The sequence below is a fragment of the Anopheles coluzzii genome, chromosome 2 (assembly GCF_943734685.1).
Source record: "Anopheles coluzzii chromosome 2, AcolN3, whole genome shotgun sequence".
Classification (NCBI taxonomy): domain Eukaryota; kingdom Metazoa; phylum Arthropoda; class Insecta; order Diptera; family Culicidae; genus Anopheles; species Anopheles coluzzii.
Genome location: NC_064670.1, coordinates 89,524,663 through 89,668,639, shown reverse-complemented (window position 1 = coordinate 89,668,639; position 143,977 = coordinate 89,524,663). Strand labels below are relative to the sequence as shown.

The 143,977-nt window shown below is 41.9% G+C and overlaps 2 protein-coding genes and 1 pseudogene across 12 annotated transcripts; 2 read left to right on the top strand and 1 right to left on the bottom strand.

The window, feature by feature from the left end:
• Nucleotides 1-1,601: 1,601 nt before the first annotated feature.
• On the top strand, nt 1,602-2,517 carry LOC125908411 (uncharacterized; annotated as a pseudogene).
• Nucleotides 2,518-8,837: 6,320 nt separating this feature from the next.
• On the top strand, nt 8,838-14,602 carry LOC120948975 (serine protease inhibitor 42Dd-like). Of its 7 annotated transcripts, none has more exons than XR_007452253.1 (6): nt 8,838-9,078; nt 9,199-9,410; nt 9,495-10,292; nt 10,398-10,539; nt 10,667-10,904; nt 11,185-11,320. XR_007452253.1 is itself a non-coding variant. In XM_040365879.2 (6 exons), coding segments are annotated over exons 1-5 (1,326 nt in total). In that variant the 5' UTR covers nt 8,839-9,077; the 3' UTR covers nt 10,840-10,847; nt 14,204-14,287. The 7 variants fall into 7 exon arrangements, 6 of the variants coding, with proteins under 6 accessions (XP_040221813.2, XP_040221812.2, XP_040221814.2 ...); XM_040365879.2 differs by lacking the exon at nt 11,185-11,320 and adding an exon at nt 14,204-14,287 and having other exon boundaries at nt 8,839-9,078; nt 10,667-10,847; XM_040365878.2 differs by having other exon boundaries at nt 8,839-9,078; nt 10,667-10,847.
• A 25,609-nt stretch (nt 14,603-40,211) lies between these two features.
• On the bottom strand, nt 40,212-134,376 carry LOC120947704 (longitudinals lacking protein, isoforms F/I/K/T-like). Of its 5 annotated transcripts, none has more exons than XM_040363295.2 (8): nt 134,256-134,376; nt 100,389-100,645; nt 99,979-100,266; nt 99,727-99,880; nt 98,344-98,967; nt 98,095-98,184; nt 74,488-75,231; nt 67,509-72,239 (listed from the first exon to the last, which is right to left on the bottom strand). In XM_040363295.2, the coding sequence occupies exons 2-8, from the start codon at nt 100,560-100,562 to the stop codon at nt 70,738-70,740; spliced, it is 3,576 nt and encodes a 1,191-aa protein (XP_040219229.2). In that variant the 5' UTR covers nt 100,563-100,645; nt 134,256-134,376; the 3' UTR covers nt 67,509-70,737. The 5 variants fall into 5 exon arrangements, with proteins under 5 accessions (XP_049461639.1, XP_049461640.1, XP_040219229.2 ...); XM_040363294.2 differs by lacking the exon at nt 134,256-134,376 and adding an exon at nt 106,790-107,006; XM_040363296.2 differs by lacking the exon at nt 134,256-134,376 and adding an exon at nt 106,444-106,765.
• Between the last annotated feature and the right edge of the window lie 9,601 nt (nt 134,377-143,977).

Sequence of the window (143,977 nt, the reverse complement as noted above, 5' to 3'; positions counted from 1 at the left end):
TGTAGGATGAGTGGATCAAAAATACGCCTTATTAAAGGTTCAAATGAGTTCTTACGTTGTGCAAGTAGTCACCAATAGTCATAAATGCAATAAGAAACAAGATTAGGACATTTTTTGATTCCATAACCTTTGTTTTCATACGCATATTACGCCAAAAGTCTGATAGACGAATACTTTTTGCGCACCAATCAAATGACTTTTTTTATTTTTTGATTATTTTAGTTATTATTACACTATTTTAATGCTTTTTTAGCAGTACGCGTGTCATGATAGTCTCTTTATCAAACCCCATGATTACTTTTACCACCCCATTCATATTGCGGCCATAATTCGCCTTTTTCTGCAAAATATTCAGCTAGACGAATACTTTTTGGACTGACTGTATATGTTCCTAAGAACAAAGCGAACGGAATAAGAATGAGTTCCTATGGAAATTCATTTCACCCATTCTGTCAAAAGGAGCTTTTTTGATTCCGAAATTAGTTGTCAATTTGTATGGGACGAGACCACCTGACCACCTTAGGTTCAATCTTTCATTCTACAGTCACGTCAAAAAATGTCGTTTGATCCGACGACATTTTTTGGCAACATTTATTCGACATTCACTTGTAACCTAGTTGTCATAGATTTGATTTCATTCTTCCAAAAAGCATGTAACGCAATTGCTTTTGAGTCATTTCTTGTCTGTGTCATCCCGTGTAAAACTGTTGCCAATTTTGTCGTTGTCTGCATAAAATATTATCAATAAGTGAAAAATAACGTACTAAATGAGTTTTCAAGTGCGGTAACAAAAAACGTGTATATTAAATTTGAAAATATCTCCACAATATTTAGAACCATGGCCGACACAAATGTACTCAGAACATTCAGCGAAAAACGAAAATTACGTGATATTCTTTTGGAAAATTGCGTAACTTCGGAAAATGGTTTTATTCTTTGCACCATTGATTCCAGCAATGGCTGCAAATGTCGGCAAAAAGCTGAGAAGTATGATTTAGGAAATTTCATTCGTCATATTAGAACAGTACATCCAGCGTTGGCGATCATCTCGCGGAATCCTTCAAGATGAATCTTTGATTCCGACGAAACATCGAAAAATAATTTAAGTCACAGTTGCTATAGATCGGCAAAAGTTACTGGAAAGCATGATAAAAATGATATTTGTGCATAACGTGCCTATGTTGTGCGTAGAATGGGAAGGTTTGAGAATTATTCTACAACCCATTTGCGAGGCACTGAAAATTCAATTGATTCCTCTCAACCTAATTTGCCATTTAGGAGCTGCCGCACGTAAAATTCGAAGGATATATCTTCTATTGTTAAAGGAAAACTCGTCTCTCTGAAAGTAGACAGTGCAACAAGGCTTGGAAGACATATTTTAGGAGTGAATATTCAGTTGTATGATGTGGAACAAAAGGACATAGCAATTTATACCATCGGTAACATATTTCACTAATTATTTTTATTTTTTAAAACATGTTATAACTCTTTTTTTTATGGATAAACTCATGTAAAAATGTGGTTCTTTAATCTGAAATAATCAGTTTGTAAATGTTTTGTGTTAATCATAATAATATTTTTTTTTAATTGTTTCGATAGGAATGGTCGAACTCAACACAAGGCACACCGGAAAATATGTCAAGACAAAAATATTAGAAATCCTTGCAATGTACAAAATTTTCCTGACTCAAATTTTCACGGTAACGTGTGAAAATGGGGCAAATATGATCGCCACTGTAAATCAGTTACGATCTGAACTTCAAGAATCCTATGATCATCCTGAGGACGACGACACCTTCGTGGTTCCTATCGAACAAGTCGACAGGATGGAAACTGTCGAAAAGGACTTCTGTCTTACAATAACATTAGTAAGGTGTGCGGTGCATACTATGCAACTCTCAGTTGCAGATGTTATAACACCATTTGATGCTGAAATACGAAAAGGTACATCAGTATCAAATAATTGTAGAAAAATTGCGTACAAGTCGGTCTATAATGAAGAGTCTCTCCCACCGCTGTACTGTAAAACAAGATGGAGAGGTGTTTTTGAAATGCTGAACTATGTTTACAAACATAAAAAACTTTTTAATGAATTGGGGCTTCAGCATTCAGAACTAGGTAAAGTAAAAAATATTTAGTATTTTATTCAGTGACATACAAAAAGTTCATATTACTTTCAGATCTTACGGAGCAATGGCAATTTATAAGAGTATATTGCCGCGTTTGAGCCTGTATATATAGCTACCAAAAAAAATGCAAGCTAAACATACTCCGCTCAATCAATTTTATTTAACATGGATGACCACTGTTATTAAGATAAATGCTATTCAAGAGAATCGTTTCACGCAGGCACTAACACAAGCCCTTAAAAAACGACTTGAAATCTTGAAGGAAAACATTGTTTTCAAGGCTGCAATGTCAATACATCCTATATTCAATTACTTGAATTCCAGATTTTTTAATTCGGAAGAAAAGGAGGAAATTTGTGTATCACTTTATTGTAATTTAAGTAATTAAATTTAAAATATTTTTTTCAATTCCAGTGTTTTATTCTCGCAACTTCCGAACGCATCCGGGCATTAGATGCTAATGTCCAGTCAGCTCCTTTACCGTCTTGCACTGGCAACGATGCGGTGGGTAATTGTCCGAGCGATTTCGACATATTTTTCACTACTTTGTATTCTTTGGATTTGGAAAACCATCAGAACTCGTCGTTTGACGTTTGGTGTCATTCGGCCGTATCGGGGTGGTCGTTCGTCGAAGAACGTACGTCGCTCATGAGTGGAAAGGGTTGTACCACTAGATTGGGCAGAACAAAACCTAGACGGTTTTCTAATTTTTGATCATAGCGGGCTATGAAATGAGTGAAAATAAGCGTCGCGGCGAACGTTCCCGGGAACGAACGAGCTCCCCGATACAGTTTACAACAGTGGTGGAGATCAATGGCAAACGTTTTTATTAAGGCCGGGCTACATTGATCGTACTCGCAAGTGTAATTTTTATTTTCACTAGCGCATCTGGCGACGACCAGCGCAAGCTAGATGTCGGTATAATTTATGTGTCAAAATTATTCATACTTGGTGTCTCATCAAGTTTCGAGCAGGCTACTTGTATGCCGTATGAAATGTTTATAAACGTCCATAAATTGCAACAAAATAGGCCGTTAATTGTTGTTGGTGGATAAATCGTCATTTATACAAAGCGCTAGGCAACATTTTTCCCCATCTTCCAACATCTTTCCATCATTGGGTAAAATTATAGCCTCCTGGACCCAAAACACTTTTTGACAGATAAATTATACCAGCCTCTAGCTTCGACCCGCCGCCGCTAGATGGCGTACGCGTTCACAAAAATTACACTCAGGAGTACGATCAATGTAGCCCGGCCTTTATACGTTTTAAGGCCGGGCTACATTGATCGTACTCGCAAGCGTAATTTCGATTTTCACTAGCGCATCTGGCGGCGGCTGACCGAAGCATTTTGCCAAACAATTTGGAGCCGCTTCAGAAAATACGTTATTTTTCCATGTTTTTTACTTAAATCGGAGGAGAAAAGTTTTGTAAAACGTAGATACACATGTCTTGCACGCATTGCATCCATTTTTGCAATGAAAAACGATGGAAAAACTACTTAATTTTGAGATCCGGCAGATCCATTCCCTCGATGACCAAAAAAAGCTTCCACCAGCCGCCGCCAGATGCGCTAGTGAAAATCAAAATTACGCTTGCGAGTACGATCAATGTAGCCCGGCCTTTATACGTTTTTTTATTGAAGTCGCTTACTTTTGGCTATGAAAATGTAGTGGTCGTCACTTCGCCGTGTTTTTCGAGCATTATTCTCACCAGCTCTCTCAAAAGCACCTTACGCTCTAGATTGTACTCTCCCTTTTTCTATTCGTTACTAGGGTGAAAGGGTGAACTTTGCCTTCTTTCTCTATTTTATGGATTTGGCGCAATGTACTTGAAATGATCCTAGTAACCATGTTCATAAAACTATTCGTTTAACGAAATATCCAACTTAGTTAAGTACTGCAGTCCGAAATCACTGGTTAAACTTCCATTCCCTGCCAACATTTGAATATGTGCTTTTTAGTTGGCATGTTTTTCCATACAAACATTTTCTGAAATTTTGCTCGGCAGGCCAAGATATTTTTGTGATATTTTCAAAACCAGTTTTTCCATACAAACGCATGCTTTTAAACTGAACTGTCAGCCAACTATCGAGCGTTCAACTAAAAAGCATACCAGCTGAAAAGCATTCAACTAAAAAGCATAACAACTAAAAAGCGTTCAACTATTAAATTCTGACTGAACTAAGTACTAAAAAAAATAATAAACGTTTGTAATGCACTTACACAAAAATAAAATTGCCTAAAACCGTGCTTTAAAATTTTTAATTTATTTTTTTTCTATTGTAAATCTCTGTATAACTAATTTGCTGAGTTAAACGAAACATTTGAAGGTAGTTGACTATAGATTGTAGTAGTCTATAAAATTATTATAGATCTAGCAATCGCGTAGTTGACAAAATGCACAGGCAGATCGCAGTTGTGATCAGTAACACTGCTTCTAAACGACCAACTCTTGTACCGCGACAAATTTTCTGCGAGCTCTTTGTTCTAAAAAAACTTCTAAGTTTTAGAACAAAATCAGAGGCAACCGAGATTGTCGCGGGTTTGTGAAATTTTCACAGAAAGGCAATGCTCGCGCTTCGCGACATTACGATCGAAGTAAGCCATACATTCGTGCTAAAACAAGGACGGTTTGACAACTAGAAAGTGTCGCCAAACATTGTCGCGGAAGATTTTTTGGGTCGTCTAGAAGCAGTGTAAGAACGAGCGGTTTTAGGTTATTGTCTCAGACAAACAGAAAAAAGTAGCGGTTTACGGAATCACGCAGTTTTCCTGAATAAGCTACGACACTTGGAAGTTTAGGGTCAAAGTGTTTAGGGTTTGAAAACCTCGAAGGTATGGGATGAAGTTATAAAGGATGTTCCAGCAGAGGCTTGTGAAGTGATTCTACCTTATATATTAGAGCTTTGAATTATATACTTAAAATAGGCTAAAATAGGGATCAATTTAGAGTATAATAGAAGAGCAATACAATATCGGTAATACACCAGCCTTATGTCAGTGTGTATATGTTTAGTTACAAATTTGCCGGGTAAAGATTTAATCTAATACGATTCCCTTTTCTGTGCACTACCCAAAATCAATAGAAGCGTCACCACTGATAGACTCCAGCAGACGGAATGAAGCGAACCAAAATGAAAGAATCGTTGCAGTCGACTTGGCCGTCGAGCCGTCGGAACAGGTACATTAATTTCAAGCGCTAATAGTGTGTGCTTAGATATGTCAAAAAGTTCTCTTTCAATTATTTTCACACGAGCATAACAGAGATAAGAGCGTATGTGAACCGTTGATCCGCAGTCCATAAATTGAAAAACTGTGAAGGCGAGGGTATAAAAGCGTAATTATTGCAGTGAGTTGTCGCCTGTGGGAGAAAGCTCGTGCCATTACGGTAAAATTCGAAGCGCTGGAATACGACCAGAAGTCTGAAGTATTTCATTATACTGCCAATCGCCTTGTTGATCGTATTTGTTGCATAGGTAGAAAAGGACGAATATAAGTTGTTTTAGAAATGCAAAATGAAAAACAGGCATGGGAAAAGACATGGGTCAACATTCTGAAGGACGCAGTATATTAAATATTGAAGAACGTTGAAGGGCAAGATCTTTATGGGGTACGAGCTAGTCTAATAATTAGTTAAAAAGAAGAAAATTAATAAAATATTGCATAGAATTTCAAAGGATATTTTTGGAACAAATGTTCTAAAAAAGTATATCACAAAACGGACCAATGGAGTATGACGGTTATCTCGCTGCGAACGGCAAACCATGTAGGTTAGATTTTTTTAGATCTGCACAATGCACAATCTGCACAAACCCGTGACAATCACGATTGCCTCTGATTTTGTTCTAAAATTGAGAAGCTGTTTTAGAACAAAGAGCTCGTAGAAAATTTTAACAGATTTTTGCTCAGTAGAAGCTTTTACAAAATGTAGCCAAATTAAGAGGTTTCCTCCATCTCATTTCATTTCATTTTTCCTACATCAATACGTCATATCCATTTCAAACCAAGGATAGTGTCGACAATGCCAAGTGCAATAAAATCAACGATATATCGCGTTATGGAAACTCCGGAACCGATGTAATATACTAAATTGAAATTAAGGATTATTGTACATCTAAGAAATAAATACAAATTAATAAATGATTGAATGAATGAGCTCAGTCGAAGCTTACGTGAACGAATTGATGGGCACTAGTCACAAGCTTACGGTTGCTGGATATGCCATTGATGACCAGTGGTTGGGGATCAAATTATTGTTCGTGAGTAATTAAGTTTTCCTAAGGATGGATGTGAAATGCGATCCGAAAGCAACGATATACTGGCTATAGGAAAGGTATGCTGTGGACTTTACAAATTGTGCATGGCGAAAAGTCAAATAACGTGTGCTGCAAAGGGTGAAAAGATTGTTATGGCATCGGCGGATAGGGTATTTAAATTTGCAAAGTTTAAAAATGCTTCGATCTATAGCAACGGAAATCACCTTCAACGAAGGAAACGATTACTCTTGTGTGCCATGTTTACAAAGTACTCCTACAGCCATGGAGGTAAGCGTGTATGAAAAGTTTTGGAATTAATTCACAGCGACCTTTGTGAGTGTGTCCATCGTTGGTATCCGATATTTCCTAACGTTTATTGACGATTCAAGATGTTTGTATTTTTTTTTTTTTTTTTTTTTTTTTTTTGAAAGCCAAACCTCAATTGCTATAGGTTTTTGTAGATTTCAAGACGCTGATAGAGAATCAAACCGTAAAATGTATCAAACGTCTACGTACTGATAATGGAAAGGAATACGTTGACGGAGAAATGGAGAGATTTCTTCACAATGCCGCAATCTTTCATAAAGTCACGGTACCTTATAACGTAGAACAGCACAGCTTTGCTGAACTAACGAATAATTGTTGGATCAAGACCGATACGTGGAAGCATTACTAGAACGATTCAAAATGACCAATTGTAACCCTGTTTAAACTCCTATAGATCCACATAATCATTTGATAAAAGCTGAAACAACATCAATCCAGCAAAAGCAGCATATGGAAAAAAGTACCTTTTCGAGAGCTAGTTAGAAGATTACGGTTCTTGGCACACTGCACTCGGCCAGATATGTATTATGCCATAAACAAGGTCAGTAGTTTTAGCATTGACCTAAACGAGATACACTAGATAGCGGCAGAGGAATCTTCGTTATCTCAAAGGTACTAAAAGGAGAAGGAAAACTTTTTCCAAACGACCACAAAATGGATTTAAGTCTAGTGTATCTTGGCGTATTAAATTTTCCTCTTTCATTCAACCAAACCCGCTCGAAGGTAACTAAGACCACCATTCCTCGCTGTAAAACGAGGCGTAACAACCGACGATCAAAGCACACATTGCCTTATGCAGAGTAAGAAAGAAAAAGTTAATTGGCTGTGTGACAAATTAAGGAATCTAATGCAAAGCCAGCAATGCAGACATATTTATATTATTTTACAAGTGCATATAGTGAACAAATATTTTCGCAGCGTGTAAATTGGACACTTACCCCAAAGCATGGTTCATGCCCGTAACAAACTTTTCAATACTTACCCCCTTGGCCGGTTTTTTACAAGAATACAAACATGGATTGAGTCACTCAAGGACGCCATTTTTTCGATAAATGAATCAAAATCCAACAGGCGAATGTTAGCCAGTAAGCGCAAGTCTATAAAATTTAAAGAAAAAAATCTATGAAACAAAATACATCACAAAGAAAGAAAAAAAAAGAAACAAAGCATTACACATGAAATCACAAAAATAACACTAAAATGTCCGATTGCTACATCCTTTTGGTGCACTTATGCTACACACGGCCACAGCCTTAAAATGGCTTTGAATTACCGAGATACCTTACATCAGGTAACGGATCAAGTTCTAAGTGAACCAAGCAGTCGCGTAGGACCGCGATGTCTAAACGTGGCTGTGGTATTCAAACAGTGCCCAAGATCGGTCAGGACTCTCGGAGGTTTGGCCAATGTATGTATGACCGAAATTCCCAAACCCTGAGCTTTCAACTTTCTCCCCTAACACCACACGATACTACAACAGGACATACATTGCTGCGCCTGTTCCGACCAGTTCCGTCCTTAAATCGCCACTTGGCTGTAATTAACCTTGACGGAATAAAACAATTCCTACCTTTCTCTCTACCAATGAGAATTTGGTCTTCAGGTTTTCACGGACACTTGCACTGGGACTCAAACATCACTTCACTTCACTTTTTCCTTCGATTCACGTTAATGTGGCTTCTAGATTTAAGAGTTACTTCTTCTAACGTTCACACAAATTTGACGCGTTGAGCTGCAGCAGTTCCCTGTTTTATACCCATCTGGTTGCTATCCAAGAATCTGTTTCCATGGACATTGCCAAATTCCGCAGGATGCTTTTCAGCTGCACTGTTGCTGTACCGGTAAAAGTTTTTTTTTCACTTTCCGGCTAAACTGTTGTGTGTGCTGATGGTTCAATGCAGGTATTAGTCAGATGTGCAGATAAAACACAAAATAGGACGATATGTATGAATTCTTTACAACAACTCAACATTCAACACGCGAAACACAAAAATGGCGCGTCGATCAGCTGATACCCACTGTGCGGCATTTCCAATCATAAGTTTTCAATCCAGCGGCTTAACCCTATCCTGCTCGGCCAAATGTCATCGCCACGCATTCGAAAACAAACAAACCACCGAACACAGTACATAACGTATCAGCGCTTATCTTGTGTGTGTGTTAACCCATGTTGCCAATATTCATCCCCTCCCAACGGCCTATCGCTGAATCACAGACATAAGTTTGATCGTGTTTGTGTTGGTGCTGCCGAAAAAGCCAAAAACACACCGATATTTGCTGCGGCCGCCCAAATACACCGGCTAGACGCCCATCCAACAACACCAACTCGCATCCGGCTGAATGAGTCATCGCACCGTAACGCAAGTAAGTGTGTGTGTGTGTGCGTATGTACAAGCTCGCACCACCCGCCAATGTAGCGTATATAGCGCCTATGTTGAGCAGCATTCAATTCCAGTCCCAAAATAACCTTCAGTCTGCTCGCAGTGCCCGCTATACGACGGTTCGGTACGCTACGCCCAGTTCTAGCAGTGCTTCTACTACTAGCCAAAGTGCAATCGATTGAGGACCATTTATCAACCCAACCGGAGATAACAAACCATCTGGACCGCCCCAAAGTTACCATGGCCGACAATAGCAGCTCTCTCGATGCGCAATTTGTGTCACAGTCGAACAGCTTCGCTACCAAGCTGTACCAGGTGAGTCACGCCACCTTACGGCAGGCGGCCGGACGGTCAATGTAATGCGCGAATACTTACTGTGGTGTACATTGTGTTTTGTAGCGAATAAGTGCGAAACATGCGGGAGAGAATGTGGTCATTTCGCCCTTCTCGATCAGTGCGTGCCTTTCCCTGGCCGCGATGGGCGCCGGCGGCCTTACCGCAGAGCAGATGTACTCCGTGCTGGAATTTGGAGCGCCAGACAGAAAGCAAACCGTGGCCGACAACTATCGGCGCCTAATGGAGCGCCTCGCCACCGACAGCACGGTGAACGTGGCGAACAAAATCTACGTCATGCAGAATTACGCTGTCAAGGGTGCGTTCAACGCGATTGCCACCGGCAGCTTCCGGTCGGAGGCCGAGTCGGTCAACTTTGCCGAGAGCGCGGCGGCAGCGAAAAAGATCAACGGCTGGGTGGAGGAGAAGACGAACAACAAAATCAAAGATCTGATCTCGCCGGATGCGCTGGACGAGCTGTCGCGCATGGTGCTGGTCAATGCGGTGCACTTCAAGGGCACCTGGACGTACCAGTTCGATCCGAGCCTGACCCGCCCGTTCCCGTTCTGGCTGAGCGAGACGGAATCGCGCGACGTGCCGATGATGAACATCAAGAAACACTTTGCCTTCAACAACTTCGAGGAGCTCGGCTTCTCGGCGCTGGAGCTCACGTACGGCGGGAGCGACATGACGATGATGCTGCTGCTGCCGAACGAGCGGATGGGTTTGGCCGCGCTCGAGGAAAAGCTGCCCACGCTCAATCTGGCCGAGCTGGCGGGGAAAATGCACAAGCAGGAGGTAGAGGTGTTTCTGCCCAAATTCAAGATCGAATTTACGCGCGATCTCAACGAGGATCTGCAAGCGGTAAGTCCGGTTTTTTTTTTCGTTTTCCCGCAGGAGTGTGTAGGTTAAAGCCCTTGTAGCGAAGTCTGACGCATTTTCCCCATCCGCTTGCTTTCTCACACACAGCTCGGCATGGAAAGAATGTTCAGCGACTCGGCCGAATTCCCCGACCTGCTGGAGCAAAACGAACCACTGAAGGTGTCCAAAGTCGTCCACAAAGCGTTCATTGAAGTGAACGAGGAAGGCACTGAGGCAGCTGCTGCTACCGGTAAGCATTTAGTTTTCTTTGACCCGGCTCCATATAGCCCTCATAACTTTGCCCGTCCCCCCCACGAGAGCTAGAGTCACACGAGCATTCGCATTCTATCATTGTCCCGGTATTCCTCTTTTTGTAGCGGCTGTTGTACGCGTCAAACGAGCCCTTATAAACCGCCTCAAAGTACGGCTAGACCATCCGTTCTTGTACGCTTTGATGATGGGGTCTTCACGGCAGACGGCTTTCGTTGGCCGGTTGGTGAAACCCGATCAATCTGATGTCGCCCAAGCAAATCGCCACGAGGAATTGTAAATTGCACGGTGTGTGTGCGAGTGTGCTATCTACGAACTGCAATCGGTCTTGCTTGTGCTTTTATTGTGAGACCACTCATTTGGCCATGTGATTAATGATCGTTACAATCTATTCGCTTATCGAATACGGATTTTTTTCCATTAACTCGGCCCTAACCAACGCCCTTTTACAACTTCACTCGAGAAAACGTCTCCTAATTGGCTTAGATTGCATTTATCTAACCACAAGCCCCTCTTGTCGTGCGTCTTTCTGATCGCTTTCCCTTTTTTTTCTTATTCTCTTCCCTACATGGCATGATTCGCCGCACCCGATGATACATTCTGGCCGGACAAATCCTCGGAATAGGTATGATCATGATGATGCGCTGCATGCCAATGCACCCTTACTTCACGGTCGACCATCCATTCCTTTATGTGCTGAGGCATCAGCAGATGGTCTACTTTGTGGGTCGCGTGGCCAAGATCGATGCTTAGCGTGCGCCAAGGCGCAAAACTGGTCGAGCTTGCTCCGATTGCAATCCGTACGTCGAATGCACGTGATAATATTTAGTATTAATGAAATCACCTATCTCAAGGAAAATAAATATGAAGTATTCATTCACTGTACACTAACACCGTGCCCGCTCTGTAAAGTTACTTTTCAAAACCTCTGAAAAATATGGTTACATTCGCCTGAGATACGGTTTTTTTTGTCGTAGTGCACGTTTGCTTATCGATTTTATCTGACTGGGGGTGACCCACTCGTAAACTAATAATCCTACGTTCGGTGTGTTGCTAATCAGCACGCTTACCGATCTTTGCACAGGTTTTTTTTTTTTTTATTTTAAGGTGTGTACGTGTCTTACGACACACACACTCACACTTTGGACGGTTGCGCAAAGTAATTTATAAATGCATTGCTTAACGATGCACACGGGCCAGTGCCGATGGCATTTGTGTTTTAAGTCTTGCACTAAGCCCTTGGTTTTTGATAATTCCGTTGTTTGTTTGGGCATTTATACAAGTTAGCTTATGTGTGAATCACCATTACAGTACATTATCGACCATTGTAGATAAAGAATGACTAACTCGGTACAAGTTTATGCGCACCAAAATGAATCACTCAACTTAAATCGCAAGGTACATAAAAGTCTCCCAACTCAACTGCTACTTCATCGCGTTCAATGATCTCATTCGATGGTTCGTTCGCTGCCGTGATGCGAAAAAAGCGCCATTAATTGTTTGTGAGAACCGGTGCAGCAGATCACTTGCGCCTAAATAGCTAAACAAACCTCCCCACCGCATTTGAGTAAACAAATAACTCTTGGGTTATTTTCTGGTGGCTGTTCAGACACGTTTCCTGGGAATACTCCCACCCAAACCAACCGGTGGTTTATTTTTAGGTGCAAACACCAGATTTCTTGTTGTGCAACAAAATAATTCGACTTTCCCTTAGGAAGAGAGTCAAGCGGAGATTCGACTGTACGCCACACAAGCATGCTTGAAAAATGTAGACGTTGCTTCACAGCCGGGAAACGATATCAGTAAATCCGACCATTCACGCCCGACTCATTTTATCAGTTGTGACAAATCGGTTCTTTTTACTCTTGCGTCAATATTTCACTCGCATTCCAAACGCGTGCCTTTGATTTCATATTCAATGTTTCTGACAGTTTTTAAAAGATAAAAATAAGCATAGATAACGTGCACTACATGAATCGACCATATCAATAATAAGTTGCATCACTTGATGACGTTAGTACGTGGTCAAAAACTACAGTATGCTGCTAAACGAGCGGGCAAGCCGATTGATAAAGCATGCTAATTCACTACTTAAAATTGATATTGAACTGGCCTAGGGAGCAGACGGTTTGGTTGGGGCTAACAAAAATAATCGTAAACGTAAACAGAGCAACACTCCAGACACTTTTTAATCTTAGGCTTTTCCTCCAAACAGCAAACACCAATTTTCGAAGAAAATCTTCGTTGACACAACAACCGTTGTCGGTCAAGTCCAACCACCTATGCCATTCCACTAGCGGAGTTCGCTTTCAGTGTCTTATTGATAACCCATAGCAGGCCATTCGAGGCTTGAACCGATGACGGAATTGCTGTTAAGTCGTACGAGTTGACGACTGTACCACAAGATGCCGACTTTTCCAAGAGAATACTCACTACAAAGATTGTTGGTCTTTTGTCAGTTCCAATGTCATTTCCCAAAAATACCTAAAGCTGAGTCTGATGCATTTGCAGTCTCAAAGCTATTTGTAAAATTATATTTCAGTTAGTATTCAAAACTAGAAAATCAATGCATTTATTTTGACACGTAACACTTCTCGAAATTTGCGTAGAGGACTGATCTTAAGATTGATTAATCAATCATTACGTCAACTTTACAACATCCAAATCGAATATTAGTTGAGATTATGCTACATGGCCTTGGGATGAGTTCTTTAATGTTTTTAGAGTGCCTTTACATCCAATCACTAAAATAAAGGTACTCACTGTATACCTTGCCGAAAAAACTAGACAGTCTTCTGCCAATATGCACAAGTTCCCACTTGACTGCCTCGATCCAAATGTCCGATGTTCAGTCATTTCATTCTTAAAATGACAATATAAACATGACTTAAATCGATCTTTTAGACTACTTTAACTACTATTTAGACCTAATAGTAAACAAACGCTATTAGTTTTTTATACTAGAGTTTTTGAGTTTTTGAAGTTGGTTTATTTTACCTCATAAGATTTTAGTTTACCTTGATTCACTACACTACGATGTTAGGATTGATTTTTGGAAATGTTTTGATTTAACGCTTATTCTTAATCGCTGCTGGTGCCTCCTTTTCGATGACTCGTGTTGTTGATCTATTTTGTGTCAATTATTTCCTTTATTTTTAGCCATGATCGCGGTGTCATTCTGTATGATCATCTCCGAACCAGTGAAATTCACAGTTGATCATCCATTCATTTACGCACTCATGTCACCGGAGAAGAGTGTGTTTTTCATTGGAAAAACCTGTAAAATGCCATAACATGGTTTACGGTGTACCATTGATAACCCGCATTACAATGAGGAGAAGTGATGCATTTTTATACGTGTTATAGTTCCTGAAACCGATAATCAGTTTCTGTAGTCATCCTAAAACATTGATTTAAAAAAGATAGGCAAATGCAAACATTCAAAATAGCAATGAACAAAGAACCATAAGAATAACACAAAAGATGATTTACCAAAAATAAATATCTTCGTAGGCCATAGTCGTAGCGCTTATTGTAGATGCACGTCTTTGGCTAATAAAACTCAACAAACGCAACAACTTTTTTTTGCTAACGACTATAAAAACACACACGTACTTTATGTTAATTTTTTATCGTTCCAACAGGTATGGTGATGATGACGTGCGCAATGATTATGTACCCTATGTTTACGGCTGATCATCCGTTCCTATATGCGCTGAAAGATTCGCAAGGAAACATCTTGTTCATTGGTAAAATACTTAAAGTTTGAAACACGAGCAATATAAAATGCTTCAAATCGGACCAAATACGCATAACCTCACAAACACAAACAGTTGCCTTAACTAATCCATCCGTATGTATGCATTTAAACGCGCACAACAATACAAACCGTACAAAGCTACCTCTTCTGTATAGCGTATCAAAGAGCACACTAAGCACTTAAGGTACTTACAAATGTTCCAAATATATTTATATTAATGTCAATGTGGTGTACAACACACCAAGTGTCATAAAATAAAGGATAAACTTTTTTGTTTCACTCATTTCTTCATTTCTCTTTGCTGTTTTTCTCAATCATGATGACTTTTTTCATTCTATTCTTCAAATCACAGTAGTCTTCGATTTGGGTTCACTCGAATACTAGTTTACTAGGCGCTAGTGAATTATTGATTAACACAATACATAACGCATCACACTCATGGGTCGGAATGTGGGGCAGCTATTTTAGGCAACTATTAAGATTGGGGTCAGCACCGCTTTAATATTTCCCTCCAGTAATGTGTGTGACTTCACTACTCTATCAAAGACGATGACAGTGTTATATTATTCAAATAAACTAGCCCAAATGATTCCTACGTTCATAGATATAATTGCATAAAAATGATTACTCTTCGAGTTTTTTAGTGAACGAGTGAACGTGAGCAAGAAATATAATTTTTTATAGTATCACGAATATCACCCATCAACATGTAGTGCATAAGTACGTCGCACGAGGCGTAAACGTCTTTACCGTCCGTCAACCAGTTATACTATAAAATGATACAGTGGTAGTAAAGATATTTAATGTGGATAGAAAGAAAAAAAAAATTCATATATAATCGATCGTTCTTTAACATTGGGTACGCAATGTGCTTTACTCAATAACCGGGATTTTTTATAGCATAGCTGAGTTGAAAATATGTTGTCTGCTGATTATAGATCTACTAATATGAGAAAACCCATGCAATTTTAGGCCTAACCTAAAAACAAATATGTCTAACTTAGTGCTTAACCTACATTTGCTAAACCTAATTCTGGACTAGATAGAGGAGAGGTGAGCTTTGTACAGAAATTAATAAACTCATTCAATCATTTTCAATATTTTGTTTTGTTCAACTTGAAGTTTTTTTTCTATGTGAGTATGCACAAGTAATCCATGGGTTTTCCCATATTAGTAGATCTATAATCAGCAGACAACATATTTTCAACTCAGTAGGAAAGGATAAAATGTTTTTATTAGTTTGTATACTTTTTCTAATTGATTGTATATGTGGGTCTTAAATGCCTAATTGCCTAACTTTATTACAAGGTAATTTTCGTAAACTAGTGTTTCTAGTGAAGAAGATTGCCTCAGATTTATTTGCGTTTTTTAAGCTTCCATCTATTGAAGGAGTTTTCGTATGCTTTCAATGTGCCATTTATGGCTTTGATTATTGATCTCGGACTTCTGGTCGTAGCCGTAATTGCTAGGTCGTCTGCGTATAAATAGCTTGTACAGTTATTTGTAGTGGGAATGTCCGAGATAAATATATTAAATAGTATTGGTGATAATATACTACACTGTGGTACGCCCTTTACGGGCTTAAATAAATTTGATTTAGTAGGACCGATATGAATTGAGCTTTTTCAATTGTTGAGAAAGGACCGAATTATTTTTATAAGATACATAGGAATTCAAACTGAATTAGTTTATATACTAGACCATCATGCCAAATCGAATTTAACGCTTTTTACGTGTCCAACAAAACTAGATCCGCAGAACTTTTTTCTTTTCCAATTTTCTATAATCTATTTCTTGAGTCTAGGTATCTGATGAGTTGTTGATTTTTCGGGTTGTAAACTAAACTATGACTGTGGGATGACGATCCAAGATCAAACTTCTTGGTCGCAAACTTCCTGGTCGCAAACTTCTTGGTCGCAAAATTTTTGGTCGCAAACTTCTTGGTCGCAAATTTCTTGGTCGCAAAATTCTTGGTTGCAAAAGTCTTGGTCGCAAAATTCATGTTCGCAAAATTCTTGGTCGCAAACTTTTTGGTCGCATAATTCTTGGTCGCAAAATTCCTGGTCGCAAAATTCTTGGTCGCATACTTCTTGGTCGCAAAAGTCTTGGTCGCAAACTTCTTGATCGCAAATGTCTTGGTCACAAAAGTCTTGGTCGCAAACTTCTTGATCGCAAACTTCTTGCTCGCAAACTTCTTGGTCACAAACTTCTTGATGGCAAACTTCTTGGTCTTAAAAGTCTTGGTTGCAAAAGCCTTGGTCGCAAAAGTCTTGGTCGCAAAGTTCTTCGTCGCTTTTGCAATACGATTATGAAAAATATCATGAACAAGGTAATAGTTTCACCTTCACTGTCACTCGATTACCATATTGAGAATATCGCATAGCCCCTCTTTGACTTTTTCGTAAATTCGGTACATAAAGCTTACTATATATATATTTAGCTTCTACCTAAAAGACCTTTTATTTAGTTTGAAGACTTCTATAGGTTTCATAAATTTGAATTAACATACATCTTGTTCACCTTAATTTAACAAAACCCTAAGTCCACAGAGTATGACGTGGGTACAACTTGGGTCATTCGTAAAATGATGATTAATGCTTCCATCGGAGAGGGTGTAATTAAGTTCACCATCATTTGCATACACGCGTAACATAGGTGAGGACGAAATCGCTAAAGACATATTGTGAACAGCTAGCAATACAAATTGAAATATTTCGAACATATCGATCAAAATGATGACATGTAAAATGCGGTAATACTTGTTAAGACATCGGTTTACGTTCAGATATGTATTTATGTTTATCACAGTAAATAAATAGTTGAATCCGCAAAAGGGCCCGTCGTTTCCTACTTTGGTAGGATTAATTAACCTAGTTTTGAAGTTGTTCGCTCAGCAGCCGTTCTCTGTCAATGACAAGTGCCACCGCATAATGTCGGTTGGCTTGAGCTACATTCCCCAAACAATGAAATAGTTGAATTTTCACGATAATTGGAGCAAGCACACAATGTTGTTCACACGTTAATGAGTTTTCAACAACTTTTCAGCAATGTCGGCTTCTATTACATGTACTGTACATGTACAACTGTAGAGCACGTCATCAGATTGTGCAGCGAACTACCCTAGCCGAAAGTCTAGCGAAACCTACCATTCAATTTAAATAAAGTTTTTCTATGCTTGGTTTGTTCACATTTTGGAATTTAACGAAATATTATGTAAAAAGTCTACAATGACAATTTTAAAATGGTTTTAATCATAGTTTTTCAAATAATAATTTGAATTGTAAATAGTAATTGATGAACATAAAGAATGAAACAAAGGAGCCCCTCCTCTCCCTCCGTCAGCAATTACAGTGTCCAATCATGTTACACTGTTCAATCTCCCAACCTCGCTCTACAGGGGGCCTCAAATCATCTTACCGCCCCCGATATCCTAAATCCGCCAATGTTCTTTAATATTTCTGAGATTAGAGTCTATTCTCTGACATTTTGAATATTTGATACCTTATCTTGTATAATGAATTGACTATCAACTTAACCAAAGAAAGCCTTGAAAATCAAATGAAAATTGAAGCATATAACGAAAGAACCACATTTTGTTCGTTTTACAATAAAAAAAAACAATTTCTAAAGCTTCTTTCCACTATTTCACAATTGACCTTTGGATGCATTGCCGCTTCTTTTCGATGGTCTGGTGGGTTTCTGCTAATCAGTGTATTTGAAAGTAGGCTAACGTCTTGCGTATGAGAGAACGACCCGGATGGGTGGTGGTAACGACCACGTTTGACCTTACAGGAAGACTGTCAATGAAACAAATTTCTTTCTAGTAACATACTTACAATAAATCAACCCATTCAAGAATTAAATAATTGTTTGAAGAGAGTTTAATTTCTGTAAAACTAAAATAGTCATACTACTCTCAATATTTAGAACAAAATGTTTTAGTCAAACAAATCTGAATAGAGGTGGGTGAATCAATGCACTGAGTAGTTATGTTTTGTAAACAATAAAAATAACACCTTTTATGCTTACTTTCCTACATTGTATGATATTTAACAATATACACCCGATATCTTCTTTTTCTCCTTTGGCACAACAACCGCAGTTGGTCAAGGCCTGACCGACCGGACCACTAGTGGGCGCAACTTTCAGTAACTTATTTATTACCATCGCAGGACAGTAAGTCCTTCGTATGAGAGCATTCGGGGCTTGAACCTATGACGGGCATTTTATTAAGCCCTACGAGTTGACGACTGTACCACCAGACCGACCACCACCATAGGTTTTCTGCACCTTTCCCAACAATCTGCATCAGAAAATATATGGTAATAATATATTATGTGTATGGATACACAAACAAAACCTTTGCGAGTTCTTTGCGCGACAAATAAAACCATCGCGAAAAACTGGAAATATATTTGATGCAACTTACTCAAAAAATCGCATCTCCTGTCCGGATAAATATTTTGACGTGAATCTTTCATGGGAAGTCAAAAGCACACTTATTAACACATAAAAACTAACATTCGGTCGATTCCTTTGACGAGCGCTGTTTGAATTACAATGTCACTTTACTTTTTGGACACAGTAGTAGATGGCCACTTATAGAAAATCCTTCATCGTCGCATTAATAACATAAAATGGTTAATGACGATAACACATATACATCGAAAGAGGCATGGCCATTAGTCGATAGAGAGATCATCAGAAGGCATTGCTGCAGGAATGCCTGTACCCGATTCCACAGTTTAACACCTTCATTTTACAGTCCTCTATCCCGGTCTTTAAGACAACTGAATTTGGGACTAGAATCAAAAAACCAATTCCGCGAAATCCGTGTCAAGCCAATTAATATAGATAAAATTAATAATGTAAATAATACATTAGTTTTACAAGCCGTTAGAACATTTGAAAAAAAGCTCTATACTTGGTAAATGAATAACTACTTTGCCTATCGTACAACAAATTGCATCGTTTTTGCATAGTATTTCTAAAAACATATATTCTGCTGATTTCCCGAATACACAAAATTATTAAATAAAATATGTCATAGAAGATCATCATAACGTACTATGGATAGCTAATACTTATTCCATAAACTATGCCTGGCACTAGCAATTTAGTAAAAGCTTTGATTTTATACAGAAGTTTCGACAATTTTACGTCTGGAAGCCTTTAATTCGAAGAAAGTAGCATTATGCTATTCATGGTAATTAGGAAATCTGCAAGAGTGAGTTGTTGTTGTATTATTTTTTTACGAGGTTTTTTAGCAAGAGGCGACTCTTATGAAGAGTGGGTGTCTGATTGACATTCTAATAATTCATTAAGTCTGATTCAGTAGCTTACTTCCATGATGAAAAAAAACAACACATAGTGAAAAAAATTGCCGGAGGCTTTGACATGTTCGTAAATTTAAAAAAAAAATCCCCGGCTTCGAAAAAAAGCGTTATTTTGCAGGACCGTGGAGATGTTTTACATTGTACATTTTGGTGCATGTGGTATTTATTTTATGATTTTCCTGAACAACGCACGAAAATTGAACGCTTTTTGTTAATATAACAAACAATATAAATCTGCTTCACGCAGGGCAAAATAAGCATTCATCTTTGATAAGAAATGTGCAACCTCTTTTGGCACATGGCGCTTGATAAAGCTATGTTGTTGTATTTATCTACACAATAAAACCAACGGTCACAATTTCTAAACGCCGATTTTGTCGGCTCGATTTTTTGAAGATTTGGAGACCCGTTCAGAACAGTTAATCCAGAAAGAAGGATAAAGAGAAAACATACGACGCGTACGTAGAAGTTTTGACCGCTCCAGTGTTTTGGCGCGTCACGTGTTTTGTTGAAATATGCCCATTTTGTCTCGCTGAGTAAAATAACCACACGCGAAACTTCTACCTTTATTTTACTTTTATTAATGGGTTATTTTGAGGACATGTGCTAATTTTAATCTATGGAAAATTAGTATAAAAATTTATGCTATTGCTCTATGGATTAAAATTACCTCAAGGCATCAAAAGTATACGATAAAATATAATGTAAAACTAATTGTTTTTCCTGGAAAGTTAAAATAAATATGCTGTAAACTACTTAACATGTCCATTATGCCTCGTTTTCCGCTACTCAGAAAGGATGATTAATTCTTGAAATGGCCTACGCCTTTCTTGCATATAAGATGAAAGACATGAATCTGCTTACTTGCTTACAATTTGTATGCAGGCGTCCCCCGAGTTACGACCGCCTCGAGATACGACGATTCGCAGATACGACGATTTTGATTTTCACAATTGAAAGTTGTCATTGTGAAGAAATTTATGTGTTTTTTTTTTTAAATTCCTTGCTGACAACCGTTACACACAAATTTCCAACGATTCCCCAACTATGATATTCCCTGTTCTTGACTATCTAGGGGAAGGTAGGTAAAGACGGACACTGCGCAAGACGGACACTGCGGGTTAGATGGACACTTCTCATAAATGCATGAGAAAGGTAATTTTTGAATAATTTAATAATGCAACATCCAAACATAAAATAAAACAACACATTTGAGAATATTTTTGAAATTTTCAACCGTGCTCACTCTTGTTGATTTCATTTGAATACTGCGGACCTTAAGCTCTACAACTTGTATTGTTTATATTTCCGGAAGTTTTATTTCATGAATGAGTTGTCGTATGATCACGTATGAATGAAAAAACTTTCGAAAGAACGAGAATGAAATCACTAAAAATCTTGTTTTCTGGTGGTTTAAACATCCTGACACCACAGCGGGAAAGACGGACACCTTGTCGTAGGGAAAGATGGACATCGAGTTTGTTGCTTTATTTTACTTCTTATATCATCTGGTGATGAATAGATTTCTTCAAATAGCTTAAATAAGGTTAGTTAGAAGATATAAATCATCCAGCAACTAGAGAAAAATCCTTTAAAAAATACTAGGGTCGTGGACTTTTCACGGAGTAATTGCCTAAAGGGAAGTTCTAGACTGGTATTCTGTAAGCTGGAGCAACGTCAGCTGTTAGTACGCGTTATTTCGATAATGCTTTAGATTCGATGCATTATTGAAGGTGTTTAGGCAATTACTTATTTAATTATCCGGCGCTACAACCGCTTTGCGGTCTTGGCCTGCCTCAGGAGTGTCCGAAACCGCTCACGGTCTCGCGCCTTCGTCTGCCAGTCCGTTATCCCGGCCTTAATGGCGGACGCCTCCACGCCATCTTGCCCCCTCAATTTGGGCCTACCACGCCTCCTCTGTGCTTGTGGACGGCCTAAAAAGACTTTACGGGCTGGGTCGTCCGTTTCCATGCGTACAACATGGCCAGCCCACCGGAGCCTGGCGAGCTTGATACGCTGTACGACAGTGAAGTCGCCGTACATCTCGTAAAGCTCGTCATTATAGCGGCTCCTCCATTGTCCTTCCACACATACGGGGCCAAGTATCCTTCTGAGCATCTTCCTCTCGAACGCGGCTAAGAGGGTTTCGTCAGATTTGGACAGTGTCCATGTCTCAGAGCCGTATGTGAGTACCGGTACTATATAGGTACTATATAGTCCCAGCTTCGTCCGTCGCGACAGGTTCTTTAGGGTGAAGTGATTTTTCAGGCTGTTGATTAACCGGTTGGCAGCCAGCATCCTTGCGCGCAACTCAGCTTCGATGCTGTTGGCGTTGCTGACCTTTGACCCCACATAGGTGAATTGTGGGACGACTTCAAAAGTGCGTTCACCTATCTGCACGTCACGCCTACGTAGATTCTGATTATTTGTTGGTAGGCCCGCTGATGTTGCCACCATCAGTTTGGTCTTTGCCTCGTTTATCTGCAATCTGAAGCTCTCTGCCGTGGCAATTTAGGCAATTACTCCGCGAAAAGTCCACGACCCCAGTATTTTTTTAAGGACTTTGTTGCGCGTTAGCACAAAGCCCGGCCTGCAGATAAATAATTTACCAAAAAACGGCTTTTTTAAGTAATTCAGGATTATTTTATTTTGCCTTTAACAGCACAAAATTTTAGTAGCCGAGAGAGTGAAAAAAAAAAACTAAAAATTCGTCCGCTTCCACGCAGGTCCGGGATCAAAAAGAAAGCCCTATTTCGCAGTCCATGCGGTCACCGGCTATCCGTCAAACGCTCGGTTGTTCCCTTTCGTTCAGTCCGAACGTTTATCGTCCAGTCCGAGACCTCTAGCGGCCGCTAGCTAAAATACGGACGCTCCTTGTCGATCCTTAAACGATCGCGTCGTCACCATAAGTGACAGACTTGTTAATACTTAAAGACATTTTCCATTTTCGAACAATTAATATTTGTAATCCCATATAATTTCTCATCTATTCCTGAACAATGCCGTATGCAATGCATCATCTTTTTAATGCTTAAAGTTGTCCAAGTCGTGACAAGATATTGGATTTCGTGAAGCGCCTCATCAGCGTCGAGCGAGTAATAGCATAACGAATGACTGCTATTTTGACTGGTGTGCTGTTTCTCGCATATTTCCATGCTTTCTCTAGTTGCTGGATGATTTATATCTTCCAACTAACCTTATTTAAGGTATTTGAAGAAATCTATTCATCACCAGATGATATAAGAAGTAAAATAAAGCAACAAACTCGTTGTCCATCTTTCCCTACGACAAGGTGTACGTCTTTCCCGTTTGGTGTCAGGATGTTTAAACCTCCAGAAAACAATATTTTTATTGCTTTCATCTTCGTTCTTTTGCCAGTTTTTTTCATTAATGCCATTTTTTAACCAATTTTGCTTATATTATGCCAAAATTATTCTCAAACGAGTTTTTTAACTTTAAGTTAGGATGCTGCATTGTTGAATTATTCGAAAATTACCTTATTCATGCATTTATGAGAAGTGTCCATCTTAACCGCAGTGTCCATCTTTACCTACCTTCCTCTGCATTATCGAACATTATTTTAAATAAAATACACGATATCATAGATTCCGACTCTTCAACATCGGTTATAAACTTATAAACTCGACATACAACTTTTCCGACCTACGCCTTGCTTTGGGATATTTTTTCGGTCCGAAATACAGGCGTATCTTGGGGGTCACCTGTACTAGGATTAAAAAACAAAACGATACTCTACATGCAACTTTGTACTGTGTGATAATATTGTACGGATGTGCGAATCAACAGTGACGATAGCAAGAGTCAGCACATATTATAGGTTGGTTGGTTGAATTTTATTTTTGTTCGTTAATATGTCTGCATTCCTTTTGTGCACACAATAATATATAAAACACCTCACGATTGTTCTTGTTTTTGCTCTGGTTGCTGTTTTTTGTCATTTTTAAACACGCTGATTATAAATTTCGCACAGATACACGAACGCAGATGCAACTGCACCAATTGCGAATTAGTAAAAGTCGTAAAAAATCATCACCACTCGCAAAAAAAACTCACGTCGTTATGGCATCATCATTCCCAATCTGTGTGATTTTCTCCTCATCATATATGACACACGTATTATAAAAAAAAGATCGTATCGATTCCTTCCTAATATCAATCCAAAACATACGCTCTAATACGCTGGAAGATCTTCGTGCATACAAAGTACAACCATTCCACCGCTTCTCATTGCCGGTCGGTTTACTTTTGTGGCTTTTCCTGGTTCTGCTTTTCTTAAATATACACAAATCCGTAGTCAATGAGGCGCGCAGTTGTGCTCTAAGAACTAAGTCTTCTTCTTTGTGGTTGGCACTATGACGTAGTTTAATTTATGTGTTGTGTTATTCTTCTTTTTTGTGCGTATTGTGATTTGTAGAATTGATTGCAATTATTTTTGTAAAATACGTTCCAAAACCATCCCCACACACACACATCTCCTTAAAATTCGATTCAACATCATACAAAATATTCAATTCTTTTGATCATGAGATATTCACCGCTTGTTCAAACTTTTAGTTTGGCTGTTTTATATAGTTTATCTGGTCCTTTCCTGTGTCTTCAAATATCTTGCTGAAAGATCATTTTCCCATCTTTTTCAATTGTATTTGTTTCAGCATTTTTTTTTCTTTTTCTTTGATAAATGAAGACATGTTTCAATGAGAACGATTGAATAGATAGATTTTCCTTTTTTGCTCTGCTTTTACTCAGTGTGCTTTTACACGGGAGAAAGTTTCAGTTATAAATGAAGCTATGAAGCCTTTTTCGCGATGTTTGTTCTCTTTTTACTTGCTTTCTCCCGCTTATATAAAAAAAAAACATTTCCATACATTTCTATACACTTTCTTAAAAATATTGATGACACCATTTAACTTAATCATCACTCATTACTATTTTTACATTCCATTTCCATCTGCCGCACATTCGAGGAGCTTACTTTAGTGTCGTTTTTCAACTGGTTTGTTGTGTTGTGATTGTTTACTGTCAAGTTTGCAATAGTTTTTAGTCGTTTTGTTTTATTTGGTAATTAGCTCTTGGTTTAGGTTTTTTAATTAAAAAAAAAAGCTTTGTTAGTACTGACCCCACAACACCTTCATTATAAGACTTTGGTAGCAAGGTAAAACAGGGTTTTGCTGAGTGTTTTATTTCGAGAAGGCATGTTTTCACCTATCAATTGTACTGTTGTTTGTGGTTTTAGTAAAGTTGTAATGTTTAGTCTTTTTAACCAACATTAGAGCATTATGAAATTGTTTGCTTATGTATGTATGTTAATGTGTGTGTCTGTGTGTGTATAGTTCTATTTTCCATTTAAATAATCTTTTACATCTCATATAAAAAGAAAAACAATCGCCTCATTCAAAACTTAGCCACGGATGGCACACGAACAACTTTAACAGTATGCTTTAACGATACAGTTTTCTCCATACAATGATTTCTTCTTTTTTTTCACTGAGTTATACTTGTGTTTCGTTACTTTATAATATGAACAAGATGATCATCATTTGTGTATGTGAATGTGTCCTTTTTTTGTCAACTGTATTTGAATACCCTATGGTGTATAGTTTTTGCAAACAACAAGCACCCTTGATACTTGTTACTTGCCAAGCGTGATGTAAATGAGATATGGCTTGATAAACGGATAAAAAAAAATACATTAATGGCCATATTGATTTGGTTGCTTTCAATCGAGCGTAGCTTTCCTACCGCACCTTTTACTCCGATCTCTACTATCGTCATCGTTACCCATTAGTTTGACTTTGTGTTATGCTTTGGCAACTGGTTAATTGCATTACTTCTAGAACAAAAAGATGTGATTACATTACATCTACGAATAGTTGAAACAATTAATAGCAAAATTAATGACACTGGTTTGCAGAAAGGAAATAAATAGTAGCGTTAGCGTGACTTTTTGGTATGCGCAATCGCATCGCTTAGTGTCGTGCGTGTCTTCACTGTTGCGCAAACACTCACACACTCACACACACAGTCATGTCGAGGTTGCCTCTTAGAGTCGTTAATAGGAGTTAATGTATACATGGATAAATTTTGATTGCCAAAAACAAACATCGTTTTCAAATGTTACTTTTGTGCTTTTTTATAAAAGAACTTTTCTTCGTTTCGTGTTCCTTTTCCCTCGGGGATAACGTTTCCCTTCTTGCCATTATCCTGTTTTTCCTGAGTATACTACTGTAACATTTTCTCCAATAATCATGATGAAATAGGTTCTTCCAAATAAGTCTTTTATGAAGCCCTGACGATTCAATTCTCTCCTTTTCATCCCTGTTTTTAGCTGGAGCGCCTTTGATAAGTAAAATGATGCGTACAATCAATTATAGCGTGTAACATGAGTATCGAAGCAGTTCAATTAAACGAAAGATGAAACAATCCAAGGTATTAGACCCGGAACGGGAAGGGAGACTGGACCGCGTGTCGTTCCGCACACGATTTGTTGTTGTCCATCGCCATGGTAAGCGCTCCCCGTCTTGTTTGTTGGATTATATTTATTGAGTATAAAGCTTTGTACTGTTAATGATTGCTGTTGGAACAACTATTGTAACTGTGGAGAAGGTAAGCTTCATCGTTCGGTGCTGTCTAGTTGCGGAAACAAAATGAAACGGAGGGACGTAAAATGCGTTCTTCGTTTGTGGTTTGTGGTGGTAGTGAACGGTAAAGATTCACCACACACCCCACACAACATGGTTTAAACTGGGCTGGTTTAATAATATGCTGCCTGTTTGCCTTTGTTGCTATAAATGCAAAAGAAAACGCCACATATTCTCAACTATGCTCTGCAGGTATTTGCGTATGTATGTATGCTTGTGTCGCCGTTTTATGTGGATTGTATGAAATTGAAGCTGCACTAGAAGGATGTATAAAAGCTCTCCGATTCTGGAGGAGTGATTTAAATCATCTTCCCCGGTCAATGACACTGCAATGATGAAAGGCATCGTTTATGTATTGCTAGTTTTATAAACCTGTAACAGTGAATAGATTGGTTGGTGGTTGAGTGCATCTTCGTTGCATCACAGTCGAATAAATGATAACATGATAACAAGATACAAATATCTCTTCCCTATTGTTGTGTGTTTGTAGCTTCGTGCATGTGTAAGTTTGTGTTTTTTTTAAACAGGATGTTATAAAAATTAATCTCTAGCGCATCGTGTAGTAGTTCTGCAAACAATTAATGCAACAACGGGTGCGCAATGGTCGTCATTTGAACTTTGCTTTATGGCATTCATTTTTGTTCTTTTGCTTTTTTCCCATGCGTTTGTTTATCGCGTTATGGCAGTTCGGTTACATTTGCGCTTGCAAATTGCTTTTCAACAAATAGTGGATGTGACAAACATAAAACAAAACTGTCTTTCAATCACATACGTTCGTACTCCTTGGGGGTTTGGTTGATCTCTTTTGCTTTCTCTTTTGATTGAAATTCTTTTTAAGAATTTGTTTTTGTTTTTTTTCCTGAACGCTGTTTGTGCTGAGAAGTTTGTGGCACTTGTGTGTGGTGTGTTTGTATTGTGTTTGGAGGAGTGAGAAAAAAATCGATAAAAACATTCCTTCTTCTTATCCTCATTTCAATTTTCAAACAAAATATGTGTAATGTTGGGTTTTTTTTATCAGTTTGGCACTCAGTTTCTCGCTCTCTTGCTGCCATGCGCTATTTCCTCACATATGCGCTGCCCTTCCGCATGATTGGTTCATCTTACATTTCCTTCCGTACTCATAATAGATATGAGCACCCCAGCGGCGCGTATAAAACTATGCTTACATTGTACGACCATTACGTGTGTAAAGTATATATAAATAGAAATATATAGTATATATATATATATAAACTATTGTATCATGACACAACACGGATTTCTCCCAAAACTCGCTGATTTGTGCAACACTGGATTGCTTCCGCCGTTACTATTACTACTACTAGCAGTACTACTACTACTATGACACATCTAAGATGTGAATAGTGTGTTGCTGTTGTGTTGAGGGGTATTTTAATTTGATTCAAATTTGCTTCGCTCTGCTTTGAAAGCATCGCACTTGCTCGGTTCGCTTTCGACAATTTAATCACTTTGCTGGTGTGTGCCCCTCTCCTCGTCTCTTGCCCGTTTAGCGTTAACATGTTTTCATTACATTGTTAATTGTGTGGTGTTACTCTTTGGCTTTCGATTTGATTTGTATTGATTGGTTTCATTTTGGTTAGTTAGTAGCGCCCTCTGCTGGTAGTAGGGCGGGGAGATGATTTGTTTGTTTGGTTTTTTTTAGATAAGGATTAAAAAGGAGGAAATAATCATGAGCCACCCGTTTGTTTTTGTTATTCTTTGTTAGTAAAACTAGTTTTGGTTGTTTGTTGTGGTCGCTCGATCCTCAGCTCTACCCACCCCCCGCCCGCTGACAGCAATCTATTATTATGTACAAATGTTTCAATCTGCACAGTACGCGGAAGGACACTTGCTTAGTGTTCTGCTGTTTGCAAACAATCTCTGCGCTTTTCTTCTTTATTTTGCTGGGGTTTTTTCCCCTCTTCATTTTCCTTTATCCTTTTTACTGTATCTTTACTCCTTTCTTCTTTCATTTTCTTGTTGCCGTTTTTCCTTTCTGTTACGTTCGTTTCCCTCTTTCTTTGTTATCTCTTGTTATCGCGTACACCTTAGCACCTAGAGAAAGAGTTGCATAAATAGCACACTAACGCTAAAGCAGACAGACATACACGCACACACACACACACTCACGCTATTTTAAAGTACGTAACAGCAGACATAAACTAATCTTACACAAAAAACTGGTAGATGAACACTACTCCACAAGCTGTGCTTACTGAAAACTTTACGCCCGAACGCTCCTGAGCGCTCACACTGGCGCCATTATAATAATGATCTTATTCTTACAAAAGCCCTACACTCAATGACTGGTAAACCCTTTGCTGGAAGCTCCGTAACGGGCGGGTGTGTGCTGTGGCTGCTGCCTGCTACTTGTTTATATTGATAATGACTCTCAGAGCTCAATCAATGCTTTTTATGTTTGTTTGTTCCGTGCAATACCAACGTCTGTCGCACACACCTTGGGTGTGGTGTCGTCGTTGGTTTTCCTGTTTCTTTTTGGGGAGCCACCCTCACACACACACACTTGCACCTATTTAAAAATATGTAACAAGGTACACATTTCGTTTGTTTCTTCTTAGCACCACTCTCTATCTCTTACGTTAACATCTGTTCGATTAAAAGCTCCAAACAAGCGCTCCTTGTTGCTTTAGTGCGGTGCAACAGCACACATTGGGTTACATTGTAGAAATAAATTAGCGAAAAATATTAAAACAAAAATTTGCTAAAAGTCCTTACAGTCCAAGGAAGAATAAATAGAAAAAATCCGTAAAACAACCTAAATAAACAATCAAAAAACAAACATAAATACACCCATACAAACGATCTGACAACCAACTGTAAGGAGCGTAACAGAGAGAGTCGAAATGTGATGCATTAACGGCAATATGCGCTATTTGCGATCAAGCTTGTCTGATTTCCCTCTTGCTGTCCCCCTCGTGAAGATCGTGCTAATTGGCCCCCGCCGTCTCGGCCATCGTTACCCGTCTGCCAAACCGTTTACAGCTCCCAACCGTTGCCATTAGCCAGTAGCGTTGTTTTGGCGTTGTTTTGTCCCGATTCACGCTCCCCCACCCGTAGCACCACCGTCGACAACGAAGACTCCTGTCAATTCCTATTGGACACTTGTTGACTTGCCTGCTGCTGCTGTTGTTGCTGCTGCTGTTGCTGCTGCTGCTGCTGTTGTTGCTGCTGCTGCTGCTGCTGATGGTGCTGCTGTTGCTGGTGCAGGTGATGTTTGCGCTTTTCGCTCATGTGCAGGCGCTTGATGTGCTGTTCGAGGTTCCATTTGCGGCGAAACTTTTTGTAGCAGAACTTGCACTGGATCTTCTTCTCCACGCCGCACTCGTGGTTCATGTGCCGGAGCATGATGCTGCGCGTCGAGTACCATTTGCCACACTTTAGGCAGGGAAAGTTCTGCCCGTTCTTGCGCGCCATCAGGCGGGCCTGGTTCAGCTGGCGGCTGGCATCGCTGCCGCGACCGTACAGATCGTCGGTAAGCGAACCGAAGTTGTAGTAATCGCTCCACAGCTCTGCGCGCGCATATTACACATATGCACACACACACACACACAGACAAACCAGCCAGCAGGTACGACAGCAGGTACGGGAAAAGGACACCGCCAGGATACAACACCGTTGTTTGGCACCGTAACGAGGGATGCGTGTGTGTGTGTTCAATATTCGATTTTCGATTTTTTTTTATTTTAATGTTTGCAACGTTTAACACGTGTTCACGCGGAGTAAACACCAGAATGAAAGTGAAAAGGGGAGAAAGAGAGAAAGAGAAAAAGATAGAATTGGAAGAGAAAAATAAAAACAACATTCTTTTCATTAGCAACCATTTTTCGATTTCGACCGGAGAATAAAAGGAGATACAGACAAACGATTGGTTTGAATATTCCTTTCAAAATTTCAATAAACACTATTTAACAACAAAAAAACAAGGTGAAGCTAATTGAAACAAAAGAGGAGAGCAAAAAAAATGAATGCATTAAGGGTTGCACAGGCATAGGAAAATGAAAAGAAGAAAGGGAAGAATATATTCAGGCCTCCACAACAGCTGTTTCCATATTAAAATCCTGTGATATATAGATTAGTTAGTTGGTGTGAGGGGCGGTTTTAAAACAAAGTGTGTTGGTGTGTGTTTTTTTTAAATGTAAATAACGTTTTAAACATTCCAAATTGCAATCATGTTATCTCCAATCAGCATTTGAGCGTCGATGTTAGTCAACAACACACTGGTGGTTTTATGTACATGAGAAACAGTTAAAAAAAAAAGAAAACGAAAAAACAAAACAAATTATATGCGCAAGATGCAAAATCAAACCACACAACAAACACGCACACACGCACAGGCAGGCAGCAGCAAGGTTGAGTCGAATGAAAAAGTAACAAGTGAGAGAGACAAAAAAACGTATCGGAATCCGCAAGAGCTAAGCGAAAAAAAAGGTTAAACATGTTTCGAGATGAGGGAGGAGAACACAATCTTAAATAGATGTACTATATTGCAACAACCTCGACGGAAAACGAACCAACAACCAATTTGAGGTCCCATTCTGTGTATGCAGCAAGTCGAGTCAAGAATTTCGTCAACTACTTGCATCACCCCGTGGCGACTCATCGTTTCCAGGTTGTTGGAATATTGCTAACCCAATAAACGTCGTAAGTAAAGCTTTCCCCAATTATCCTTCCGAAGCCGTAACGAATAACAAACGGTTTTGATCCAGCAAATGCACAACTCCTAACTTTTGTGCGACCAACAATTGCTTACGCATACACATAAACGCTCACACACACATATATATAGTATCCCCACGTCTGCTGTTGAACGATGCGCACGAGAAGCATGAATGATGTGTGTGTGTGTGTGTGTGGTAGCGGGAGGATAGGTAGGTGGGGCGGATCAATGTTTGATACTTGTTTTATTTCATTTCTATGCACACCGCTTCACAATTAGGACTAAACACGCACATTCACACAAACACACACTCACACACATGTCGGATGACGAAATGGCCAACTAAATGGCCAACACATAACACAACACAGGGGACGGGCGGCTGTTGTGAGGACGGGACGGCGACGATATGGAGATGGAGAATTATAAAAGGAAACACTCATCCGTTGCAGAGTTGCCTTGGGAGTGTGTTGTGGATGTGTATACGACCGGATGTTGGGATCCACACCAACGAAGCTTAACGATCAAATTCTGCTAATAAACAATCAATCATAAGCCAACGAGAAAATACTGTATTTGTCCCACGTAGACACGGATTCCCACGTAGTCCCACGCCGGCCGTGGTCACAGGTTTTACATACGTAAGGTCAAGGCGGCCCCCATCGTGTAGTGTGGTGAAATTCAGCGGCTTTTTTTTAATTCGCATTGAAAACCGACAAATCGTGTGGATACTTTAGCGTTTCGTTAAAAGGCATATGAGTTGCCGTTGCACAGAAACCTGTAAGAAACAAAAAAAAATGTTAGTATAATACGAACTTTCCCGAACAATACGGTATCGTTTGATTTTGTTCACTATTACCTGCACCACTTTTTTTTCTTCTTAATTTGAAACACTTTACGATTCACAAAGGCAAATGAATGCCCGTGAAAAAACGTAAAAAAAAAAATATTTTCATACATTTTAGTGCATGTACTCGAGCACAATGCAAAAACTGCAAACCACTAAACAATAAAAGACACATGTTGTTGTTTTTTTTTATACAAATCTTAGTTACTCTATTTCATTATCTTCATCTCACTCGCTCGATTTAGGATCGCGCACGTACATGCTCTTCCACTTAATGCAAACAGCAGTAGCAGCTTCATGCAAACAAATTTGACGTAAATCGCAGGTGTGAGGTTGTTTTTATGCTTTCTTTGCGTACGCTAAGCCAAAACGCGCGCTCTAAACACGCTCACAACCCAACAAGAAATGCTTGCTCATATACATACAAACTCTAAGTTGTAAATGGAAAGGAAAGCGTTTACAAATCTGCAATTTTGATCATCTTTCTTCCCCCTGCGTAATCGTCCTTCGTTTTACTTTCTATCAAACTTTTTTCCAACCCACCTTCTGTATGGCGGGCGTCCGAAGGGAGTTACTCTTTTTTACATGTGCGCTTTTTTAGCTTTACATTTTTTGTTCTTTTTTGTTTGCTATCAATTTCATGCGTTTCGTTTTCGTTTTGTTATCGGCATAATAGCGTCTCATACCGTAAATAGGAATAGAGCAATTTAAATGTCTTTTTTCTTTCGATTGCGCCACCTTAGTACAAGCTGTCGGAGACGGGGACACTGTGTTGCAGACTCAAGACACACACACAAACGCTTATTCATCATTGTAAGTAGCGAATGGTTTTTGTTTGTTCCGTTTTCAGCACTATTCCTTTCATTTCATGTTCACGTGCTACTTCCTCTCCCTTTGTTCTGCTGTTCTTATTGTCCTCCTAATTGAACAAACTATTGGCACAGTATATGTATATATATGATTAACAACGTTTGCGATTCGTCTTTAAACCGCCTCCCAGCAGAGCAGCAAGGCGGCTTTCAGTATAGTGCGCAAAAAACTATAATCTTCTCTATGCTCAAAGCACTGTCGTATGCAATATTTAAAGAAAAACGCATCACTGAACCTCAACCTTTCCTCTTAACACACTCACAAACACACTCGTCTTAGAAAACAAAACTTTTTATAATCAAAATCAAAAACGGAACCTTTTGGGGCGTCACTGTTTCACCTAGCACCTGGGCAAGCAGCGGCTGCCGTACAACTTGAAAACTTCGATGTACACACATTGAATCTTATAAAATTTAGATCTCTTCAAATCAAACAATGGAATATAAAAAAAAGAAATATTCAAAACGTATTGGAAAGCTTCTCTCCTAACTGGGGGGGGCATCCTCCTTCCGTGGGGTGGTCTAGAGTGGCATTTCCGCCGCAGCCAAGTTCTTACAATTCACACACTTTTTTCTCCTGCTTATCGTTTCGACTCAGGCATTTTATCTCAGCTTGCTGTGTTAGCTCTTTATTTTGCGATAAACTACAAACTTATCGTAAGTAAACTTTCGTAACAATCTTCCTCCGGCTGTGCAACTTAGTAATATAGCTTAAGATTCTAATTTTATGTTCTGTTTACCCTAACCGCGCTGCACGGTGCTGCACGTTCAGCTAGGCAAAACAATTAACCGTACACCGTGTATTGTCCCTGCTTGGTTTCTTTCCATGCTTCAATCATCGACTGCGCCAGAGTGGTTCACAAAAATCTGATGGACGATAAATCTGTTTCTTTTTTTTCTTCTTTCCTATGAAAAGTAAATGCACCTATATGCGACGTATATATGCCGGATTGAGTCAATCATGTGGATCATAGGACCAAATTTAATAAACCATGAAATAACTAAAACCTAGTTGTGTTGTATGCCCTGCAGCCATTCCTGTCAGTATCACCATTTCTTTATCGAATTTGCTTCTTTATATGTTTAAGCGCGAGTTGTTGTTTGTTTTTCTTATGCGTATGTGCCTGTGTAACCTAGAATCATAACCAAACGTAATGCCGGCCATTGTCCAGATTCCAGTATCACGATACAATGTCGTGCATAATAAAAAAAAACATCCAGAACAATGAGGTAGAAAAAACTTAGGAAAATTGAAAGTTTAAAATTAGTCATCTCAAATCAGCACACGGAATTATAAAATTCGTGACACGAATCTTATCCGGCTCGCTTTTCATTGCCCCATATAGAAGCAACGATGTTGCACGACGGATCCGTTTTGGAGATCCCGGGTGCCATTAGTAAAGCCATTCCGGCAGATGGAATCGTTTGACGTTGTAATACGCGCCTAATAGTAACAAAACTAAGGTATACTAACGAAAATGAAGATTAAGCTACTCCGCAGGAGAAAAGTAGAATATCGTGTCACGCATAAATGGACATGTAAGGATGCTTCAGCGAATCCTCTCAGAATCACCTGCTTATGGCACTGGTTAAACTGAAAGCTGCTGGGGCGTTAATATATTTCACTATGAAATTATGCCATTATGTAAGAAAATTACAGTGCAGGCTCCTTCTCTTTCTCTATCTCTATCTCGGTCTTTCTTCTCTAGATCGTCTTTCAACGCCTTACGGATCATCATTGTGGGAGCAAAATCGAACACGAAATCAAATTTTATGCATAATTAAAGCCGATTAATAAGCTGGTTCATGTAACAATGGCAAAGATATATGGAAAACGAGGCATAAGAACGAATATGCATTCATGCATCTGTTTTAATCAATATCGAATAATGTTCTGAAGTCATTTGAGACAGTTTCAAAGGTATATGAAGCACTTGAAGGATAAGAAAAATGTTACTTTTTCTTAAATTCAAGTCCAGTATTCCCATATCATTGACTTGTTTAAAAAAACAGAATGATTGATCCTCCAATCCGCAAAGCAAGCATATGATCGAGGAAGCCTTGTCACTGTACCCACTGCTATGATTCATTTCCTGTGTGAAGTGAGCGAGCTCTTACTAACTTATTTGTTGTAAATGATCAGTTCTTGAATATTTCTGTTTGTGCTAGTGTTTATGTCTCTTTCATTCGTCGAAGTTTAACTTAACATATATAAGATCCTTTTTCGTAGCCCTTAAACTCTCACGTGCCACACACACTTTGTCGCAAGCAGCAGAGATTACCTTCATTTCTTTTTCTCGTGACACTTGCGTGTCATAAAGTATGCGCGCCCTACCATATGACGAACAGAACTATTTCGAAGGGAGGTAGTGGTAGTTACTTTTCTCGTGTTCGTTTACTTCTCTTCCTCCTCGCTCTTAGTGGTTTTGCTCTTAACTTGTTGAATTTATGACATGATATGCAGGGCTAACATTACTTCTTACAAACAAAACACTTTAAAATCGTAGATTTCAAGTCGCACACACTGCGCAGTGAGCCGCAGAGGTACAACCTAACGTCGAATGAATCAAAGTACTAATACTTGGAATGAAAAGAACGTTACTTCTACAGTTAAAGATTAAACGAACAGTGGAAAAAAGACACGTAGTAAACTTAAACACAAAAATCAAATTATCAAAATAGAATTAATGGTTGTAAAAATAGTAATGAAAAGCGGAATCATTTTCCAAAAGGTAGGACAAAAAAGGGAGTTAAAAAATAAACGATACAGAGCACGATGAAATTTGAACATGAAAAGAAACATTAAACACAATTAAAAAACTACTCTTCCTGGCTCCATTCTCTTTCCCCTCTGTTGAATCCAGCGAAAAAAAAATCAAATCAAATCGGAACATTTAGTACGAACATGCAAACGGCCGTGTTCTCCTCTTCACGTCACAACTCCGATGGTTCGCACGACGCGTAACTTCGCCTGCTGTCCGGTGCTCCCCTTCCGCTCAAATGATTAAGTTTATGTTGCTGGGAAAGTTGTCAATAAAGTGATGGAACTCGAGCAGCCCATCGCGGCGATGACGTTCCATGTGCTTGGCCAGATTGCGCCTTTGCGTGACAATCTTCGGACACAGCGGGCACTGCGCACCCTTTCCACACTCCTTCATGTGTCCGCGCAGTGCGCTCAGCTTTTTGTACTTTACGCCGCATTGCGGACACACGTAACGTGTTAGGCCATCGTCCATGATCACTACTTTGGGTTCCAGCATGTCGATGCAATCTAAAATTGGTAGCACAGTGAAGGCATATCCACAACAACACCGCACGCCCAAACCGTTTGCATGCAGCACACACATACACACACACATCCACACACACACACAAACATACGTGTGAAAGCACCCAATCAACCGTGTGTGGGAAGGCGCGCATTTCCATCGAAAAAGAGAAGAGAAAAGAGAGAGAAAGAAAAAAATACAAGAAAATTTATTATTAGTCGGTGATAAATTTGCTTCACGACTCTTTTAGGTGTTTGTTGTTTTTTGTTTTTTGTTTTTGATACGTATGAAAAGCTAATAAGAGACAAACAAAAAAATATAATTTTGAACGCAAGAAGAAACATAAACAGATCTAAATAAAAAATAAATAAATAAAACAAGAACAATCTACAAAGTACCTCAAACAATAATTTTAAATAGGTAGCTAAATAACTTAATACCGAAATAAGGTTCGAAAAGGTAACGAAAGGAGCAGGAAGGATACTAGCACAGGTGAGATGTGTGAATGAAAAAACAAAATGCCAATCAATCGAAAAAAAGGAGATAGCGAGAGAGAGAAAAATAATGAAAGGAAGAGAAAAGGGAGGAAAATAGATGGAAAAGGATAAAATAATAAATAAACATAACGAAAACATAACAGTAAACGACAAATAATGATAATTACCTTCGGACTCAAGCACAAGACTACAAGTCCGAGTATAAGGTTATATTCGTAGCTAGAACGAGACCAAGCTAGAACAGCGCTACAAAAGACGGATGTAAAAAGGGGTGTTGGTACACAAAAGAAAGGAACGCAGCGAGAAAACAGAACAGCATACGGAGGAAGAGAGAAAGAATAAAAAAGAGAGAAAAAAAAGAAAATACTTGCTAAAAAATTAAAAGAAGGGGAATAGAAAGGAGAAAACAACATTAACAGCAGAAAGTCGGACTCGACTGGCTACGATAAACAGGGTAATAGTAGAGAGCGTAAGAGAGCAGCGCACGCCCAACAACATAATGCACAATATTTGGTCACATCCTATTAGCCACTCATCCATCCTATTATCCCCCAACATGCGCCATTCGCCGTGAAACGTACTTCCGTACTTGTGTAGGTAATGTGTAGCAGTAGCAGTAGTCCCCGACTAATCCGTACAGATAGAGAGCTAAAGGACAGAGATTTACGATTTCGGTCGTGTTTCGGTACGCTAGTGAAAAGAGCTGAGATGAATGAGTAAAACAAACAAGGTAAAAATGTAAACGGTAGCAAAACAAACACAAAGAACGGCAACTAAAATGCTACTACCATTAGGAGAGTTTGTAGCTTCCAACATCTACCCGGGTTCATATGCTCCTTGCAAAAGATCTAATGAAAACAAGCGCTCTATCCTTTCTCTATAATCACCGTCACCACCAGCATAAAATAGTATCATGTTGATTAAGAATGGAGAATTTTGTATGAATGATAGATTTTTCTTGATTTTTTGATTAAAACCAATACGCTCTTTCGTGAATAAATTACGTACAAGAAATTGAAAACATGCTTGGCGCTGTTACCATTTTCATTTTGTTCTTTTGTTGTTCTTTTCAATAGAAAATGTTAAATATACTCGTTTATCTTTTATTACTCATTTCTTCTTTCTGCCATTGTGTTATCTTTTTTACCTTTACTTTTGTCCCTTCCCTATCCGACACTTTTTTCGCTAACTTTTAATAACTTATTTGGTGCTTCTGCGAAAATGGTAGCAAAATTTTCTAATTCGATTTTTGATTGTTATGGTCCTTCATTCATTTTGCTACTGACTTATATAAGTGAATAGTAAAAAAGCGTACGCAATGTCACACATGTTGTAACACTTAGTACTACCCTGCTATTGCAACATAAAAAAGGATACATGCAAAGAAACCATGTACAAGAAGAAATGTAATTTGCATGTAGTTTTTTTTGTTACTCTATTTTAAGTTACATTTTTTGGCAATTTGGAATGCAACCGTTAACAGCTAAAAACAAACAAAAACAATCCTTCTTTCCTCTTTTTTTTGCTAAAATGTTTTTAGTCGCTTCTGCTTGCATCTTTTTTAATGTTTTAATCTACCTTAAGCAACGTTCCCTTTGATTTTTCCGTTACAGTTTCTACCTAAAGTCATTTTTATCACACACAAACTGAGGGACGCCTCCCCTTCTCCCACAATTAATTCCTCAGTAGTAACCGGGGCTCTCCTTGTGCACGTTTAGCAGATGCCGGTTAAGAATGAATGCGTAGGAAAACTTCTTCTTACACTTCGGGCACGAGTAACGCCGGTCAGCGTTACACTCATTGCGCAGATGACGAAGCAGCGAGTATTTGATTTTGTATCTGAAAACACAAGGGATGAAACGGTGGGACCCACAGCACGTTTTTTTATGGAAAGGGTGAAGGTAGGCATAAAAAAAACACACACACACACATACAACCACACACACCAATATACGATGATGGCGCGCAAGGAGAGTTGCGAAAGTAATAATTAGCAGCGCCCCCGGACGAGATGGAGATGCACAAGCAAGCAAGCATGAAAGGAGAAGAAAAGATGAGAAGAAGAAAAAACACATAAACATTTACACTTTTACGATGTTTCGAGAGCGATCGATCATGATCAAGCGCTGAGAGAAAGGAGGGCCGGCGGTGGTAGAGGGATGTCGCTTATTCAGCTCCGGATGGAAACCCCGCGGCACCGGTTTTTGACACTGGCCGTTAGGAATTCAACTCTTCTTCAAACTGTAATAAAAGACCCCACCGCACCACTCCAGTAGGTAGTCGCACTTCTGGCTCATGACAAGGTCGGTGGCGCTTGTGTAGAGGTACAGAAGAGGAAACCAACGTATGGCGCTGACGGGGCGCGCCAACACAGAGAGCGAAAGCGAGTTCGAGAGGAAGATGTTTGAATTCCATCGGCTCAGTATGTCGGACCACCGGTGCACATGGACCCGTCCACACCCCTTCCACACTACTCCCTCTCCACTGAACGAGACAGAGGGGCAGGAATTCGCCGACAGGAGGGGGGGGGGGGGGGGGGAAGGAAATCGATCACACAAATTTGTCTCATACTTTCGATCACAAGAATCCGCAGGACAGTGAAAAAAGCCCCGATCGTCTGGTCGCCCCACCATCAGTGCCAGATCGTCGTTCAGCGAACTGGGCGGCTGGTGGTGATAGTGGTGTGCCGCCCCACTCCCACCGGCCGCCGTCGTAAATGCCATACCAAAGTGGCCGTCCTCAAACAGGGAGGCGGAGGGCACCAGGATGCCTTCGTCTGCACCGAGCCGATGCAACGTTACGTCCATCTGATCACCATCCTCCACATTCTCCTCCTCTTCCTCCTCCTCTTGCTCCTTCTCCTCCTTCGGGGCTCCATTGTCACACGCGAATCCTTCGCTCGCAAGCGCTACCGGAGTGGTGATGGTAGCATTTTCTTCACACTTCACCACTTTCAGCTGCAACCGTTCCTGACCCGTCTGCGCCGTACACGCACCATCTGGAAAAAGAACAGAAAAGAACAATATGTTAGTGAAAAGTGTTTCCAGCTTCCCGGACCGAAGCGCTGCACATGAACAACGACTGCACTTTCGTTTCGGTATCTTCTGCCTCTCGTTTTGGGGGATGGCAGTGAAGTGCGCACGGTTTCCATCATAACCCACCAAAACGAAAATTGGAAGGACATTAACAAAAAGGTATCAAAACACAAGGGTAAGCCTATGAACACAAAATTAATATGATTACATTCGACATAATATTCTGGGATCAATAGGGAAAGGGGATAAGGGGATGTGTCTAGAGGTTGAAAAAGGGTCATGTGCGAGTGTTTCTATGTTTGTGTGTTATGTTTTTCCAACTTTTTGTGGTGAAAAGTGCGAGAGAGAGAGAGAGAGTTCAGATCTGAACCAGGGTCGGCAAAAGTCTAAAAACAGTTGAGTATTAAGTATTGTAAGTAGTCGAACTGCACTTTGGTTTCCAAACATACTAAACCATACATCACACGCACACACGCACACACATACACATATCAACAGTCACGCGCACATGCATTCGTAAAACACACGCAACAGCACGCACTCGAGGACGTTTCTCCTTGTGGGCGAAAACGAACGCACTCGAACTCGTTCCACCTCGACGCTTCATCAATCATCAAATTTAACATATGGACGAGCGAAAAACGAATCGGCTGGAGAGTGGCCGGCGAATACATAATCTTGCAGGTTTTATCGCTTATCACATTTCATTTAGTTTGGTTTCGCTTTTGTATTTCCTTATTTTTGCTCCTTTTTTGTTGACATTGTTTAATTACGTTTTGCTTCTTTTATTATTTCACCTTTCCAACTTTTCTCTATATTCAGATTCGCACAAGCAACTAATGTATATTATTTCACCTTTATCGCTCTCTTCCTTGCTCACTTTTGCATTTCAAAACTGCGCGCTTCACACTCTTGGTTACCCCACCGATGATCTAACATCCGTTCGGTTCTTAATATGTGTATATAAATATATAGCTATATATATCCCATACATACATACATACATACATACATACATCCGGCGCCAATTGTGTGATCGATCCTTGCGTGTGTGTTTCTTTTTTTATACATTCAAAACTTCTTTTGGTCGACTTCGACTAGTAGTGCCCAGTAGTGTTTAGAGGTCGATCATTCATCTTCCTTTTCTTTATCGTCTGTATGCATGTTACTTTTCAGTGTATATATATAATATATAAGATGTATTCACTTCTTTTTTTGCATTAATATTTATCGTTTAGTTTCTTGCAACCAACCTACACGCCCGGTGTAGTAAGCCGCCCTCTTTCTCTTAGTCGCGAAAAAGTTATTAAACAAAATATTAAATGATCATTAGTTTTGGTATAAAATGTACACTGTTTCTCTACACACGCCACCGCTGCTACCTTCCTTAAAAATTTAAGCGCTTTCCGTTTACTTTCCTTTGCTGTCACAGTTAATTTTCCGAAACTCCGATTGTGATTGACCGTTATTGGAGGGTTTCGCTTTTTGCTCTACCTTTCTGTTACCTGCCATTTTTGTTTTTGTTCCTTCCCGTTTCTCGTTTCGTTAATAAAGGTGCACTTAAGCTTACAGTTGGTTTAATTTTAAGCAATGCTGCGCGCACGGTGTTGGCCCAACCGCGTCCACGGACTCATATCCGTGTGTAGTATGGTTAATCACTTACACTCTACACCTATTACACCAGTGGTTACACGCATCTTGCTTTTATCTTTTCGTTTCGTAGAGATAGTTTAAGCCGTTTAAGGGTGCGTGTATGTGTGTATGTGTGGATCTGTGGTCGCACTCGCGTTTTTGTTTTACTTCTGTTTTCTCACAGAACATTTTAACCCCTTTTCGCTGTGTGTCTCCCCGTGTCTCAACCTATTGCGACAAATGGCACCCCCTCCTCCCCCCTCCCCTCCCCGAAAAGATCGTAACCATAACACATGATCGAACGAACGATCAAGGCGCCTTCGTTCTCTCCCGTTTAACTTGTGGTAACTTTCGTGTATTCGTTGACATTGCACACTTGAAACACAGCTTAAGATTTCGCTTTCTGGTAACTTTCAACATTGGCATGCTATCATTTCGCTTTAACTTAGTATTGATCCGTTACAACATAAACAATGTGTAAATGTTATTTTCTCTCTCTCTCTCTCTCTCTCTCTCTCTCTGCTGTTTCTGTTCGGTAACTTGGCGTCCTTTTATAGAACATTCTTATCCTGTCATTGTTTGAAATCTGTTGTATCTCATTACTACACATTGCCAGCTTTTTTATCGTGCCACACTCACTCAAACACACACACACACAAACGCTGTTAAGAGCCAGACTGTTTCACTGTTCCTGCATTGCTAATCTGTCATAAGAAAACAGACTGAAGAGATCCAATTCGTTGCTTTGCGTGTGGTTGCGTGTTGTGTATGTAAAAATGGCGATATACAGTGTTCGGCTCTTTTAAGTAAACGTGTCCACGCGTCATCGCATCCGCGCATTAACTCATCCAGTGGCATAACTTCCCTACCATTCAATTTGTTGTCCTCTCCCCCCACACACGCACACACCATACACACCAGGGATCGGAAAAACGGATCACAATTCCATTGACTAACTCCATCCCACCAGTTGCAATGTTTTGTTTTGTCTACTCCTTAGCCCTGATACCACACTCTCCTCGTCCTCATCGCTAGCCAATAATCACACACATATGTTACAAAAAAAAAAAAGAAAAGTTTCGCCAAACGGCTTACTTCCACCCCACTTTCCGAATCCAGTACGTTGTGAATTGCACTAAATGGTACTTTTTCACGATGCAACGCGATGGTAAGATTCTGTGCAGGGGGGGAAAACGAACCTTTTTGTGTTTAACTTTGTTTTTCGACCTGTTTTCCTTTCGTTCACAAAATATAAATTCTGGTTTCTGTTTTTTTTTTCCTATAAATCTGCTCACTTTCACTTTTTCTTATACTGTTTTGTTTTACTGATTCATCGAGACACGTTCATCAAGCTCACACGTTTTGGGGGAGGATGGGGAAGGAGGGGGTGGGGCGTTCCAATAATTTTTGCTTTGCTTTAGTTCTTTTTTCCCCCTGTTCTATGTATATAATTTATCTAATGATTCGTCTGAGCTATATAGGCTCTACTTTCATTTATGTTTCGCCCCTTTTCCTCTCTGTTATAACAATAACGATCACAAAAAATCACATCAATATTTTCGTTCACAGCACATTTTTTTTATCTTTTATCCCTTTTTTATCCTTGTTGTTTTTTTTTCTGTAGTCCATCTATTCTTCACTGCGCTCCTCCTCTTCCGCTTTGTATGAACAGTTCCAAACCGTATCTAAAGAGGACTGTTGTGTATGTGAGATATCCAAATCAGTATATATGTGTGTGTTTGTTTTTTGCTTTGTAAAATTTAATGGCATTATCGATAAAATAAAAACATTCCCACGATAAATACCGTTCGAATAAAAGTGGGAAACATAAATTTTGACCTTTCTAACACAAACAGAATAATGCAAACACAAAACCTAATCAACAAAGAATTGCTTTGTCAACCATCCATCAACCCCACACCTGCAGCAAAAGCAAGCAAAAATGCGTTCAATATTTAAAACAAAAACGCTAACGACCGTACCCCACCACGCAAGGGAAAGGACGCAATTCCTTAAAGGGGAAACATTTGCATCACTACCCCTTTTTGCACGGTGTATGTGTGTCCTAAATGTGTGTGTGTATTGTTTAAGTAACTGTTGCATTTTTACACCAGATACGGATGGATCCCCTGCAGCTGGACTGATCAACATGTGCGATTTCATGGGCTTTCAACAAAGTGTGTATACCTAGCGGAGAGTGGTGTGTATGTGTTTCGTTCGTCTGGTGGAAAGCAGAATTCTATTGTGAGGTGAAGTATCCGAGATCTGAGCAACAAAATGGCATACAGATAGAAAAAATCCACCAAAACATGCGCCCCCCCAGCAATGTCGTTGCAGGCAGAGCATGACATGAAAATGGTTCGCTTTAATATTTGCTTTCGTTTCGGGTTTCTTTCCCATTTCTTCTGTGGTACTGCCGATCACTGAGCCGTTCTTACAACTAACCCATCCACACATCTGGAACATTCCGGAAATGGATGTTTTGCTGTCGATATCATCGCCAGATTGGTTCTGTTTATGCGTCTTTCCCTTGCAGTTCGTGTTTCGATTCGTCTCTAGTAAGTAGTATCCGAGTTAATAATATTTATCCTTTTTTCACCTCCCCCATACATGAAGATCATTCTACCTGATCTCATACGACACAAAATCCACTTATCGTAGGCAATGTTTATCTATACTATTTCGTGTTTCCCTTAAATGTGTCCACGCTCTCCTTATCATCATCGTATCGCAACTCTCTATCTTTTTCTTGAGAAAAAAATTAAATAAAGAACGACTATACTCTTTTGCAAATATCACAATCCAATTGTTTCAGTTTTCTTGTTTTTCCCCCCTCTCCATTCTCCCACCCCATCGACCATCACACACTAAACACACGCCCATGATACGCAAAATAATGCGCTATTTAACACTACCAGTGCCTATGCCTTTCGTTCAATAAATGCATAAGCCTACCTCGCTTCCTTTCGCTCATTCGTTATTGTTCTACATCTAGCTTTACGTTACACCTCATCTTCCTACGCGTCACCCTTAAGGGACCCGCCGTCTGGTACTTTTAGAATCCGTTCGAATCCAACATATTTGCTCTGTGTGTTACTATGTGCTTTTCCCGCTCTAAACAACGCGCCAACAACAGTTAGTGGTAACATGTATTTGTGTATATGATGCAATTCTGGGAGAACTACTCTGTTCGAGTATGCTACTTGGTCTCACGAGCATTGAAAACAATGTCCATAGTTATTACAGCAAAACCTATTCCGCGATCCAATTTTTGTATTGTTTTTTTGCATTCGGTTTAAACTTCCATATGCAGAAGCTTGATCTTTGTGAAATAACCCAATGATGATAAATCATGCAAAATGTGATAAACACACGCAAAGCAGAAAGTCCTGCTACTGATTTCCATTATCACGGTAACACACAGCATTCGGTGCTAACTGGGGTACAAATAACGTTGTTGGTTTTCCGCAAAGCGTGTTTCTCCCATCATTTCCGTCCCGTCGACTGCGCGCTTCACTTCTTTCGCTAACTAAATCTTACATCCACATTATTGCACTGCAATTTCCAATCACTCTGGCTGTTGATTCTCTGGCCCCACTAAACGATCCGGCTGTGTAATGGATTCGTGGATTTGTGCCGTTGCACAGCCCGTGCAAATACCATTCCTTTCACTGATCAAAAACAATGCCCAAAAGCAATCAATAAATATCCATCAATATCCATTCCCACCTGATCACCTGATATCTCACCCATTCAGACTATAACACACACACAGTCTATAACTATTATCACTCGAACACACACTCCATGATGATGCTACTGCTGCTGCTGCCATTCGCTCAATGATCAATTGCATACCACAACAAAAAATATACTACCTTAACGTATGCAAAAGAAGTAAAGCTTTAAAATAACTAATATGCGTTTTATGCGTCCAACAGACCTGTCCACTAACCCAGTATTACCTATTAATATGTTAATATGTTAACCCGTTCCTAAATCTTCTTAGCTAAACGATCTTATTATTGGTGTAACTGCGCGATTATCTGGAGGTGTGTGTGTGTGTATTTTGTTGCATAATATACATTTTTCTGCCTTTACATATTAGTAGTCTGGTAACCAATTGTTGCGTAAACGATATTAACAGTGAACGAATCGACCATCAACTGCGCGGGGCGTGGTAAACTGCACCCGGTCAACTGCTCCATTATTTCCCTTTTCCGGTTTTTGCTGCTGCTTCGGCAGCTATGCTTCACAATCAACCTATGCGTATGATTTAGAGGGAGCTTGGCTCCCCGCTGCGTTTATCTACATGTATATAGTATAAATAATGCTATGCAAAAACTCAATAAAGAAGAATGGAAAAAACAAACACAACTGCAATTTGACCGTAGGCTGGTAAGCATTCGTTTACAACGAGCTTGCTGCCAAATGGCATCTTGTAAAGTACTGATTTTCGTGTTTGGAACAGAAGAACCTTACTCAATGTAAAAATGACTCGAATTCTTTTTTCTTCTTCTCCATCATCGACCTACGGTACACACCACGATAAACAGCGTTATATTACGGGACTGATTTGCATGTCCTACATGCAGTGCGTGTAATAAATGTTCTATATCTTCCTTTGGGAAAGCGGAAAGTGGTATTTTGAATCTAGAATTAGAATTGAAAGACGTTTTAAAGAAAGAAATTGTCCACATAACAAAGCAGCTGCTCCCCCGCTTTACTCGTTGCTTGCTTGTGAATATTTATCGATCTTACGAAGATTTAACATATGGCGGCAAAAGGGCAAAATTACACAAACACCGTTTAAGAACTTTTAAGAGGTAAACAAAACAAAAAAAAACCTAAAACAAGAATGTTAAGTAACTGACCCACCTAATTTATGTTTAGACACTATCCCTCCTTTCAATGGTAATTCAATGCTTAATCCTGCGATATAACCGGGATCTGCTTTCGCTCTCTTCTCGTTAGTGTCACTATGTGACTGTTTCGTTAGACATTGCATGATGTGTTTTTGTTTTAATATTTTATAAGAACTTAATAAAAATTGCCTTCGATTTTGGTGTGTATGTGTGCGCCTGAAGGAACCAAGAAAAACCAAGCATTAATTAACCAAAAAATTTCAACTTTTTTTTTGTTTCTGTTTTCACCACAGATCAATTCACAATATACATACACATCCACATGCTTTTAAAAGGGTAATCGATTTTCCTTACAACTTTTGTTGCTCTTGTTTTACTGCCCTGCAGTACGTATACCCTTAACCCACACACGAATATGCCCCATATTACATTACCGTTCGATGCTCAACTGCTTGGCACAGAGCACGGGGTAAACCGGTAGGCAATAATAATGACAGATTGTGTCATTTACGTACTACTAACCTATAAGCTATAAACGTTTACTTTACTTTTTCAACTCTTTGTCAATCCATTTGATTAGTTCAATTTTACATCCAGATAGGATTTTGTTAATTCTTAGAATGTGATTTTTTAAACCTTTGTTTCCTTAAACGCTCTTGACTATATGAACTGTTATATATCCATTTCCATCGACTGTTTTAAGTTTGCTACACACACCCTTTCTCTCCATTCCGTGCGTGTACTCCTTTCTTGTTTTCCCCGTTTTTTTTTGTATCCCTTGTTTTCCACTAATTCAGACTGATGGATATGTTGTTTTGGTTATTTCTGACTACAAACAATTCCATATTACGATAATTTAGCTGATACGGTGAAATAAAATAGTAAAGCAACTAAAATAACGTTAGATAATGGTAATAACAATTGCGAAGCAATAAAGATTAAAGAAAAAATAATAAGGTAGTGAAAAGATCAAAAATAACAATTGTAACAAAACACGTGGATTCCCTTTCGCTCCTGCTCGAACAGTTCGCGCGCTTCCCTTTCTACCAGCATCGTCTTTTGCCCGTCACAACAGAATCACAGCTGCGCAAGAAAGTGTAGTTTTTTGTTTGTTTCCTTCTCTGTTTCCCTCTGTCGCCCTCTGCTACACAAGCTTTCGTGTATAGAGTCTGCATACGTGCGAACACACATCACAGCTAGCAAACGTAGCTAGCAGCAAAAAAAAAAAACGTGTGCCCCGCACGAAAGTGCCCCGCAAAAGTAAACCGACACAACAACAAGCGGCGACGTTTTGGCGACGTCGATGATGATCCGCAACGAAATGGAAGCACAGCAGCAGTAAGCAGCGCAGCATCGTAAGCAGCCCCCTGCTGCTGGATCATCGATGCTGATGGGTGCGCATGTGCAGCACCAGGTTGTGCTTGTGCTTCGACTTTTTGTGACACACGGGACATTCGAACTTCGGCTCGACGCCACACTCGAACCGGATGTGCCGGTTGAGGCTGTGCGGGCGGGCGTACGAGTTGCCGCACCGTGTGCAGGAGTACGTGCCGCCGACGATCGGCGAAGGCATCGCCATTGCCGGCTGGGGCGGCGGTGTCGTCATGCTGATACCCTTGAACATGGGCATTGGCAGCGCGGCCGCCGTACTGGCGCTGCCCGTGTTGGCCGACGCGGCGAGCTTGATCGCTGTGGCGGCGGCAACCGCGAACGATTCCGGCTTCACCGCGCTGGCAAACTCCCGCAAGTACGTCGCCGGCGTTAGCATCCGCAGATCGCACGGTTGCTCATCGATCGGTGGCGATTTCGGTGAGAGTAGCGGTAGTGCTGTCGTTTGCGGCTGCGGCTGCTGTAGCTGCTGCTGCTGCTGCTGCTGCTGCTGCTGCTGCTGGTGCTGCTGTTGTTGTTGCTGCTGGTGCAGCGCCAATGGTTGGGATTGAGATTGCAGCTTCAGCGAGGCTGCCACGAGCTGCTTGTGGGAGGAGGATCCTTCCCCGGCACTGCCGCCGCTACCGATCGGTGGCGACGGCTGGGTAGTAGTAACAACAGGTAAAGGGAACGTGACCCCCACTACATCGCTCTTGATGTATTCGGCCATCAAGGCGGCGGCTGCAGCCGCCGACATGTTGGTCGGCTGCTGCTGGTTTAGGGCCAGGGCTATGGCTGCGGCTGCAGCATCACTATTACCGGTGGTACCGCTAGCGATACCACCATTGCTACTACTGCTGCTGCTGCTGCTGTTGCTGCTGCTGTTGCTGCTACTACTACTTGCACTACTGCTGCAGCCGCCACCGCCACCGCCGCCACCACCGCCACTACCACCAGCAGTAGTGCACATCATCATCGGTCCGTCTTTGCTCTCAACACTATTGCCTGCTGCCGCCACTGCCACGCCACTGTTAGTAATGGTGATGGCACTGCTGATGTTGCCACTGCAACACCCGATGATGTCGCCGACGGCTGCAGCGGTGGCGGCTATGACAGTGGCCGCCGCACTACCCTCGCTACCGGTGGGATCGGTTACGAGATCGCCTTCTTCTGGCGCTCCTCCTCCGGCAGCACCACCGACCAATGGGCCTCCATCAGTGTCGCTCGCCTCACCTACGGGTACAGAAACTGAACAAGTAGAGTTTGGATTTAAGTTTAATATTTGCTACCGATCGGATTGTTTTTTTTTTGCATTTGTGTTTATCCCTTTTCCCGGTGGTAGTGGCAATTGGCATTACACAGAAAAAAATTAATGTTCAAGAGTTTAGTGTGTTCATGTGATTAAACTATTGAATATTCGTTTTATCTCTTCCTCTATCTCTGTGCCTGACTGTATTCTCACACATGACTAGAGGCTGTGTGTTGCTTTTTTGCATATTTGTTTTCCACACGCACAGTCTTAACACCTCTCTAGGGCTCAAGCCAGACGGGCTTTAAACTGTTCTTTTTTGCGAGAGTCACAATATGCACCCCTAGATTCAGTATAAAACCATGTGATTAACCAATGCTGGTAAGTTATGTTACATGTGCGTAAAATTAGTACTTATTTATCGCTCACTCAGTACCCTGTATGCGGTGTGATAATAATAGACAAACATTGAAGCCACGGTTATGCTAACTGTGTCCCTGCCGTTTCAGTTTGATACGATTTCCACAAGCTGCTAATTTCAGTGAAAACAAAACTCCATATAATTAGCGAAACAGAAACAAACAAAACACACAGCAATGGAGGTACATATGCACACAGCAAGTTTTCGATTGCAATATACACTAACCATCGCACACACACACACACACGCACACTGAACAGTACTCTTCTTTGATACAATGCAACCGTGTGGATTGATATTATTAAAATTTATGCTTTTTCAAGTAGCTTAATTCGCTCGCTCTTTATCATTTACTTCTTTGACGCGGTGGAGTGAGTGCGATGTTTAATCTGATTGCTCCGGTTTTTTTATCCGGTTTTGATTTATATTTCGAGTACCAATTGGTATGGGTGCATGTGTACGACCGCCTCTGTGTGTGCATATATATTGTAAGTGCCTGATGCAAAAAAACACATAATATTTTGTGAAATATGTTCGCTATGCTTCTGGTGCGGGTACGGTATATCTATATGCAATAAGGAGCGACGAGCTATAGGCAAAATGAACGGTTTTGTTAACACAATTAGCCACAAAATCTTTTACGCGTGTACGAGGAGCACGCACAAGCGCACGTTCTAATCTATGGGTTGTCTCTTTTTTTTTAAATAAAAGCAGTTCCGAAGCATTGTTTTAACCCCTAACACCTGTGTTTTGTTGATTGTTTTTTTGTTGTTGTTTTTGTAGTTCCTTTACCCTTCCCACGCACACGCACACAGTAACAGACACATACACATTTAAAACACAAACAAACGAATACATTTATAGCAGAACAATAACTGAGTTGTCAAATATATAGTAAAAACAGATATAAGAACTTATTGAAATACATTAAAGAGAAAGAGAGAGAGAGCGAGAGAGAAAGTTCGTCAACACACGATAAACTTGAAGGAGAAAAAAAAACAAAGGATAAAAGTTATGAATAATAATAAAGGAAGACCACATCTTGCCACCACCATTAAATTGTGTGTAGTAGTTTGCATGAGAGCAGTAATGTATGATTTGCAATAGAAACGAAGAGCTAAAGGTAAGGTATGTGTGTTTGTGCGCGCGCTTGGTTTGTGGTTTTACATGATAGCAGGGGGTAGGTGTGTGTGTGTGTGAATGAAATTATGTGTTTGTTTTTTTTTTTATATTTTGGTTTGCTGCAAAGTTTGTTGTTTAAAGTTATTTTGCATTCGCTTCCATTATGCTGTTGTTTATCCTGCAAAGCTAGAGGAATAAACCCGAAATGCGATAGTAATGAAACTCCATTAACTGTTTTGCTTTAGAATAACTCGTAAGCAGTGAGAGTTTAACAAATATTAAAAGAAGAAAAATACATTTTTGACAAGGGAAAATGATACAAAATACATTTCTCCTAACGACGATGAGTAACTAATGGAGGAACATTTTAATACAAACTGCGATCGTCATTTAAAGCTTATACAAGAGTAGAATTTTCGCTACATTAAAAGGTTATAAATAGTAGTTATTGTTTATCGTTTTAGTACATTGCACTTTTATGTTTCACTTCGATTCCGAAACTATGGATTTTTGTTTTTTTTTTCTATTTCGTTTTTTGCTTCCTCTTTTCATTGATTAAATTTAGAGCGTATGCCAAACTGTTATGATTTTAACATTTTGAATTTTAAAATTTAAAAAAAATCGTAACTGAAATGATCATTCCATAAAATGCAATGAAAAAACCTCTCCTGCTCCTAGCTGCGCGATTGGACATAAAATAAGAACAAACCCAAGCGAATGCATTTTTATTGAACAACTCTACAACCATTAACGGTATACAGAAGTTTCTAAAGCTTAATTTCACATTCAGTCACTATCTCTCATCGACTGATTGATTTTCCAATGGCGATGAGTACGCGTTGGCCACACATATGGAAACACCCATACCCACACACACACATATGTTGTGGTGAGTTGGCACAATCTTGTTCGCTTCGTTACAATGTATCCAAAAACCAGGAAACAGCATGCGTTGTTACATATGATATAGACTAACAAGGTTCTCCAGCACTCCAGTGAAAAACTAACTTCCGGTTCAGATTCTTATAACCACTGGGTGTGAGTGCAACAGGCCAGTTCTTTTTCGTCCAGCGACCTCCTCGATGACCTAAAATGAAAATGAAAATGTTAATAAAAAGAAAAAAAAACTCTTTGTGCAATAAACAGTGAACAAAAACTAATACAACAACCCCACAATGGGTGATACCACAGCATTTAGAGCACAAGCTACAAATGTTACCTCAACTCGGTCACGCAGAGACCACCAGCAATTCAGGCGTCGTCCCCCGTGCATCCTACACATGGAAGTATTGAAACATAATCATTTGCTCATATTTGCGCAAAGTGAAATGCATACACTGCACTGTGCTTTTCTTTATTTGTTTGTAATCGTTCAGCATCGCACTAGATCAGTTCTATCCTTTCATTCAAACAGCAAATCGAACATATGCTCTCTTCTATTTGCTTGCTTCTATTTCACGATGCTCATTTCTATTGCTCAACCCAAAACACTTTATACCTCCTCTCTCGTCGGCTATTTCACCCGCAGGCAGCTGATAAATAGTTCTTATGACAATATAAGTGTAATTTTACCAATTAATATTACGTTGCCTTGTCTTATATGTGGTGTACGGGGGGGTTGTGATGGGGGAGTCTGTACCAGGGCTGCTTTAAGTCATAGCTGTAGAAAGTCGATAACTAAACTGTTTGTGATTCTGCTTGCTGTTATAATGTATTATCTGTCTTTTTAGCTGTGTGTTGCAGCTGTTTAAACCACCGTTTCATCTATTTCTATTTTAAATATTATCATTCATCGCAAACATTTTTCAACCCTCCCTTACCGATTCTATTTTTGTATCTTCTTTTTTTCTCCGATTCTATATTGACGCAACTTAATTGCCAATTTATCTACCATGTATTGTTTTGTTCTTTTTTGTTTGTTTTTTTTTCTTGTTTTTGCAGCAGAAAAGCCATTCGTTCTTACAGCAAATCACTCTCTTTTCACACGGCAAACAAATTACTTCGTTTACAAACCGGTCTGTGTACTTGACTCCTTTTTTTCTATGCTCGTGTTCATATTCATACATGCGCGTGCTATTGTTTTCATTGTTTTTTGTGTACAACAATGCTCTGTGTAAAACACATTAGCCTATCCATAACTTTGTTGTTTATCATTCTATCATGCGCTTCTTATTCGCTATAATACAGTATTTGCATTTTCATATGAATGGAATGGAATTAGGGATTGAAAAGATTTCTAAGTGCTCCAAAACCTCAGCGGGGTTCGCGCAAATACAAATAAAATGATAGTGCTGTAAATGTGTTACTGGAATGTGTAATGGAATGGGGAACGGAATATATTACTTATTAACTTAATGTTAAAGTTCAACAAAATAAAAAAAATATATATGCTTATGTATAATATATAGCTGGCCGCGAAGAGTATATATAACTAAAGGAAACAAAAAGTTACATGCTTTTCCTACCATTTAAAACAAAAGGTACAACATAGTTAAGTACATCCGACTAGATAAGTTGATAAAACTGTTTTAGCATCACTGGCAGCAATTAAACATCGTTCCCTCTCTACTGCTAGTGATGTCTTCTGCTTTTTGTTTGGTATTTGGTAAATCATGTAATTCTTGGGACAAATTTACTTTTATAATAGCCTTCATTTTTGTTTTACTACAATGACACACCCAAATTATGGCACACTATCTGAAGTGGGAAAATGCACGTCGATCCCCTTTTTTCGAACTTCTTTGCTCTTGGTACACACGTAATAATCTGCGCGTAAAAGCCTTCGAGTCACATGGCAAATTGAGTTGATGGCGGGTGTGTATCGTGAAATCTGTTAGCTGTTTACAAAAAAAAAAAAGACAAAAAGATCGATTGCACTTTCGTACATACTTAAACACAAACGCATAAAACTTCAGAGTTGTTGATGGGGGGTAAGCGTAGCGTTTTGGTTTGTATAAATTCATGCCACACACCCATGACCCACTCTGCCACCTCAACGGCTCTGTGGAATTACGATGGAAAAAGCATTAAAGTAAGATAAGGAATGTTGCGCTTTTTGGAACTCTGCCTGTATAGTTGTTGTGTTCAAATAAGTTATGGTTTCATGTTGCATTCATGGTGATGCAATTTGAAATGAATTATATTCATAAACAAAAAATCTAAAATCATTATAACTTAAAAAAAAAAACAAAAACAAACATCTACCGGGTTGAGCAACTTTTGGTTTCCCACTTTTTTTTTTCGTCGTTTCATATTGCCCTTGCTATAGGGCAAGAAATGCGCGTTCCACCCTTACGTTTGAAGTCGAGGGACAAATAAACCTGAAATAAATAAGCAAACTTAATCTACGTTTTGGCAAAGCTTCTACCCTACCGAATACCGCTGACTGATTTGCGCTTTGCCTGACTCCTCTCACTACTGGCTAATATTTACTCTTCGCGTCCAAAGTATATTAAAATTACAAAAACCCCTTGCTGCGTTTTTACCATTGTTAATTAGTAGAATAAATAGAAGAAAATATTGAGCTAAATTAAACATAGTCAAAATAATGCTACTCAACTCTTTGCCTCTTTGTCTTCGTTCTCTCCTACGCGCGCGCGCGCGCATCTATGCCTCTTAATTCATGTTCATGTGGTCAGTTTCTTCCTCGTTTCGATTTCATTCTGCTACACACACCCTTTACAGGCAAAAAACGGAAATGTTTATAATTCTCGACTATCCGCACACCCATTTTCACATTTCTACCAACACTAGAAACGATCTTGGGGCGATAGTGTTAATCGTAATACAATTGGAATGCCAACCGTATTAGTAACGTTGCTTTTAACGAATGAAAAATCTTGTAAATCTTCTACCAGTGTGTCTCTGAGTGTGTGTGTCTTTGATATAAGATATAAACACTCACAAACACATGCACACTAGCACACACGGCGATAAGTGTGCTCCGTTTCATGCAGCATCCATCATGACAGCCTGCACGCACGCACATGCTTTAATAGTAAATGATGTGTGCACGTTGGCCCCCTCCAATACCCGTGCCCGCAACCACACGGCGGATGCGCCTGCGAGACAGTCGCGTCCGGGGAGGTTGCGTGGAGTCCTCCTGCTCTTCCGTCTCGACCTCCACCTCGGTGATCGCGGCGGGCGCGACAAGGATGGCAGTTCTTGTACCGGAAGCGAGCGTAAGTGACGTTGCGAGCGGCGGCGGAGGCGGTGCTGCTACCTGTATTGTGGCAGCGCCGGAGGAGGAGCAGGAAGAAGAGGAGGTACAGATGAAGGTGGAAGCGGCGGAGGCGGCGGAAGGAGCAGTGTACGACGAAACGGAGACCGAAGAGGACGTCGACGCCGACGACGAGGTGGAAGCAACGGTGGCAGTGCTGGATCCGACGGTGGACCGCGCTGCTACTGCGGTGATCGACGTCGTCGTCGTCGGGGTCGCCGCCAGCACCAGGTCTCAGTTGGGCTTGCAGAACTTGGAATTCAGATGGCGCTTCAGGTTGCTGTGTATGTGCGTCTTGTAGCCGCACATGCGCTCGCAGAAGTATTTCGGCGGCACGCCACACTCGTTCTTGATGTGACACTTGAGGCTGTTTTTCCACTTGTAGTTGCGGCCGCAGCTCTTGCACTTCCACGGTTTTGCGTCGTTCTCGTGCTGGAACATGATCTTGTCTTCCTTGCGGCTGCCGAGCGAGATGCTGCTGCCGTTGCTGCTAGCACTGCCGCTGCCACCGCCGCCGCCGGTCGCATTCGTGCCGCTCGAAATCGTAGTCGCCATCAGCGACCCGGCCGACGTTAGGATCACGTTTCCGTTTCCGGTCGTCTTGAGCGGTTTCATGATGGCTAGCATGCTGGCGCCGCCGCCGACACCGCCACCCGACGGGGACGATTTCTTGGCCACCATCATGCGTCCGACCGTGGTCACCATCGGCGCGAGCGATATTTTCGAAGTGGACTTCGATGTCTTGCAGCGCCATGCCGGGATGGTGGTTGTGGTGGTGGCGATAGTGCGCTGCACCTTCGGTTGCGCTACGATCGTCGTCTTCGCGTTATGGTTCGAGACCGGTTCGGCAAACGCGATCAGGTCGTTATCGTGCCAGAAGTTTTCCAACTTTATCTTCGTTATTCCACCACCAAGCGAGCTACTGTCCTCGGGATCTTCTGTTTCTATTGTTCATTTCCCATACACATACACATACACACACCCGTATCCGTACGTACGATCAGCGAGTGATTAGTAGGGATAAGAAATGCAACCAAGTGGGCAATAGTAGTAGTACAAGAATGTTCAGACCGGTGTAGTAGGTGCAATAGTGGTATAAGTATGTGGTATTAATACGAACACGCATGTAACAACGACCATTATTACGCGCACGGGTATGTGTTAATTCGTTGTTAGTTTAGTTTGTGTGTGTATGTGTTTTGTTTTTAGGAACAAATTGTTGTAAATAGTATATTAATTTTTCATAATTAAGAAATTGTAGATTGTTCGTTGCGTGTGATTCCGCATGAAGATAATATTCGTAGTTGTTAAATATGATATTCATACAAAGTCGAAGATACGCATCCACCGGCGAAAAACGCGTTCGGCAGAAGGAGAAGAGAGAGAGAGAGAGAAAGAGAAACAGAGAAAGAAAATGTTATGGTTAGTTGCCGTTAGTGCCAATAATACTGCAAGTAATAAGATGTTGCTACAATCATATAATTAGTTTGCATTCATTTAAATAATTCTATTCTCAGCACACAAACACAAAAACACAAAAGCTAACTTGAGATACCGCGGTTTCCATTGTTCGGAAACAATGTTTACCAATGGAAAACGTTTACTAAATGGTAGATTTAAACGAAACACAACCACAAAATTAATGACAACACAATATGAATTGCCGCAAACACACAGATGAACTAAAACAAAGTGCAAACATGAATCACACATGTAAAATAAAAACAAACAATGAGAAGTAAGTGTTGAGATGGAAAATGGCGAGCGAGTGAATTTATTTCCATTGGGCAAAAAAGAAAACAGAGAAAGAGAACGTACATCACAACCGAAGGATTTTTTTCTTCTATTGATTCAACTGTGTTGACACGGAAGACCAAAACCGGAACAATTTTCTATACCAAATTCCTAAGTGATTAATTTAATTCGAATCTACGGCTGAGACCTGGGGTTTTAACGACTTTGGATTATTTTCAACGATGTGTTACGAATTTGGTCGGAAACGGACTTGAATGTGAGCCAGTGTTAGTAAACCATAACAAAACTAGAGAAGCAATGCAGCACCACCGTAAATTCCCCGAACCTTGCTTTACCAGCAAAAAGAGAAAACTACGATGTTCTTTTATTTTTGTTCCAACCAAAATTGTTAGCATCACAACGAGTTTTTTAGAGAAAGTATATCCTACTGAAGTTGTGTTAATTACATCCACCTATCGTAGAGCCATCCTCATGACACAGCGCTGTTAAGGTTTTATTCAGGCAGGCAGTTGAGCTTGGGTTAAAATTCAGTACAACACACCTCACTCTCCCTTGGTTATCAGGATTGTTCAAGTGTGGGTTTCTTGGTTTACCTTCATTCCCAAAGTAATACGATCAATTGCTTTGCTGATAACACATGCCGAGTTGTTGATGCTGCTACTGAAGACGATGGTCGAGCATTGGAAAATTAACCTGTTAATTTAATTACGTTTCGAAAGCTCCGTGTTACAGAAACTTTCCTTTAGCAAACATCGCAATCGAAAAATGAAGAGAGGTAACCGAACAGAATGGAACAATTGCCAGGGACACTCCTTCAAATCCAGAGATCACCCAGTTATGATTTCCAAAACTGTTCTTATCCTCATTTTTGAAATTGATGATGCAAGCGGAGATGAAGTACCAAAGGCGACGGTTAGTAATTGGAATCAATCATACTGCTGGTGCTGCTACTGCTGCTGCGACTTGGGCTAAGAAACACTGTCCTCAAAGATCATGCAAATTATTTGACAATGGCTGACAACTTCACTGGCTGACTTTGAGTTTTTCGCTGTGTAGTCTCCCGCAACGCATCTGAAAAGAAAGAAAAGAAAAATGTTAATAAAAGGAATTCTGGAATTTGCCTTCCACTTGCTGCTGATGTAAAAACGATGATCATATGAAATGGGAAAATGAAGGAGAGAGAAAGGATTCTGTACGCCTTATTGTTTTAGTTCGTCACTGCACTTTTGTCCTTTCGTCGGCACTGTGGTTCTCGGTTTGATGCTATGGTGTCATTGGCTATGGTAACACACGCCTGGCAACGAAAGAGAAATAGTTCTCATTAAAGGTAAAAAAAAAGTTGTATCCAGTCGTGAATGAGCCATGGATTTGCTTTCTTTCCCATTTCGAGGCATCCTGTAAAGATCATGTAATTATTATAGTATAAACATCTATGTCGTATCGAAGTTTTTTTTTTATTTTTTATATTTCTATAAGGCATAAAACAACTTACGACTAAAAAATGGTAATGATGTACTACAATCAATATAAAAAAAAACATACGATCATAACGTGTATCGATCGTTCGATCCTCCAACGATCTGTACCTTTTTTTGTTTTTTCTCTCTCTCTCTTTCTCTACTTATCTCATTCTCTCTTTCTCTATCTCTCTCTTTCATCATATATCTCTCTCTCTTTTTACGTTTCACTGTTGCTTTTACTTTAACTACTATGGCTTTTTACGCCCTTAACGTAATCGTTGTTTGTTTGCGCAACGTTTATTTTATCAGCGGCGTTTGTTTTTTTGTTTGTTTTTGTGATGGAAATGTATATAAACACAAATGCATTGTTTTATCTTTCGTTTTTGCGCTATATGTTTTCACGTTTGCATATGTGTTTCGTCTATACCGATTATTTTAAATTTAATATAGATGTGTGTGATGAAAATTGTTTCTGGCAATCTGGTTAATGGCCATTGATGTTTGTAATTTTGTATACATAAATGATAGTTTTTGTGGGGCTGTTGTGTGCGTGTGTCTCATTTATCAATTGTTCATGCCTCGACTGACTTTTTTTTTCGTTAAATTAATGAGTATTCAGAATACAGTTCTAAAACGATGAAACATAGGTAAACAAGAGTCAAGAGGGGGAGGAGTAATCATAGCATGGAAATGTTCAACTATGAAGAAGGAATTAGTTCATGGTTAAATCAATTCCTTACAAGTTAGTTTAGTCGTACGCAGATGTGTATGTTTTTGTTTTAAGCTACTGTTACGAAACGGTTGTAGAAGCAAAAACTGAAGTTATTGAGTGCCCGAATTAGCAAATGAGTCCTTTCACCATTGTATTACACCATGAGACAGAGCTTTATTCACAATTGAAATATGGAGGCATGTGTTAACACCAATACTGAGATCTCCTTGCAGCATCAGTGATACTAGGAATTCAAATTAATTGTTTTGTTTTGTTCCAAACATTTTAAATGTATTACTCTAGGCTACAATTTGAACTGAAATTTGAATTCGCCTGAGTTGATTCGCTGCTGTCCTATTGTATGACTCTATTCTGTATGAAATAGCCATAATCTGGTCCTGCCGATTGTTCCTCCATCGCACACAGTGTGAAATGATGATTTGCCTTCCATTTTACAAAATTACAAACACATTTTTTTGCGAAACCAGGAAACTATGTACAACAGCAAAATAATTATTTATGGCAATAAAAACCGCTTTTTGCGTATGTGCGACTATTGTCGCTATCCCTGCTGTTTTTTTTCTGTTTTTTACCCTTCTTTTCTTGCCCCCCCCCTCCCTCCCGCCCTCTCTCTTTTTCTTACGCTCAAGCTACATTTCGTTATATAGCAAACGAAACGTGAAAACGTGTAACAAAAAGTATATGTATATGATGAAATAAAAGCCATGTCAACCCTATATGCACCTGCTGCAACAGTGAGCCCGCTCTACGCATCTAGTGCGGTTATCTACTGATGAAACGGTGAACTTTGAAATGTGTTCATTTTCGAACTGGTAGATTACCCCTTGCCTGTCACTTCTGTGTATTTTCCTTGCATCGGCCACCATTCTCCCTTCGAGGGTTATTATTTTCGTCGATACACAGACGCTAGATATAAAAATACTTAACACTACGCAACCATTGTAACACGACTCATGTTCACATCCTGCCATAGTTGTTCACTATCTCTCCCTCCCCATATTGGCACACTCTTTCGTGTGTGTGTGTGGTGTGAGAACATATAAGTGTCTTTTTTGCGCACATTTCCTTAAAATCTAGGTAAATTATTTCGATTTCACTGAGTGATGAATATAATTATTGGCGGAGAGGTAAAATTGTGTAAGTGTGCAAGATAACTGGAACGAAACTTGAACACCATCGACAATAAGAGATAAGAAAACATTGTAATTTTCGTCGTCTTTGCATTTGAAGGACCATCGAACTTTTTTTTTGTCTAAATTGTGGGTGTGTGTGTTTTGTTTTATTATATTCGTACACATATCGAAAATTTACTCAAAATATAAATCAAAAGCATAACTGAAAGCAAATAAACCAAAAAAAAAAACAATCAACGATGATTCCAGCTAAATTACACATCTACACAACTATGTATCATGGCAAACAAACGAAACACGCGCTGCGTCGAATCGTTATTTTTTCTTTTAGATAATTTCTTACTTTATCATTAATTTGTTCCACCTCTCTCATCTTGTTATCCTGTGAACGTCGGAATTTCCATCTCGCGTGAGTCCTCCAGTCCCCTTCGGTTCATCCCCTTTGATGTGCATTTACAAACACACACACACACACACTCACATAACGTACACAACTAACAAGACGACTTATTATGCGTTGGGTGGCGGCCTTCTATCTGGTCTGGTGGCACATAAGCTTAATGCTCCAAACAACACATTGTTTAGTGGTACACATTATATCTTTTTTTCCAATGGAGATTTTAACCCTTTTTCCCTTACCTAGATTAGCATTTACGTACCTATAAAAATAAACCCTATTCAATGCAAATAACGAGTAAAAGAAAGGCACATATGGTAGGAAACATCTGTATGTATAAAACTTACTGCAAAATTATTATTTTTTTTTTCACTTTTTACCTTTTATCGCTTCTTCCCTACCTAACACATGCACTCATTTGTTCGTGTTGTCTTTTTTGTTATACTTTTATGAAGACGTCTTTTTTGTTTTCAAGTTTTCCAGCTACTTACACATGTTTATGCTTAGATTCTCTTTCCTTATTTCTTTTCTTTTTGTTTTGAACTTTTGTGGATGTATTATAGATAGTTTTATGCGTTGTACCTTGATAGTTTTCAATACTTCCGATTTGATGAAGGAAATGTAATCTTGTTTGATGTATTATGTTTCGTTATTTAAACATCTTTTATATTCAAGATACTTTCATTTGTCTACTAAAAATGAATTTAAAAAATGCGTTTTATCCGTACGTATGAATAGTAAATCGCAACTAAACTCTCCCACTCTCCACTAGTTACACAAATAAAAGAATAAGGAAATAAACGGAAAAAATATGAAACTGCAAAACATTATGTTGCATAAGCCTACTCCCATAATTATGTAGTCGTTGAGGTAAAACGTTGTTTCATTTCATTACTTTATAAAATCGCACTATAAATTAATTGCTCGTAACTTTAAAAAAAAACTCCCACCTTTCGTCCTCTCCACTAGGTGTAGGTTTCCCTGTCGCGTCTTTGTTTTATATTTCCAATGATGCAGAGACGACGTATGCATAAGAGAGTAAAAAAAATGGGAGAATATGTATAAAACGGTAACAATTTTCAACAAAACTTTCTGCATCTCGTCTTTTGGTAAACTAAACCTAGCGCAGTAGTGTTAATTATCCGAACTAGTATGAGTGTTTGTTTGTTTTTAATCATTTCTTGTTCTTCTCATATCGTTTTAAATATGTTTATCATATGCCTATCACAGCACAGGCACGAACGGATGCTTATATTAAATTGCCGAAAGTTTCATTTACGCACATAACAAAGGACGTTTGAAAGCTGTTTTAGAAGTGTTTCACTATTTTTGGGATTGGAATGAGAGAGTCTTGTATGCACGACCCGTAAGCTTATTCATGAGTTGTTAGTTTGCGAACTAAGCGACGTATAAAAGAAATTGCAATGGAAATAGTTTAGTGTCGTTGAATAAATTCTCCGTAAAATGATTAAGCTTTAGAAAATACCATTTTTGAATTTAAACTGATTTAGCTATTACTTTATATTGATCGTTTAGTTTAAATTGCCTGTAATTTTTTAACATATGGTGGCTGTGCATGAAGGAATTACAATAACAAAACACATTTAAATGGAATACGAAATACTGATTTCAGCTGTTCAGCTGTGTGTGGAAGGGACCTTCACAGTAAACAGACTACAATGAAGAACTACACTCGTTCAGAGCATATTATGAGTATAAAAATGCACCAGACGTAACACAACGGGAAGCGGGAAGTTCCGTGCAGTTGCTTTTTCTGCTCCTCTGCTCTGTCTTTTTAAAACTTCCTCATATCTATACACCACAAGAAACGAATCGAAAATCATCGCTTCCGGAACATAAATGACTTTTCCATACGGGGAGTGTCTCTATAATGTGTACGTCACAAGTAAAACTTTTATCTTTCTTGTTTTGCATACCTAACGAGAAACACAAAATAACAACGAACAAGGAATGTATTGAATATGAATCTAAGAGTTTTACAAACTTTAGTGTTTATCTGTGCCTGCTGCATTGCTTTGTCCGCACCTATGTCTTTTGTCGTGCTTCCTCGTGTCTTTAATATTTGTTTGTCTTTACTTGTTGCTTTTCTACTCATCTTACCATCGATCCCTATATTCGTTGTACCAACAGTATTATCAAATGTTTCTTTTTTTTTGTATCAATCAAATTGCTTATGGAATGGTTTAGTGTTTTCTGTTTTGTTTTGATGACACAGATTAAATTCTACGCAGTGATAACAAGGTAAATATTATGCACAATTGAACAACTATTACTTAAACCCGCGCAACGTTTAATTGGAATCTGTCGTTTCATTAACTGTGTGTGTCGACACACTTAACCGTTATGTACAGGTTTCGTTATTTGCAGCACGTGCCCTTTATCTCAATTTTGCACACTGTGGAAGACTGGTAAAACAAATGTTTCATAATTGTTTGTGCATCATGAGCAAATGCCATTTGCTCAACAATAAAGGGATGGTAATAACACAACACCGTGCATCACGCACACACAACGGTCATGATTTGGCGGTAGTACCGCCAATAGTATTGTCAGTAGCATACATTTGTGCTACAGTTGTGCTGCATGCTTTTATTAAACAACCGTCAAGATGAACGTGAACAAAAAAGGGGAAAAGGGGATATAAAGAATGTTTAACTGCATTGAAGAGTTATCTACAATTTTGTGCACGGTTCTAAAAGAACGTGGGATTGCGTGGTATTGGCAACATTTGAATGTTTCAGGAATGATCGTCAACACTTAGTATTGCTGTGAATGTTTAGCTTTGCTTTTCCACTAACATCGCTTAAAAGCACTTGCCATTGGGAGAAGAAAAAAAATGTATGTGTATGCAGGTCTCCTCGGACATCTTGATAACAACATAGATCGATGATTCCTGCTCCATGTCGTTATTACTACAATTATAATTCAATTACTTCATCTGTATCGCTCTCTCTCTCTCTCTCTCTTAACGTCCTATCGGTTAATAACACTTTGTAAACAGATTTATATGGCGCTTCCGATGTACTCCGTTTATCCCTGACAAAATTCTGCATCTCTACCCCTTATGTATGTTTGGGGGGGTGTCTTTGCTAAGATGGATTCAAAAAATAAACATGTTAATGGCATTGATTCACCCCTCACTCACCCGGATGTTCACATATGGGTTGTGACGAGAGCCCAATATATAGTAGTTACTCTTTCACTTATGACTTAATGGTTGTGCTGGTAGCTTTCCTACCTTGCATGTCGCTCGTTCCCAGGCGACATGTTCCTTCCTTTCTCTCTTTCTCTCGATCTCGATCATGATCGGTGACTGCACCCACAGAGCTCCCTCCCGTCGGTTCACATTCACTGTCCCAACAAGCACCCACCCACTCAGGCACACACTCTCAAACGGTTTGATTGAGATCTAACGCCAAAGTGGTCGGGTCCTCGAGTGCGATTACCTTGTCACCTTCCATCTTAAAGTAACGCTCCTTGTGCATGCGCTCCATGTGCCGGCCGATGTGCATCTTTTGCTTCGCCCGGTACACACAGTAAGGACACTGGAACTGTGGCTCCTTGCCGCATTCCCACTTCTGGTGGTTGCGCAGCGACGACTTGAGCTTGTACGTTCGACCACAGTCGGGACAAGCAAATCCACAGCCCGACAGCTCGGCACAGTGTAACGAGGATACGCTCATGCTGTTGCTGCTGTTGCCGCCGACATCGCCGGCAGCACTGCTACCGCTTCGATGGTGGTTATTGTTATTGTTGCTCGTGGTGTTATTGTTGTTGTTGTTGTTCAACATACTAATGCCACTATTGCTGCCGGTATTGCTGGCCCCCGTACCGCCGGACGAGGAGGAAGACGATGCTGAGGAGGTGCTTTTCACGTTGACCGGGCTGACCGAGTGGTCGCGGGGAAACACCAGCGGATGGGGGCCCTCGCGCAGCGTGGTCACGAGCGGCATCGCACCGCCAGCAGCCGTTAGTAACGCTCCAGCCGAACCAGCGAACAGGCGCGCATCGAGCTGGTCCCAGGTCAGACCGCCGAGCTTTGTGATGCTTAGATCTTCCGCTGCACACGCACACACACACACACACGCCCGAATAGTGGTTGTTGGCCGGAGGTAGTGGGAGGCGCACATAAGTAAGCATTCCAATCAACGCACGCAAAAATAAGCCAAAGGCACACGCAAACCCAACGGGAACACCGAGCGGCAACAAGCGCGGTGTTTAAAAAAAAAAACGTATCACAACACAACATATCACACAAGTAGGAGGGAAAAAACAACATCACACACACACACACACACAAACACGCACATAAAACGTACAGAAAATAAAAGAAAAAAAAGAGAAAACATCAATTAGAAAAGAATAAAATAAAACTACAATGAAATTGCCTAGCTAAATTATGGCTAATATAAATATAAAGAGAAATAAAGCAGCAAATAAACAGATTAAGTACATCACAATAACACAAACAAAAGGAGCAATAATGGTGAAAGGAAAATCGATAAATTTCAAATGATAATGCAACTGACGAAAGAAATTATTAGCCGTAAACATAGCAAAACAGGATGCATAGGAAAGTATTAGTTAATCTTTAAAAAAACACCTTACGACCGATACCCATTTTAAAAATGAGAAAAGCTTGTTTTTTTACTAGTTGGCTCACCAAATCATATTTTATCACACATCACCTGTTTTCGTTTTGATAAATACAGTCAAATTGTCCTCTATCAAAGTGTCAAAAGAAGCCGATTAATAATACACAACTAATATGTACACCTTTTTCTGCACTGTATAACGTGGAACGTCATAATAAGGAAATCAACCAATTAATCAACCATAATGCTCATTATAATAGACGACAAAAAGGGACACTCATAGCTAAGCATCTCTAGTTAACACAACTGGCCTGAAATACTAGAAGAAAAATTAATTATAACATTAACAATAGTAACACTTGCAGAAGCATTATTGTACAATTGCTTTTTTTTTTTGTTTGCGGAATATTTAAGCAATTTCATACACCCAAATAATCAAGCAATTCTATTCATAGAATGTTTGTTTCTTTCTGTTCTATAATAAATTATCCTTTTGTATTGAATGCTGTTGTCAACATGTTTGATACATTTTACAACAAAAAAACAGTTAAAAACGTCGATCTTTTCCTCTTATCTCTGCTCACTTCTATGGAAATGTTCTGCTTGCTCTCTACAACCCACAGTTACTGCCTTTGGCAACGGTAGAAAAACGCTTGGCACACTTTTTACACAATATAGTGTATTTAGTTGTTATCGATGAACAAAGGGGATGAACACTTAAGTATAATCAATAAGAATCACTATGAAAGGAAAGAGTTAATAAGTTATTTATAAATCAACAAAATGTGTTTCGAAAATCGAAATTCGTTAAAGTGTCATTGAAAGCAACATATGTTGTCAAAAATTAAAGGAAAAATCGTACCATTAATACTACCACGACAGTATCATCGCAAAACAAACCAAACATAAGAGACTTTAACAAACTATCACAAACAAACACAAACTCAACAAAAACTGTTTTGTGCTGTTATAGCAGCTACACAATAAAATAAAATAGTGAACATTGTGTTTTTTATGAAAAAAAAATGAAAAAACGTAACTAAGACTTTAATTTCTCCAAAAATAAATAAGAAAATAAGCAATGGCAAAAAAAACTAAAAATTATTGTATGAACGATAAATGAAGTATACATGTATCACCAGATGAATTTTTTTAGCTGGTGCTTTTTCATCGAATACTTTTTTTATGGGAATGGTCCTAATTGTGATGATTGAATTTAGTAGATATTAACACATAGCTTTATGCATTATGTAAATGTTGTTCTGCTTTTTTTTCTTCAAATAATAAGCTACATACTAAACAAAAGCTAAAAAACGATAACAATTACAATCTAACATTCCCTATCATGAGCATGGCTCTCTCGCTCTGTTCTTAACTAAATATACTACCAGTTTTAGACAAAACCATTCTGCTCTAACTGCTTGGACTTTGGTTCTTACTGATAGCAAACAATAAGGCACTATTATTCTCCGTTGAGTTAGTTATTTCTAACATTTCCTCACAGTAACCATTACTATTGTTCTTGTATGATGCAGTAGTTTGGAAAGAGCTTGCTCGGTTGCCATCTTCTGCAATATCATCAGCAACCCCATCAGTAGCATCAACATCATGTTTGTCGATGTTATTATCATCGTCCGTTGTGATGATGCGTATGGGGGCCGAAGTATTGCCTCCGACAAGCATTCGAGCGTCGTTGCTCCCGACACTACTGACACTGGCGGTAGGGTCGATGCTGCTATCAACAGCATTCGTCACCGATACCGCTGGTGCTGCATCACAGGGAAGAGGAGTAAGCGATGGCGGAGGACATTCCTCTTCGCCGTGCTTTATACGATTGTGCGTTTTAAGATTATGCTTATATTTGGTTGCGAAATCACAGTGCACACAATGGAATTGAGGGGTGACGCCACACTCTTTGCGCTCGTGCCGCTTCCAGGTGTACTTGGTACGGTACAACTTGCCACACTGACGACACTTGTAAATGGCTGCCTCGGTTGTCGCTGCCATTTCTCCAACACTACTGCCGCTACCTCCACGACCACCACTGCCACCGCCGCTGCCGTAAGAAGTATGGGAGTATTTGTTTTCCAAATATTTCCACACCAACCACGGCTGGTTTGCTTGTGGGTGCAACAGGGTCGCGCTATCCTCCGGAAAGCTAACGTCTCCTCCTCCTCCTCCTGTAGCTGTCGCTGCATACGAGGAGTTATTCGCTACGGATGCAAATGCTGCTGCCACTGCTGCAGCCATGGCGGCATTGGCAGGCGTTTCTATGAAATGTTCTATAAACAGGCAGAAGGGAAGAGGATAGGAATCGGGCAACGTAGGAAAAAGAAAAACGGAATGTCAATTAGCTAACATTGAAGCCGTTTGGTAAATCATTCGGTTCTTCCTAACACATCGTCGTCGTCGTCGTCCGTGCTTTTTGCGCTACCATCAATAGTTCGTCCATTTTCATTATGGCATTTTGTATTACCTGAAAAAGAAGAGAAAACATGCATGTTAGTATAAAATAATAAGGCAAAACATTCCGGCACACAGACTAGTTGTTGTTGGCATGTGTTTTGCGTCAGTTTCTTCTTATTTAAAAAAGGGTCATACATAAAAGGAATACAAAAGGGATATAGGTATTGAAGGATGAACATTTGAATGGACACAGGCAAGATGTTGTACATGAAAAACATAATGAGATGAGAGCCAAAACAATATTAAGAGCACACAATTCACAACAGCAACATTGACCATATGTAAAACCATTTAAAATTGTCTTTAGTCTTGATTGTCCAAAAAAAAGGTAATTGTCTTCTACATTTTTTTATCTTGTTTGTTTAGTCTAATCACATCCATTCAGCACTCACTCGTATCATCATTCAGTCCAACCAAGCACTCACTCCTTCCGCACGGCGAAAAAGGAACTAAGGGCTTGTGATATTTCTCTCTGTTGGCGTCGATCGAGTGTTATAACGGCATTGGGGGAAATTATTATATTAAAAAATGAACCAAACAATAAAAAAACACCATTACGTGGCTTGGTTCTTATAACTCATTTTGCGTTTTTTTTTAATGTTTTGTTTTGCATATGTGTTGAGCCTTACGCAAATATTTGTTCCTTTTTCATACGATTGTTTGTGTGGTTTTACTTGCCCTGCCTTCCTCTACAGCTCCTGATGATTTCGCTTCCTTTTGTTTATATGTTATTTACTCTTCAGTTTAACCCTATCTTGCTTTCAGTTTTGTACTCCCGATCGAGCTGTTTTTGTGGGTGTAAAGATGTCGCTTTTTTACTCCGTGAACATCTTGCAATTGGGCATTTTACTTCGCTAAAATAGTATGATTTTAAAATAGCTCTATTCTTCTGGGCATGATTTACCGTTATTATTACAACTATTTGCACATGTTTAATCAATTCATTCGTAAGCCCATGTGTTTTGTTCTGGCTACACCACACGCACACACGACTACACTCCGCGTCATTATTTTTGGCTTCGTTTTGCTGTTTGTTTTCTGTGTTTTCATATATAAAATGTAGATGTACGCACGACGACACTCGCTCTCTATACACAAAATAAGTTTCTGTTTGATCGCTTCATGTAAGCACTCTATACGTTGTTCTTATAAGCGTCACGATAGAGAGAGGGAAAGGGAGAGAACAAACATTGACACTCTATAAAACTCTTAACTTTAATGCGCTTTTTGTGTGTGTGTGTGAATCTAACAACTGATTTTTACTTTGCATATTACGTCTCCTCTCTGTATTCCTTTTTTAAGCCTAATAACTGATTCCATTTTGCCATATGCACTCACACACATGGTTTTGCTTCGGCCAAAATATCGTTTTCAAACATTTGATGTGTTTTGTGTAATCACCTCCATCACAAAGGGGTTTTCTTTTTGTTTTTTTTTTAGCTTTGTATATAACGTTTTCACACACTAAACTGGTTTCTTTTTGTTTTCCTCGTCTTCTTAACTGACCCTTCGTAAATATTTTTGTTCTCTGGTTCTGCGCACTACACGGCACCATCTCCACCATAATCTACCGTACGACACACGCAGGAGTTGAGTACTAGAATCTAATTTGTATGCTTCAACATTAGCTACACCGCGACGACCTTTTTGTTCCACTTTTCTTTTCGAGAGTAGCCTTAATCCACACAATGATACCTCACACACTGTGTCGGTGAATGGTCAGCAATATGAAATCAATCCGGGTACTAAAAAAAAACTTCTGTGAATTCTGCATAAATGAAACAAACTTAATTTAAAAAAAAATGCACAATTGTTAATTTCAATGAATACTAAATGAGAATCAAACAAAAATTAGCTTTAAGTTTTGCTCAATGCATTTTTTGCGATGTGTTGTATAATATTTGCTTAAAATGCATGTTGGAAGCAGCTTGCAATGTTCAGTTGTGCCCCTTTAATGATAAGTTACACTGCTAGTAGTAGCAGCACACGTTTCAACTCAGTGTGGTGAAATTCCAGCAATCATATGTATCGTATAACGATAATTAAGACCATTCTCTTCCTCCAAAAGCAACAGTTTAAAATGCATGATGATGTAATGCAACACACGAAAATTACTTAGGAGAGGCTACAATTCAATATAGATTACACGCTATTTTTAGTAAATCTTGTTTGTAAGAAAACATTGTGTTTTTCACTCCGAATGGGGTAGACAGGCAGGGGAGAGTGTCAAAACATCGACGCCCCCACCTGCGACCACCATTATATGTCATGAAAACGAAATGGCGAATGCAAAATGATATAGTTAAAAAAGGAAAGTGTTTGAATCCCTTTGTCATTAGTACAATAGCGCACACTACACTCACACATACACACTTGTTTATACGTATATATATCAAACATATGAATAATAGCAAACGGTACACATTACTTAAATTATGTAAAATCTTAACCGCTAAGTTTAAAGAAAACATTTCTTGTTTTAAATGTAGCACGCGACTCTGACCCGACCGGTCACAAATACTCTCCTCAAAAGGAGCATCGAACCAGCACACAGACGGGGACAGTAACAATCGCTATAATTTGGCTCTGTCGCTTTTCAAAAAAACGCTTTTAAGGATGGCAAAATCTCAAGCTTGTTCAAACCATTACACTGATCGGCATGACGACTGCACTAAAGTTTAGGTGTATTATAGATAGATAGATAAGACAACGGGGTTACTGGCAATCCAATATGACGGAAACATATAAATAAAACCAACAGCGACATGTGTGTTTTGTAGAGTTCCTAAGAAAATTTGGCTTTACTTTACAAGAAGTAATTATTTCTTGGAGCAAACACATTGATCTAACACGCTTTAATATTGTAGCACGTCTAATGAATCAACAATCATGACCAATGCATTATCACCATGACCATCATCATAAAAATATGTTGAACATACCTCAAAGTAGTTACAGAGGCTGTTTCGTAAAATCGTTAAAAAAAACAACTGCAATGTTTGCGTCATTATCATCTTTTAAGCATCCATTTCAATTATAGGCATGCTTGCAATCAGTGCTTGGCAAGAATGCCCTTGTAAAGCAGCATTCAAGCAAACAATCTGACTAATAGAGCAACTTAGATGATCTCCACATGTATGGACCAAATATCGCCCCAATATATCAATGTCACTAATAAGGATCTGATATGTAGCAACTTGCTTATTTTTTACAATCTACCTGTCCAAACAGGCGTCGATGACAGTTGACTAGAATCGAAATCTAAGTCGATAAAATATGAGTGTATGAGTCCAAAAATACACTCTAGGATTCAACAATCCAAGATAGTAACAAAAAAAAAATCATTTAATCCTCCTTATTGACGAGGAAAAAGATGCAATACTAAGTCCTGATAGCCGTAACAGTTTGTTATCTTTTGAATCTTGGCAATTTGCATAAAATCGCAAGCCATCTTTCAACTTTTTCTTTTGCTTCTTCTTTAGCGCAACAACCGTTGTCAGTCGAGGCCTGGCTGTACACCACTCATGGGATTGGCTATATCAGTGACTTCTTTCAACTTCTGTTGCTCATAAAACCAATAGAAATGGTTCCAATTAAAGGAATTGGACATAAAAAACAAATGGTGCCGTACTCCACAATGTATCAGGTTTCTACAGACACCGGATAATGTGTTTGTAGGCAAGGGTAAGTTAAAAGAGATCCTGAAAGTGTTTAGTTAAGCAGAAATGTCACACAAATCACTGGGGTACTGCTATGAGAAAAAGAGAAAGATCAAAATTATGAACTCATCAGTTACATCGAATGGCGCGACTTGTTCGACCTACGGCGGCTCTCCAGCTGCGGCATCTCCGAATGATGCTTGCGTATGTGCACACCGAGATTGCCGCGCTGTTTCGCCTTGTAGCTGCAGTAGGGACACTGGTGCGACGCTTCCTTGCCACCACACTCGACATTTTCGTGACGCCGCAAGGTTGACTTCCAGCGGTATCGCTTCCCACAGTGTCTGCACACATACTGGCGTACCTCGCCGTCATCCGTATCACTTACCCCGGTCGATTCATTTACCGTGTATTCGAAATTTCGCATAATGTTTGGATTCGCTAGCAGCGCGTACTTGCTGTCGCCAACCGATGCGTTCAGCAGCTTCGCCCCAGCCATCGGTCCACTGTCCTTCTTCAGCTTCAGCATCTTCGTGTTGTACTTTGTGATGTGTTCGCCGTCGTCATCGTGCCCCAGGTCGCCACTACCCTCATCTCCGCCCTCGTCCATCATATCACCATCATCGTCGTCACTTTGAGATCCATTGTTATCCACGTCCGATGACATTTTGCTTCCCGCTATGGTCGTCGTTTGCTGTTGTTGCTGTTGTTGTTGCTGCTGCTGTTGCTGCTGACCAGAGGAGACTACATTCATGGCTGCTGCGGCGGCGGCAGCGACCACGTTGCTGAAATTGGTCGACACCCCATCGGACAGATCAATGTCCTCAATTACCGAGTAATCGAGATCGTCGATCATTCCAGGCGGGAAGTCAGCGCTCTGGGACGTGTTAGAGCCCGACGTTTCGTATTCGTTCACCGTGTAGCGGGTAGTCACCGAGCCACCGCGTGCATTAGCACCACTTATAGCTGCAGCTATCGGGATCTGCTGTAGGGTCGAAGCATTGATCGTCGTCAGGCCGGGAGGTCCTGCACCAGTGATTGTGACGTGCTGCTGGGACTGTTGCCCTGCGGATCCCAGTTTACGTGACAGCGAAAAGTTCAACAACTGTCGCTCGGTTCCGGCCACGGTGGCCGTTGGTGGAGCTAGCTGCTGCGCTACTTCCTGCACCTGTATCGTGGCGCTGCTACCGGAGCTAGCAGACGATGGTGTGACCGTGGGAATGGTCAGGATAGGCATCGTTATCGTGGAAGTCGTTAAACCAGTGTTGGCAGGAGTGCTGTAAGGGTTCTTAGCCCGCGAATACTTGATCCGGGGATGGGTGAATGTTTTGGCCGGAGCACCGGCAAGTGCACTGGCAGACAGTTTTCGCACACCACTGGTAGCTTCGCTCTTCACCACCGTCGGCACAATAAGCTCGCTAGACGATGCGTCCACCTTCTGTATCGAAACCGGCGTTACAATGGTTCCGCCGGCAGTATTAACGAGCGACGCTCCCGATATGGTACCACCGGACGGTGACGAAGCATTACCTCCCGACACTCTCTTGCCAACCATCGCCGTACCGACTGTTCCGGATGCTAGCGTTATGTTTCCTTTCGCAATAGATCCCGTCGTCGTTTTGAGCGGAAGGATATCTACATTAGCCGATATAGAAGCCGCCGCGTTATATCGCAATTGGCACAAACACCACACCCATCGAACGGTGAAAGGGGGAAAAAAGAAAGAAAAAGAAGCACCGTAAATATGTATGTTCTGTAAACATCTTTTTCGTTCACTTGTCGCCAATAAAATCTATCCAAAAGATGGATAGCAGCGAACACAGCGTTTCATCATTTAGTGTAATATAAAGCAAAGTGTTTATCATATATGTTACTTTCATGCACTGTCACACACACACGCCAAACAGAATCGTACATTCAGTGTCAAAATTGCAGCTTTTGACCTGCGATGTACCCTCTGAATTTATGTACTTTATGTACACAAGATGCTTTCTACTAAACGGTATGGTTACGTATGTGGCATGTGCCGATTTGGCATAATGCAATAGGTTTAACTCGCAACAAACACGCGCACTGAATGATGTCTTCTTATTTGAAGCACTTTCTGTGTCAGTGTGTTTGTTTTGCGAATTATTTAGTGTATATTTGCTGAAATTATGTGTATGTGTGGAAAATGTTGGAGTAATGTTATAAATTTGAAAAGTGTATAGTGAAAAGAATGAAAAAATAAAGTGATTCGCGATGATATTTAAAACAATGTAAACACACGGTAACACACTAAAACAAAACAGGGAGAAAATAGAAAACATAAAGTTCGACATTTTAACGAGATACTGATAGCCACATCTCAGGAAATTATTACTGCAATAATGAAAGAAAACACAATAGTGGTAGTAGAAGTAATAGAAATAATAGTAGTAGTAATTAAAACAATCATAAAACATAAAAATCGAGTACAGAGAGGTTGTTATTATAGCATCAAAGTACAAGCTGTTTTCCAAATATCTATACAGGCTTATCAATAGAGAAACAAAACAAACCAAACAAAGCAAGATGTACACACTTCACGCAAAAACGATAAAATCAAATGAGTATCGCATTATAGAGTAAAATAATAGCAATCGGAAAATCAGAAATTGCAATCATAGATGAATCGAAGTAAAACACTCTTTTTAATTAGTACTAATAAAGGCTTAATGCTAGTATTATGTTGAATATAAGTTTATCTAAGAGTTGAAGACAACAGGAGAATATGAAAGTAAGGAAATCGTTAACTTCCCCCATTCCGTAGAATACCCCGCCAAACAGACCAACAAATATCACAAAACAAAACGAAAGAATACCGCAACACCACCAATTAAATTATAAATAACAATGGAGAAACACAAGAAACGTAGTAGAATGACAGCGAAATGTATATAGAAAATAAACAACATTCCCCCACAGATGATATGTTTTATTGGCCCCGCCTCCCCCGAGACACGAACAGCGACAATTAATTAAATTAAACCAGTAAAAACAAATCACCTTACAATATTATAGAGTAGTGGTAATAAAAAGTGAAGTGCGAACAGAAGAAGAGTTCCGGAATTGAGAAGTAAACAAAGCAAAACTGAGTATACCGTTAAACGTTCAACAAGAAAGAAAAACCACCACGAAATTAGTCTGCTGCGGAAGTTGCAACATCCCGTGCGAGAAAAAAAAAATACTAGAGATGATGATTGTGTTAGGGAAAGATTAATTCGAACGATAAGTGATACCACCTTAACTCATCGAGATTAATAAAAGCGTGAGATGAGAGACGGCAGCGTCGAATCATTCCATTCTTCATGGAACAACATTCGCCCGCAGCAACGTCACTCAAAACACTCAGTAACCCAAAGAAAATTGTTAGTTAGGAAAGAATAGCTATCATTTGGTAGTATGAAACATAAATCAACTCAAACTCTCTAAAAAAACTTTTAAACGAATCACTTCCTATTTAAGAGAAAGTAATTTTCATTGCAGATGAACAATCAAAGTTGCATGTTGATGAAACTACCATGAAAACATATATAAATCAAGTTTCAACATGAAGTGATTGAGTGACGTGTAATAAGAGTTTGTTATTGACTCCGTATCCCGAAAGAGTAGTTTAGAAAAAAAGAGCTTCTTCATCATCACGATCACACGTAAGAACAAAAATGTAGATATCAAGAACATATCTTACAAGAAAAGAATATAAAGTGTAACTGTGTGTGAATGCTTTTTTTTATCGTACACCGTCGTGTATAGAAATATGTTTTCAGGTGCAGAGAGAAGCGAATGTAAGAGATAGGAGAATAAAAATGTTGATTTCGTGTTGTGAGTATTGTGTGTGGTTGTGTTTTTTTGTTTGTATTACCGCACTCATCGAATATGTACGTGGTCGCCGTGGTGCCATCCGGATGCAGCTCCGTCTGTTTGATAATCTTTTCCTTCTTCAACAGATCCTCTATCCGCATGGCATCGATTATGGTGGCAGTGGTGGTGGTGGTGGTGGTCGTGTTGCCACCACCCGCTGCCGTTCCACCTCCAGTCGCGACCAGCGTCGCGCCACGCATGGGTAGCATTACTGTCGTGCCCCCGCTGGTGGTCGATGGTTCCGGCGAGGAAGGATCGGGATCGGCCGTGAACAGGATGTAGTTGTTATCCTTCTTGGTCACAACGATGTTTTTGCTCTCCAGCAGACAATCGTTCAGTACGACCGGCGTTGCGTGAGTGATCAGCGTGGTTGGTGTCGCTTCGTCACCGCTTGCTTCGGCGGCCAGCGTCGCTGTTATGGTCATGGTTGTGCCGGCGGAGGAACCGGCACTACCTGCACCCGTAGCGTCACCGCACACAGCACCGCTTACGATCATCGTATTTTGCTGCTGCTGCTGCTGCCTATCCGACTGGCGCAATCGCAGCTCTTCGTGGTGCGTAATGATGGGGATATCATTTTCCTCCACCAGCAGGGCCGGTTCGGCCGTTGTGACCGTAATAGTTTTGATCTTTTTGCCTCCCGTCACATTCCCACTACCGGTAGAAGCTGTACCATTTCCGTTGTCGCCCAAGGCAGAGCTGGCCGTGCGCTTCGATGTCAGTATCACGACTTTGCGTTTGGTGCCTGCAACGAAACAAACATTTGCACACGTTAGAACACGCTGCTTTCGGGGCAGATTTCCAAAATGGGTACATTCCAATTGCGCTACATTCACCAATTCTACTTTATGGGTCACACTGTGTGCGAGGCCTTGTGTATGTGGTGTCCGGTTTGGTGTCCGGATGTGGTACGAACAGTTCACCGTAACAACACTATCGATAGTGGGGTTTTGCGACCTTCTTATCCATGATGTTTGTTCGTGTCTGGTTGTTCATGTTTTCTCCACGCACACACACGCGCGCGGCTTTTGTGACATGCATTGTTCTTCAATTATATGCTTTTTCTAAAGAGTTTGTGTTTGGTTGTGATTGTGTAACTTTTGCACATTCATTATTTAAACGACTGTGTATTTCTTTACATTAATTTGAAAAAAACGTTTATAAAACACAAGTTTTCCTTTTCCTAGTGCTGGAAACATTTAAACTTAAACATTGTACACTACATTTTAACCAAGAGTAAAAGCTATTGAAACGAACATATTTTTAAAGAGCAAAAAATACAGGATGAAAAGTACGGAAAATACAGAAAAAATTAACACTTGGGGAGTGGGGAAAGCTTTACATGAACACAAGCACCGTTACAATATAAGCTGACACAGTGTACTATCCATCACATTGAGCCCAATTTCTGTTGTTGCATATTAAGCATATGTTGTTGTGTTCTCCTCTGAAATGTACAATTTAAATTGATAATACCAACAGCTTACATAAATAATTATGGGATATTTACACTAAAACGCACTAAACGCATTGGCAAGTAGGATTTTATTGCAAATCTCCATTCCTCCGAAATAAATATGAAAATGTGTAGGTATATGTATTTTACAGAAGAATTGCTGAAACCATTCTAGCCATTCCCTACGATTTTGATGGTGGAGAACAGGGGGTGTTATTATACTTTAAACAAGCTAATTAAATCCAATTAAACCAAACGCCCATGTTGTTATTTCTCTTGGCTAGCTATCGTTTTGTTAGAGTTTTAAGCAATATTTAGTTGAACAATGTGAAGCAATGTTTTATTTAAACTGCTGATTTATTTATGCTAAATGTAAGAAGAGCCTTTAAACGCACAAGTACTCTCTCACTATGCACACATTTAGCAACAGCATTATGAATGGAAACAAAACCCCAAAAGCAATGTGGTTAAATGAGATGAAATAATTTATTTGTTCGCTGTTGGAAATGGTAGAAGAGTCGTCGTATCTGTCTCCTCACTTTTCTCAATGGGACATTTGCAATGATTGGATGCAGCAGTTAAAAGTGTTATCCTAATTGGGCCGTGTTTGCATTCCCTTAGCATTTGGGGTATTGGAAAAGGTAATTTGTCTCATATGAAGATGTGTTGTTAGTCAATGGCGATGGAGATGATTCTTCTATTTCAATTACGTCTGCCAGCTTCGCCTAATTATATTGCCTGTTTTTTCACTTTAAACAGCACTACACACATTCGTCTGTTTTTTAATCAATATATATATGCAGAGCTGAATTGGTAGTGCTAGTTTCCTTTCTGACGAACATGATTGAAGCAGTTTTGTAATATCCTTTCAATCTCTCTCTGTCTTTCGCTTTCTCAAAGCGATATCCTTCAGCATCATCCACTCGTCTTGTTAGTTGTGCGGACCGAAAAAGAGAAAAAAGAAAACAATATGTTATTGATTGTATAATAATTAGCTTAAAAAAGGATTAAGTACAATCACACGTGATCATCGTATAAGTACATCAGTTAAATTGCTACATACAAACCCCATTGGATTCGTTGGAAGATACAATTGGTTTGCTTCCGTCGCTTTGATCTCCCTGCGAATCCACCATTACGTACCTAACAGAATTTAAAACAAGTTAGTATGAACACACACAAAAGAAGAGCGCACTACATTTCAGTTGCTTTTCTGTTGCTTTCTTTCTTTGTTTTCAGCTTGTGCTGGACCTGTATTTCAGTTATCGACAAAAAATGGCACTAATATTTCGACATTACACTGTGGTTTGTTATTTCTCCTGCGTCTTTTTAAACTGTTTTTGTTTCTTTTCTAACATACAATTTCACTATGTTGGGTATAAGTCTTTTTTGTAACAATTGCACTACTGCAGTTTGACTGATAATTCGATTTGATCCTACGTTATCAAAATAAAAACGTAACAACAACAACGGTTCTGGCAAAACTTTACCAATAACGGTATTATGAGGTTTTATCATTTATATATCACACTTTCTACAAGGTATATGTATCTCTTTTTTTCTATTTGTTTCTCCCATCCGAACAAGCCTCAAATTTCTACTTCCGTCGCGGGAGTATATTTAAGCGATCCACGGTCAAATTATAAAAAAAGGAAACTGATCGATAAAGCTCACTTAGCACTAGACTGGGTTAAGATCGATCAATCAGGTTAATAATACCGCATCATTCTGTGCGTAAAATTGGCCCAAGCCAACCACAAGTCGTACTGTATAAACGCTCCTTATCCAAAGACGATAGCAATTACATATTTGATCTAAACAATAAATAACAATGTGGGGAGAGTATGATATGGAGGTGAAGCGCCTACCACAAGACACACACTAGATCACTAGAGCCATTCGAATCATTGCCACATTCAAATGATATGTCCAGCCAAAGGAGGTAAACTCATTTTTTGTTTAAATTTGTTACACATAAATCGAGCATAGATCACTCTCATAACTTGCGTGTGTGTGTATGTGTGGTGTCTTTCCTTAGTAGCGGAATCATAAAACGACTAGAACAAATATTAATCTTTTTTTGTTTTGCTTCAGATGCAAATTTAAACACAGCACAATCAAAATAAACAAGAGAGAGATAGAATTTTGCCACTAGAGTTTCAATCCTGTCTCCTATCAAAGTCAAGCGCTCTGATCACTGCTACTGTTGGCACTAGGGGAAAATCCATAACGGTCACTACTACTACTACTTGCTGCAGCATGGTGTTGTAGATGGCGATGGTGTAGATACTGCTGCTGCTGCTGCTGCTGGCGCTGCTAGAAGTAGTACTTTATGCACACCCCGGACTCCAAGTGACGCTTCAAGTGCGATCCCTGCGAGAAGGCTTTCCCACACATCACGCATCGAAACTTCTTCATGCCGCCACATTCGTACCTATGGAAAATGGGGGAAGGGGGGGGGGGGGGAGATAATTTCGCAAACACCGGACACAAACACACACAGAGGACAGAGAAAAATTGGTACGTTATTTTTAAATGTACAGTAGGTGTTGCTCCTATAAAATCAATTTTTTAGGTATCAAGATCAAGACCCCTACGAGATCCGCAGGGGCCAAAGACCCTCGCGTTGCTTACCTGATGTGTCGCTGCAGCGAGCTGGCGTCCTTGTAGTTTTTATCACAATCGCGCCGCGGGCACTCGTAGCGCCCGACGGCGTTCAGAAATTTGGACAGATCGGAAAACTTAACGTCGTAAAGAAAGTCGTTCAATTGCAGAAGGCTTCGTCTGCTGCTGCCGCCGCTGCTGTTATCCAGCAGGGATGAACCGCTCCCTCCACCTCCACCACGACGCCCGCCGGAAACTACTGTCCCGGCCGCCATCGAGGACGACGGCGCTGAGGTCGTGGATGATGGGGCCACCACCGTGCTACCTGCGTTTTTGACAGAAGGAAAAACGAATCCGGAGGGAACCATGTTCAACAAACTAACTTTTCTGCGCACATTGAACGTACACTGAAGAAGGGGGCAGAGATGAGATGTTGTGATTTATATGTTGGAATTGTTGGAGGCAGTGGGTGTGATTTTTGTGGCATTGCTGTGTCTGTTTCTTTAAGGCCATTAGACTATGAGGGACTTGTTCGCAATATTGAGAAACGAAAAACGAACAGGGAAAAACTAGAGAGAAAAGAACACATCAGGGGGGGCAGCAATACACGTGTTGGGGACACGCAAAATACACAAAAACACACAAACACACATTCATAGCACGCTACTAACAATTGAGTAACACACACACAACAAATCCACACGCGCGCACAGACACGATGATGATGAATGGAAACATTGAACTAGTGTGTGTATGTGTGTAGTCCTATACAGGACTTGGTTCTCTGCTCTAAACTTGTCGAACAATTATGTAAACATAATGAGATATAGATAATAGCAAATCCAACGACATGGTACTACTATGATATGATACCACAACACGAACTAGAAACTTCTTCCGGTATGCGGTATCTTGTAACCGAACGCCAAGAAAACTATGTTTATGTGCGGGCTTTAAGTGGTGAGCTGTTGATGATTGATGTTCACCGTCCTATTATTCTGTCGTCCGTAATTCCTAATCAAAAGTAGTTCTTTTACATGTGATAATAGGCGACAAAATGAAACAAATTAATGATCTAGTAATAAAACAAAGCTACTGGTTAATCGTTTTTTTTTTTGCTAGGCGGGGCAATAGATGATGGAGAGCAAACACAGGGAGACGCAAACGCTAAACGCCAAACGCACTTAAACAGATTGAATTCCAGCACAAAAAGAGACGCAACACAACTCACACACCACTAGCCACACGGACAAACGCGAAAATGAACGATCGCATGCGCGCGCCACACGTGAAAACTCGTGAAAATATTATTCCTTTCTTGTTATTTATCACACTTTTTTTTGTTAACATATTGCACCGAAATACCCTCCAAAAATCATGTCAAACCCCATTTTGAAAACAAGTCGCGAGCTTTGCTTTGCGTTCGTATTACAATTATCAACTTTATTCAAGGGTTTTGCACCTTTTGAAGAGGTGAGCAGCGCGCGCGGGTGTGTGGGTCAAAGCGCGAATTTCAAAAAGTTTTGTAAACTCAACGATAATTTTGGATTACTATTTTGGAGTCGTTAATTTTGGGGAGATCACACAGCTGAAACTAAAAAAGAAAAAACACATTAATGAGCATAAGGTTAAGGTTTTGTGTGTAATAGCGTACGGGCGCGCGATAGAGTGGACACAACCATCACAAGGGACATATCTTGTGGCAGAGAAGAACACACACGACGGGGTAAAACGCTACAAAATCAAACAAAAAGGCCAAGCCGTCTCTCCCTTTACTTTTAAGTTATATTTACGTATTTGCGTAAAATAATTTGGCTCATGTTTATTGGTATGGTTTCGCGCATCTACGGGAGCGCATCATCGCCACGTGGTCATAAACGATAGCTCCGCCTCGTACCACCCTCCCCGCGCCGTACTGGCACCTCACTAACTGTCAGCTATTTCGAAGCTATCTCTCTTAAATAAAACGACGCGTTTTAGGACAGAGCGTAGAAAAAGAGATGAAGAAAATTAGGGACGAAAAACTAAAAACTGTACGACACAAAATGAGCTATACGTGTGTAAAAAAAAACTTATGCGATAGGAGGAAAATTGGAAAATGAAACGCGACCGATCGACACCGCTCTGCTCGCGCACGGGTACGTACTATTATCTATATCCACCATCGGTATAGACATATGGTTCCCTATCTATATATTAAATATGGGCCCGTCTCTTACAGTTATTTGATGCTGCTAATTGACTGCTCACACCGTTCTCAGGTGACAAGAAACACACATGTCACCGGCAGAAGAAAAGCCTCTCTCACTTCCGAATGAGACAAAACAAACATTCAAAGGAGTTATACTTCCGAATCACTAGCAAGGTGTAAACATTCTTTTCAGGATATCTTTTGGGACGTTTTATATATGGCCTTACACAAACTAACTGTGTTTATAAGATGTTCCTCCCTCCGCGTGAGTGTGTGCCCACGCAGGTTTGATGATATTTCGATTTGGTTCGAACGAACCGTTGTTACGTCTTTTGGTTGCGTCACAAATGTATACATTACGAGAAAAATAGTATCTAGCCCTTAAACTCTAGCTTAAATTCTACTTTTACAATCCACTGCTCCACTCCTTCTCCTTTTGTGCCTTTGTCTAGCGCTATTTTATCCCGACTTAGATTCTAGTCTTTGATCGAATCATACCCTCTCTAGTACAGGCAAGATGATAATGGCATCTATGGTTGGTTGTGTTTAATTTGGTGTGTAGAATGTGTTATAAGGATGCATTAAAGCGCATCCTTGGGTAGAGAGAGGTTGTGTGCCCCGTTCCAGCCGTCGCTAGCGAAAGAAACAGTGAGATCAATCTGTCGCCTGCAGATCCTCCTCTTCTCTGGCTTGGTATGTTCGTTGGACACTTATTCAACATAGGTGCTACTAAAATCATTTGGTAAAAAAACAGTATTGTCCTACGTTCGATACATTCCAAGTGGAAGGATAACATGTGCAAAGGAGGCAGGCACATATGGGAACAATTTGAAAGCAATTCGTATCACTTCAGCAACGTGTCAAGTATATCGGTGATGATCATACAACTAGAAGATCCGCGAACAAAACGTTCGTGACTCAAGTCAGGTGCGAAAATGCAATCGCAGATCTTAAAATAAGCTGAGGTATACAGGGGAGGGTGAAGGGTAAAACCGATTATAAACCGATTATCATCTATCTCCTTCCGAAAGTGGAAGTGGAACACTTGAAAGGATTAAAATGACAGAATAAACGTTCTGCGCGCTCGCTTACACAGAAGAAAACACGCGCAAAGCTTCAGGTAGAGAGCGCTCCTGCTGCTACAATTTAAATCTAAAGCAAATGAAGAACTGATCATATAAAAGTGAATTGAATCAAATGAAATACACACGCGCTCTCCATACGTAAACAAACTTCATCTCACATAAATGGAAGCAAAACTAGGAGAACAAACAGGAATGAAGGTATGACGTCTTATATAAACACAAATGGCACACGTATCAAGAGAGTCGAAACCACCCCCATTAATATCCCGTTGCTGCTTCTGCTGTTGCTGCCTAGGACGCGCTGCTGCCACGCTGCCCTACTGCATCGGGGCGGGCACGTTCTTGAGTGCATAGTCGAAGAAAAGGTTTTTGAAATTTTGGTACATCATCGTCTGCGAGCTGACCGGCTCTATCTCTTCCTGCTTCACCATAAGCGTATCCACCATCGAGAACTTCTCGTCGGCACTGTCCTCGGCTCCCGTTCCGGCCCGACTCCCCTTGCCACCGCCCTTGCCGCCCTTGGTGTTCGCTGCTGCTGCTGCGGCAGCGGCGGCGGCGGCCGCAATCGTTGCCAGCTCACCGTTGCCGGCTTCGGCCGCTAGCTTTACGTACTTCATCTCACTACCGTCCCCCTCGGTGCCGCTGCCCGAGCCGCCCCCGTTCGCGCCGGAACCGCCGCTGCCCGGCTTCATCGGGCCCGGCTCCATCTGGATGCCATGCTTGGAAAGCATGTGGCGCACCAGATGGTACTTGCGCCGGAACTTGGAATCGCAGTGATCGCAGTGGAAGCGCGGCGGTATACCGATACACTCGTCGCGCATGTGCCGCTGCAGGTGCCGCTTGCGCAGGTAGCTTTTGTCGCAGACCGAGCAGCGGAACCGCTGCATGGTAATGTCCAGAAAGTTGCTGTACAGGAGGCTAGTCATTTTATAATCTACTCATACCAACCGCGTGACAAAGTGCCGCACAACAACCCCCGACGACACAGCGGATATCAGGACACGATGATGAAGGGATGGGGAGGATTATTAGTAATGATGGTGTGGTGGTGGGCGATGATGACGAACATGATGTTGATGTTGATGACACACGATGATGAGCATAAAATGTGCAGCGCCACACACAAAACCACGCAGAAACGGAAAGTAAAATCATACGTGCGTGCGTTTTTTGTTTGTTTTTTTTTTTTGCGTGTGAAATGATAACACAGGTCGCGAACAAAACCGGAAAAGAAAGGTACCGAAAGGAAGAGAAGAAAAAACGAAATGATACTATCTGTGTGCATTGGATTGTATGGAAATGAAAAAAAAAACAAGGACTAAGAGACGATGGCTTTGGTCTCCATTTGGGGGGCTACACGCGCTCTCTACCCTAACCGACCACTACTTGTAGAGCTGGGTTGTCAAACACTATCTCTCATGTATCGACTATCCTAGGTGGCTTTTAAATAGTAGGTTGCGCAAATCTAAGACATTCCAGTTTACAACAATGAATCAAATACGAAAACATAACTATCTTGGCCGATATCAAAAACAGACAAAACTATAACAAAACAGAACCGAGTGTAGAAAATAACATACGGCTCCGGGATACACAAAAAAAACAAAACTAGACTAAAACATAAAAATAGATCAACGGAAACAAAAACACGAAACACAATCAACATAAAACGGTACGAACAAACTAAACTAAATATACATTCTTTTATCCCTTTTCTCATGTATATTTTACTTTTGTTTTCTTGTATTTGTTTGCAACTGTTTACTTCTCTCGCGCTACTTGACATTCACTTTTATGGGGCGAGGAGGCAACTCTAAAACCATGTCCTAAAAACGTTGCTTTAATCGTGCAAGTATACATTGGGAACAACTAATATTTCATATATAAAATAAATCTACTTGTATAAAACCAATTCATGTGAAACTAAATCATGTGTGTAAAATGTAAATAGGTCCCCCGTCTTGGATTTTACCTGTGGAAACGAACATGAATAATGCATCGAAAAAGAGAACGAACACACGACAAGGGAAGTACAACAAGTCTCTAACCAGAGACACAAGATTCTCGCACATCGGGGGAGGATAGGAACAAATTATGGTGAAAAATCATACATGTTGGTGTATACGTATACATATCAATGTATTGACTCTTTTCTATTACAATACGCGTGTATGTGTGTTTTTATCTTTAAAGAAGGCCAAAGAAGTACAGGATTACTGTCTTTTATTTATCTATCTTCTTATTATTATCCAATAAACGTAACTGTTTCGTAAAGCTCAAAATTTAATAAATATATTTTCCTATTTTTAATGTCAATAATTGTAGGACATTCTAGATGATTTTCATTTTCTATCCTCACATGTAACCCGTTAGTTCTAGATGCTATTGTTGTGTTCTATCTTGAACACTTTACCTACCATCCTCTAAAATTAAAAGCCTTCAAGGTACCTAAGCTAACCCTTTACCAAAAATAAATAAAACATGCCTCAACAGTTCTAGACATTCTTTTTGTGCACGCCGTGTTTTTGCTTTAGGTGCAGCTTAAGATCATAGCGCCAAGAGCAGGAAAAGGTACAGTAATCGCACCGGAACCGCTTGCCCTGAGCAGTACTAGCACCTCCACCACCACTGCCACAGTTACCAGCTGCCAAACTGGTGCTGGATTGTAAGAGTAGGCCGGTTGCAACCGTTATCCTACTGCTGCTGCTGCTGCTAACAAAGCGGGGCGAACCACGAGGCTCCCGTTCATGTAGCAGCAGCTCCTGTGCCGTACTATCGGGCAGGTTGCAAGCAGCAGCAGCCAGTGATGATCGTGCAGAGATCGTGACACAAGATTCGTTTCTCGCACTTATAAAATCGCTCTTTCTCATCGTCCCACCAAGGTTGGACATGATCGACCGAATCTTTAGCGGATGATCGGCTAGGACTCGATCACGATCGCCACGAACAGCACAATTACTTGCCGTCTTTGGCGATAGCGCAGATAGACTACTACTACCACCATCGAAAGCTACGGACGACGATAGGGAATGCTGTTGTGAGGGCGGATGTTCCGGTTGGTGCTGCTCCTGCTGCACCAAGGACGGCGAGGTGGACAACGATAGCAACAGCATCTCGGACGGGGCGGCGGCAGCGGCGGCCATTGCAATAGGCTCGTCGGAATCGGACCGATCATGATGATGATGGCGGTTGAACGCGGACAGCATCATGCCTGCCACTGCATCTATCGAAGAAAAATCGAGAAAATAAAACGTGCCCCATAATGGCCAAGGAATCAGCAAACTATATATCGCTCGCGTTTGGGGGGAATTGGTTTGAATTGACGGTTATGTGTTGTGTTATTGGAATTGCAATGTTTATACACCCCGTCGCCGACTAACGGCTCTCGCGGGGGACAGAGATTTTAACTGAAAATAAAACATTTTATGCTTCCAATTCTCAAAACTTTCTCTATCTCTCACTTTCGTGTCTGTCCGTTTGCATCACACATCACCATCACACCACGACGAGTGTGTGTGTGTGTGGTGTGTGTTTAGCGAACAGAATTAGCAACTTTCTAATAGAAACACAAACACCCAGAAGGTACGTACTACGTCCTTGAGAGAGATAAAAAAAATCATAGGAATAATTAAATAAACATAGGAAGTGAGAGAACAGCGAGTGTGCAAATTATGAGAAAGGAGAAAAGTCACCAATAACAACAACAACAAAAGAGTAGCAAATTAAACATGAATAAAAACCAAACATATTCATTAAAATTCGCGTTGATCTAGGAAAACGTAAGGAGAAAGGAGAAATAGAGTGGGGGGGGGGGGGGGGGGGGAGACACATATAGAAATGGGAATTCTAATCTTATTTATCCGAAATGATATTCCATCCGTTGCCATCCGCCCGGAAAAAAGGAAGGTGGGGTGTGAGATTACTTGTGAGTGCTCGTAAATATTAAACCAAAAGATGCAACAGTTACAGATGTTTTCTTAAGCATTATACACCATCATCCCACGATTAACTTTACACACACTATTGTAGAAGGTCCTTAATGATATGCTCTTTTCCTATTTTCATGGTTACACATACATTTATCCGAGATCGCTCTTTGTACACACGCAACAGTATAATTTTTCGCCGATTTTTTGCCCCCCTCGTACAGTGTATAGAATGATTTAAATATAATTTCAGATATCATTATCATGCGCAGTTTAAGCCCGTATGTATAGCTGCATTGAAATAAAAGTCATCATACTATTAGTTTCAACATCATTTTATTTTTATTCATTACCGTTTTTTTGTTGTTACAAAATTCAACAAGTGTACTTGCTGCATATTTGCTTTACAGTGTAAGAAACATAACCCAAAAACAACACTCCTCTCTCCCCTGCTGGGTGTCTCAGCATTTTACTGTACATAAAAAGGTGCCGTTTGCTTTACAGCAAAAGACGAACCTGACGACCATGGAATGATTAGACGACCTCTTAAACCTAAACTGCACCGCACCAACAACCAATGCTACTGCAGCACCGCGCAATTCCTCGCGTAGCAACAGACGACACCGTAATAGGCCGAAGAAGAAAATGCGCTCCATCCACTAACTGTCTTCTTTTTTACGATGATATTCACCATCATCATCAGTAGCAACGACGCTGGTTGTGGCGTTTGAGGGAGCAGCAGAAGCTGCTACAGAGGCGGCGGCGACGGCTGCAGCAGCACAATGTAATCGCGTATTTGATATGTGCGCTTTAAGGATGTCCTTGCGCGAGAAGCGCTTGCCGCATTTGAAGCAGCCAAACTGCTTAGCCACGCCGCACTCGTACTTCATGTGTCGCTCAAGCGTGTACGACAGTCCGTACGCACGCGGACACCGAGGACATTTGAACGCGGAGGAGGACGCAGACGCAGCCGCAGCTGCAATAGTTTTCGATGCTGTCGCTGTGACGGTCGCCTCACAATTGAAGCTATTTTCAGCGCCACCACAACCAGCGTTGCTGCTGTTGTTGCTTCCGCAGATACTAGCAGCAATAGTGCTATTGTTTTCCGTACACATCGCATTGTCGCCGCTACTACAGCAGGTAGCCTTGAATGAATCTGATGCTGATGAAAGTGCTGTTGTTGCTGCTGGTGAGCACGGCAAAACGTTGCTGCTGGTGCTGTTTTTTGTAGCGGACGCAGCGGCTGATGCTGCTGCTACGGCTGCCGCCGCCCGCAGTGTCGCATTTAGTAGACGACGCGTGCTAGTGCGCGGACAAACGTCACTAAATCCACAGTCATCGGGCGACATAATGCAGGACGAGGAGAAGGAGGACGAGGAGGTACTGGGATTGATGATGGCGGTGACATGGGACATGGATCCCGAGCAGGATGGTTTTGCCGAAGGCCTGGCAATTTGTAGCGCTGAAAGTAGAAAACCATCGACACGGATTTCGCGTGCAATCGATTCCCGGGCGTGGAGAGGAAAGAGAGAAGAAGGTCGTACAGACGGAATAGAGATATAGACCGCTATTTAAGGACAATTACGAATAGGGGGTCATGTAACAGGGAACGAACCATTGCCACACATTGTCACATGATAGGGCTAGAAAAATCCGTGTACAAGGTACTTTTGGTAGGATTCTGGTAAAATGTTAAAAAAAACTATATCTCATAGTAAGTAAGGAGGTTAAAAATGAACGATACATGAGGAGAATTCTTGGAGAGAATTCAGATGAATAGATATTCTGATAATTTTTTAAACCAGAATAGTAACACGCCTTCTAAAACATGAAGGTATACACCAAAAACAAGAAGATACTGCTGGCCGTATCATTTGCAAACTATCCAATCTAACAGAACCTAGCATTGCAAATCCATGATGGAAGATGTTTTCCACAGATAAAATTATGCAAACAAGAAAACCTTCGACTCAAACATAACTCAGGGAATGGTATAATGGGAAAGAAGCGTAACAAACAAAAAAAAGGTAATGTGGTGGTGAAACGAGGGAGATGAGAATATCATCCTAATAATAGGTAAACAATTCACACAATTCCAAAGCCCTAAAAAAGCATGACGTGAAGCATAAATTCTTCAACGAAACACACAACACATTCACGAGATATGATGACCATCAGAGTAAATTTAAGCGATAGAGCGGAACAGCAACAATTTTGAGGAGCGTACGAACTCTCACTTGCTTTCTTTTACTGAGCGCTATTGAGGATAACGCTATAATTGATAGCTGATGTGCAATTAGACGGATAATAAAACTAAATTTTTACGTGACAATATGAGGGATATGAAGTAACACAATCGCAACGGTAACGATATAACGACAACGAAACAATTAGGACGAACGACTGACGGTTTTTGATGAACTCGTTAAGGGGCCATGGCACAAGGTTCAATTACAACAACGAAGGTAGACAGAATGTAACAACGATCATACGAGAAAACATTAGTCCATCAAAAGATTGATAAATCGAGATTGGAAGCGCTTTCAATATGTGATATTACCTTACATCATCAAACTATTTTTAACAAATGCAATTGTGTACTGGTTTGCTTGTAACTTTATAAAGGGAACGATTTATTTAAGCATTTGTTTTCCCCCCTTCCATACTAACCGCTATTCTGAAGACACATTTAGCAATCAAATATTCAAACAGCAAACAAACGATGAAATCTTGCAATTATTATGATTCCATCTACTGATGCTCACGTGCACCACACTAAGTGCTACTGTGATAATATTTTTCCCCTAAACGAGACTCCTAACTAAGCTTAAAACTGTCTAAGCTGTGCGTTTAGTAACGACGCTTTAAATCTTTGCATTTTGTAAGCCTTAGTGTGTAGCTATTGCTATGCTAGAAGCGCTTGAAATAATAATCGTTTGCAAATAATGTAGCACACAGTTGGCGTACATGCATAAAACCACTGCACTATTACGCAAATGATCCCCGTACAGCTTTGCTCGTCTATAGCACGATCATATCATATCGTACGCATCATCGGCTAACAAACGCTAGCGATTTTCTCTCTATAATGATCAATAAATTTAGATTTCGTTCGAGCAATGAACACAGGAGGAGGTCCTCGCGCATCGCGGTTTCTCAAATTACACTTGCGCACGCGGGCACACCTCTCTATTCATCTTCATTAGATGTTCAACGAAAAGCCAGGCAAGCGCAAATATTTAAGGGTAGTTTATTATTGAGGTTGAATCGGTACTTTCATTCAATGTCCGGCCACACACACACAAACCAATTAGATGAGTGTAACCAACCCTTTTTTCGTTGCGCAAAATGCGAATGCATATTTGCATACATGATGACATTAATGGAAACACAATTTACGACCAAAACAGTCATAGTTTTAAAAAGTTAAAACTCTTTTCAATTACCGCGACTTTGCATTCCCGCGTCAAAGGCACGATCGTACTCTATACCCGCAGGAAAGTAAATTACCTCATTTGCACACGAGAAAACGTCCAACAATCTATAGGAGCCTACACCCCATCGCGGACAGTAGTGCTAGGCAATAATGAGCACGTCGGGAAAAATATCACCACCACTAGCACTAAAGGATTTCAATCTTAATAAATTGCCACAAGAAGTTGGCATCTGCACACGATCGACTCATAAATTGACGTGGATTTATGTATACCACAAACGCCCATTTTATAGCATTGAACATTCAAAAGGATAAAATGTGTTTATACTTCAACCCAACAAATATCACAGGCTGGGGGTTTAGTGTGACACATTTCCAACGCTTCATACAGATTTTGGAAAAACCACCAATTGAAATGTGTGCCTAACTTAACAAAAACTAAACTGAATCACCTTGAAAGAAATAATTTAAATCTAAAGCTGGATGGCTTTAAATTCCGCTTACAAACACATTACATTGCATCACAAATGTTGTTTGCTGCTGAAATTATGCAAGCCAAGTGTGTCGAAGAATAACGATGGGCGTGGATTGTTCCATTAATTAACCGGCGCATTATATATACTTACATATCTCTTCATTCCTTATTTAAGATTTATGATGCTTGACTTGTGAGGAATATGTATATTAAAACCCAGTTCTTTCGAACCTAAATCCAACTAGATAACTTCAACGCCGTAAGTTTAGGAAACGCTACGCCGACAATACGATGATGGTCACATTCATTCATGTCCCTCACTCCAAAGTCTTGCTAATCGTGAATATTTTAGTCTGTCTTGTGAAGTCTTTCTATCCGAATGTCTCGTAAAATGAATTAGGAAATTGCAAAGTGAACAATGTGGATGTGGATTAAGTCAAAAATGCTTAAACCATGTGTTACCAATGCAAATGGTATAAAAACTATGTCTTTTCAATGCCCAGATGAAGATAAATTACTATCAGAGTTCGCTTATCTGCAATAGTAATTGCTCTTGATAGTTGATTGAATCTGCAATGATTCTCTACTAATTGTACGAAAATCAAAACGTTAAATTTGGTTCCAACATATAATTCAATGGACAGAATCGTAACAAAACAATGTTCTATTTTTTAATACTTTTTCCAACGTTTTCATTATCTATCGTAAGTTAGTATAAACTCCTTTTTGTGTCCCTCCGTCACCTAACTCTCCTCAAGTCATTCATGTCTATGTCTTGCATATTGGTGTGTGAACGTTTTTAATTCGAAATTTAAGTTATGTCCAATTTCCAAGGTCCAAGTCAAGGGATTACACAGACAGGAAGCAACAGGAAAGGAACGTGGGTCGGATGATTGTGGAATTGGGAAGAGGTAAGGATTCAATGGTGGTTATCATTTAGGTAAATAAACAAAATGATGATCATAAACTTACTTAAAACTAACACAACTTTCCCAAGCAACGATACGATTGCATTAGGAACTATACTTACCTGGTTAGTTCCGAACGTGTTTGTTCTACCTTACAATAACGGTGACCGCTTTTTAACTCCACCGACAGGGTTTTTGTGAGGAAAGCACAGAATGGGAAATGTGTTGTGTATGTTTTACCTGGGACGAAAAATAGAAAGTCGTGTGCTAGCCAAATGACTACGGAAAAGGATTTTTTTCCGAAAAAGTGAAAGAGGATTATTCTTTGGGCGACGTAGAATGGAAAAATGTTTGAAGCTCGCTCAAAACGTCACGTTTGCCTCAAATAAACGCATGTGAACATGTGTCCACTAATTTAAAACCTACAACATTATAAATCCTGATGGATCTTGTTGGGAATTTGATAACTCTTTTGCAAGTATTACTTTAAATAAAGAATAAAGAATTTGTTGTAGAGAATAGTCCTCTTTTCCCTTTAATTCAGCACGACCACGACCTTCAATTCAGTCCAAACCTTACCTTATTGCTACACGAACATATTCCCCCCTCTGTGTTGCAGCTGCTGCTCTCAACACAAAGAGCGAGCAATCCTCCTCCCTGCGCTGCTGTGGTCCCTGACAATTACCTCACTGCAAACCGTACTCGATTCCGATTTGCAGCTACAAAAACAACCACAGGGACCACAGGTGAAGCCAGCTGCACTTATGGCCGCATATACGCAGGACGATGATGAATGATGATCTGGACGCTCCATACAAGCAGAGAGGTGAATGACCCCTGCCCAAATTGCACTTCTTTTCACCTCCAACAAGCGACACAACAGCAGCACACATAAATGAACATCATCCACTAACACTACCGAGTATGCACTTTAGCGAAACACTTTAAGGCGCAAACAACACACGTATTCACTCTGCAGATACACACAGATACACTTTGTAACACACACACACAAAAACTGCACACACGCAACGTACGCGTCTTGACAGAACTTTACACCATCACACACTTGTACATGATTCGCGGTCAAGTAGGACAGACGCGTATTGTATTCGGAAGGGAATATAAGCGACAGGCAAATGAGAAAAATCATTTGCATGATATTTAGACACGGATAGCGCGACGAACGAGGAGGAGTAGAGTACGCGAAGGGGGCTTGACAAAAAAAACATGAGTACGTTTGCGCGATCGCGGAATTTTATGATCGACAGCCGAAATGAACAACAACAAAAAATCGCGTGTAAAACAGAAAACGAACGAAAAAAAACGACAACGATCGTTTCGCGTTAAAGGAATAACCGGTTAACCGCGCGCAGCACCAGGACAGATCGAACAAAAAACGCGACCGGATTTTGACTGATTTGACAGGATATGCATGGCCGAAGCCGGTACACATTACTAATACTACACCACCATCATTTTCAGCACGACGACGAACGACAGCAAGACAACCAACAAGAGCGGAAAGAAAACGAGCGAAACGGCAGAAAACTCACGAAGAAACATGTTCGAAAATCGCCAAAACCACAATGATCAATCCATCCACGCTTCAGACTTCAGAACTACGGGAGAACTAATTACTACCAACTCTGGTCCGCGGTATTTTACCCCATTTTAAAAAGTGTGAGAAATTTAAAACATATTCTTTTAATCAATGATCCGATCGTCAATTTTCATACTAAAATTGAACAGTTTCGGAAAAGTCTTTCACACTTCATACACCAAAACAGAGTGTAGACTCTCTTGGCAAACCACTGTTGTCGCTTTACTGTATTCCGGACGCCGTACCTTTTGTGCGGAATAGCGCAACTTTGCATAAGAAAAATGCTGCACAACTCGGGGCAAGCCCACGAGATGAGCAAATCCACCATGAAGTATCGCTTGTCTAGCGAGTACATAAAAATTAAACTTTGAACTTATAAAAACGGTGCGACGGGTAAGGATGAGGGGATAGTACAAATGGTATATGGAAAGCCGCCGCCAAATAGAAACATATTCATGTTTACTACCAATTACTTCAACAGAAACAATAGAGCGAACAACAAGCATTTGGCATATGGCGTCGTAACCAACGAAAGGGACATAATAATCGACCAGACAAAACCATTGTCGTTCTCCCTCTGCCCTTTTTGTGTATGGGGAAAAAAATATATTCAAAACCAACATGAATTGAGAAAAAATCAAAACATAAACATGCAGCAATAGTGTAAACTACAGAAAAAAAGTAAATTAAAAAGTGCTAAATAATGAATCAAAGTGTTTTTGTTTGCAAAAGGAACTAACAAACTAAAACCTACACTAAGTGAGCAGAAAAAAGGTTTTGGAGTAAAATAGAGGGAAAGGCTAGGTTTAGAAATGGAAATGGGCTATAGGAAAGGATGGAAAACGATAGTGGTTCAGGTAAAGGAGCTTTGTTTTTTTAAATGAAAAAATAAATTATTTGTGCATTTCTTCGACACTCAATCATTGCTAAACTATCATATTATCTCACCGTTACAACTTATCCCTACTACACGATAGTTGAACAAAACACAATGTTGCATACTAGTGTTTGTGTGGTACCATGTACTCTTCTATGCTATGAGCTAGTTTGTATTACAGCCGTCCCAAGGACAAGTATACAACTACAACGACAGTACGAGAGAGGAATAGCATGAGGAGAAGATTTGCGAAGAGCCGATAAGAGTGGGTGGAAAGCCAATGGATGAAATATGCAGCAGAGCACGTGGAATCAAGATACAAGCGCGCTCTCGTACATTCTTCTATGTTTCGGCGCTTTATCCGCCTCAGTTTTAACGCATCTGAACTGTGAGGCCCTGTTGATACGAACTGCATTGACACACAATCGCAGTTAACATACATTGTCATTGCCTAGAGTGATAAAGGATTTATCGTTCTTCTTCTTATATACTGCACACCACAAAAGGTGCCGAAACGTAGAGATGGTTAAATCGTTACGAACGCGCGCAAAAAAATAGTTTTCATCAATAGATAACACGACCCAAAACTCGCATTCAACACCACCACCACCACCAGAACAAAGAAAAAAAAAATACATTAAAAAGCGCGCATAACGTGAATACAACAAGATTGCATCAACACAGGCCGAGCAGCATTTAGTGATCTCGTCAGACTTTACCAAAAACAAAATAATAGCAAGCCCCACTCACCACCACGCGCTACACACACACACACCCACAAAAGATAGGCTTTGGTGTAAAAGCTAGCACTAGTACGGTTGGTTTAGATTTGTGTCTTAACAGTAAAGTAAAGCAATATTAAAGAAAGCAAATAAAGAGCAAAACAAAAAACGGATCAATCGAAGGTAAAATGGAAATGGGGTGTGTTTGTGTATGTGTGTGCTTGTTGATTCTTGCAAAAGATATGCAACAGAGAGGATTAGAATATTGGATAAGATAGATTTCACAGTGGTGAAAAAATAAAGGAAATATAAATGTGGAAAGCATATGAGAAAAAACACATGATATGGACATAAATGGAAGGTACAGGAGGGTGTGGGAGAAAGGAAAAAGGCAAACACAGATTTGGAAAGAGAGATAGAGAGAAAGAGAGGGGAGGGTAAAATCCTTCACAAAACACAATTACTTGATTACCAAACTAATGCATTTCAACAAACTTAAGTATACCTATTGCCTAAGTGAACTAAAGATATGTATATATATATATATATAGCTAATAACAAGTGTAGTACTACGCATAACGATATGTTGCAAACACAGGGAAGAGGGGGAGAAGTTACACAACACTACACAATCACCAAATAGATATTAATTGTTCGATCACAAAACCAAAAACAAAAAATTAAATTAATTTACACAGCATACGTGTGTATTGGAATCAAAGCTAAGAAATTCAATTACATGTTTGAGGTATAGATTTTCAGTTAAGCCGTAAACAAAACAAAAAATAAACATTCATTATGAACTCTACTGATTATGATTTTGTTTCTTTTGAAAGATCGCCGGAACAATCAAGTAGAAGCAAGAGAGAGAGAGAGAGTCATTAGCATCCGTGGAAACAGACTAGTTAGCTGTTTAGTCGAGAGAGTTAGCTATTTTCTCGTTTAACTTTAACAGCAAAAAGCAACAAGTGGATGTGTATTGCAAAACAAAAAAGGATGTCTAGGCAATCAAAAACGTCAAGTCATTTTCATTGCGACAAGTTGATACACCCACCTAACACCTAACCTAACCCACTCATTCCATCCCACTGAAAAACAAAATAGAAACAACCCTAAACTCTGGAATAATACTTAATGCAGGGACATCCAAAAGGTCAGAGAAACTCTGCTTCCAAACCTTAACATGTTCTATCATCATCAATGTGCCAATGCATCGTAATGCCCGGGGAGAGCCAGGTAAAACGGGAACGGAAATATCCCCAAAAGGAAACTCGTTGGCAAACACAACAGCAACACTCGAAGTGTTGTAAAAACGCAGTTGTACACTCGTGCAGAATATGATCACGCGTCAAAATATGGTATTGTAAGGGAGATTAACGTTGCACTGCAACGAATCAAACTACGGTAAGAGAGGAAAAAAACAACAACATCCAGAAAGGACACAACACACAAACAAACCAGAGCCTGGTCTGTGCATATTAAACCCTGCAGTTCTTTCATGCTCATCAAAAGACCCTATCATACCACCCTAACCCCTCACTCCCCTCAAATGGGTGTGTAATAACAATAAATAGTATTTCACAATAAGGCCAGTTCGTGGCGTGCGATCGCGCGTACGGTGTGCGCGCACAGCCCCTACCAGAGTTACTTTTTTCCAGAGAGCTTTTTTCATACTCTTCTTATTTAAGAATTAACCACACCAAGCCCCGGCCGTTACACGATGATCGGTTGCGATCCCAAAAACGCAAAGCTAACCACCCCACCACTCCTGGAGGGAGGGCAGGCAAGAATGTGCGCTGTGATGAGATGCTGGTGGTCATCATCGGAGGACACACGGACGCGCACGGTCGGACGTGTATGGATTTACAATACAATGCAGGGGAGCAGAGGACAAAAAAAAACAGCATCAAGGCAAACGAATCTACCAAGAGCCTCTACCGACCGTGAGCACTGCAAAGGTGGGCAACGCGGCGGAAACGCAAATCAAGGGAAGTGGTGGTGAACGGTCCGTGTAAATGTCACTTTATAACAAATATACCATGAGGAAAAGGCGGGTTAGAGGAGGCCGGCCACAGCTCAGCAAGCGCCAGGGGCAGGGGCGGGGGGGGGGGAGGTTTACCCTCGTTGGAATGGCATTGCGTTTGGTGATGCTTTTTTATTTAACTCCTTTCGCCCACGCCGAGGAGGAGCAATAAATACAGCGAACAAAGAAGTGCGACGATTGCATGGCATGGTGCAGATACAAAAAAAAGGAAACACACACAATCCGACATGTTTTAGAGTGCTCAAACCTCTCTCTTCCCAAAAACGGCTGTCCTGAGAGAGGGAGAGAGAGATAGCAAGAGCGTCGGAAGGACGCGAATGAGGAGTGGTGGACATACACGCGATTTTTTTTTATGTCCATTGCAACTCAGTGCAATAATGCAACGTGCTGTATTTTTATATGTCTTCGGGCAAGTGTGTACGCGTTCAAGCGCGCGTGAGTGTGTGTGCCGGATGACTTTAACTTAACTTTGGTGAAGGTTATTAGCACCGATCATTTACTTCTCCGGATCGTTCCGTGCCGATGCACCGCGATCGTCTCTCCTCCTGTCGGCGAGCGCGCTGAAATCTTGTCTTTCTATCCGAGGCAACGTACACGTACACACACACACAATCAAAAAGAGAAAAAAATGCCATCTTGACTGACTCGTGTTTTGCATCAGCAAATAATAACATTATCGTATCTCAACAATTTACAGCATGTTGTAACATGTGTTTTAGCGCACTGGCTTGTAAACTGGCCGAGGAAAACTAGCACCGTGCACATACACCGTTTACAATAATCCAGGCAGGCGTGCGCAACACCGACCACCGTAAATAGCCCAATGCTAAATTAACAACAAAAACGCTGCATCGCAGAAATGGAAAACCCGTGGGTGGACATTAAACAAGTCCATTACGCGCGGCAAAGGACATGCTGCTAACTAAGAAAACCATCATCGTCCGAGACTCTTTGTGTAGAAAGCGATGATGACGCACGCATTTTACAGACGCTACACCTCCTTCAGCATCAATGCGAATCTCGCCCCACCCACCTTTCAACCATTCCACACCCAACATGGGAGGGAGGAACTGAGGGACTTTGTGAGTACTTTGGGGAGGGAGGGAGGGAGGAACTGAGTACTTTGTGCTCGAAGCGTAATCATGATCATCAGCGGAGAGAACCATCGCTGTCGTAAAAAGTACATTTTCTTGCTCGATCCACCCCCCACACACGACATTTAAATTCGGACTGTGTCACACACTTGTTGCTAGTTGCGAAAGGGTCACCCCACCCGCCAGGGGCAGCTCTGGCGAGTACCTACACCTTATTTTCATAATGACAACGGTGATGATCATCCACAAGCTAACTAACTGCATGAAATAAAATAAATCGACGTTTGGCTAACGATATGCCGCACGCTTCTTCATACCATAATTGCCCACACGGGTGCAAAACGCTAATGATATTCTCTCTCTCTTGCTTACTACTACTTGGGGCTACTTGGCGTTGCATTTTAGTTTACTTTTAACACACGCACTCATACACACATGGCAAAGTTGCGTGTAGCGGGGAGAGCTGCTAGGGAGAGGAACGTGGGGTGTTGTGTTCCAGTGTGTTAATTGACGGAAAAGGATTAATGTTTTTTTGCATCATTTTATCATGGATAAGCAATGAGGTAAAGAAGATATTAAAGGTTAATTAATATTAATTGTAGGGAAAGATTTATAGTTTTTTTCTTTTTTTAATTGCTCTTTTGTCTATTTTTGCTTGTGTTGTATTGTGATTATACCTTAATGTTTAATTTAAAAAAAAAGGATCAATTTTGCAATAGTAATAATAATTACAAAAAAACCAAACAAACAAACTATGAGAGATAGAGAAAGAGGTAACAAATTTACAATGTTTTTTTTCTGTCTTTCGTTTTGGAAAGAAATACGATCCATAAAACACACTATCCATTTGCGAGAGAGGACAGATAATCGAATGGGAATATAGCTTTAAATTATCTGTGAAATTACTTTTCATTTTTTTAATTTGCATTCATTAAATAGCTTCAATGCCTTCAATTACTAGCGCTACAACAATGAGATGCAGATGTATTAAATAAGCTACTATTATTTTAATCTTTCTCGATCTTATTCACCCGTTACAACACGATACGGGGATTGAACTAAGTCGTCTAAGTGCGTTCTCTCTTGCATATAAATTATCCACGGACGGAAACAAAGGAAAGGATAGCGTTACGTTTTATGCTTCGCAAGTCTTGACCAAATTTGAAAAATTAGAAACGCTCGCTTACCTTGTGCGTCTCGATGTTGTCCACCAACAGCGTCCTGAGCGGCAATAAACGCTTCGTTTTGCTCACGTTCCATCGGCCATTGTGCAAACCCTGGGGGGAGAGGTTGAATGCGATTCAAACATCCGTCATCGCAGCAGGACGACATACACGCCATCACAATGATCGTAAAGTATAAAAGAAATACAAAAAAAAAAACAAATACATTAGCATCCTTCTCTCCGTGTAATAGCAAGCAAACAAATACGCTACCTTGACTAGATACATCGCCACCGTGGCTCGGTCCGGCCTGGTCCAGTTCGTCCATTAGATCTTCATCGTCCATTGTCAAATCCTCCACATTCTCGTCCTGCACGTCTTCGTACTCGCTTTTCGGTTCGATCATCATTTCGCCCATCGACGAGGTGGACGTTTTGCCGCGTCGGCTACCATCCCGAAGGTGGTGGTGCCGCGAGCCAGACTTGACCGAAGAACCGCCGTCGCCATCGTGCTCATTGTCCGAAAGATCGTTACCGTCGTCGTGCTCGGTGCCGGTGGCCACACTGCCCGGTCCGCATCGTTCCTCGTCGTCAGAAGACTGTGCGGCGGCGGCAGCCGCAGCCGCGGCAGCCTGCTGCTTCTGTAGCTTCAGTGTTTCCGCGGCTGCCTGTTGAACGGTTTCAGTCTTTTTGAGAACGGCGGCAGCGGCCACGGCGGCAACGGACAGCACGTTAGCGCTGGTGTTGCTGCCAGCAGCGGCCGTGGATGATGCTGAGGAAAGAGACGAGGCGACGTTGGCGGCTGGAGCGCCGGCGGCGGCTACGGCTGCAGCCACGTTAGCGCCACCAGCGGTGTGCATTGAATGTGATGAGGAATTTGAATGCTGGTCATGATTATCTGCAAATAAGACACGAGAGAGAGGGGGCGAAAAAGAGTTGAAGCGATTAAATTCGTTTTACGCAAAAACATTTTACGCAGGTGGAAGGAGGAAAAATTCGTTAATTATATCTAGGGCAGGAATGAATTCGGTAAGGATGGAATAAAAATATCGAGCATTTTTTTACCGTGACAAATATTAACGGAAAACTACAAATCTCCAAAGAAACGGTTGGTTAATCTATTTCTTATTAACGAATGAAAAGCAACAAGAAAAGCGAACAGGTCACCCCTTTCTGCAGAAACTGCTGCATGAGGTTTTGATATTTCGCTACGATTTCGCCACATTCTTGTGAAACATTTCCTCAACAATAAAAAGCCGCAACAAAACACAATCAAAGAAGCAGGAAAAATAGGCCGTTCTGATAACGACCGTATAAACACGCTTTGGCACGATACTAATAATCTTTAGCTTCTACTTTTCGACGTTTTGATGGCGTGGTGCGGAACATATCGAAATGTTGCAAAGCCTCCTATCGCTGAACTGAGCTGAACACACACACACACACATTACAATACACCTTTCGTGGTAGATTGTTCCGCGTGCGTGATCGATCAGTCATAATTCTATAGATTAGATATAGGGCCTCGCGCACATGTGTTAAGAAGAAAAGATTGTCGCTGAAACCGGGATCGAATGCTGCTAATGAAATTCCGAATGGTTGGGGATGGGTGGTGGGGATGGGATTGTCACTGTAGGTATTAGATGTATATGCTTACCTATTAGTAGGTTGTTCGTATCTACGCTTCGTCGGCGAACTTTTTTACGCTTTCGCGACGTGGGACTAGTTGAACCTTCTCGCGAACCGGACACATCGGACTCGAGCAACTCGGACTTGAGGGACCGTTTGTTCTCGATCGTCAGACCTGATGCCTACATGGTACAACAAAAACAAGACACAAGCGAACATGTATCAATATCTCGACTGATTTTGGGAGTCCACAACGCGTCCTCCTCCCGAAAACACTTACCTTGCTGGCAGGTACGGGAGGCTGTAGAGTTTTTGCGGCGGGTGCATCGCTTTGCTTCTGGTGCACGCCGCCTCCTGCTGCGGCGGTCCCGGACGACGAGCTGCTGCGGTTGTCGGACAGACCCTTGATCTGCAGCGACTCGGCCGCCTTCAGCAGGGCGGCCAGCTGGTCCTGGGAGATGTTCACCTCGCCACGGTACATGTAGTCCATCATGGCGCGCAGTTCTTGAAATTTCACATCTTTGAGTATGAAGATCGGATGCTTGTCGTACTGCTGGGAGAGTATGGTCTGCAGAGATGCAGTTCGCAATGGAATAAGAAGAATAACGATACATAAGATTCCAAACGTCACATACTGCTGAAACGCACTTTTGGCGCGATTCGGTAGGGGGTAGAAGCCACAGCACTTACCGCAAAGTAGGGACTGCATGCCGACAGAACGACTTTGTGTGCCTTCAGCAATTTTCCCTCGGCCGCCAACGTACAATCGACCAGTGTACCATTCTCCAGCAGTGTGTCGAACACCGAGATGAGCGTACTCTGGTGATTGTTCCATCGAAGACAGAACTGCTGATCATCGTCCATGGTGTGAGCCTTCCTTCGACCGTGGACTGTGTGTTTGTTTTATGTTGTGTAGATTTTGTTTGTCTTGTTTATGCGTGTCGGTTCTGTAATGGGAGAAAAGATGGGAAGAAGAAGAAAAGTTTACAATGACGTACTTTTTTAATGATGGGAGATCGAATATAATTTCTAAACATAAAAAAAACTCTCTATACCCATCGCAAATATATCCGCTCGTTAAAATGTTGTTGCCTCTCTTTACCACAAAAAAAGCTTCTCACACGATCAATCTGCGAGCAGCAATTGCAAACGATATGAAAATTAATGTTTGCCTCTAAAAACCCACAGCACATCAATTCAACCGTTCACATATCTCGTGATGGGGGGGAAAATACGCAATTTATTTGTCACTCAGTCGTCCGTAGGGGGTTGAAAGAAAGAACGGTCGAAGTTGCCCCCGGTTCGAGATTTTTAACTGACACTGGCCCCGGAGGGACAACAATTGGCGGAAAAAGGGAATCGAGGCTAATGATCAGACCGACCCAGGGACGAGAATGATCGCACAAAAAGCCCCCGCTCTCTCAAGCACGCCAAATTTTAATAAGGAAAGCGATGACGAGACGCGTACACGCCGCCGTTGCCGAGTTCGGGGAGGGATTTTGGGCACACTGCACGAAGATATGGGCAAAGTGGAAACCGAAACACTTCTGCAGCACACCCTCGCCCACCTTCTTCTCATCAACCTCATTTTCCTCTGTACATATATGTATAGGTAGCGGCCTGCCACCACCTTCTCTTCGCCAGCACACGCAACCGTTCCTTGCGCGAGCATATTTGGAAGAAGAGTGTAAAAAAAAACGTTTCGCTGTCCAAAATTTAAGCTCATTTAAGTATGCGCGCGCCTGTATGGTGTGTAAGTGTGCAGTTTACAAACTTTACAACAAAAAAACAGGTCCCTCAAAGGGTGCTTAAGTGAAGAAAACGAAAAAATAAACACATTGAGCATAGATTAATCATCCGAAGCGGACTCAAAAAAAATTACCCTTTTTAGCTTAAATCATCTCCACACACACACTCCCATGCCCATCATGGTTGGGGACAAAAAAAAACATGAGTTCGTGTGTGTTCGATAAACGATGACGTATGCCGCTCGAACCACAGCAAAAGCAAAAAAAAAACGAAGTCCAATTCACTCTCTTTTTGCGTCTCGCGCGATCTTTCTCTGCCTCATTATTTCCTTTCGCGCTTCCACGTTCTCGCGCGCGCGCCAGTGTGTGTGTGTGTGTTTTTGTGTGTGCGTGAAATGAAAGCTTAAAAATATTTACTTGTGACCCACATAAAGGTATTTGATCCAAACCAGCCAGCCAGCCAGCCAGCCAGCCGATGATACGTGCGCACACGGGGTCGAGAGAAAGGGGTGTATGATGGGGGGGCGAGGAGAAGCGGGTGCGAGCGGAGTTCATTAGCATGGACGCATGGCGCAGGCACATTTTAGTAGACCCCCCCCTCCTTCCCCCTCGCCCTCTGGGTAGGGGGGGTTGTGTTTTGTTGTGGTCGTCCGTCGTCGATCGTGGCCTTCCCCCATGGTTCGCACAGAACACACAAAGGAAGGAAGAAATAGCCATGACGCGACAGCAGCGGACACGCAAATAGATTTTTACTGAAGAGAATACAACACTTCTTGTGCGTTTTTTGTTTTTGCTGCTGGATGGGAAAACAGTGCCCACCAGGATGGAAAATCTATTAAAATTGTACAATAAATGCGTATGTGGGCATTTGTTTTTAGCACATAACACACACCCCTTCCCACCAAACTAGTTTTAAATAGTTATTTCACCAATTCAGGTAATCGAATGCGCAGAAACTCTCACAGCATAGATTAGAAGAGCGAATGATGATCACGTGGTGTGCGTTGTGTCGATTGTGGAAAAAGCTCATAAGCTCATTTGCTTTCATGGTGTGTTTCCACCCCCAGCCAAAGCTTTAACGAACTGTTATTCTGTCTATTATTACAATAAAGTAATTTAATTGCGACGAAACACTTTCCTCACAAATTTGTCGAAAGGAAAACCCGACCCTTGGATAATGACGCGACCAAGAAATCACAAAGATGGTGTGTGGCGACGAACCTTACACAAACACGTACGCATGGGCTTCGGCTTCTACAACCATTTCGACATTCTTGTGAAATAAACCCAGTGTGGCGCGCTCAGAGGACGCTCTCCCTTATCGTTGTGAGTTTGGGGGGTTTGGTCGCTGCTGCTAAAATATGTAATCGATCGATAAAAGCAAGCGCTGCTGTGTAAGGCATAAAACAAACGCACGCACAAAGACGACGGTGAAGAAATCGGTGATCGGTAAAAAGGCTAATACGTTTTTTTTCTAACTAGAACAACATGGAACTGGATCTACTGGGTCTTTCCCATTCGTTGTGTGTGTGTTCTTGCCACACATCTAATCGAAAAAGAAAGGAAAAACCCACCTATGTGTGTTGGTACTACTACTGCACACAGACACACACACACAAGCTCAGAGAATGAAATGCGCTTTACGATCGAGGGACGGGCTCCATACCACTCGTTCTTATTCTTGCCCAACGAAAAAGGGTCCACACACCAATGCGCAAAAGGCGTATGTGCAGTGCAGCGTATGATCTACAAATACGATTCTGGTCAGTTTTGTGGAAAACGGAAGGGCGCGCAAAAATGGAAAGAAGTGAAAAGGGCTGTGTGTGTGTGTGGGACGAAAGTTAACCATCGAAAACGTTCGCTTTCTCCACCCGACTGCTTCGCAAAATTCTCTCGTACACTACTCTTCTCCGGGTATGGGCTGATCCGACAGATTTCCTGCAAACGGCCATGTGCCCTGCACTGCACTGGCGGGGACCCCCCACAGCATTTACGGCCTAGGAAGGGGGAAAGAACGCACAAAAGCACTACACACCGCGTACAAATCTTAACCTTAACGTGAGCGCGTTAGAGTGAGGGAGAGAGAGTGAGAGACGGGGGAAAAACCCACCACAGAAAGTAAAGAGAAAATGGCGACCCAGATTGAGAAACGACGCGGCACACACCACAGCGGAAAAAGACGATAAGCGGGAACGATGTGATGCACAGCAGCCCGTCAAGAGCCAGTGTTGGCCACGACCGGCCAGAGTGGGAAGAAAATGGAGAAGAGGAGCGCGCGTGTTAGTGTGTTACTTTTTCCACACATACACACACGAACAGATGTTAGTGTTCACCCTTCTTCTTCCCTGGGCCTGGGTAGGGCTTTGTGGTGGTGGTGGTGTGACGCGCTTTCCCGTTCCCTTTTCCAACTATTCGCTCGCACACGAAACATCCCACATGCTGAGCGGGAACGAACGGGACGGAAGAAAAATGGAAAACGTGCTCGGGGGCCACCCCACACTTTGTTCTAGCAAAGCGAAGAAAGAGAATGTGAAAGCGAGATGATATTGATCGTGATTTCTCGACGTTTTTTTTTGTTTTTGCACCAGACGACGCCTACAGAGGCAGCTGTGTTAAAACGGAGGAAAATGGTTGATCAAATCCTTGGCCGGATTATGACTCATTTCCTGATCATTGTTGGTTGATGATGAAATAGATCGTGTAAGAAGACTTGAATGTATAGAGCTAGATTGAAAGTTCTAGTTAGTTCGATTTAAATGCTTCAAGCCAAAATTCGACGTTGTATGTTGCGAATATTTTTCCAACTAAAGACCATTACTAATAAGAGCTTTAAGGCAGGAGCAAACAACATTAATTTCAAATGCCTTTCTACAAGCGCTCTTTAACGGAAATGCTTCGCTTAGAACAACACCGCATATTGCCCCTTTTTTTCTGGGCTGAATATCTCAGACCCACTCAAAGTGTTTCCCCCCTAAAGCGCGACATACGATCCCAAAAACAAACAGAACTCTACACACACGCGCGCGCAAATTCCTCTCTTCTTCGACCCATCCCCCCCATTGATCCCATCTACCGCGTCCGTGTATGTGCTCCAGGAGCAGGGTGCTGCTCCTAAGTATTTCATGCGATGGCCGCTATTCCTCCCTTTGCAGCGCCTTATTTTCAGACGGCAAGGCACGGAACAGAGACAGAACGAGAGCAAATGAAAGAGACGGAGCGAGCGAGCGATCGATCCCACTCTCGAGCCATGGAGCGCGCTGAGCCGAGAGTTGTTTGTTTCGGAGGGCCCCACCACTACCAGAGGACCAGAACAACAGCAGCAGCAGCATCGTCGTTCTTCGAAAAAGTACGTAGGCCGTGTGGGTCGACCGTCGCAGGGCGACCAGAGAAGCAATCACACACAAACACGACAAGCGCGCAAGTGGGAATAGTAACCAAGAGAGAGAGAGAGAGAGAGCGAGAACGCACGACACAAGCGCGCGCGCACACACAGCAACAGCAGCAGCGGCAGCGACACAACACACACCACCGGAGGCGACGACCGTGGCGGCGGCGATCGCCTTCGTTCATCATCATCATCATCAGCAACACACACTCTCTCTTTCTCTCGTGCGCGCACACACACACACACACACGCACCTCTCCCAATGCTTTCCCTCTCTTTGGCCCAATCATTCTTAAATCTGCCCTATTCTTCAGTCACAGTCACCCCCTCACCACACGGAGCGGGCGCGTTTTGTGTGTCACACACACACAGAAACACACACACAATCGCATTCAGCTTTAGTCAGATCGACGGCGCTGTGTATGTTGGGTTGGAGACTTATGCACAGGGGGAAGGAGGTGGTTTAGAGCAAACTACTTCTAAGAGGGTTGGCTTTCTGAGAGGGAGACGTGAACATGGGGTGTCATATTGCCCATTCGATTTCGCTCCCGCAGCAGCACAAACACACACAAGTGCTACTGCTGCCATATTTTTCCGACGTCGACGACGAGGTTAGCTTTAAATGCAAACACATTCACACACACACACACAAACACACGTAGTACACAGGCAAATGCGCGCTCGTTCACTTCAACGGCTCACACATCCATGAAGAGACATGGTAGTGTCTCTTAGCATCACCCGCCTGCTGTCGTTTCCTTAAGCATTCAACGGCGCTCTTCTATCACCATCTCAGCATGAAAAAGATGCGGCAAAGAATTGAGTGAAAGTGCGAATGTTTGTGGCAGGAGGAAATGGCAGCACCATGATCAGTCAGAATCACATTTTGCTCTGCAGAGTTCTTGGTGTAAGCGTCTAACGCTAACTACTAAATATCACGCACGCACACACTCTTTCCCATTTTTCCCATGATCAACTCCGCCACACACATGCTTATTCCGTGGACATACCACAATCCCTGTGAGAGTGCCCTGTGGGAAGACACGGGAATTCACACACACGCAGTCACTCACACACATACACACACACCATAGGGGCACTTTTGTTCTAGATCCTTCTATCCCTAGTTGCATCAAAATGTTGCTCCACACATTATAATCCGTGGTGACATTGTTTTGCGAGCGGCGTTGTGTGTGCTGAACAAATATGGCTGTCACACCATAAGCACTAGCGAGAACATATTACACACACAGAGCGCCCTTTCTAAACATGGTTGAGTAAAAGCTGACCATATCGCACGCTACCGTCATTTACTTCTACTACTTGTGTGTAGAAGATCTGTTTGCTTTAGACGTGAGTTGACCTGAAGAAGCACACCCTCCTCAAACGCACCCCACACGCCAAACGCACTATTTTGCTCATGAAAAGCTGATCAAGAGAAGAATACTTCTTCCCGAAGCGCGCCCGAGAACATCAACAACAACTGCAGCTGCACCATTACAAGAACACATAATTAAAAAAGCGGCAAAAAGCGCAACAAACGATTGAAAAATTCATCAACACCAAAAGTATTGCAGAACTACACACCGCGCACACACACGCAAATACACACCACACAGAACGCGATGGTGGAGGAAAAGGCTCTGTTTTACCCCTCACACGTTAAGGTATCGCATACGATCGCGCTTGGGGTTGCTGCGCGCTTCCATCAAACACTGTACTACTGGGCCCGCTGCTGCTGCTGCTGCTTACTCCAATAATACAATATCATGTGTGTGGTGTCGTGTGGTTTGGCACACAACACTACTACTCTCGCTCTCTGCTTGCAAATATAATCTACAGCGCTGCTCGCTAGCTTACATACACAATCACGTACACGGGCGCACGGGCGCGCTTGCACACACACACACACGTTCACACAAACACACCACTGCTGTGGTGTCGGGCTCGGGGTTTACCTTAGTGTACACAGCAGCACGGATAGGTGTGGAAGGGAGAGAGAGAAAGAAGATTGTTGTGCGCTTTTCCTTTTCTTTTTCCGTTTTTCTTCCCTTTAGGCTGATGTGCGCCGCACTTCACAACACGCCGCTTTCGAGGCCGCAACCACGAACCAAGCGACACGATTTCATGGACGCGCCGATGGCAACTGAACCTGCCGCTCGCGCGAACACCACACAAAAGGGGCCCCAAGCCCAACAGGCTCTAACGAGCGCTCTCTCCGCTCTCCCAGAAGGGCTGCACGCACACCAGCACAGCGCCGGCGGGATGCTAGCACCACGGTGGTAAGAAAAAGATGGCGCATGTGGACAGAGCGAGATGCAGCAGAAATATGCCGCGAAAGAGAGAGAACGCGCGTGCGAGCGTGAGCATACAGCAAAACGCGTCTCGCACACACACACACACGAACAAAACAGCACTGCCGCCTACTTGACGATGACGATGACGATGATGATGATGCTTGGGCCTTACTAACGCATTTCTTTCCCCTCGCCACATCTACACATTCTGCAAAACCTATGCCACTCTAACTACTACGCCACACCGAGAGCAGCAGCAAGCAGGCGGCACGTGAAAATGGATTCGACGCGACCTCGACCGACACACACGATCCAGTCGTGAGGGGTGAGGTGGAAGTGACGGGGAGGAGTGGAGGGGGAAACGCAAACGAATTTCGTGCTAACGCGACCAAAGCGAAGGTAGGAAAAACCACATCTTAGAACACATGCGATCACGAAAAGCACGCACGCACACACAGGAAGGAGCGTTATGAAAAGCACACGCTGCAGCACACACACACACACAAGTGATTCAAGAAAAAAAGCCTGTCACTTTCCTCGTCGGGTGTGGTGTGGTGGTGTGATGACGCGGGTAAAGCACACAGGCCTGCCGCCGCCGTCGTCAGAATATCGCCGGAAAAAGGCAGAAAAGCGCGTGTGTTTCGCTCTCGCCTTGCCTTGGCCTATCCATCGATGCTGCTTGACAATATACTACACCACCGCACTCATACACAGCCAAAAGCAGCCCCATAAAGCGCTGCTCTGTGCACGCGCGCGTACCCAAAGTGTGCGAGGCGTTTCTAACTGGCAAATAAAAGACCCCCCCACCCTACAACTCCCCCCCCCCCCTCCTCCAGTATGCTTCTTACGCACGCAGCACAAGTATGATTGAAAATGTGGTGCGAGGAAGGAAGGAAGCAAAAAAAAAGGGCGATCGCAAGTCAAGTCGCGCATACATTGACCCACGCGTATACACTACCGACCCCCGACACACTACACACACACACACTTGCCGCCCTCCTCCCGTTGCCCTTCGCTCGCTCTGTGTTGTTTGCGTCAAAAAGGGTACACAACACACTACTTTAACGTTTCCACGCCATTTTGGAATATCATGGGGACGCGCCAGCCATCATGCATGGGAGCGGCGGGCAACCTCTTTGCTGCAAGAGCGAAGAGAGATCCTGTCGTTTCCATTTCCTGAGCCCTGTACGACAATCACAAAAGCAGTAGTAGTAGTCGAACGGTACATGTGAGTGTGTGTGTCGATGGAAAATCATCACGCACGCACACACATTCATACCAGTCTCCAATCGGTTGTATGTGTTTGTGTAATGATCATTTCGTCCTTTACCGTGTGTGTAGTTGTATGAAACTAAGATCGAACACATAAAACGCCATTCGCCGTACTACAAAATGGAACTCTCTCTCTCTCTCTCTCTATCGCCATAACCTTTGCTTGAACTTCATTAAGCGAGGGATAGCAATTATAATGGATGTTTCATCGCTCGCTATTGATTGAATTCATATTAAGTCAAACTTGGAGCTTTCGTTACTTCATGATTTAATGAAAATTTCATGAGAAGCTATCTCTCTCTCTCTAACAAACAGAGAAGTAAGCTTAAAATAATGATCACAACAGCAAAAGGATAAGAACTTCGAGTAGTGTAACACCTACCTCTTTAGTAACAACACAAAACGTGCGAAAGTAATCAATTAAAGCTTCCAAAGCTGTTTTACGAAGAACGGGATGACACAGTAGTAGTAATTTCCAGTTATCCCTCAACTCAGGCAATGAAATCCAAATGTTTGATTCATAAATTAAAGCCAAAAGTACCCATATCATTCAAAATGTTCCCGACAATCGTTCCTAGAAATGAATTCCTCCCCCCGCGAAAAGGTAGCAGGCAGGCAACCACGGCGTAGTAAATTCTTTCCATGATCATTCTCCCGATGTTCCTGGTAAACACGAGAACCGTAGAACAACACACAAAGAAACAAATATTTTGGAATCGCCATCTTCAATCCCATTCGCACTTGTTCCTTCTCTCTTTTGCTCTATCTCTTTTTTGCTGCTGCATTCTGGCGCCCACCACAGGATCGGACGGAGGATTTCACTCCTACAGAGCCGAACAACAGTCAGTCAATTTCCTCCTGAGCAGCGCACACACAAAGGAGTAGACACAGCGGGGAGAAAAGAAAAAAAAGAAACACCAAACCAGTTGTGTTAAGAAGAGAGCGTGTGTTCATGTTGAAGGTACGAAGTTATACACATACACAACCATCGTTCCTCTTTACCTGTGCGAAACGCACGGCTCGCGCTACTTCTTCTCCTTTCCCATTTTCAATGCTCCTCTCGCACTCACACACTCACTCTCTCTCTCTTTCATACCTTTTCGCACCACATGAACCGGAGAATGAATCATCCTTCGACCGATCCTTTGCACACCCAGTTTCTCTACTGTTAGCTTCCCTCCTTGTACAAAAGGTTCCCCTTTTCTGTGTTTGCAATGCACGCGTGTTGGGGCGACGATGGCAATATGTGTGCGTGTGCCGATGGACAGGGCACAACGACGCAAGACAATATCATGGAGTCATCATCATTATCATCATGCATAGCAGGGGATCGTGCCCATTGGGGTACTAAAGGTTTTCCTACGCCATCCATCGCTTTCCTGGAGAGCTACCCCTATCCAACACATGCACCAGCAGCCATATTCAAGAAGCTTCCATATCATGTATCAAGCCCGAACGGCAAAGCTTGACAGCGAAAGGAGCATTATTATTTTATAAGTCGCGATCATACAAGAAAAATTCTAAAATTCAGTTTTGCACATATTTAACTACTGTTTGTGCATAAATTGCAACATAATTTTCTTTTCCCAATAGCAAAGGCGCAGGACTCCATACCAAAGAGAGCCAAGCTTCCGCAAAGATCATTGACGGGGCACTTTCTTGCACGAATGCAGTGTAACACACAACACCACTTGGGAACGACCATCATAATACCGAAATTTTCTTGGAAAGTGAAGCAACCCGCCAGAGTCCCGCCGCAACACATTTTCTACCTGCGTGACCCCTAGACATTTCTATGCTGGGTGTTTCTGTGTGTGTGTGTGTACTTTGAGGTTCTTTTCCATTCATTTAAACCTCCTTCCTTTGCTAGCTAGCTGAACTTTTTTTTGTTGTTTTGTTCGGGAAAGGAAATGTGAAACTCGATACCGAGAACGGCCGTCTGCGCTCCTCCACGGGATCTACTCCAACCGTACACACACGCACACGTACGCAAGAGATAAAAGGAAAAAGACTGCGCTGTACTGGGTGGAGAGGCAAAAAAGCAACCGACCCACGCACCAAAAAAAAAAAAGAAGTGTACACTATGTCTTTCCCGCTCTAGCGTGTGTGCTTCGGAAATACTATACCGGGTTAACAACAGGAGACGGCAGAAAAAAAGGCCAAAACCCCGCGATCCCCTAACGACGACGACAAGCAGAGGAAGCAAAGAAGGAAAATCAAAAATAAAATTAAAAAAAAAAACACACACACACACATTTGTGGCAGGAAACTGCCCGTGTGTCTTCTCTTTACGTGTGCGCGCGAGTTTGCTCTGTGCGTCTTCGTAGTGTGATCGTGAAGAGAAAGGAAATTTCCATGGCACAAACCACCAGAGGGCAGAGACGGAGCGCTGCTTAACGAGAGCTGCAAATGTGTGTGTGTGTGTGTGTGTGTGTGTATATGAAAACAATAAAAAAAAACCCAAGGCACAAGAGCGCCGCAGCAATATGTTCGATCGAAACGGTAAGCTTTTCATGGAAAGACCCCAACACACACACACACACACCCAGAGGGGTCGAAGGAAAAGCGCACACAGGCGTGGCAAAAGAGGAATGAGGACAACGGCAAAATGCACTGTGTGTGTGCAATAAAGTACAAGAAGAAGTGGGAAGAGGAACGATTTTAAAGTAATCGATTGCAGCGAGAAAGTAAAATGCAGGAGGAAAAGTAAAAAAAAAAATGCAGCAGAAGATAGAAGAAGGTGAGCAATCGAACAAGATCGACTGCATTTATTGTTCAACTTTGATCGAACAGCAGATTAAAGTTTTAAGAACAAGTTAAAATACTCCAAAAAACGAATAAAAGAATTACGATAACGAGCTATGTACACAACATGTAAACATCATGATCGTTTGCTTAATTTTAATATTTTAATCATTTTTCTCGCTCTCGAATACATTTCCACTAGTTATGCTGCTTGCGATCTCAACGACATCGGCGACAACAAACAAATATACATACGCCGGTTCCACCATTTGGCAAATCAGGCGTGAAGAGCGGCTGTCTTGTCTTGTGCTTCAACTCAATCGACAAAAGCGACACATGGGTCAAAAAGAAGGGGTCTGCTCCGAATTGGGGGAAAAAGGCACCACGAAATAAAAAAGGAAAACAAAATACAACCTCCCCAAAAACTTAAGATCCACTACCATCCACCCACCTGCACTTGCCACCCCCGTCTTGGGGGGACCTTACTACTGGGAGAGATTGTTGTTCGGCTAACCAGTGTGACAGAAAAAAACGGCACACACTACACACAATCCCCCCCTTTGCACTACTCGCACCGGAGTACCATCAGTAGGAAAAGGAAAAAGAAGAAAAATCCTACCACAAAACCCACCACCACACCTCGATCGTCACACAGCGAGAGCCGAGCGCGAAAGAAAGCCAGACGGAAAAAAGGGCGACACAAACAACTCAGAAAAAGGCAAAAGAGAAGACAAAGAGAAGGAGAAGAAGAAGGAGGAGGAGGAGGAGGCCAAAAAAGTTTCAGGAACAAGGAGCACAGCGCACCACCGGAGCCGGGTCTCCGTCGAGAGATAAATACGAACCCGAAAAATGCACACACCGAAAAAAGACACTCCGCAGCAGGCAAAAGCTGGTCCCCGTAAGAAGCTCGTCAGAAAGAAGAGAAGAAGAAAACAAGAAAACAAGAGGAAAGAAGGGAAAAAAACTGCTTAAGCTCTCGCTAAAGCTTGTGTAAAGCCCCGCCCGGCGCGCCCCGCTCAAAAACGGACGGGGGAAAAAGAAACGACGACGCGAGAAAACTACCCACACACACACGAGACGACACATAAGCTGCGGACCAGAAGCACCTCCAATCCCCCCATCAATGGTGAGGGAGGGGGAGGGGGGTCATGGGTCGGTAATATTGGGGGGACACGGTAGAGGTGACAGGACGGAAGACGATGACGGTTGTGTTCCACACCGCCATCATATGCGCGGCTCGCCCAAAAGGATGGAAAAGGTGTGTGTGTATGTGTGTGTGCACGTGTGTGGAATGAGGAAAAAGGCAAAGCGAGAAGAAAGGGGACAAGGGGAGTGACAAGAGACCCAAAAAAAAGAGGCAAAAGGATGGAGGAGATATAATATTGCAAGAGATTTGGGTCTTTCTTATGTTGCTGCTGCTGCTGCTGCTGGATAAGTGTGTGGGTTGACGATCTTTTCTTCGAAGAGCGATCGAACGCTCCTCTCTCGTCTTTTTTTTTTGGATGGCATGACAAACAGCAACAACAGAGCGGGGGTGTAGTTAAAGGCAGGTTTTTCTAACCCCCAAACTGTAGAGCCACAGAACGATCTCTGTTGATGAAGAAAAATGATGTTGACGGTCCCCCGTTCGCTTTTTCCACCTATACTTTGTACTAGGCATAGGTACTACAATTTGCCACTTCTTCTTTACATTATTTGCTTGTGTTTGCAAGAACCCAAAAGTGACACTAAAATCTCTTTCTTTGTCAGCTCTTACCACCTTCAATTCTCGGTGGTAGTGACTCCACACTTAATCAAACACTACACATGCTTATGATGGTGTGCTGGTGATCGGGTTGGGCGTCTTTTCTCCTCCAACAACCGTGGCGGTAATGGCGAAGGGAAAGAGTTGCTGTTGTGTTTTGCAAACGACAACACACGGCAGCCAGCATCCGAAAAAGAAAAATAAAAACCCTCACGCAGGTGTGTCTCTGTCGCGCGGCGAAAATGAAGGGGGGGGGGGGGGGGCTGATTGAAAATTAAAAGAGAAAATACACACAGGCAGAAGAAAGAAACCGGAGACCCTCGACCGCATCACCAACCGCTACACTCACTCCCTCCACCTCTCCTACCGGAAAGGGGAGCAGCGGCAGCACAGCTGCTCCGGCGGGGGACGACTTAAACCACAAAAAAAATGAGCAACCTGGTTTTAAAATATTTGGCTGCCTTCCCTTTTTTTGTTTCATGTGCCCCACCACACTAAAAACCGCTCGCCTCCTTCCAGCTCACTGATCAATTCGTTTGTCTGTGTGTTTGTGTTGTGGTTTGGCTGTGGCATTTTCCTCATCGAACGCAACGGAGTTTGGAAAAGGAATTACAGTATGAGTTCAACAGGAAGCGCAGAAAATGCTTAAATTAGTGTCAATAAATAATTATTAAATAAAAAAAGAAAAAAAAACATCAATTTGATTTGTTGTAGAGTATTAAAAGCTGTTCTTGATCTTTGTGCGCTTTTTCACCTTCATAAAATACAGTTTTAAATTAAACTAAAAACAAAGTACATCGTAACATGATGATCATCGACCCCATGGTTGTAATGACGAAGCCAAACCATACCCAACAATGCAGCTCACACTACAGCGCACACAACACACACAGGATCACCTCCTCTTCTCGGTCTCCCGTGTATCCCTTCTTGGCTGATGTTGTTGAATATCCGCTTTTTTCCTTTTTGTTGTTGTTGCTCGAGTATATGCGCCGCTGCGCATAAAATGGCTGCGTTTTCATTTTAATTCCCCCCCTCTCGCTCGAGAGCCATCATCCCCCGGAGGCACCCTTTTTCCAGGCGCACAGCACACACACATACACACATAGAACGGAGTGCTTGTTGTTCGTAGCATATAAGGGTTGGAAAGAAAGAGAAGCGAGCACGCACACATCCTAAAGGCACTACTAACCAACAGGGAGAGCCGCGCGACGATGACGCGAAAAATATCATCATCGTCAGCAGGCGCAGCAGCACACAATATCACCATCATCGCCATCATCATCATTTGGGCATCGTCAAATCGTGCTTGCTTGCTGCTGCTGCTGCTGCTCCGTGTGGGGTTGGTTGGTTGTTGCTGCCTTATTATGCGCATGAGCATTTGGGCGCAATCGCATTTTGCAACGGCCATAGAGAGTGGTGTGTGCGTGCGTTTGTAGATCCTCTCTCTCCCCTTGCTACATTACATACGTGTGACGACGACCTCCGGATGCGTTAACAGAACGGGAAAAATAAGCAAAGGCAAGCGCAAGAGGGAAGGCGCATAATAGCAAGAAGAAAAGCTTCTCTGGTGAGGATTGCTGTTTGCAAAAAGATGGAAAAGCAGCGTCATTTTAAATTGGTTACTACTACTTGCAAGTAGTGTGTGTGTGTGTGGACGATACAATCCCTCAGATGTTAGAAATGAGAGATATTTTGTGTGTGTGGAAGAGAGCATAATAACAACAGCAGAGATTTCCACCAGTTTCGGTATGATCGTTCCGATAAGAAATTCTTTTTAACTGCGCTTAGACCAAATTTTGATCAAGAAAAAACCAACAAGCAGCATACATTTTCATCAAGCCTCACACACTCCCTCCCCCTTAGCTAAATACACACACACACACACACACACACACATGTGTACAGAACGACATCAGCACAATCGAAGGGAAAATCAACCCCAATCTTACGCCTGTGATCTTTAGAAGCAATGTATCGAAAAAAGGGACACCCTTGTGTATGTGTACCACACACAACCAACCTACGTCATTGACCCAGGAAACCCACACACACACACTATCGAACGAAATCCCCCTGCTTTTAATGGGGTTGAAATTCGCAACAGGATCCTGGCGGCATCGACTTTCCGTCAGCCAGAGTGTGTATACGATCTCCCCCTTGATATTTTCCTCACTGCATGCGCGTGACCAACGCTCACTGCTTATTCACACACCACCACCACCACCACACCAAGGGACAAACAACGCACACCACCGAGAGCTAGGGGGAAAAGCTAGCAGCAGCAGTGTTTGTGTGTGTGCGGTTGCGTTGTGGAGTTTATGTTGCAGGCAGGAGCGATCCAGGATCCTTTTCCCGATTTGCTCGCTGGCTCGATGATGATGATGATGACGATGTTCGCATTCAACACACCAACACACACACACACACACACACAGTTCGGTGATGTGTGTTGGTGTGCGCTGTACAGAGAGTGTAATGGTCCTCCAGAGCAAGGATTTTCTGCCCTGTTTTCACGACAGAGATTACAACAACCAACCGAAACAGAGGGGCGCAAAAACGGCACACGAACGCGCGCGCGGCAAAGGAAAGGGATACGCATATGGCTGGCGGCGTTTTTTGGGGTGAAAGGTACAGTACTGACAAAAGTGTGGAAGAAAACCCTCCACTGTGTCTAGTAGTGGGTAAAAGGCTCGTCTCGCTGCTGCGATGCTACTGCGCTGTGCCCCCCTTTTTTACCCTTCCATCATCGTGCGCACGTACAACCCACGGAGGGACGGCCAAATGAGTAGACAGACACAGCGCGCACGCCAGCCAGCAGGGTGAATGCAACGCAACAAACGAGAGAAGAAAAAAAAATATTTCCCCGTCGTCGGAAAAGCGAACTTGAAATTGTAAGCCAGACCAGAGGGGTAGAGAGACACAAGCGTGTAACGATGTGAGAAGGGATGGTGTAAACAACACTCGCATCTGCTGTTCAACAACTTCCTCAAACTTAGGGCGGCCACACGTATCTGCCTGTTGGAGCAGCACTTTTTGGGTAAAACAAAACCTCCCTCAGAACCTTCGTAAAAGGACGCTTTGCTGTTTGGTTTGCTGGTAGTATGAGTACGTTGGTTGATTGAAATAAATTTTGATTATGTGTACGTGAGGCTTTTACACGCAATACTAAGATCAAATGCTTTTTCCAATCTTTAGTAAAGATCGATTATTACTTCAAAAATTCCTTTCCCTTTTGTATTGTGTCCTTTCGAACACAATACAAAACCCAAACTAAAATTACATCGTTTTGGAGCCCAAATAAACAATTTTAAGCAGCTTTTGAACATTGTTCAACGATATGTACACATTTGACGTCCAACTGAATTCCTGATGCCTATCTGAATTTCGTTCAATCGTAACTAAACAAGTGAAACCTCTAAGTGGATCCGTTTGCTGCATCGAGTTTAGACTGTTATGTGTGCCTTCATTTACAAAAATAGTTTTAATTTGATTGTCAGTAACTTACCCCGATACCTTCAAAGATTATAATTGGCTATTAAATTAGTACAAAATTAATTAAAAAGGAAGCTACAAACAACTCAATTTCAACAAAAATAACATCAAAGAAACGAACCTGGGTAATATAAATGTACGTTAATATTGCAAATGCAAAGCAAATGTTTAGTTACGATTGAACAATGTTCAGAATTTAAGTTGGCCGTCAAATGTTTACTTATAGCTGAACAATGTTCAACAGCACCTGAACATTGTTTATTTGGGTTCGAAAATGGTGTATTATTATTTTGAAGGTAATTCAAACGATCGTATAAACTACAAAATTATTTATATCTGGTCCAACTGTTCGAAAGATGGTGTAAGTGACGAGAACATTAAATGTTTGACGGAACGAGTTGTTAGTAATTGTTTCACCAATCTCTTTATCAGTCGCTTGATTAATCCCAAACAATCCAATCCAAGATACAAGATAGACAAGCGATATAGTAGCAATAGATAATATCTATAAAGCCAAAAGTTTGCAAAGATTTCACTTATCTCTTTCACATACTTTCGTAGCAACAAAACGATCCCAATTAGCGATTTTGGTGCTTTTGGGTAGACAGTATGTAAGTACGTTAAGGACGCTTGAATTGTTTTCGATCCGAACTTCTTGGAAGTCGCGCTATCGTGCTATGATTATGTTATTACTTTTTACCATATGACTTTTTACCATAATAACAAGAAAAAAGGGAAAAGGTTAGGCCGTTGAACTTCTTCCCAAATTTATGAACATATACAATTTTTTTTTCGCTAAATACTCAAGAGGTACAGTTTGTATGTGGTTTGTATGTGGATCTCCACCGGTTATCTCTTGGACATGCTCTCTATGTTAACAAATATTTCCAATTGAAATTGAAGGAACCTATCTTCCATATCAAAAGGAAACATGTGAGAGTGTGGAACACTTATTTCGCAAAAGAGTACATGAAAGACTTGAATGCTTTTTTTTTGGGACAAGAGATCGCACCGTATTAAAAATGCAATATTCCTCTCCTGGGAGGGGACATACCACACGGGGTGTAATCAATTTCCCAATCCCCTGCCTACCATGGCATTGATACAACAATGCTCTCGCTTGTTTCACACACACATCCGCCGCTCCACGCTTCAATCCGAACCGGGGGTGATGGGTGATGCACAAATCATGACAGATCGCACAGTGACAGGCAGCACACACACTGAATCCAACCAAAATCAAGGGATACTTTGCCCGCAGATGGATTGCGAGGAGAACGCTCGCAGTTGGCCTCCTTCCATGTCCGTGTCCTCGAGTGGTGCTCAAACTTGAACGTGCAACACAAACGGGTGATGATCCCAACGCATATTGAATGGGGTAGAGAAAAGCGTTCCAGGCACGAACACAAAAAAGCCCATGCCCTGTGTAACCACAGCGTTATCGCTCCGCGTCTTCTACTCCCCGTCGTAGCTTTCAAGAAGAAGGGACACACATCCGGCAGACAAACAAAAGGAGATGCTCTCTACCTCCTATACGGGGCCCCGTTGTAGTCTATCAGCTCCCTTTTGTGCTGGATGCTGCCTGGTACCCCCCAATAAAAATTAAAAACATACACACACACACGGTTGGCGTGGCTGACGGTTTGTAATGTTCCCAGTTTTCCAAACCGTTACCTACAACAACATCAGCAACTGCCGACCGTTCCGAAGGGGGATGCTAGAAGCTTCCCTTCGATGAAACAGGACGCACACATACACCAAAGGTACACCGAGAAGCTGCGCGCGTGTGTGTGAGTTTGTAGCTAAAAGCAAGGCACAAGAACAAATCCCAATAGCTTGTCCAGACCCTTGCGTTTCATATTAGATATACTGGACTCGGTACGAATACTACAGCCAAGCGGAACACGCAAAAGATGCCCTCTTCCCTCCTTTTATCGCGGGGTTCGCGTCGTTTCGTCCACAAGGGAGGATCACCCCTGGAACAGTATCCACAATCACAACCGAACGAACACGTGCATGTATCCGTGCAGATTGCATATACGAAACGGGCCAAAAGGGAGAGAGAGAGAGGAGGGCAACACAGAAACCGTTTTCGTCGGAGGTTTAGGTAGAAAAATCTCCGCCACGCAGCGCAGCAGCAGTAATATCCCCAGGAGAGCATGAAGGTGGTGTGTGTGTTACCTTCCCAAAAATGCAAAAGCCTCCGGAGGTCGGGATCACACATCACCACCCCTCACCAACCATCAAACCGGTGTGTACTGTACCCTGATTTTAACCTTTCCTTCGGTTCGTCGTCTATTCGCTCTTGTGCTGCACGTTCATTTGGTGAAAACAAGGACCAACAAAAAAAAGGAAACGAGAACTTTATAACCGGGTGGTGTTGAAAATGCACCCCAACACACGACCCAAAAAGCCCCGGGGTTGGAGGAAACCACCAAGCCGGCTTTGGCTGCTGTTGCTAGACCGAGGGAAGCGGAAAATCACCAGCAAGACAGAGGAAGAGAGAGAGAGATAGAGAACGAATGCAATCAGCATGTGACGAGGAGCGTTTTCTTTCTCCCCGAGATCCTTGCCAGAGACGCCCAGGAGTCGAGAAGCGATGGCAGAGGGATAGAGAGAGAAGAACGAGCCACACCGTGCCACTGCATTTTTTGTTGTTTCGATCGCTCCTCCTTTGCCCTTGATTCTGCTATTGTCCCCTTTGCCGTTTTTTTGTTGTTGTCTCTCTTCCATTTCCTCTGCCAAACACACTCCAACACACACACACACACACATCCTTTGCCCTTGTGGGTCTGCTTTTCCCTCTGCTACATTAAACGCGTTCTTGTCCCTTTTAACGATCCCATATCCTGTCGGTCCCCTCCGTCCTCCTGTGGCGCGCGGGCGCTTGCAATGTCCTTTTTTCCCCCGCACCCTTCGCTTCGGGTCGCAATTGGGACGCACATTTACACATTACACTTCTAAAATCTGTGCACGGCTGGAACCACATTAGAGACGGGTGGTGGTGCTGGTGCAGTTGCTGCTTAAGAGCAAAGCTCCACACACACACAAACCCCTGCAGCCCCTTGCCTGAGAGGCTCGAATGCATTTGAAAAGGATCCTGGCTCTCGGCCCTCCCTCTTTTCCCTTTGCGTCCCGGTGTTTTTTTTTCCTCATCAATCTCTCCACACAGCGGAAACGATCCCTCCACACGCTCCTGGCAGGCACACAAACAAGCTGCTGCTGCTGCTACGGGTGGAACACGAACAAAGGGGTCGCGGCGGGGACGACGGCGGAGACGCCAACCGTGTGTGATGCAGAAAAGCTGAAACGTAGGCCCATCTGGCCTGCCTGCGACGCCGAAACAAGCTGGGCCCTCGCAGAATTGGACAGATGTTTGCTTTTCCACAACGGCGCGACAGGGATGTGTGTATGTATGTAATATCCCCCTTGTTGTATTTTCCTCGCTGTGGAGCAGGGAGCAGACAGGAGACAGGAGGATAGCGAGTGGCGGTGGCGGTGGAAACGCGATCGCAATCAACTCAAAATTTTGGTAACAATTCTTCGGTGGGCCGGGTGGGCTAAAGAGCTAGAATCTCGCCAGCTGTGTCCCCTTTGTTGCTTTGGTTTTGGGGGATTTGCTGTGTTGTGTTTGCCATATTGTAATTTTTTTATTGTGTTCCGTTTCTGAACTTCTGAATCTCCTTTTTTATTATTTCGGGGCAAACGTTTTTTGTCATTGATTCTAAAATCAAATACCATAAATGAAAGATATAATCTCGTCATCGGCTTGCATTTTCATTTGTAGGTAATTAATTTCAGTTTTATTGTGATTTGGCGGAGCTTATTGTGTGATTAAAAAGTACAGTTTGGCGAATATTAATTAACTTCAGAAAGGAAGAAATAACAAAGCCTAACCGGTAATGGTGAGTTTTTTTTGTTGCATGACTCTTTTCAACGAGAGCAGTGTCTCCGGTTTGATGAGAATATGCACTTTTTTGGACAATTTCTACGGCATTTGTACATCCTATTGTGCCTTTTTTGGAGATCGCTCAACGACATTTTTTGAGTCAAAAATATACTTCCACTCCTTTGATGTATGCGACTCTTTGTGTTGTTCCAGCATTAATCTACTAATTGGTTTCAGTGCTGTTTAATGATATCGATGCAAAAAATAGATCTATATTCTTTGAAATCCAAGGGAAAACAATTTCAAGATATTTCCTGGTAGTTCTTACGCTCCCGACTAAACATTAAAAACATACTTTACTTTTACATCCTTACATACATACTTTAACATGCACACATCTATTCAATCTTGTGCAAAAGTAATTTAAAAAAAAGGAAGTGCAAATGATTGACTTATTATTTTTAAGAGATTTTATCTTAGAAAGGCTAAATTGAAAGGCTAGTAGTAGCTAAAACCATGCTTTCCTAGGTTTTATTTTCTTCGTTATAGTTTTAGGTGTTGTAGTTTTAAGTGTATGTTAAGTTTAACTCAATTAAAAACTGCGAATAGATGTATCTTTTTATCAAATCAGACAAAAGAGTAGTAAAATTGCTTCAAAGAAGAAAAGAAGAATTATATCAATGCTAACACATTTACAGGGTTTTCCAAGCTAATCTCCAATGTGCAAATGCATTATTCATAGCTTGCAAGATGTTTTCCACCTGCTGTCATGTGTTAAATTTGCATCACAATGAAATATAAATTCTTCCACATGATTTTCAACACATAACAAAGAACTGTCAAGTTCAGCTTAAGATGTGTTGAAAATCATGAGGAATAACTGATTAATAATTATGATGCAAACACAACATTTTACATCTGTTGAAAAACATCTCGCAAGCATTGAAAAACATATTGATGACATTGTGTAAATTGACTCGGAAAACTCTGTATAGATGCCTTCTTCTATTTGGCGTAAACGTCGTCCTATGGAGGCATGCCAGCCTATAATACAGGCTTTCGAATCTAAATTCATTACCACGCAGCCGGATAGACAATCTCCTTGCTATGGGGAGACGATCCATTCTAGGCTTGAACCCATGACGGGCACGTTATTGAGTCGTTCGAGTTGACGATTGTACCACGGCAGCGCTCCTGTAAAGATGCCTATTATGGATGATTTGTTGGTCACAGAATGAAAGGGTATGATCATATATTTGCCCTTCGTTTTTATTTGTTTGTTTGTTGTGTATGCTATTTTCGCATTGTAACAACGTCCACACATTGCATGTATTTGTATGTGTTACGATTTTTCTTAAATAAATATTTAAAATCAACTATACCTCCCTGCCAGTGTCTATGTTGTTATTATCATTAACCAACGGCACACACCAAACAAAAGCTACAAACAAGCATACACAAGTGTGGATCCAAACCAACAGTAAGCCAAACCATAACAACAACGTCTCAAAAACGCATCAAAACACGTCTTTTCTACCAAAGTTTGATTTTACCTTCGTTACGACGAAGCTAACACACAAAGCAAGACGAAAAAGAGAGGCTAAGACAGCGGCAGGAAAAGCTCCCTTTCATTATATGGAATGCAAAAAAAGGCCATGTGTCACAGAGCAACGCGGAGAAGCCGTTGTGCGCGTACGAGGACAACCTGGGCTCCCCCTGCATGCATTCACCAACACACACACACTAGAAAAGTAAGGCCAATTTTGAATGCCAAACGAAGAAGTGTGATCGCATTAGTGCATATGCTGGTGTACTGATGCAACAAAGCACACACACACACACACGGTGATGGTGGTTTGTTATTTTCCGCTAAAAATTGTAATTCATTGCGATCGTCACTAATGTGTCCTCTCTTGGCACCCACCGCACGCCATCCCAACTCCCTCTTTCCCCGTTTATTCAGCAGGGAGAGCCAGAAGTCGTTGCGCGTGTGCATTCAGTCGCCGGGTTGAGCGCGATACACATACACCCTGAGACTAATGGCAACGACGACACCACCACTCCGGATCTCGCGGATCTAAAAAGTTGAAGGGAACTACGGGGCGCAGCGCAGCAGGTTTCGACGGCGAGTGGTTTTCCCTGTGTAAAGTTTCCGACGCACACGTTTCGCCTGTGCACCCCACACCTCATGCCTTCTTCTCGATTATTAATAAGTGCAATTCGATCACTGTATGCGCACAACACGCTGCTGGTTGGAAACAAGAGTCGCTCAAAATTTGCACCTTCGATAGAGGTACAGGACAAAAAAAAATCTCTAACTTCCACCCCTACCAACATTATTAGAAGAATGGACACAGCAGAGCAACAACAGCAGAAACAGAAAGAAAAAAACACACACCTAAATGCCTTGAGGTTTGGTGTGTAGTGGTTCCCGATTTTATTTTTTTTACTTTCTGTCCCTGCCTGTAAGTGTGTTGGGTTTTGCGTGCCCTCGACACCGTCGTCAGCGACTATTACCGATTAACCAAACAACATAACACACGCTAATGCTGGGCGAAGGTCATGCTACCTGCGCTCTCGCGCATACACTGCCGCCACCCACCTTTCCCTTCCTACAGGGCAAGAGAGCAAGCAATGCCATGAGCCAAAACACTGGGCAGCCAAACCTCTCCTCCCCACCCTCCCTCCCCTCGCCACCGCCTTTGTCCACACATACAAACCCACTGAATCGGGGTGGGTTGTTGTTTTTTTTTTGTGCTACCCCGCGCTGAAAAACTGCTGCTGCCCGACCGCCACGTTTATTAGTGCCATCAGCATAGAACCCACCACTGGTTCATAGCAATTATAGCCCCACCAGCGTTGTGTTCGATGTTTATGACGCCTGTAAGACACATACACACACACGGAAGGTTCTTCTACTCCTAAAGGCATTTTAGCAGCGCGCGCAAATAATACAAAAAAAAACATACATTCACAAGACGGGTAATCTATTCAAGTGGCAGGTAATGAAAGGTGCTGCTGCTGCCGGACTCTGCCTGCCTGTACCTGCCCCTCCTGGCCGCTGTGCATACATACATGTTTGCCTATAGGCCAGGCCCATGGTAAAACACAAAGATCACGCTGCATCATTTAAAACGCAGTTCGTAGCCGTGCACAAATGCAAATCTGCTGGCTGGCTGGAAGTAGTAGTAGTAAGGGAAGGGAAGGTAGTGGAATTGCAAGTTCAGCATATGCCCCCCGGACCACCCTGCCTGCCTGCCTGCCTCGGGTAATAGGTTGCTCTAAAAGGAACTCATTTTTCAGACATGCTTTACCCTTGGGCGGGGAGCGGGGTCTTTATGCGCGATATCGATCAAGTTTAGACGCGCGTGTGTGTGTGTGACATTGACTGGGGTGTTGTTTAGCATCGTGCAATTTAGTAAGGCTTCTTGTTGCTGTTTTTATGTCCACTCTCTGTGCAACCAAATATTTAAAGTTCATCTAGGCAGCGTGTTGATTGATCGACATGATCATCTGATGTTTAAAATTTGCTATGTAAAAGACGATATATGGAATATGCCGTAGACAGTTTCCCACATGATGACACATGTTTCATTTCCACCACAATCATTTTTCAGTTCGTTTACAGTGCTTTCATATTATATTATATTTGTTCCAAAAGATATCCAGTTGGCGTAAGCTTGCATAACATACTTACTTCTAAAATTAATGCAAAACACAGTTTTAACAAAAACTCAAATACAAAAATGCATCAATAGACTGTAGATGCGTCATACTAAACTATGTAAATAGATTCGTAAATTTTTAAAATTGTTGTTAGGTTCAAGTCGACATCGTTTCCCAGCGAGTTATAAGCACTTATAATTTTTAACAAGGGATCATTGTACCCAAAATTAGTCGATCTAAATTCTATCTTGAATAGGGTCTCAACATCCTATTGGTGGCCTAAAAATTAAATTTACCAACAATTGACGATGCGTCTAACAATCCACTAATAAGTTTGTGCATAAATAAGCACTGTGCCGTCGACTTCCTTCTATGTTGCAAAGTTCGTAATCCACGATGGTTGTGTTTTTTTGTTGTTGATTTTTCCATGAAGATACATTATTTCTGGAAAATTGATCCACAAGAATCACAAGCTTAAATAAAATTTCTAATGTAATTCCCAACAACAACATTGTAATTCACGTACTGAACGTGTACGACAGCATGTGGGACAACTGAAATGATTTAAATGGAAATGAAACATTGAGAAGCAGCCATCCATCTAATCTAGCTAATCTTAAAAGGCGGCAGACATCACGTAAGAAATATTCAAATCTCTTCAAAGTGTTTGTGGGGAAAAATTCAATCATTTTTCAGCAGAAACTCCTATTACTCATAAGAGCAACTTCTCTAGCAGCAGACCATTGAAGGGTAGGAAAACAGGTTAACTAGACGCAACATCGACGTTGAGGACAAACATGAGTAAGAGGGAATGGAGAGAGGGAAGGAGGAGTAGTTTGATCGCAAACCTCCAACACTGCATGGGCCCGGTGGCGCGCATGCCAGTGTTGGGGTACGCCGGGTGACCCGATGAACAGAGAGGGGAAGAGACGATGTACGTACATGTAAAATAATCATAAATATAACATGCAAACAACAACTACCCATTTCAAGGTCAACTTCCTTGAGAGCTCGCGCACACTACTACTATGTGGGGGAGAAGGTGTGGGAATCTCTCTCTATCTCTCTCTCTCTCTTTCGCGGGGAAAAACGTGGCGCTTGCGGTGGCGGTGGGCCAGATAGTTGCGCTGAGAGCATGTGCTTCACTGTATGCGCGCAATGTCATGCCACAGAAGACGCCAGATGATAGTGGTGGTGGTGAGGACAACAAACGTCACATCCACCGTGCCAAAATACCTTCTCATCGTGTTTCTTGATCATCAGCACATACATCTTGTGCACTCAGGCTTTCGCATAGCTAAAAACAATAGCAACGATAGCGTTCGTAGCAGCATAAATCATAGTTGATCGAGCACATGTGAGGTCTCCTATTTTGGTTTCTACGGAAAAATGGAGCAATGAAAACTCCGGAAAATTCTTCTTGGGATGCAATTCCCAACTGTCAACTTGGGTCATTTATACAGTAACCAAGCTGTACAGAGGGTTGAAAACAAAGCTGACACATGATGACGATAAAATGAGTTGAGTTAATGCTGAAGAGGTGAATGAGATTGAACCTGCACCTATCTACACTACAGCCGCACACAAACATATGTAGTCTCTCGCCAGTGCATCACATGTAAGATTGAGTTGAGTACACACACTCATACGCGTGTTGGTATGTATGGGATGATGGGTTTTCCAACAGAAGCATGATGATGCGCTCGACACTGACGACGAGTAGGTATTTTGAAATGCTGCAATCACCACCACCCAACCCCCTCAGCTACTAATTCTTCAGATTCCCCCTCATTCTCTCGCTCTTTCTCTCTCTCTCTCTCTCTCTCTCTGCTCACGTATCCTACACACGCGGGGCAAAGCATTATTATTCACCGAATAGACGACGCTTTGCGTGCTGTGAAAACTAACGAAAAAACCCCCCGAACCCAACGCAGCCTAAGCACAGACACACAGATCGAAAGACAGATCCCTCGCCATCGGCGTTGGGGGCTTACAACACACAGAAGCGAGTGGATGTGTGTTGTTTAAAAATGTTTAAAGCATACCCGCGTGTGATGACTCTGTGCTGTGCCGGGGAAGAATTTGCTGATCTGATGTGCCTGACGCCTCCTCGCGGTCCCAAAATGCGCCACCACCACCGCTCTCTCTCTCTCTCTCTCTCCCCACGGGCGTAAAGCCTTCGGCCATCGTCATCATCAACATTACGCGTCCGTCCCCGTTCGTGGTCGTGTGTGACATTGAAAGGAGAAGCGTGTACAAATTTTCGAAGGTTGCAATGCGCAAAAAAAGGGAAAGAATTGTACAAACACACGTACACTATACCGACAATCCTCCTGCAAGGGTTGGCATTTTAGGCCAGCAAAGGAAGGTAGTGCAACAAGAGCGCTCACACTCGGCAGGAGATCAATCCAAGTAGGAGGAGGGAAGTTAGTAAAACAAAGAGTGGAAGTGAAGCCATGTTTTTTGCTTCACCTTTCTAAACATGGTCGTTTTTTTGGTCTCTGACTTATGCTTAAATGATGTCTACATATACACACTTTGAGTCACACTGATCCCATCAGGCTTCAGGCTTAAAATTAGCAACAAAGAACAATTAAATAGTGATTAATACACCGTGTGACCTTGCAAGAGATCAGAAATCGTTCAGGAAAATCAATCATCATTCAATCTAATACAACAACAAAAAGATGCAGTTTGAATTTTGAATGAGGATCCACTGCAAACTACTTTTCTCGAACGGATATTTTCAGTACGGATATTATATGCGATTCTTTGATTTCATCAATCCAAAGATATTACAAGATGCAATCGGCAACTACATTAGCTCACAGACTTTCCTTCAAATCAGTCGGCCAACTTTGGCTCCAAATGCTACGCTCTGATGCCTCACTAGATACATAATCTACCAGAGCATGGAATGCGCTCCAAAAGTAATATCTTTGTTAAGGATTGGTTTGCTTTATTGGTCCAAATATGTTGAACTAAGCATATCATTACCAGAAAACAAATAACTGATGATACACCAAGGACTTTTTGACCAACTTTGTCTTGTTATCTAGGCCTGTGGATTGGGTTAGAATTGATTTCAAATTGATTTCAAATGGTAGACGACTTCACATGTCCGAATAAAGCTCTAGAAAGCTCAATGAAACAAGAGTTCAAGTAAACTTTGAGTAAGCTGTGGTCGTTGAGAAGTAATCTAACACCTCCAATAATGTCCAAAGAATCGAAAGTATGTCTTCAACTATTATTTGAAACATTTGAGGATTAGAGGATTAGAGGAACAAGGATTTTCCAGCAATTTCTAGTTCAATTTTGGATTTCGAATTGTTGATGATAATTGATGATGATTGATGGGACGAATTGATGATTTGAAAACACGCTTTTTGAGAAAGCATGAGTGTTTAAATCAATCGGCAAAAGCTAAGACTCTCAGGAAATGCAATGATGTTGTACAATCCGAACAACCATACAACTTCTATGATGAGCAATTCGACACAACTGCATCATGAACTAATCAAATGAGCATTTGATATTTCAAGTATCGTAACAGGTTACGGTGTAACACTTAGTTCAGACGAGACGTTTTAGTATAGACAAATTCAAAAAGAAGAAGAGGAAATAATAGGAAATGAAGTTTGCTTGCAATGAAAATAAGTGACAACGATCAATTGTCTCTAGTCCACCATATTACGAAAATTCACCGTCACCCTACAATGAAGCACACTCATGTGCGCCACCATCATCATAATCTAGGCATTCCACACGTCGCATGGACCCCATCAAAAACGTTCCATTTGTGTGATAAGTTATCCCCCCACCGATCGCCGATCGTAACTCGACACTCATGAAAAGTCACCCCGCAAAGTGGTGGCACCGCGACACAAAGCTAATGCCACCAGCCCTATACACACTAACACCATCAGGGGGGGGGGGGGGAACCGATGGAGTAGATATGAGTATGTCGGCTGCTCGGGGTAACATATGAAACGTGGACGGGAGGAGGAAGTGGTTGACTAGACGGTAGAAAAGCGCCCACAGAATGTAAGAAAGAGAAGACACTCGTCGTCATCACTAAACCGCGTTAAAAGCATCCCAAATAAGTGATCCACAAAAGCATAGCGAGCAAGAGAAAAACCCCTCGAACAACAGGGCAGGAAGGGAGAAGTACGGGCACACACGGGCGGGAACGACCAAAGCACTCACGCTTTCGGTGGGCTTCTTTTTTTCATTTTCATCTAATTCTAGAACGCCACCAACACACAGCAACTGGGGGACCTCCACATGTGGGTCTCTTCACCGTTCTCTGAAGGGGAACCTGCATGGGGAGGAAGGCAGGAAGAGGACGGCAGCATGATTCCAGAGCATGACGCGCGCAGGAGGGCACAACGAACCACAAATGATGGGGGACACCAGACAGTAGCAGCAGCAGCAGCAGCAGCAAACATGGACCAAAAGGAGGGGTAGGAGCATTATTTGGAAGGTTGACCGACAAACAACACACTGTATTGGTTTAAGGGCTAAACAGTGTGTGTGTGTGTATGTGTAATTTGGTAGTATGTTTTTTTTCTCAATAAAACACATACACACTCGCACAAAAATCATTCGAGAAGGAAACTCAGTCAGCCACAGTTAATGTGTGCGCGCCCTACTTAAGGCAGGCAAGAGGGAGAGAGAGGTGGTGTTGTGCGCGCTTTTTCAGTCTGTAATGCTTTTTCTTCTTCTTCTTCTTCTTCCCACCCGTTCGTGCCACAATGCGGTTGTGCTCGGTCAGACCCCGGGGGCTGGATGACGCTTTTCGTCACACTACTAAGGGGACACGGACACAACGACGACCGACCGTCTCATTCCCTCTCTCTCTTTGGTTCTCATTTTTCATTTCGTCCGCATCATCATCGGTGACTACTACCTAAAGGCAAAACACACACACACACACACACACACCCTACGCACAGCCAGAGCGCCCCCCCGGGGAGGGGGAAGGAATTCGGCAAGGCTCTGGAGGTGGTTGGAGTACAACAGGGAGGAACAAAACTCTGCGGGGCTAAAAGGGTGAGTTGTTGTTGACTAGCAACCAATCAACCAGACCGAGGGGAGTGGGTATGTGTGTGTGTGAGCGTGAATGACAGAGCGAGAGAGCAGATACGATAAGCTCTCGCCCGCCATCGCCAACCGCGTCAACCACCACACACAATTCACAATTCGGGGTTCGGCCGACAAAATGCTCCGTCTCTTCCTGTCTCTCTCCCTCTCGCGGTGGCCTGTCATATCTACATAAAATGCACAACACCCTGCGCAAACGGACTAGAGGGGGGAGGAGTAGCACACATTATTAACATAAAAAAGTGTTCGACCAGGCAGGCAGGCAGGCAGCGGCACATGAGGGCCGCTGCTGCCGGGGGAAGTAGTAGTTGACGTCCGTCGTCATTCTGCCATTTATGTTCCTCTTCCTTCCAGGGCCTCCTCTCTCCTCCCGACACACCCGGTAGGCTTCGCGCACACATTCCACCCTCCCTTGCCCACCCCTGCAGGGGGCTGTAAAAACTCCCACACGCGCACACCGTGAATCGAACGCAAAAAGAAGCGAATTCCATTCGGGCCGCGTACGTGCCGCGCACGATCACGCGCAACACTCGCGCACACACACACTAAATCCGTCGTGCGCCCGTGAATGTATAGTATGCTCTCTCCATCCCCTTCTCTCTCTCTCTGCGTGTGTTTCGAACCACCGGAAAAAAAGGAGAGCGCACGGAGAATATGTATGCGCGGTGCGTGCCTCACAGGAAAAAAGCAGCTTCTCGTGCGCGCACACTAAACACAAGCAAGGAGAAGCCCACACGGTATGTAGGCGGAACACTACGCGCAGCAAATGGCAGAGGTAATAATAATAACACTACTAAACCTCCCCTCCTCTTGCCGCCCTTTTGCCGCAGTGCCTTCGTAGCCCTCCCCCGGGGCTATATCCATATACACCTACCACCAGCGGTCACAGCCCGTCTTAGAAGGGCAACGACGACGACAACGGTTTGAGTGTGTGCGCGTTTCTCGAGGAGGCAACGATGGCCCGCGCCTTAAGCTTTGGAGGGGGTGGGGGAGAGGTAGTGTGGTTTCAATCCTCTCGCACCCCTCCCCCCTCGCGCGTGTGTGTGTACACTTCAACTCATATTTTTCTTCCTCAATTTGCCCTTGCTGCTTGCGCGCCCCTTTACAATCCCCCCCCTCTAAGGGTGTGGTAGTGTACCACATCGCGCGCACATAAAAATTTACTTTGCTAAAGCTGTGTGCTCCTTCTTCTTCTCCCACTCACTCCCCCTTCCGCTCTCCGCATTACAAGCGTTGAAGCGGCTATGCTGCTGCTGCTGCTGCTCCCCCGGTGGCGCGAACTCACACTCGAAAAGATGACATCATCATCGCGCGGCATCCAATCCGCATCTCCTACACACATGCTCTTCAGCATCCATCACCCATGGGGAGGGGGAGAGCGGGGGGAATGACAGCCGTTCGGGGTGGAGAAAGGAAGGAACGTTTTCTCCAGGGAGCTCCTCCGGGAGCGCGCCTCCCCAGTAACAGTAAGGTAAAGCGCGTGAAAGGAATGCTTTCATCATTCGGAATCATACACTTCTCCCCTCTTCCTCACCCCATCTCCCTGGTCACCTGTGCGAACGTGATTTATCACGCACAGCAAAACAGAGGATCGAGAGGGAAGTTGAATCATTGTGGGGTGGGATTTTTTTTTTCTTGCCCGTCAAGCCCTCAATTCCGCGCAAAAGAAAAGCCCATGTGGTGGGGTGGGCGCACACATTCCTCAAACACCAAGAAAAACACACACACACACGCACGCATACTAACGAAAAGAAATGGGACACACAACCAACACCCGAGAACTCGCCCAATTGGGTTCGGGGAGGGCTTTGGCAACGATCATGAGGCAGCAGCAGCAACACAGCAGTAACCATGCATGCTCGGGGAGGGGGTACAAGGGAGGATGTGTGCTCATTCATCACACACACACACAAACACACTGGAGGCGAAGGAAAATGTTCTAAAAAAAGAACACATTCTGGTTTCCACCCTGATCGCAGAGGTTAGCAGCTTGTAGCAACATGGGGCTTGGTTGGTTTGCGTTGGCTTTTCTCTACCAGTTTTCCCTCCATATACCGCAAACTTTTCGCTCTCCTCGCCTCTTGCCTTTAATGTCCCACGGGCCCACTGGCAGGAGATCGATTGACGCGGTCTGGCTGGCTGCTGCTACTACTACTACTACTACTACTACTACTACTAAGACACCACACGCAGGCAGGCACACGAGAAGCTCTACTCTTGCGGCACGCTCGGCACTTGAGCACCAGAATCTAACGATCTTCGCATACACACAGAGACACACTAGTCCCAACCGCCCACATACAGAGACAGGCACAGAGAGAAAGAGAGCAAGAAAGAGAGAGAAGTGCGGAATAGTAGCCAGAGAGCATTCGGCATAGCACACGCGCACGCATGCAGGAGGTGATCCACCGTCATCACGGTTAAGTACTAGAAACCTAGTAGTGTGGAAGCCTTCGAGACCCGCAAGCGAGCATTAGAAAGGGAGAGCAGAGAGCATAGAGATAGAGAGAGAGTGTGTGAGCATCGTTTTTCGTAGACGAGAACATGCGACGAAGATCCCATCAGGGGGGAAAGTGAGAGGAAATATGGGTGAAGATTCTCGAGTATGCGCACTCCATCATTTCGCTTTTCAAACCACCATGCTCTGGTGGCCCACACACACACACACACACACGGTTTCGTGTGTTCGCGGAATGGGGAAAGTGAGAGAAATGAGGGGGGGGGGGGGGGAGAGGGAGATATAAGAGGTTGGAGAGTTGGGGTTGGAAAAAGGGGGAAACTGCCCCCTGCGCTAAGCCTCGGGGAGGTGGAACGAAGGGTGAAAAGGTGGCCTTATCTAGCCCTCTCGCTTCACCGATCGCGTTCCACGACGTTCCGGCCAAACCTTTTTTTCCCCTACAAGGGAACAAGGCAACAAGGGCGACTCCAAATGTGCGCACACAGACACCCATACGCAGACAAACACGCAGGTAAAGCAAACGGGGTGGGGGGCCTGATCCCGAGGGAATGGGACATTGGACCCCATATCTTTCGGGCAAATTTCGTTCCATAATGTCGATCCTTTCTGCGCAGCACACCACCACAACCGGGGCCGGCGCCGATCATCGATTCTGGAACATTCACAGGGGTTATGAAATTATGTGCGGGTTTTTAAAAGGCTTCCTGTCCGGGTTACGCATGGAGCAGTTGGTGTGTGTGTGTTCGTAGACTTGATTGATAAATCATCGGGCAGGTAAGGAGGGTGAATAGCGCCGAGATCATTGATCAATTTCTTCGAAGCCATCGGTAAAAGTTGGTCGAAAAGTTCTCGTATTTTGAGGCGGTAGTAGTTCGAAGAATGGATTCGCCTTTTCAGCTGCCCCTCCGCCCCCCCGTTCCCATCTACTAATGATTTGTGAGCCTTGATGCTGTCCCGTTCACTCGCGTTTGTCGCTGCGTTTTCCGACGATCCTCTATCGCGCGCGCCTATTAGCCTCAAGCACGGGCTTCTCTCTCTCTCTCTCTCTCTCTTTCTCACACACACACACTCTCTATGGGGGAAGGTGTTAGTATATGTGCCACCGCGCTTTTATGATCCAATCGCTTGTAGCTTATGCGAGAGAGTGCGAGTTTTCATCCAAAGTGTATTATGAGGGTCGGCGGATCAACATGGCTCGCGCGCGTTATGCCCGCCGCGTACTTAGAAGCGCACACACACACACACACGCACGCCGTGCAAAGAGAAAATATGTGATCCACCGGTGCTCGCTTCCTGGCCACGATATTAATGGCCAACCTGAAAAACAAAAATTAAGAGACAATCTTGCTTAGTCCTCCCACCCCACACCCTCAGACGACCGAAAAAAAATGCCACCGCCACACACACACACAGCATACTTCCAAAAAGTGCACTCTGGCAAAGCACACACACACACGTTCAAAAATGCTGCGCGTTCCAAAAGCAATGGACAAAAAGCGCCCAACACATACAGCGCGGCGGGCGAGCATAAAGGAGCATAGAGTACTACTACACGCACCCATACAGAAACACACGGCCGTGCGGCAATGCGATGATGGTTCCGTGGAATTGATGACTAAAATCTACCAAAGCCACTCACACCATCCACCGCGCTATAGCCAGCGGATGAGGAGAGAACAGCCGCACGCACACACACACGTACATGTGTGCACACACACAGGCACACACACAGCCGAATGTTCCCTCATCAACCCAGCACGAACGCAGCGCGGGTTCAGAGCTTCTATGTCGCCGCCTGCTGTGTGTGCGATGGCTGATTTTCCGAAAATGAACAAAGCCAACATAAAACAAAATGGCGGACCGCGGGGGGAAGTTGTATTTTCCAGAACATTTTTTCCGTGTTGCGATTTTTTCAGGACCGTTTTTTAAATGTTTTTGCAAGCACTAATTATTTTCCTGTGTGAGATGGATTTGTGCCTGCTTGGTGGTGCGTGGAAATGTTTACGAATGTTATTCTAAAACACTCGCCAGCACGCAATTTCGAACTTTGGGTGCGCTTTGCGGGAAATCGGGATGCATGCTAGAAAATTCATGTCGTTCATTCAACATCTCCAAAAAACTGCATTCGATCGAAATCGGCATCTAGCATGACCAAGCATAAACGGGCAATCTCCATCATGCTCCGTCCGCACGTTGGTAGTAGTCTCTCTCTGGTCTGGTGGGGAGGGGACGACACCACGGTCGCACGGCAGCAAGGGTTGTAATAATATTTGCCCTGCACATCGCATCATCGTCGTCATCATCATGATTGCGGACGGGGAATAATTGCGTCTTAAAGTTGTGCTTCCATCACACCGTGTAGGCTTACCGGACTGAACTGTTCGCCGCCGTTCGCCCGATGGAACAATACACATAACCTTTTTATCGTGCTTTTCACGGAGCGGTTTTTGCTGCTTCAGCTCGTGCAAATTGCATATGACAAGACAGACACGAAAGCAGTACGTGAATTCACAAGCGCTCGATGCATCATCACCCACGGTGGCTGTTGCCTGCTGCTGCTGCTGGCACACCATTTTTATCTCTCCAATAGTTCACCATGTTCTTTTCGACACGGCGTCTACCCACGAAAAACGAAATCGTTTGCCTACCAATCGCGCACTGTACGGCACCGGATATGGAATTTTCGCTTGCCCAGAATCGTAAAACTTTATCTAAAACCAGCACTTTATGAAAAATTTAGATTTTTTCCACTTACCTTAAATAGCACAGTCTTCATTGAATATCACAAACATACACAATACACCTTCGTTTATCCGTCATCGCTAGGTCCCGTTCCGAATGTTCGATTGCGCACGGATTATCCGTATTTGACGACTTCGAACACTGGGAGCGCCCAACGGTCACCGGTCGTGAAATGCAGCTGTCATCGCACAATGTGTGGTGCTAAAGTGCCTTTTACACATAACATTCTCCTGCACGATATCAACGATTGTGGTAATGACAGAATTATCGCAGCAAACCAAACATCTTTATTTTCATTCAAACATGTTTTTCTGTTCACCAAAAAATTGCAAACAATTGCTGCCGTCTGTTTTGTACAAGTGTTTTGTATGAACGTAAGGCCATTCTACATTGGGCGAGAACACAGCGCAACTGCAATTGTGAACATGAATTTGAGAACCATTTTAATAAGTGCAGTTGCGCGCAATTTGGAGAAAAGTGTTTTGAACACATTTTGTAATTTACATGCTTTTGGAGAAACTAAACGACCACTAAACGGGTTCTAAACGACTCAAGCTCTCTACCTAAACGGAATGTAGAAAGACTTCGTTTAGCAGATGGCAAACGACTCATGCATTCTAAAAATAGCAAAAAGCTGGTGGCGCCATCTGTTGGTGAGATACCCAAACAGTGGAACTTCCACGCTTGGAGAGCTTTCTCATTCCCTCTGTACTGTTGTGTACTGTATGGTTTCGCATTGAAGTTATGCATCGCTAGAAGTATAACCACCAACAAACCGACGTCACACTGGCGTTACGAAAGTGTCCCATACGAAAGTACTGTCATTTACCAGTGAGGCGATCACTTCTGTCAAAGTAAGCTCTGTTCACTGCTTCGATGTAACTGCTGCACTTCGATGTAAACAACTTTTCTAAATACAAATTGCGAAGGAAGTGTGAGACACGATTTTGTGAGAATTATTGGACAAAACACACAGGAAAATCATTTTATAAGTTTCCAAATCAATGCAAAAGATGTGAGAAGTATATAAAACAATACGCATTGGAATTTGCGAAGAAAAACAAAAAGGGGATTTAGCAATTTCTTTTCTGTGTCAGTGTAGTAAGCGAATCATTATAGAGATGGCGCTAGTGTTTAACGTATTTTCATTTGAAATAAGGAGACAACTTTTGAAGCTCATTTTGTTCGAAGTGTCACGTCGGTTTGTCGGTGGTATAACGGTGATACAATTGTTTAAATACTAAACTCAAAAGGAAACCACCAGCACCAGAAGCAAGTGAGATTTGAGTAATGGTCTTTGGTATTGATACCCACTTATCTGACCACACGACCATTCATATAGATTTTTGCTCAGAAAGTTAGAAGGCTATATAGATCATGATAAGATGAAACTTGTCGAAACACATTGCAAGAAAAGGACAGCAATATAATAATGAGTTGTAATACGCCATCTATTGAGCAAACCAATGAAGCTATTTATTTATTTATTTTTATTTTATTAATTGCTCGGCCACATTGGGCTACAGCAATAGTGCTTACTGACTATAGTATACAATTATTCTCGAAGGAGTAGGAAGGAGTTTATGGTACGGAAAAGGAGCGAAGACGGGATCGGTAGACAGGATAGGAGAGGACAGCAGGAAGGGAAGGCGGAAGTGATTACATTAGTAAACGCTGCTACAGCTTGATTTATGTCACAGTCAGCATCAGTAAAGGACCAATCGGTACCGGCTAAAAATATGATGAAGCTTTTGGTAGTCCAGTTTCCTAAAATTGAACATACGAGCCGTAGGTATTCGTTGAGAGGATGCAGGGCGAGAGTGCGTAAGGAGCACACTTGTCTCATGAGCAGGATGATAATTGTCTAGCGCGACGAGTGGAACAGGTGAAGCTATGACGGGGGAGCAGCGCTCCAAGAAGGCATAGCATTGGCAGCATTGGCAAATAGAAGGTCCAATTGACTTCCGCGTATATTTTTTATGCCAGATAATTGCAGCAAACCGTTTACCGACATTCCATCAAGCAGAGAAACATTTTCACGAGTACACCAGTAGGAATGAAGTGATTAACGCACGATGCAAACGGTTGCCAGGAGAGTGATGGTGAATTAAAATCACCAAGTAACACCATAAGATCATTTGATTTAAGTTTTCCAGCAACGAAACTAACACTCTCATGCAAATCGTCAAGGACTTCTTCGGAAGAACGCAGATCGGGTAGAATGTAAACGGCGCCGATATAGATTGCAAGGTTTTGAAGCTTAACAATTGTCCAAACAGACTCCAGCGAGTCGAACGGCAGTGATAAAGTTGACGTGTTCGGCACGGAAGAGCAGGCAATGAGTACACCACCACCACGGCAACGGTTACTGCTGAGAGAATTTCGGTCGCAGCGATAGATGACATACGCATCCTCCGAGATAAGAGAGGACGGAATTGAGCCATCGAGCCATGTTTCAGTTAACACCAACACATCCATATCAAGCTCAGATAGACAGAGAGGCGTAAATCGTCTAGTTTTGTGCGCAATCCTCATACGTTTTGATAGTAGATGTTTAGTTGATCGATCGAAGGGATGAGAGAGCGAGATGCGCCGGGAGTGCTCTCGCTGCAAGTTATTAACGGCGAAAGAGAGCCGGACGGATTATGTGTATTAGATGCAGGGTTAGCTTCCATCAATTCGGGTAAAGTCGGTAGTTCATGAGAAACTTCAGCCGGATCAGCCGGTTTACGCTTGCTGAAAGTACTGCGTATAAGGCAAGCTCATAGGGCCATGATCTGACGAAATAGTGAAATCAGCGTTTCGCAGTTGTGTCGTGTGGTTGATAGAAGATGGCGATGAAGGATAATCCGATTCACGATTAATAGGCGTAGAAGGTGCAAGGGATGCTGCAGTAGTGGGTCGCCAAACATTGACGGAGCGGGGATTAAGGTCGATGAACTCCTTAAAAGAGATCCCGCGAGGCCAGGTTGAAGCAGCCAAAGCAATAGCCCGGTGCGAATCCGGTACACCAATTTTAAAAGATACGTAGGAGAGCGTAGAAAGATCCCAGTCGCGTCGTACAAGGCTATATACCAAGATGTCGTCTGTCCCTATGTTAGAACAGGCCATTTCACGGATCGCTTCAATCGGAGTATCAGGAGCAATACGGGAGATAAAGACCCAAGTACGGGGTGGGCGTTCAGGAACGGTCGTAATATTATTGTAGGACAACCCTGTACCCGATGACAGCATAGCGCGTGTAACGGTATTGGTAGGCGACGGGTCGGGAGAGCGATCCATCAATCGACGTTTGGAAGGATTCTCACCAACAGCTTGATGGGTGAGCTTAGAGGCCGCAACTGGATTCGTGGTCGTTGAGTGCGTAGCAGGAATCGCGGAATGGTGAGCACTCGATGTAGTAGTATGCGTGGCAAGATGAGAGTTGAGCTTGTTCATTAGTGAGTTGAAGGAAGTGAGAAACTCACGGTGCATGAGATCAAGCTCCTTGATGCCATGCTTAACTTCATCAAGCGTTGTGAGTAGTGGAGCCTGTGAGTAGTTGCGTTCCATTGAGTGAGAAGCAGTAAGTGAGTCGATGAAATCTTTCACGGAACGAATTGACGATGCTGATTCCTGTTTCATCAAAGCTATCTCGTTTCTAAAACAATCCAGTGAAGAGGAAAGTTCAAGTCGCAAGCCAGCTGATGCCGCCTGCACAGAACGTGAGGAATCGCGGAAATCGGACTCCAACGATTCCATCAGGTAGGCAGCGTCACGAGAAAGGCCGTGCGAGAAGCGTAAAGTGTCAACAGCCCGCAAGCGCTGAGCACAATCCGCGCAAGCCCAGAATAAATTTTGTGACTTCTTAAAATCACGCAGGAGCGGGGTTGAAAGTCCAATGCACTTATCGTGGTAGTAGTGTTCACATAGACCGAAGCACGGAATTGGATCGTTGCTAATAGCACCTTCACATTTCTTACAGATCACAGACGCCATCGCAAAATAGCGCAAATTTCGACTGAACAGTGAGTGGTCACAACAACCGCAGGCGGATTGCAATGTTTAGGGGAAAGCGGGGCAAAATGGGCATGTGGGGCAAAATGGGCACCCTCTATTTAAGCATTATTTGACTACAAAGCTACTTTCCAATGCTCAAAATGTATTCATTAGAGTGTTTTATGAACACCATGTAAGTTTCATAACGCTAACACAAAAAATAACCAAGAAAAGTGCAAAATAAGGTTTAGTAGCATATTGATGTAATTTTTGTCACTTCGAAAATAAGCTTAACCCAGTGTCACAGGGATGCGTTGAAGTTTTACATTATATATTATTAAAGATGTGATATTTCTATACAATTTGTCTGAAGAAAGCAAGGCGATCGAATGCGTATTTTTACTAATATAACATAAAATACAAAAATGCTTCACGTGGGGCAAAATGGGCAGTTACGATTGGGGCAAAATGGGCAGATACTTTTGACAAATGGCGTTTGGTGAGGCTATGGTGTTATATTTGTCGCCTCAATAATGATAACAGACACAGCTTCAAAAGAATCGATTTTGTAGATTTAAACGTGTAAAAACTGTTATAATTTTGATAACATATTTTTGGAAGAATTTTAAGGGCTTTCCTGACCAGCAAAACAAAAGATAGAACGAAAATACAATTCACGAAACGGTGCGCAAAAGCATAGACCATTACCTAAGCGCAGTTGTTGTGGCCCATTTTACCCCAGTGTTCTGACGTTTCACAGTTTGTTTACATATGCCCATTTTGCCCCAGGGCTATGCCCATTTTACCCCGTGTGTCAAAATAGCTTCTCGTAAAACATCAACTTTTATTTTACATTATTTTATTGTTTTTGAGTTGTTTTCATTCTATGTGGCAATTTTAATCCATAGATAAATGGTGGAGGCATACAATAATGAAAGAAAAATTGTGTTTTGTGACATATTCAAAGGCAGTAAACTGCTTAACATGCCCATTTTGCCCCGCTTTCCCCTATATGTTGAACCGTACAATTCACAGGTGCCGCACAAATTTGCGATACGTGAACGCGCGAGTGCAAATTAACCGAACTAAAACAATTAAAGCCTTAATCAACAAGAAAATCGCGGTAAAAAATCAAGTTGGAAATAGGAGAGTGAGAGAGCACAACCAGCCGCTTTGAGTGACAAGTGACAAGTGTTTTTTGTTAGACAAGTGACAAGCTATGGAACTTTAGTTTTTTTTTATATGGATATTCGATTTTCTAGTCGTTTAAGCTTCTTGAGTAATCAATTTCAATGATAAAAGTAAGGCTCAGCCCTCAACGTTACATTGGAGAAGCGTTACATGCCTTATCATATTTCCAAGCAACATTTTGATTACTTTTTTGTCATCCATGCGACCGAAAGTTTTAAATGGTTTGAACAAAAAATTAACGGTCATGAAAATTTAAGTTAACTGTTAGGCGGCGCTCTGGGACCAATCGAACGAGACAAACAAACACGACTCTGTTCGATAAGTGCTCTGTCAGTTGTTCGATGTCTTATAGACCTGTCATGATGCACTGCAATACGCCTATCTTTTCGTCTCGAAAATGAAGCATTTTCATAGTTTAATTGAATATCCATCTGCAGGGGGAAGATTCAACAAATAATTTACAAGTTATTCACATCTATAATAACATAGAAATCATTCAAATTTAATATTAAAAAATGTAAACAAACGTCCATGCCAAAACACATACAGTGCATACACATAGATTATGTACAGGCAATAGTTTAATACGTTTCAATCCTTTATATTTGATGTTATAATTGATTGTAAAGCTTTACAATAATTATTGATAGCTATTTTAAATATTTTGCACGCAATTTTAAGAAGAAAAAGAGACAAACTACGTAAACAAACTTAAAAATGTCCCGAATTGAATTCTATCTACTGTAGCTGTGAAGCGTTTGACAGCCAAGGTACTCACAGCACAGGTGGGTATCGAACATCACAGACAGAATCAACTGACATGTTCGACTCGACGTTTGTCTTGTTTGTTTGTTTGTGTCTGACAGTGCACCTCCATATGATTATATGGGTTTGTTCGTGTCGGATGTCGTGTTCGATTGCTGCTAGAGCGCCGCCTTACATTCTTCTTCTTCCTTGGCACAACAACTGTTGTCGGTCAAGGCCTGCCTGTACCCGCTAGTGAAGTGAGCTTGGCTTTCAGTGACTTATTGTTACCATAGCAGGATAGTTAGTCCTACGAATGGGGGCACGGTTTATTCGGGGGCTTGAACCCATGATGGGCATGTTGTTATGTCGTACGAGTTGACGACTGTACCACCAGACCAGCAATTGTTACATTATAAGTACTAAAAAGTTTTAGTTTTATACATCATTACACTGTGGTTCACGAGTAAAAGCCATCGAAATGGAAAAAAACACTTAAAATGGAAACTAAATTTAATTAAATTTTTTAATAAGTAAGAAATAAAACATACTTAAATCATATTTTGTATATAAAATATATAAGAAATATTGATAAACAACATTAATTACAAAATTACATGCTCTACAAATCAAAGTGGGTAGAAAGGAGGTGTCGTCATGTAGAACAATTGGGTATCGAGGTTTTAGAAAAAAAGCACAAAACCAGGATCGACGGCAGTTGTCAAATGCGACGAATGTTGCTGGTATTTGGATATGATAAATGAATTGTTTTCGTTTAATAAACATTTGTTAGCACTAAAAATTTGTATTTTGCATCCACACTCCATAAATCAGCATTTTACACGTTATAATACACCTGCTGCCTGTAAACAAATATCGACGGCTGTTGTCAAACTGAATCTCAAAATGGCAACATGTCAAATGCTAAGAAGACACCTCCTCTATATTTCACCTTGCTACAAATGCAATACCCTTGTTTTACCAAGAGGTGGGCAAATATATAAAAAAATTGAAAAAAATATTTATATTATTTAATTTTTGATGAATTGAGTGATTATTTAAGTTGTTTGAACTCTAACTGATGTTAAAGGTAATAAAATAATAATGATTTTATACATATTTTAAACATTCATAAATTACAAATCACACAATTTTTATGAACGATTACTGAAATTTTGTATAATTATTCCAAATTTCTGCTTTTTTAATTAATACTAAGCCATAATTTTCTATCAAATTGCCGATTCCAAAACGATTAAAACAGGCATTTCAACAAAAGTGCTGCTTGGGTTTGAGATAAACAGGCGTTAGGCGTAACGCTACTGTAACGTAGAGGGCTGAGCCTTACTTTTACCGCTAATGCAATAACACACTAGGAATTACAAAACGGAAAGTTATGTGGAATTTATTTTTCAATTCAAAATAATATTGTTTTGTTGAAGGAGTGGTTTTACAAAGACACTTTCGGAACTGCTTTATGTGTTTTGTTTCCAAAAATAACCGTTTTACACCTTGACAGTGGACTCCTTCTTGACAGAATCTACATTGTTTTAGACCAATTCATTTTTCCTGGCAAGATAAAAGCTTTCAAACGCCGTTTGACGTACCAATTCCATTCCAAATTCCCCAATGCGATAGGGCCTTTAGAAGTGTATTCGCCTGTACTTGTACAGGGACACTCAACATGTCTTACCACTTAGGGCTTCCGATACTCAAAATCTGCTACTGTTTTACAAGGACATACAGGCGTCCCGCGAGTTACAACCCCTTCGAGATACGACGATTCGCAGAAACGACGATTTGATTTTGACGGTTTAAAGTTGTCATTGAAATTCCCCAACTATCCGATCTTTAATATCTATATCTTTTTAGAGTAAAATTTATACATTATCGAACATTGTATTAAATTAAATACACGATATCATTAATTTTGACTCTCCAACTTCGGTTATTAAATTCACAGATATTCGATATACGACTATTTCGACTTACGCCTTGCTTTGGGACTAAATACAGTCGTATCTCGGGAGTCGCCTGTACTTATTGGAAATCCAAAAGAATTTCGAATGTCCTATCCAAAAAAGGTGAACGCACTTTTGAAGTCGTCCCAAAATTCACCTATCTTGGGTCAAAGGTCAGCAACAACAACAGCATGGAAGCTGAGTTGCGCGCAAGGATGCTGGCTGCCAACCGGTCACTCTACAGCCTGAAAAATCAGTTCACCTCAAATAACCTGTCGCGACGGACGAAGCTGGAACTATATAATACCGGTACTCACATACGCTTCTGAGACATGGACACTGTCCAAATCTGACGAAGCCCTCTTAGCCGCGGTCGAGAGGAAGATGCTCAGAAGGATACTTGGCCCCGTATGTGTGGAAGGACAATGGAGGAGCCGCTATAATGACGAGCTATACGAGATGTACGGCGACCTCACTGTCGTACAGCGCATAAAGCTCGCCAGGCTCCGGTGGGTTGGCCATGTTGTACGCATGGAAACGGACGACCCAGCCCGTAAAGTCTTTTTAGACCGTCCACAAGGATAGAAGAAGCGTGGTAGGCCCAAATAGAGGTCGCAAAATGGTGTGGAGGCGTCCGCCATTATGTCCGGGAAAACGGACTGGCAGACGAAAGCGCGAGACCGTGAGCGGTTTCGGACACTCCTGAGGCAGGCAAAGACCGCAAAGCGGTTGTAGCGCCGGATAAGTAAGTAAGTAATCCAAAAAGAGTCGATTAAAATTATGAGAGCCCCTGAAAAAGTCCAAATGATATTAAACCGTATGGAGCTCGAAACGTAATTTGAGCTCGAAACTGTTCGGAATATGAATAAAAATTTTGTTGCAGTTTCGTGACTTTTGTTTTAATTTTTCTGAGTACAATTATCATAAAACTTTATATTTTTTTCGAATAACGAAGGCATGCTTCAGAAAAATGTGTTATGCAAAGGTTTGACAGATTAAATTTGAATTAATAAGAAAATCCGCATTGCCAAAAATGGCTTAAGTGTCCATAATTCGAAGCAATAAGATACTTCAATCATTTCAAAGTAGTTTCTTATCATTTGGTTTCAACCGTTTAGTGTAGAAGTGTGCCCCAAGAACCAGCACTGTACGATTCAGTCAAAGGTTCATCCTAAAGAACGAACGACCTACGTTCATCTAATCAACGTTCATCGATTCTTTATAAATCAAAATGTACTGAGTTGATCATGAAAAGAACGTCCTACCCGTCGAAATAAAGAAAGTCTTAGAACGCTTGGTCATCCATTTCCTCCAATACAAACATGAACGTGAACCGTATGACCAGGACGTTCATGAAAAGAACGTCCTACCAATCTTAATTAAGATCATCCTAATCTGCCTAATAATTTTCAAGATGTAATACACTAACTATGTCCTTCATGCAAAATGAAACAATTTACCATTTTTTCTTCAACTGAAATGAACGAATGAATCGCGTTTCACCTTAATGAAAGAACTAGTACGTTCTTCTTCTTCTTCTTTGGCTCAACAACCGATGTCGGTCAAGGCCTGCCTGTACCCACTTGTGGGCTTGGCTTTCAGTGACTAATTGATTCCCCCCATAGCAGGATAGTCAGTCCTACGTATGGCGGCGCGGTCTATTTGGGGATTGAATCCATGACGGGCATGTTGTTAAGTCGTACGAGTTGACGACTGTACTAGGAGTACGGCGACTAGTACGTTCACGTTCATCAAAATGAACCGAATTGCCCAAGCCTAGTTTAGTGCAGGTACGTACCGTTTCGATGCACCCATGCGATTGTTTCGATGCCCTACGAACACTCAAACTGCCACTCGTGAG

Bases quoted from the DNA above. Each gene is read 5' to 3' on its own strand.
- LOC120948975 (XM_040365879.2), top strand. The intron at 9,411-9,494 runs GTGAGTCACGCC...TGTGTTTTGTAG, and splicing joins TCGCTACCAAGCTGTACCAG to CGAATAAGTGCGAAACATGC. The intron at 10,293-10,397 runs GTAAGTCCGGTT...TCTCACACACAG, and splicing joins TCAACGAGGATCTGCAAGCG to CTCGGCATGGAAAGAATGTT.
- LOC120947704 (XM_040363295.2), bottom strand. From the start codon at position 100,562: ATGGACGATGATCAGCAGTTCTGTCTTCGATGGAACAATCACCAGAGT. The intron at 100,267-100,388 runs GTAAGTGCTGTG...GCATCTCTGCAG, and splicing joins CATGCAGTCCCTACTTTGCG to ACCATACTCTCCCAGCAGTA. The intron at 98,185-98,343 runs GTAGCGTATTTG...CTCTCCCCCCAG, and splicing joins TGGCGATGTATCTAGTCAAG to GGTTTGCACAATGGCCGATG.